At 41.8% G+C, this 144179-nt stretch overlaps 2 protein-coding genes across 2 annotated transcripts; one reads left to right on the top strand and one right to left on the bottom strand.

The window, feature by feature from the left end:
* Positions 1-23914: 23914 nt before the first annotated feature.
* LOC139445636 (uncharacterized) lies at positions 23915-95823 on the top strand. Its single transcript, XM_071226813.1, has 26 exons — positions 23915-24215; positions 27826-27974; positions 42935-43030; positions 44460-44532; positions 45572-45663; positions 46939-47076; positions 52017-52147; positions 52695-52910; positions 53480-53678; positions 53934-54006; positions 56193-56273; positions 57209-57694; positions 58719-58814; positions 59296-60202; positions 65313-65407; positions 69197-69641; positions 71728-73813; positions 75203-75333; positions 77462-77626; positions 79379-79556; positions 80813-82406; positions 82793-82897; positions 83437-86538; positions 86884-86989; positions 88705-88901; positions 89293-95823. Exons 1-26 carry the CDS (start codon positions 23951-23953, stop codon positions 89385-89387), a joined length of 11301 nt encoding a protein of 3766 aa, XP_071082914.1. The 5' UTR covers positions 23915-23950; the 3' UTR covers positions 89388-95823.
* Positions 95824-101603: 5780 nt separating this feature from the next.
* LOC139445770 (properdin-like) lies at positions 101604-143202 on the bottom strand. Its single transcript, XM_071226983.1, has 13 exons — positions 142977-143202; positions 131416-131537; positions 130409-130634; positions 128489-128659; positions 117135-117305; positions 116207-116377; positions 113664-113837; positions 111517-111693; positions 109765-109896; positions 104932-104985; positions 103942-104030; positions 103464-103538; positions 101604-102157 (listed from the first exon to the last, which is right to left on the bottom strand). Exons 1-12 carry the CDS (start codon positions 143041-143043, stop codon positions 103491-103493), a joined length of 1602 nt encoding a protein of 533 aa, XP_071083084.1. The 5' UTR covers positions 143044-143202; the 3' UTR covers positions 101604-102157; positions 103464-103490.
* Positions 143203-144179: the final 977 nt, after the last annotated feature.

The following is a 144179-nucleotide window of genomic DNA, read 5'->3' as shown; positions in this document are numbered from 1 at the left end:
ATATGTTGTCATCAATGCCAATGTCCATTTGTTCACGCGGCCAACTACCATCAACAAGGGCTAAACGCTTGCCGTAATCATACTTCATGTGCTCGGGTAAAATCATATCTTGCAATGTCTAGGGAGAAGATGGAGTTGTTGCCTGCCATCTTCCGGTTTGGCGACTCGTACAATGGACAGATTTCATACGATTATTGAAATGGTTGTCTATTTTATTGCAATGTTTCGTTCCACGCGTTACTGTTGTGACGTCAAACCGCTCCACGTGACCGCAATATATGACATCACAGTCGGAGATAGAAAAGCGCCAAATCCGAAGCCCTCTGTTGTCCCTGAAACTAGAAACATACCATCTTTGTCGATTTCTATCGTGTTTTCTGCATGTATTGTGACCCATACTATGAATATTTTTGTAACCGCCCAGTGGTTGAAGCGTCATTCACTCGTCGTGTTGAAGGCGAGACCTCCTTCCACGCATGGGCACCATGTACGAAGCCGATGTGTGGTGTCCTCCACTGTGATATTGCTTAAATATTGCTAAAAGCGGCGTAAATTCATATTCACACACTCGTTACATCCAGACATTGATTTTACGACTCCGTATCAATTGTAGTAAAAATGAGAATTCACATATATGTATAGTAATTAATCACGGGGAATTAGTATCATCGGTGATCAAGGTTCGAATCTCAATGTGGACTGAACATTGATGCATCCCTCCGTCACTCACTCACTCACTCATTTTCGTCGATCCAAGGACTTTTAAACCTTTCCAAGCGACTTACAAGACACAGTTGCCGCGTCCACACACCAGCTTAGGTAATGTACCATGAACAAACAGTTAGGTCCTTCGTCGCAATAGGCGAGGAGAGGTGAAATAAGGTTTAATGTCCCGTGCGTGCGTGCGTGCGTGCGTGCGTGCGTGCGTGCGTGGTGGTACCAGTCCGGACTAAGATTTTATGCCGCTCTCATACATATCATACTGACTCACTTCTTGTTTTATCCCCTTAGTACCGAGCGCCAGGCAGGGTAACAACAAATATCATTAATTATTTTAACGTCTTTTAGTATGACGGCCAGAGGATAGAACCACCGTGAACCACCGACCTTCCGCTCACTGGTCAGACGCTCTCGCCACTAGACCACGGAGGCGTTTTGGTTGTGAGAAGCCATTGAGTCTGTCAAAACTCAAAGAAATATGTTTTATGAAAACATTCACTATCGATTGATTATTCATTTTCTACATGTTCTACAAGTTGTATCACGTTTATGTTTTCAACAAATGTAACGCGACAAATAAACGCAATTAGGTTTTCTGTCGCGTGTGTCACCTGGTGTTCCCCTGCCTGGCGCTCGGCATTAAGGGGCTTAAACAAGGTCGGCTCAGAGTCATGTTCAGAAAGTCAGAAGAACACTGATCAACTTGTCATATACTCAAGATGTTACGGAGCATTGGTATTTTCCGTTACAATCAAAAGTGTTTTCTCAATTAATGGCCACATCTACATATACAATCCCTGAAACACCCTTCCACTACTGCTACGAGTGTAGGGATAAAATAATGTTAGACGTTTACCAGTCTATCGGGGTATATGGTGTGATGAACCCATGTGGGCCTATGTACCCGAATCGGTAGGCGTTAATTAGCGGCGGGTACATGGGTTCCCACACCGGGTACATAGCCCGACAGACGGGTGGACAACGAATTTATTCACATGCATAATTTACGCATGCTTATCTTAAATGACGTCATCAGAAGAGCGAACCGTTTCACGGACATCTTGCATAGTGACAGCTAACGAACGACGTCAACACACCAAGCGTTATCGCCCTTGAATTACAATCGGATATTCTCGGGTAAGTTCGCAGATGTGCATTTGACAGGTCTTCACATTCGAGACAGTATGATCAAATTGTATTCGTATTGGTAAGATGTTGGGTATTTCCAAGCGGATATTTGAAATGGGTGCCTTATCTGACAGCGGTGTATAAATATTGTCCATACAGTGACCAATCCAGAGCGAGTATCTTAATGCAAGGTAAGATAATGGTTCTTGGCGCTCGCTGCTGTTGGCTGCATCGTGGACAAAACATTAGCTCGCCAATTCCATTACAAGGTATCGATTCAGTAGTTTCAGCACGTGCACGTGGTGTGGCGTTACACAAAAGTCACCCTTTATATATCTTGTGGTCTCCTAAAGATTCGAAGACCTAAAGCAACTCGGTATAACACGTCGCGGTGGTCGGGTAGCCTAGTGGTAAAAGCGTTCGCTCGTCACGCCGAAGACCCGGGCTCGTTTTCCCACATGGGGACAACGTGTGAAGCCAATATCTGGTTCCCCGGCCGTGATATTGATGGACGATTGCTAAAAGCAGCGTACTAAATCACTTACTCACGTCACAGTGAAATGAATGTTGGCATACGAAGCCAGTGGTAAAACTACCCCTACAATACCCTGCATGAGTGAACTCGTCATTTTATCATTTTACATTGATAAAATAAGAGCATCAAAATCTAGCCGCATCTATGCATAATTAAAATCACGATGTTGAAAAATGTTTCGTTTGTTTGTTTGTTGTTTAACGACGCAATCAGGAATATTCTAGTTATATGACGCGGGCCGTAAATAATCTTGAGTCTTGAGAAGAGAATCCAGTGATTGACATCATGAGCATCGATCCACGCAATTGGGATACGATGACATGCATCAACCAAGTCAGTCCGATTCTGTTAGTCGCCTCTTACGACAAGCATGTTCAACTTTTACAGCAAGCATGGGTTGCTGAAGACCTCATCTACCCCGGACCTTCACGGAGCATAACAACAACAATCGAAACAGTCCCTGCATTTTGAACTACACTGCACTCTCCAATAGGTCAGTGGAAAGTGACGGTGAAGTGAATTGGTTACAATTACCTGAACGGCTTTTTAGGCACCCAACTTATATAATTAAGCAATAAAGAACATTTTGAAAGCTATGCTCTTCAAACAAAGCTACTGAAAGATTGTTGATTTTAGCACTGGTCACAAACAGTACGTTAAGTTGAAAATTTCAAAGGGCATCATTTCATACAAAGTTTCATGGAAAATACTGAACCGTTTCTGATTTATGTTCTGGGGGTGAACCCTCACCACATTTGAACGAAGCTAATTTTTTTTCTTTGTTAACGAAAAACCTTAAATCTAAAAATGTCATGAATAGCAACAGCATCAGTTCAGCACTAGTCTGATTTCTACGCAAAGTTTCACATTATTTAATTTTGAACAGCTTATGAGTTAAGTTCCGGAAATGAATTCCACACTCAATTTGAAAATATATCCATTGTGTTGCCTGGGAAACACAAAAGGCGTCAATTTTCTGATGTGTATACAAGGTTTCATAATTAATATTACAATTTTCTCTGTGCAGAGTTGCGTCCCTTGGGCGCTCCAGGAACCTATGATAGTGGGTTCGAATCCCGGTTCGCACCTATTATATCTCTGGGTTTATCAGCACCATGCCCGTGCTCGTGGGTCTCAACAAAGTGGTAAACATTGAGACCGGCATAACTTCGGACTTTCCTCCCACATTAAACTGACCCGCCGTGATATTACTGGAATACTGTTCAGAGCGGCGTTAAACTCACTTACTCTCTCATAATTAATATTGAACAGCTTATTACTAACCACAACCACCATTTCCACGTGAGACCGTTTAACTAACGTCTACATGGACGACAACGCGAGACTACCGTTCTCTACAGGTAACAAAGATCCTCCAGCAGAACCACATCACGACATTCCGAGACCTCAACATGTAACACATCCAGGACAACTTTCAGAAATGGCACATGTTTTTTCACAGTACCAAAAACATATCAGTTTCCCTTGCGTTCAGCCCTTACTGTTATGCTATAGCCCTAAATGAAGCAAGTCTAGATGTTCTCGGGCTCTGAGTTTCCCATCTCGCTGGGTCTCCCGGCTCCTTTCCAGTTTAAAGGAGTTACTTGTGTCCATCAAAAAATATTTTTCAGAAATTAAGCTTCAGTCTAGTTTGGGGCAAGCGCAGAGGTTTTCAAAGTTTAGGGCCAAAACAGCAGGGGGCACTGAACCCTTTTCCATGTGTGTGGGTGTGTATAAATAAATAGAGAAAAACTACGAGTAAATTAATCCTTTTACAGGCGATCGCTGACAGTTCCAACAAGCCTCTTCAGACCATACATTATCGATAGAGGACTGAAGAGGTTTGTTAGAGCTGAAAGCGCCCGCTTTTAAATGGAAGTATTTACGCCAAGTATCTATTTTTATCTGGATACTGTCTGTGGGTTGCATTCCATTAACCTTAGATGTATTAAATATACATCATTCCAGGAAATTAACTTCTTGTTAATGCTTCCGTGGACAATAAAGCTTACGAAATGTCAAAATGTCAAGAAAGGGCTTTCTTTAAATTCACAAAAAAGTGTCTACAAGTGGAATTATCATTATCATGTGAATTCTCAAAAACTCAAAGTGTTTGATTGAATTTTTGCAATCTCAGAAATGAACCAAGTTGAATCTGGTCAAAACATTTGCTTTTTAAGTTTTTTTGTACACAACTATCCCCCACACGAAGAACTTAAAGTCTTATGGCTATTTACAACTTTGAAGATTTGGAAAGATCGTAACATAGTTAAGGCAAATATCATATTCTAACATCGAACCCGGCGCGTAAATAAGGTTTATTGGATTATCAATTTATATGCAGGAGCTCCATATATGGTCTCGTTTAGGGAAATTACCTCCAAACTTGATGCACAAGTCTTCCAAAATTACACGCATGATCGGACTCGTGAAGATTCCGGGATAGAATAGGTCTTCAGCAACCCCTACTTACCGTAAGAGGCGACTATGCTTGTCGTAAAAGGCAACTAACGGGATCGGGTGGTCAGGCTTGCTGACTTGGTTGATACATACCATCGATCCCAATTGCGTGGATCGATGCTCATGATGTCAATCACTGGATTGTCTGGTCCAGACTCGATTATTTTACAGACCGCCATCGTATAGCTGGAATACTGCTGTGTGCGGCGTTAAACAACAAACAAACAAACAAAACGCGTAATCGCACAACTCGCCCGCCCCACCCGTTTGCACCCCAGCAGGCAAGCCTCCGTCCACGGTCATGGTTGGCTGCATGGTCATCTTCTTGGCAAAGCTATCCTTTTCTTCGTCCTTTTTAACCCTTAGACATTCCCCTTTTCACAATAAGCAATGACCAGTGACACACAACTTTCCTTCGTATGAGTGGGATTAAAAGGATTAACATATACTCATCTTTCTTTCAACAACAGACATTTGTATCACCATCTGAGGTCAATACTCGGCGAGAAATGTGTAAAATTATCTGAGAGAGGATTTTAATATTTTGGTCCCCTCCCTTTTAAAAATACCGATTCCGCCCTTGGCAACGGAACGTTTTGTAAACATGTTGACGGGAATTAGAGGAAATATGGAGCCCTGAACAAGCATCTAAATTGTATGTTTCTCCTGAGTTTTAGTTTATCGTATCAAAGGGTAATCTAATTACTCTGACTAATACAGCATTATACATATTATAATGATTATACAAATATTTAAAATTGTTTAATAGTTAATATTACACCATTCCTTAGCCGAGGTCGCCTATTACCCTAAAATCATACAAAGCCGTTCAAGGACGCTGGGGACACGCTTCTTAAAACAATAGTTCTTTCAAATCCAATCGTACATTAATTGAAATGTGGATTGAAGTCAACTTAGCCATGAATAATTGACAACCAACTGTTTATTCATGAAAAATAATCCTTTCAGCAACACAGTGACTTGAGAGATGTGTTTTAATCGAATCTATCAATCAATGTCTCTTTCGCTATGAAACTATCAAACATCAAACAAAATAAACATGTTTCGCAAATATAGAGAGCCTGGTTACCAATTATAAACATACATGTATATACAATTGTACAATAATATTCATGTAATTGCAAATAATAATTTCTCGCTTCTTTAGTGCCAGAAATAAAACGTTCGCTAGGTTGATTAAACTGTTAAGGGTTTGTTTCTATTAAAAGTCTCATTCCAATTACGACTACCGGTATTTTCCAAAGGACGTTCTATCTTTTTCTCAAAAATGATCAATTAGTAGTTGCAAATAGGAAGAACCTCAGACAGCCCGTTGTTAATAGGGCCAACATGTAGCAGTACAGTCCTATCCAAACTAACAGGAGTTTGAGTAACGTGCTGTCACGATACAAAGGTTACGCTGAGGTCATCAATGTGTGTTGCGTGTCTCATATACTATTTACTTACAAAGAACTTGGGTTTCAATAGAGCTGAAAAAATATAAATAATTATAAAAACCTGCCAGGGCAACCATGCAGCTTACCACGTGACCTGTAGGATGATGGTTTTACGTGAGGTGTAATAGAACGTTACCGAGTCATTCAGTAGTTAATGAAGCTTGTTTATAGGGCTACAGTCTGTGTTGTGAGTCATATGTGTAGGATACTGTAAGGGACATTCCCGCGATTTCGACCTTATGAAACGAGCTAAATATGCCAGAAGTGCGAGAATGCGAGAACGCGAGAATGTCCCTTACAGTATTCCATAGGTACGAGGTCGTAACGTGAACGTATGGACGTCAACCGCCGAAGATTATATGTATACTCAAGGACAGTAATTACGGAACACGTAACACTATTGCCGCAGAATGTCCACTTCCGGTTTTTTTTATATACATATTCTTCTCAACCACAAATATACTGTAGAAAACTAATAATGAAACAGAAAAAAACGTATGGACGTCAACCGCCGAAGATTATATGTATACTCAAGGAAAGTAATTACGGAACACGTAACACTATTGCCGCAGAATGTCCACTTCCGGTTTTTTTTATATACATATTCTTCTCAACCACAAATATACTGTAGAAAACTAATAATGAAACAGAAATATAGGAGACATAAAATAACTTCTGTGTTTAATATAGATCCTTCTTCTCAACCATAAATATTCTGTAGAAATCTAATAATACAACAAATATAGCAGACATAAAATAACTTCTGTGTTTGATATAGATCCTTCTTCTCAACCACAAATATTCTGTAGAAAACTAATAATGAAACAGAAATATTGCAAACATAAAATAACTTCTGTGTTTAATATAGATCCTTCTTCTCAACCATAAATATTCTGTAGAAAACTAATAATGAAACAGAAATATAGCAGACATAAAATAACTTCTGTGTTTAATATAGATCCTTCTTCTCAATTATAAATATACTGAGGAAAACTAGTAACGAAACAGATATAACAGACATAAAAATACTTCTGTGTTTAATATAAATCCTTCTTCTCAGATAAACATATAGTGAAGGTCTATCATGGATTTCATCATTTAATATATTTTCCATGTCACTTATACTATGACTTCTACGTGCCACCTTCTGTACCATCATAGTAGAGAAGAAGTTCCTCTATTAGACGCAGAGTATATAAATATTTGTACAACGTAATGCTACGTGATTTCTTATTTCATTTCCTCAGTAACTTCGACAGTCTCCGTGGTCTAGTGGTAGAGCGTCCGCCCGCAGAGCGGAAGGTCCGGGGTTCGATCCCCGGCCGCAGCATACCAAAAGACGTTAAAAGATGGTACTTGTTGTTACCCTGTCTGGCGCTCGGCATAAAGGGGCTAAAACAAGGACTGGTCGGCTCGGAATCAGTATACTGTGTATGAGTGGGGTATTCATGTTAAAGTGCGGCATGGTATCTCAGGGGGCTAGCACTATAAATCGGCTTCATTCCAGACTAGTACAAGCAGCCACACGCACGTCGCTATATAAGTGCAATAATCTTGGAGGCGACGTTAAACCCTGTTTCACCTCACCTCACCTCCTCAGTATCTTCATAGTTGAGAAGATTCTACATCGCTATGTCGCTGTTTAACATGTATACCCCACTCAGACACAGTATACTGACTCCGAGCCGACCAGTCCTTGTTTTAGCCCCTTAATGCCGTGCGCCCGACAGGGTAACATCTTTTGACGTCTTTTGGTATTACGCGCCCGGGAATCGAGCCTCAGACCTTCCACTCTCCGGGCAAACGCTCTTCCACTGGACCACGGAGGAGGTCCGGGCCTAAGAGGCAAAATAGCAATGGCAGCGAAGGGGGCCAGAGTATTTATCATAATGAATCCTGCTCGACTTGTTCAGGGTTCTCTTCAACAAAACAACGTGAATGTCATCCACTGGCCGGCTCGCTCCCCTGATCTCTCACCAATCGAACACATGTGGGGTGAGATGGATCGGCGCCTTCGACGTCAACCCCGTGTTCCACAGACACTTCAGGAACTTCGAAACATGCTCCAGCAGATATAGACAGATATCCAACAGGACATTATGCGACGCCTGGTCCATTCCATGAGACGAAGATGTGTTGCTTGCATCGCAACCAGAGGAGGACACACACGCTATTGATTTGTAAATTGACATTTTGGCATGTTCATCTTTTTTTATGAAATCACGCATTTTCTGAAGTCAGTATAGCAAATTAAATCATTTCAACATTTACAGGAGTCTTTTATCTGTTGCAAACCGAAATTGTTTCAGATTTGGTAAAAAACATAACTTTGAATTAAATCTTATTCAATGTCACAGGAACTTTTGTTGTTCAGTATATATCATATAGAGGATTACAATAACAGTGTAAACGAAAAAATAAGATCACCATTGTTGTGTTTCATTACACCTGATTGCCGGAAAAATGTAATTAAAATGTTATTATTGTTGTTATTATTATTATTGTTGTTGTTGTTGTTTACAGATTAAAAATAAAATGCAGCAAAGATGGTTTGGGTGATCCTGGCACAGTCAGGCTGGTTAGGCTCATCATCAGCTCAGGGCCCTTGCCCCCTCTACACGCAGCCCAGACAGCGAATGGATAGCACCGCCTCGTCAAACCCACCCAGAACGTTTCGGTGAATGTGAAGACTCTCCAACACTGCAGCCTTCTGCATTACCTAGATTGTCAGAAGGGCTGTATTCCTGGTTGCAAACCCGGGTACTCTACCAATGTCAGTCCACAAATTGGGAGGTTCCAAACCTAAGGCACCGAGAACAATGGGGAGTCGGACAACTTGGTACTTGGGATACAAGCGTGTCATTTCGAAAGCGAGATCCGCATATTTGCCATGTTTTTCCTGTATCTTGTCAATCACATTGGGACAGAAAATTCAATGATATAAATGATTTCATTGGATTTATCTAAAGAGGACAAGATTAGATTTGTTGGCCTGGATACGCCTGAGGCTGTAAACGGGCATATTCCAAAAGATTTTGTATATATTATTTTCCATGACGCCCTCTACATATTCTGGGTCGTACCATGGATGGACATCTGCGTCAAAACCACAAGCATGGCGAAGACGGTAATAATATAATCGAGCTACTCCATCATGTCGCTTAAGATACTAAGTATGTGTTTTTGCCAAAGCTGGGCATCCACTGACAATGTGTTGGTTGGACAGTCTCATTAAATTCATTGCGTATTCTACATTTCATCATTTGAAAATCACATATTGACGGTATCGAGTGGGAAGTGACTGGTCCTGAGCAGCAAACAGAAAGCCTTCTTGACTTTTCAGGCCAGCCGAGTAGTAGTAGTAGTAGTAGTAGTAGTAGTAGTAGTAGTAGTAGTAGTATATACCGCACTTTTTCAGGTACTAGATTTAGTATCTGCTCAAACACGGTATATTTGATACCCGACCTGTGGATCTGTATGCATTCCAGTTATCATTCTCAACTCCCTGGGGAGTATACAAACCAAGCTGCCTACGGGTGCTAGAGAGGTTTTACACCCACCTCACATATCCATGCTAGGAGAACAGAGGCACATTTGAACTAAGTCACTTGCTCCGTGTCACACCGCACGCTGTGTTTGTTTGTTTTTTTTAACGCCACACTCAGCAATATGACGGTGGTCTGTAAATAATCGAGTCTGGACCAGACAATCCAGTGATTAAAATCATGAGCGTCGATCTACGCAATTGGGATGCGATGATATGCATAAACCAAGTCAGCGAGCTTGAACACCCGATCCCGTTAGTCGCCTTTTACGACAAGCACAGTCGCCTTTTACGGCAAGTATGGGATGCTGAAGACCTATTCCAACCCGGATCTTCACGGGACCCCACGTTGTGACACTTGTGTTTCGGGCGTATGAACGTATTCCTTGTGATACCAGAGTTCCACGCTCTTGTAGAAGTATTAAATAGTTGAGAGAAGTGAAATCAGTATGTGTTTGCCATGTGAACCAACTGCCCTGAATGCAACTTTCCCGCGACGTTGCAAAGACGTCAATATGTAAGTCATCGCAACGTTGTGATAACGTAATTTGTTAGCGGCAATTGATCAATTTATGTGGATAACATCCTTTATCCTTCGGGGTATCGTTACGCTGTAATGAAAGTGATTGTTAGAAGCGCTTACGAATATTCAGCACTGCTGCTGACGTCTCCCTAAGCCTCTCCTTGGGCTATGATTACTCTCCGCCATAAATACCATACTTTGGTCGACATCATCAGACGTGACAGAAATCCCCAAACCGTCAATACCGTTAAGGCATTAATCGCATGCATGTGTGATAGGCGCGGTGCTGACGTCAGTGACGTCACAGTTGTAGACTGCAACGTTAAATGAGCGACAACGCCAGAAAGAAAGCATGAAGGGAGTTTTGATGAATTTCATCTCATCCGGTTTGAAGTACCCAAATCCGAGTTCTTAGGAGCAGAGGTTCTGCACAAGTACGTGCTCTTATACATATTGGTTCAGAATCGCCTGAAGAGTTCGTAGGATAACCGCTGACGTCGTGCTGGATCGCCCATCCAAGGATCACTAACGCGTGCTGAACTAGATAAACTCTGATCTTCATAAGTCGCGGTTTCAATACGTAATCATCAAGATATAGTTCCTGTTCAAAGCTCCACCAAGGGATTTACTGATGACTTATACAGACATAACATGACATAAACAATTATCTTTGCTGTTCTTGCTGTTATTAGCTATAAATAACATTCCTTGTCCTCTGTCATATGTGTTGACGACAAAAGAAACATTCACAGCATCAGCTATATCAGGGAAATATCTCAGAATATCAAGTTATTTCAATATTTGGAATCTGCCATGTATTGATGTTCAAACGTGTGATCATTATCCATGTTTATTTCAAGTATCCATGTTTATTTCAAGTATCCATGTTTATTTCAAGTATCCATGTTTATTTCAAGTATCCATGTTTATTTCAAGTATTCATGTTCATTTCAAGTATTCTTAGTCCAGCAATCTGGGCCATTTCTTCACTCAACTTGGAACAAATAGCAACAGAATCTATTTCACCATAATGCATTTCTACAAGGTCCCGAAAACAACATACTAAAAGTCCCAAGCAATCCTAGTTTGTGAAATATGTCTCATTTGCCTAATCCAATATGGCCACCAATTATCAATTTACCTTCCATATTTCTGATGAGGTCTAATGCTGTGATGAAAAAAGCATGTGTTGTTTTTCGAAATAGCCATATTATGTTTCTTAAAAGGTAGTCACAACTACTGAACGTTTTCGACTATTGACAAATCAGCAAAAATTCAAGATGGCCGACAATTTCAAGATGGCCGACAAGTTTCCTAAATGTGTGTTTACACTGTTGAATCTTTTAATTCTAAAACCGTGTGCTATATAACTTGGCACACTAACTCATTGAAGTATAGTTAAAACTTTAAGATTCCAAAATTCCAAGATGGCCGCCAAGGGTTTGATGGCTCGACATAGGATATCAATACACTGTTGATCTCTGATGACATATTAGAGTGATTTGATCTTCTACATTGGGGTAAACAGACCCAAGGATGCATGTAGAATACACAATCATTTGCATAAATCCAATAAAACCACCACATGTCAATATGTATCTGTAAATGTAAAATGTAAATGACATGTTTTGGCGACTTTAGATATCAATGTTGATTGTTATTGTTTGAATCTACTTATCAACATGGCAATAAACGCTGTAAAAGTTTCGTTTTCATTCATGTAAATACTTGGTGGAAACAAGTATGACCTATATGAGGTCCTCTCAGAATAAACCCAAGCCAGTTGTTTCACAAGAAGTCGATGAGTTATATCCCTTGTTGTTCATTTGCGGAAGTTCAATATAACCACCAAATAACTATATTTGGATGTAAATCTGAAACTTGTTATCCACTGCTTATTCTGTTACATGATTGTGTGATTCATGAACATTATTACGTGGTGAACACTGAATGCTGTAGCTTCATGTGGCAGAGTTATACATATACCTCGAAAGTCTCAACAGGTTTGTCATCCCCCAAGAAGTCTGGTAACTATTGGTACAGCTTGTACCATGATATTCCCCGCACACAGCACTGCAAGTAAGACCAAATTTCCGGAAAGTGCATCTTCGTCTTTTTTTGTAATTACAGCAGATGATATCAAGGAGTGCTGAAGGTGCTTCAGGCTGATCTGACTGCATTGGTAAGCAACGTCCATCCAAAAACAAGGCTTAAAGTATAAAACCTGATTAATGTACATGAAGAGGAATACAAAAAGCATGATGTGTAAAAAATACAGTGATTGCTAAGCACAAGTTAATATGCAAGTGAGGTTACTTAACAGAACTACTTCTAATATACGCCATACATCGATGCGATGTCCACTTCCTCAATACATTATTGTCAAAATTTCTCAGTAAGTTAAGAGAGGTATTTCCGATCTGACATAGTTCGGTAACCATCAAATAGCTAATTCCCTTCCACTGATTTACCCACCTGAACTAGAAATAAAGGAGACCAGCGAGATCGCCTCGTCTGTTTCATATTTAGATCTGTGCATAAATATTCAGAGTGACAAAAAACACTCTCTAAAAGACTGGATGGCAAGAGGGATGTCTTCAACTTTCCAAAAGACAGCTTCCCCTTCATGTCGAGCAAACTTCCTGCAGCTCCAGCCCTTGGTGTCTACATTTCACAACTTTTGAGGTACAATCTAACATGCTCTTTCTACCAAGACTTCAAAGAGCGCCATACAACTCAGAAGTTGTTTGATCAATGTTACAACGTTCAAGGTCTCAGTTAAGCTTTCAAAAAGTTTTGTTGAAGACATGTGAAGGATAGTTCCAAATTTGACGCGTCGGGGACAAAAATTATGTCCGATTCCATCACCTATTTTGACTTGTACCTTATGTTCCTGTGTGGGTTTTTTTCAGGTGAACAATTTGACTTGCCTTTGCAAGTGTTTGTGACTGGTGCTACCTGTGGGTTAGGATACGCTCACCTTTTCATGAACACCTGGTGTCATCACTGTGTGATTCATAAACACATGCTCACGATGTAGTCGGAATAGTACAATCGGCAGAGATGTCTTATGAATATGAAAAGGGTTTTGTCGCTTTATTTAGAATGACTTTGCAACTACATGACCCTGCCATGTTTGAAATGTTGTAAATTTGTGCCGAAAAAAGCAAATTTATTCTTTTCAAAGATAAGATGACTAATATACCCATCAACATTTGTGTATTATGTGAAAAATGTAGTTAATTTTAAATCATGTTATATTTAAAAAATACAACCATGAATAGTATTCTTTAAGATAACTTTTTGATATATCACTGACTTAAGATAGTTATTCTTGAAAATCAAACCTATCATAAAATCCACTGAGAGGTATAGTTCCTTGTGTGCCTCTGTTTAATTGGGTATGTATACTCTATCATTGTACTGTAAGTGATAACTTTGATTGTTCTAAAAATGATACAAATTGAAAAAGAGACTATAACCATCGTGTATTTTCGTATCGTAAATATCCCATATAAAGAAAAAATGATACCGATTATGTTCGCTTAAAGATCACAGTTATATTTTATCTCACTGGTGTACGACACGGAAACACCCGGCTTAAATCCTCTGTCATTTGTATCCATTAAAATCAAATCCAAAACGCGAAATGATGGATACTAGTATCGGAAATCAAAACGTTCTGTAGCTTGAAGGTATTTGAGGTATGGCTTTCTTCAAGTGGTTTGTTCTTAAAGACATTTGATAGGGTAAACTTACCGATGCTTGTTTACATAATGGTGTTTTGTTAGACATACCTCTGCCTCATTGCACAGGCTGTGAGAGTGTCATGTTACAAACCCGTTAACTCTGACGTGCATGCAGCCACGCAGAAGACGTTGTGATATAGGGAAGGATTCTTTTGTCATGATTAAACGAAGTCTTCAGAGGTGAACAGAACTTTATTGCACGTAGTGGTGTAAGTCGATATATACTCCTCACACAAACATATGCAACAACGATCATTTGGAGGTCTAGGTATTCATCAAGTTGTAACTCAAATGATCCCACAACAAACCGTTTGCACACAAAACGGCAGAAATGTTACAATTGTACCCTTGAAAACATCACACAGACCTTGAGATGACAGATTTGTTCTCCAAAAAGAATGTTCCATATCTGTCTGACGATTTTGTTTAACAAAGTCCACAAAATAGTAGTTGAAAGATGTGTTGTGTTCAATAGGTACATTTACAAAACACGGATATGTTGAATGTATGTGTATTAATATTATTTTGGACGGGTTTTAAGGAAAGCCTTTGCATTCTTCCATGTCATTTCTACATCCAAGGTCAACAAGGTCTTTCATCAAGCTCGACACACCGTCATGTAACTGAAATACCGTTCAAACCAGGGTTAAACCCAGTTACCTCACTCACTCACCAGTACATTAGTAACACATATAACACTCCTGGACCATTGTAATTGTGTCAAAACAGTGTTTGGGACTTAAAGGGACCCTACAGCAGTTACTTGTTATTATGATCATAGTGGTGGTGGCTTGTACTTGCCTGGACTTATGTCAGTCTGATAGTGCTAGCCCACTGAAATACCAGACATGGTATACTAACTACCAACATCCGCTCTCCGATTTGACACTACCCACTAAACCACGTCGTGATGAAGATGGTGAAGACGTTTATGTAGACAATGACGACAATGATGATGGTGGTAATGACAGAGGGCTTAAATCGTAAGACAAAATACCCTCTGCGTGTTTTCAAATTTGCTCTCAGCTCAAACTAAAAGGCCTTATACACTCCGCCTGTAATTGTATTGGAAAGTGTCCATCGAGATCCGCTAAACCTTTAACACTTTCGACTTTTTCTTACTGAAGCTGGAAATATTATTTTTGATGATTGAATCAGTTTTCCTGTTTACAATTATTTCAATCACTCACACTCGAGCTCATGTTGCCTTGTGTGTAACCAATATCGAAAAATACATTTGACTACCAGTCTGCATTTTATGCAAATAATTTTGTCACATGTGGCGTGTGCCAAAACGTGTAGATGCAGTAGTTCCTAAAGCACGTATCATCCGTTTACTCCGTATTTTGAGTAGTACCGACTCTCAAAGTTTCATTTGTAAACGCTAAATTAATATGGATTTATATTTCCAACTCTTGCAAAAGTGTTATCTATTTTTATCAATTAAAAGTTTTTAAGTAAATGAGAATTCAATCAAACTTTGTATTACTGGTATAAGTTTCCTCACAGAATGACTTCAAGATAATTATATTTTTCTAAATATCATCCAACTTTAGGTCATTCCCGACATTACCAGTATATACCCTGCTACGTCATTACACTTGAGATTGGCTTACCGATCTAATTATCCAAATGGTTCGATCACAGGCATCCAAAATTAGTTTTGTCTTTACAGAAACAATCCAACAACCAAGACCTATCTATCATTGCCAATACTCTTTATATTACAGACCTGTCGCATCATGTAGCCATCATTTGAGTAATATACATTTCGAAATGTGAACGTCAAGAAATATCGATCAAAATATCTTATTTGGCTTTTCTATTTTTTAACCAACTGTATTTTTACCTATTTATTTCTATGTTGTGTCTTTCAAAGCGACTGTCCGATGCAATGTTGAAGCATTCGTTTCGTGGAACTATCAATTCAAAGAGCTGCACATGTCCTGATGTATGTTTCATTAACAATGTAATCTCAGTGAACTTTTTCGACACATTCGTTTTCAAAGCGAGGCTTGGGGTGCTTTAGGTCAAAGTCAGCAAGCCACGCTTGCAAGCAGGACAAGCGGCGTCTATTTGACGTTCCTATCTATGATGGCTTGCGTTGAAAGAGCTGGTTCTAATTATCTTTCAACATAATCTCCTGCGAGATTCACATCTTCCAACTATGCTGAAGTGCCTGGATCCTACTAGTGGAGAATGCTTCTTCTGGTGGTGAAAATAGTCGTCCAAGGTATGTTTGGGAAGAGTTTGAAATCTGACATGACGAATCTTGTGAATGAAGAGGATGTTCAATGAGTTCAAAGCCACAGTCAACATTACAGCCTGGTGGAGCAACACATCTTTAGTGTTTTTTGTCCATGACGTTTAGCCTTGATATTATCATGCAATTGCCTCACCTTTCTGGAGTGGAACACCAGTGTGATTCCTTTGAAACTCCAGAAAACCTTTCCAGCTGTTGGAACCAACTTTGCCTTCTTCACCAGGAGACGTTAGATGTTTCCATTGGGTGTTGTTTAATCTCTGGCTGATGATGGCGAACGCAGGGCTTATCCATGGTTACAAATGCTCAACAAAACCAGCTGGGTCTACCTCTCACGAAACATGATGAACCTGGGGTGTTTCTGATCAGGAATCAGGAGCCAGAGAACCCGGCGTGTTGAAACCTTTGTCAGTTCACAGTTCATTCATCAGAATGTTCTCACCACTCTCATGCCTACAGAACTGCATCTGTGTCGTGTTATGCGTCTTCGATCATTCATAATTATATCACGTTATAAATGAATAGGGGGGCACGGGTGGCCCAGTCGTCAGAGGCGCCGCGATTCGCTGTGCAGAGTTGCGTCCCTTGAGCACACCAGACACTTATGATTGTGGGTTCGATTCCCAGTTCGCCCCGATTATGTTTCTAGGTTTGTCAGCACCATACCCGTGCTCGTGGGTTTCACCGAAGTGGTAAACGTCTTAGACCTGCATCACTTCGGGCTTTCCTCCCACATTAAGCTGACACGCCGTGATATAACTGGAATACTGTTAAAAGCGGCGTTAAACTCAACCCACTCACTCACTCACTCACTATATATGAATATTTTCTCTGGTGGTTGCAGTTGAAGGTCTTCCTGATCTTGGATCATCTTCGAGGCTCCACCCTTGACCTCCCTGCCCAGCCCCTAGCAGGAGCAAAGGCACGGGCATAATCCCCTAAAGTTGACACCATGTCCGCAAGAATGGCTGTTGGAGTTAGCTCTTTCAGTTGGAGACAGCACGGTAGTTAATTTTGTCCATTTCATCAACAAAGAATACCTACTCACATTGATGACTGCAGAACTATGCTGTCTGGTTGTGTATTTGGTTCGCATGAAGTCTGTAACCATTGGACGTACTGAACTTAATAAATGCAAACTGTCGAGGACAAACCATAAATCATTTGTAGTTAGAGTGCACGGGGGACACAGTCGTCTAAGGCGCCGTGATTCGCTGTGCAGAGTTGCGTCCCTCGTGCACGCCAGAAACCTATGTGGGTTCGAATCCCGGTTCGCCCCGATTATGTTTCTGGGTTTGTCAGCACCATACCCGTGCTCGTGGGTTTCACCAAAGTCACAGGCCTGCATCACTTCGGGCTTTCCTTCCACATTAAAATGCCGTGATATAACTGGAATACTGTTAAAAGTGACGTTAGATCCAACTCACTCACTCACTCATTCGTGGTTAGGCACAGAACTTTTCAGCCACACCTCGTATGCTTCTCATACGCGGCTCAATTGGATCAGGGGTCACGGGGGCCCAGTCATCTAAGGCGCCGCGATTCGCTGTGCATAATTGCGTCCCTTGGGCACGCCAGAAACCTATGTGGATTCGAATCCCGGTTCGCCCCGATTATGTTTCTAGGTTTGTCAGCACCATACCCGTGCTCGTCGGTTTCACCAATGTGGTAAACGTCCGAGACCTGAATCACTTCGGGCTTTCCTCCCACGTTAAGCTGACACGTCGTGATATAACTGGAAAACTGTTAAAAGCCGCGTTAGCCCCAACTCACTCAATTGGATCGTGTGCCGTCGGACTCCCTAAGGCGTAGATCGTTGCTCGTGCTTTTAGTCGGTGGCTTACCTGGTCTAGACTCAATTATGAACAAGAAGCCGTAATATAGCTGGACCATTATAGAGGCGTTAAACAACAATTCAATCTGGAACTATGAGGAAGGCTGGAAATTCAGATCTCTGCAGATAATTGCTGGATTATGTGAGTGAACTAGGAGATAAACTTGTGATTTCAATTTCAAATGCAGGTAGATTTTTAGTAAATTTATTGTACCTAATAAAGTCGATGTATTCAATTTAAAATCATGGATACAAATATGAAATTTGGAGCTCGATAGTCACATGTTATCGCTGTACAAAGTCATTGAAAACAGTTCATTGTCATGTCACATAAGTGCCACAAGGTTGCGCTGAACTCAGTATCTCATGTGACCGCCTCGGGCAGCAATCACGGCTCTGCATCTGGATAAGTGTACGAATTCAGAATTCTGTCCTGCTGAATTCTGCGCCATTGTGCTTGTAACGCGTTGGCCAGTTGTGGGAGTGTCTGCGGCGTGTTCCGACGTTGACGTACACGTCGATTGAGTACACGTTGTTTTCCATCTCGCCGGTGAAGAAGAAATAGTGATTCATCGCTAAACCACACTCGTCTCCAGTTTCTCAAATTCCAAGGCTGTAAGGTATGGTAGCAACGCAGGCGTCGCTGTCGATGGATCTGTTGCAAAACAGGGACGATAACTGGTCTTTTGGGTCGGATTCCTCGCGAAGATGGTTCCTGACAGTCTGGTCCGATATCCTCCTCAAACCAGGGATGCGTCCTGCAGTCCGTAGCTGTGGCATTGCGATGACATAGGTGGAACAGTCGAATGTAGCGATCATGGAAGGTGATTTGATCTCTCGTTTCTTTTTATCAACCAGTCAATCATACAAATAATTATTCTTCAATATGAGTATTAATATTTGTTACGTGTTTCACTACCTGTGGCTCCCGTTCGGGATGTTCTAAGATAGCTGTCCTATTTACTGATATGTAGTTACGCTTTAAAAAAGAGTACCGTTTTCAAAGCTTTATCGTCATGGTAAATCAATTGGTTTCAAATTCATAATAAGACGCATCAAATTTCAAGACACAGTGGGTTTATCACCTATTCGATACTGCTTTGCCGAGCAATTAAATGCAGGATTTTAAAATGTGAAGGTAGAATTGGGCTTAACGCCTGGACGTATCGTGACTGGGAGCATTAAAATGGGCTTGGTGTCTTGAGGAGTCGATCTAGCAAGATAACACTTGAGCCACTGGCCCTGTTCCTCGCTAGGTCAGACTAACAGGGATGTATTTGGGTAATGTACCGATATCTTCAAACAGGACAACCTTCATACACAGCCATTTCTAAGACTGCAGCAAGCTAAACGTTTTTCAATAAGTCAGCACAATACCTCGTTCCACTGAAACCGTCACCATCTACCTTTTCTGACCAGCAACATGATCATAGAAATGAGAACAAAAAATATTTTTAAGAATAATTCTATTTTTTTTTGTTTTACCTTTTGCTCGGGACATATGACATTCCGAATTTACTTGGTCACGTGACTAACACCATTCTGTAAACATGGATTTAACTTTTGATAGTTTCGACACCAGTGGCACTAAAGCGAGAGAGAGTTGACAGATTTTACTGCCTCTTTAACCAGTAAAGCTTGAAATTCAGCTGCGCGGCAGCAACATTTAGAATACTTGTTCCTCGGAATATCATCTCCCTTATGTGTACTGATTCCCGAATGATGTCTGTTGGCTGTTTAACGCCGCACTCAGCAATATTCCAGGTATTGGACGGCGGTCTGTAAATAATCGAATATGGACCAGACAACCCAGTGATTGACATAATTAGCATCGACAGTCCAAATGGAGATTCTGGAGGTGAAGATGGTACGAGGGTCGTAGCTCTCATACATTCTCACGGCAGTCCTAGTGCTACTTTCACTTTGTGAAACAAAGCCCAGTACACTAGCTCTAGATCTGCATGTTGTGAGAACCGCCTGACGAGGGGGTAATAATGTGGGACCTGCCAAACCGTTCCCCCAACGTGTAGGAACCTCAAACGTGCTATCAAGCACTGGTTCACCGAACCAAGACTCGGCCGACTCGTCGCCGCTGTGTTTGTAGGCTATTGCCGCCTGTGTATGTAGGCTATTGCCGCCTGTGTATGTAGGCTGTTGCCGCCTGTGTATGTAAGCTGTAACCGCCTGTGTATGTAGGCTGTTGCCGCCTGTGTATGTAAGCTGTAACCGCCTGTGTATGTAGGCTATTGCCGCCTGCGTATGTAAGCTGTTGCCGCCTGTGTATGTTGGCTATTGCCGCCTGTGTATGTAGGCTATTGCCGCCTGTGTATGTAGGCTATTGCCGCCTGTGTATGTAGGCTGTTGCCGCCTGTGTATGTAGGCTATTGCCGCCTGTGTATGTAGGCTATTGCCGCCTGGGGCGTTAAACAACATTCACTTATGTTCATCATGGTTGTTTGTTTCTGAAGGTCAAGAAAGAATTCACAAGAAACTATTTATGTAATGTGTACATAATAAAACCAACAAAGTACTAATAACCTACACAGTTACACATATAAAACTATCAAAAACAACACTACCTCACACCACACCACACCACACCACACCACACCACACCACACCCCATTCCTTTCACGGCACCACCTCCCGTCTCCCAGTCGCCCCCCTCTCACCAACACGACCCCCACCCTTCCTTTCACGACACCACCTCCCGTCTCCCAGTCGCCCCCCTCTCAACAACACGACCCCCACCCTTCCTTTCACGGCACCACCTCCCGACTCCTAGTCACAACCCACACACTAACACGACCCCCACCCTTCCTTTCACGGCACCACCTCCCGTGTCCCAGTCACTACCCTCACACCAACACGACCCCCACATCTTCCTTTCACGACACCACCTCCTGTCTCCCGGTCACTACCCTCACACCAACACGACCCCCACCCTTCTTTTCACGACACCACCTCCTGTCTCCTAGTCACTACCCTCACACCAACACGACCCCCACATCTTCCTTTCACGACACCACCTCCCGTCTCCCAGTCACTACCCTCACACCAACACGACCCCTACCCTTCTTTTCACGACACCACCTCCCGTCTCCCAGTCACTACCCTCACACCAACACGACCCCCACGCTTCCTTTCACGACACCACCTCCCGTCTCCTAGTCACTACCCACACACCAACACGACCCCCACCCCCTTCCTTTCACGTCTCCACCTCCCGTCTCCCAGTCACTACCCACACACCAACACGACCCCCACCCTTCCTTTCACGGCACCACCTCCCGTCTCCCAGTCACTACCCTCTCACCAACACGACCCCCACCCTTCCTTTCACGACACCACCTCCCGTCTCCTAGTCACTACTCTCACACCAACACGACCCCCACATCTTCCTTTCACGACACCACCTCCCGTCTCCCAGTCACTACCCACACACCAACACGACCCCCACCCTTCCTTTCACGGCACCACCTCCCGTCTCCCAGTCACTACCCTCTCACCAACACGAACCCCACCCTTCCTTTCACGACACCACCTCCCGTCTCCTAGTCACTACCCTCACACCAACACGACCCCCACCCCCTTTCTTTCATGACACCACCTCCCGTCTCCTAGTCACTACCCTCACACCAACACGACCCCCACCCCCTTCCTTTCACGACACCACCTCCTGTCTCCCAGTCACTACCCACACACCAACACGACCCCCACCCCCTTCCTTTCACGACACCACCTCCTGTCTCCCAGTCACTACCCTCACACCAACACGACCCCCACCCCCTTTCCTTTCACGACACCACCTCCCGTTTCCCAGTCACTACCCTCACACCAACACGACCCCCACATCTTCCTTTCACGACACCACCTCCCGTCTCTCAGTCACTACCCTCGCACCAACACTGTCCCAACCCTTCCTTTCACGACACTACCTCCCGTCTTGTGTCACAACCCTCATACAAACACAACCGGCACACCCTCCCTTTTACGTACGCTTCAACACCAACACGCGGAAACCCTGTACAGAGTTGTGTCCCTCGGACGAGCCAAGAATCTATGGTCAGAAATTCACAGTCTCCCTCTTGTTTATCCTTGTTTGTCAGCACCATACCTGTGCTGGTGGATTTCGCCAAAGTAGCAAACGTCTAGGACCTGTACAACTTCCTCCTACTTTAACCTGAAGGGCCATTATATACATTTTGACATTTTACGCGCTGTCATTGAGACTGACTTACTGAGGTAGTTCTTAACGTACGTTTCTCATCTGATGAGAATATTTTTTTAAATACATTTGTTGTAAAGAAACTCCAAAAGTTCTACCTGTAAAGCATGTTGAGCATACATACGCTCATGTTACCTCTCGTTTTGAGGAACTATTTTATTCTACGATACAGCCGTATGCACAGCTGTCAATGCAAACATGAAGTCCAACTAGAAACTAAATAAAACTGTGTCTAGATCTAGATCTACATCCTTCGAGTTAAAAAATAGTCATATAAAAATCATAAGAATTTACTTTCATTTTGTGTGAGTTCATTGGAGTATGAACCATAATAGAGTGGGGGCCAAATATTGTATGAGTGAGTGAGTGAGTGAGTGAGTGAGTGACTTAGGTTTAACGCCGCTTTTAACAATATTCCAGATATGTCAGCCCAGTGTGGGAGGAAAGCCCGAAGTGATGCAGGCCTGAGACGTTTACCACTTCAGAGAAACCCACGACCACGGGTGTGGTGCTGACAAACCTAGAAACATAATAGGCATGAACCGGGATTCGAACCCACAATCATAGGAACGAAGGAACGCAACTCTGCACAGAAACTAGCGTCGCCTTAGACGACTGGGCAACCCGTGCCCCCAAACATTGTATGAACGTCGTCGTTGAATATATATATTTATCAGGTTCCTGCGAACTCTAGGATACCATGGTGAACGCCGTATAAACAGCAAATAAAATGCAAATTATCTGTACAAGATATGCTATATTTTTCGAAATTCTGACATGGACTTCCCGAACAATGATTTTTTTTTTGTATTTCTTTTGGACAGAAATATCTTATGTACGCATAAGGTTATTTAGTTCCACTTCTAAAACATCCAAACTCATTTTCATTCAACAGGGACGCCTGTTTAGCCTAATTGCCTAATTTCTTCGCACAAGACATTAATAAAATGTCATATTTGGGCATGTGTTTCCAAAATATCTATATATCGATATCAAAATGTGTTCTAAAAATTGGCATTCATATATATCCTTTTTACTCATAAAACGCTGCTTTAATAGATGGTTATACAAAATATGTTTACAGACTAAACTATGTATGCAGCCTATTAATTGAAACAAACGTCAATATATTGTGTACTGCAGCGCAATAAAGGTATTGACTATGCACAATTTTCGTCCTTCAAAGGAAATTGCCTACCGACCCCCGTTGTTTATGAGGGTTATTGCTATTCATATACATCAATGTCTGTCATATTAAATAAACGGAAGCGGTGTCCAAATATTTCGAATATTTTGTAATTAGGACAATTTCTTCTCTGATGACACACATTCCCAAACCGAAAAATGGTAGCTGACCGTGAAGACGAATCCTGCTACCACGGCGTACACGAGTTAATTCCCCTAGTCGTCTCTTGCTCGTGCATGCGCAAACAAGTTTTACCTCACGTGGTGTATTCGCGTCCCAGTCAACAAACGACAGACGGCAAAAGGATGGCCTGTCTCTAGAAAATGGCGAATGTGTTTGATATTTTCAATGTCAAGCGCCCAAGCGAAGTTGACAGCGGCATCAAATCCCAAGGGGATTCAGTGTCATTCAAAACTTCTGAATTGAACTGTCAGAAAAGGGTTCAAGACAGCACGGAAGCAGACATTTTTGAAAACAAACATGGCGCGAAGGTACCCGGAAATGATACATTGGATGATGAACAAAAATCAATCAGAATGGACAACACACCTTCTTTTGTCATTCCTAAGCTGAAGAGGAAGGAAGAAGGTACATTTATGTATATGCAAACTTAGTTGACAGAAACAGAATGTTTACATTATCTGGATAATCTAGGTAATCTTTGAAACGGGTAGTCTTACGCATTCAGACCCGTGACGTCATAACATTCTTGCTGTACTAAATGTCATGCTTTCGTGACATTAATAAGTTATCATAATCAAATGTATATTTGATCCATCTATATTTTTGCATTCACACAATAGATTATGTTTATGATTTCACTTGTAATGTAAATATCTTCAAACTCGTCAGTTAGGTACGGCTAGTCAAATGCATTGAAATATTATGCATACAATATTGGCCATGTTGTTGCACCAGTCAACCTCCCAATATGATTATGCATGAAGCAGATTCGTGCTGATAGATGTTTACTCTGTTCTATCTGCTGAATGACAATTGATATCTTATTTACCAAAATTATTGGTAAGTATTATATACATGATATTATAATATAGTCTATGCATCATGGGCAGGGGAAGATTAGCAAGTTAGGGCCTAGTACAATATCAGCCTTGGCTGGATCACATGTAATACTACTGATGTAGCGTTGGAACATCAACAGCATCATAAGGTGACCCCAATTTTCAATAGATGTCAACAGATACAAGTTTTATCGTCTTAGAACTTTTGAAAATATTTAACAAATATTGCCGAACTAAATTTACAAACAAATTCAACTACCGGTACATCATGTACATGGGTAACCCAGAGGCTAACTTGAATGGCTGGTAATAATTTCATGTCACATTTCGCAAATGTTGTATCTCAAGGATGTTGACAGGTCTACAATGCTGCTTCACATGTTTATATACATGGCAATATATTCCCCGAATGTGGAATTGAGACTACCTGAGAATTCAGCACCACCATTTTACAAGCATGTCATAATATCCTACCAAATATTTTGTGAAATTTTGTTGCATAACACACATGCAAAAAAATGCCCTGGTATGTCAGTCTAGCAACAAAGTTGCCGGGGTAATGGGGTATGCATAGGCTCCTCTTAGTGATCTATCACCTTTACACACATTGTCATTGAATAAGTCCAGCAATGTTGAGAGTTTTGATATTATTTTAATAATTTTATTCAAAATTTCATTCAATATTGTTTACATTAATTTTGATGAAATAGTGTGTGATAGATAGATCGGTGTGCTGACAGCAACCACAGTCAGATAACCGTTGTTGGTGCCTTGAAGCGAACTTTAATTGATAGAGAATGGATACATCATAAATGTTATACTCTGACTCATTAGAAGTCATATTTGCTGTTGTTTGACTGTTATATGTCAACATAGATTTCTTGAGCACGGGAGCCTCAACGGTGACCATGGTGACTGGTTATTTTGTTCCATACGTAAAACATATCCCGCAATAGCGATCAGCAATACTAAAGTTATTGCTACGCTTATCATGCTTATAGTTATTGTTTTTTTAAATATATATAGTAAAGGTGCAACTATAATATATCGATATTGGAATATATTATTCCTGATAAAATGATAGTTTCAGGTGCATTTGTTATGTTCATTTCATCAAAGTTCTTTAAAGTTGTATTATTGGGTAATTTTAACCAAATCACCAGTGGATTATGAAAAAACATGTGTACAGCTGATTCTGCTTCCGGCTTAGTTTACGAGAAAACATACACAGTAATCTTAATCTCTGCATATAAAACCATGCCTTGTAGGAATGGAAATACAATACTAACAGTAGATCATCTTGTCTAGTGATGTTTTATCTCAAATTTGTATTGACCAAGTATGTTATCGCCTGTTTGTTTACTATGTTTACCCGACTGTGTTGAAGGGATACAATATAGAACTTTTCTGCTCATAATCATGATAATACTCTAATTTCCCCCCTAAAAATACTGAATACCATGGTGGAGTGGGGTGGGGTGCATTATACAATGGACATACATGTACAACGAAAAAAGTATTATTTATTGTTTATTTACCTGTTTACACGAGAGTAGCAATGCTGTGGTGCATATCTGAAGTGAAATACAGGATTAATCCATTCAATTCCAGTCAGTACTCCAAGTGTACTCTTTAGTTTTGCCTGTACTCCTATATTGAAATAATAAGGAGTACGTACTCCTGATGCTGGAAATAGCTAGTTTATGAAAGCACTTTTAGTTTCAGTATATTGTGTATTTCGGTTTAAACTTAATTCGTGGGGGTAAATGGATTATAAATGGGAACCAGTATACATATACATGATTTTTTTTTTATCCATTATTATTCAATCTGCTGAGGGACATCTTTTCAATAAATAAATTAGGTTTGTAGGCTCCAGTTCTGGCTTCACTGATCGTCACTGATTGTTAGGGTAGGTTACATTAACTATATCCTTATCCTGGATCCCTTTTACAATCAATCACCCATTTAGGATCATAAGGGTTAGGAACCAGTTTTGTGGCTATATTAGAATCTATAGTGGCTCTTAATAGTCTTCACACAAAAAAAAACATCAAGAAAGCAGGATGAAGTGGTTTAGTGTCGAATATTTTGCCTACTGGAAACTGTCCCAGAACATCCAAGAAATCAGTTTCTCCAGTTTTATTTGTTCGGTACTAGCTGACTCACTCTTGTGTCGTCATCAGCAATACTTATGCCTTCCTCATTCACTACTATATCCACATCCTTATTGTATAACCTCCTGCACTTTTCTGTCACAAAATCACCTGTCGAAATATGAAATTATTAAAAAATACCATGTCTTTCATATGTACCCACGAATTTGACGTCGGATGCCTGGTGCCGTTGTCAGTTTGCGCCATATCAGTTCTTTCCTCACCACTCAGTAACTTGTAGATTACTGAATAGGTCAAGCATGTCAAATGGCATCGGCATCACTTTTAGGTGTTAGTAGAGTAAAACCATGAGACGCCATGCCTATCTGTAACCTTCGTAAGTGTCCGTCACCTATTGTGATAAATATGATCAAGATACACAGCAATGTGTTGAGCATGTGTGAATGATTGGGTAGCTTTTTCAATGTTTACTCTGTTCCAGATAAGCTGATAAAGTATGCACAATAAATCACCAAAACACAGCTTATTTTCATTTGCTTGCAAACAAATGTGCAGGAAAACTTTCACCACCTCAATAGTTTAACAAAACTGCATGAATTACCCCCAAATCCTTTGTAACTTGCATACCTGTACTGGGTATTTCATCATAGACATCTTTTTACTTTGTTACTGATCAAATGCAGGCGGGGCTGAGGCATTAATTATGTATATGATCTCTACTGTGTTAAATATTACATGAACAAACACTGCGTCTTGTTTATTGACTATTAGTCATGTTTGTCGCAGTTGTGAGTTTGTTACACACTTGGGACACACAGGACAAGGACAGATACATAGTAGAGGTCTCCCAAAACAGAATTTTCAAAAGCTGCTTGCTCCCAATTAAGGCATGCCAGCAAGTGAAGCACATTGAAGAATGTTTTTCATGCTTGTATCATATGCATGTCACATCCTAGAATACAAAGTACATTTGATGACAATAATCTTATATCCAAAAGATTATAATATAGTATGCATATTTATATCATGCTCTTTCATGTTCTTTCGAATATTTTTCAGATTTGTTGACTGAAATTAGCAACGATTCCCATGAATTCCAACAGGAGATACTACCATCCATCAGCAAGAGTTTCCGTTGTTCCTCATCACCAAGCAGATTCTCTTATTACAGGATACGAACTGTCCACAATGGTGACCTCACACAAGCTGTAAGTAGGCATCGGTACTGGTAATATTTAGGCCCAAATCCATTGTTCAATCAACCCAGAAAGTGGCCTGGACAGAAATGTTCTACATGAATAATGCATCTGTCGGGTCTTTGTACATGGGGTGGTTGGACAGTGCCATGTGCAGCATTAGAAATTGGCACTCGTCCTGTAGTCCTTGCCATACTGCCCACTAGTTAAAGTATCACAAGGACTTGTAGAAGTTTGCCATTTTTAATGGTTTTGCCATATGTTATCATCATAAGGACAAGTGGGCTAAAAATGTTAGTGTCTACCGCTGTATGTGACACAATTTTAGGTGTGTCAAGACATAAAGTACCATTAAAGTTATGATTTATTGGAATATTTTTCTTGATAATAGTCAATATACAATACTGAAATGAAATATAAATGCATATAAGAAAATAGTACTGTTTCTGTTTTCCCCTGTTTTGACATGGGTCATTACATCCTACCAGACCGTCTCCACGTTTTAAGCAGGTTTGTTATGGATAGTTACATCCTTCCGTAGCGCCTCTGTTTTCCCCTGTTTTGAGATGGATAGTTACGGTAAAATTAGGCTTGGACCGGTAAATCATGTGATTGCCAGTCCCTGTGGATCTGCAAAATATAGTACCTTATCAAAATCTTTGTTGTTGAACAAATCATAAGCAATATTCAAATATTTCCGAACAAGGTCAGCTTGTCTGTTACCATCAAGGTTTCCCCTTGTCTACTTTTAGTGGAAGGAAATAACATTTTGCCTTGCTTCAAAGTAAAATATTTGTAGCAACTTCGTCTCGAAAAACTAAAAAATATGAAAAAAATAGTGACTGAACTTTGTGTGAATTATGTGTAGATATAACTGTGACTGCAGAGATGATGTCATTACATTGAACATGATGTTGAAGGAATTAAAACCAGGTAATTTTCATACATTTTGTATTTATTGAAAGTTGGGACTAACAAAAATTAGGGGGGACTGGTAATTTCTGGAGTTGACAGTCCACCAGGACTGGCAGTTTCTAAAGCCAGCTGGAACACTAGTTATGGATAGTTACATCCTACTGGACCATCTCTGTTTTCCCCTGTTTTGACGTGGATTGTTACATCCAACCAGACCACCTCTCTGTTTTACCCTGTTTTGACATGGATAGTTACATCCTACCTGATCACCTCTCTGTTTTACCCTGTTTTGACATGGATAGTTACATCCTACCTGATCACCTCTCTGTTTTCCCCTGTTTTGACATGGATAGTTACATCCTACCTGATCACCTCTCTGTTTTCCGCTGTTTTGACATGGATAGTTACATCCTACCAGACTGCCCTGTGTTTCCCATTTTGACATTGATTGTTACATCCTACCAGAGCTCCTCTCTGTTTTCCCTTTTTGACATGGATCATTACAACCTACCAGACCTCCTTTCTGTTTTCCCCTGTTTTGACATTGATTGTTACAACCTACCAGACTACTCTGTGTTTCCCATTTTGACATGGAAAGTTACATCCTACCTGACTACCTCTCTGTTTTCCCCTGTTTTGACTTTGATCGTTACATTCTACCGGGCCTCCTTTCTGTTTTCCCCTGTTTTGACATGGATTGTTACGTCCTACCAGACTGCCCTGTGTTTCCCCTGTTTTGACTTTGATCGTTGCAACCTACCAGACCGCCCTGTGTTTACCCCTGTTTTGACTTTGATCGTTGCAACCTACCAGACCTCCTTTCTGTTTTCCCCTGTTTTGACATTGATTGTTACATCCTACCAGACTGCCCTGTGTTTCCCATTTTGACATGGAAAGTTACATCCTACCTGACTACCTCTCTGTTTTCCCCTGTTTTGACTTTGATCGTTGCAACCTACCAGTCCGCCCTGTGTTTACCCCCTGTTTTGACTTTGATCGTTACATTCTACCGGGCCTCCTTTCTGTTTTCCCGTTTTGACATGGATTGTTACGTCCTACCAGACTGCCCTGTGTTTCCCCTGTTTTGACTTTGATCGTTGCAACCTACCAGACCGCCCTGTGTTTACCCCTGTTTTGACATTGATCGTTGCAACCTACCAGACCTCCTTTCTGTTTTCCCGTTTTGACATTGATTATTACGTCCTACCAGACTGCCCTGTGTTTCCCCTGTTTTGACTTTGATCGTTGCAACCTACCAGACCGCCCTGTGTTTACCCCTGTTTTGACATTGATCGTTGCAACCTACCAGACCTCCTTTATGTTTTCCCCTGTTTTGACATTGATTGTTACATCCTACCGGACCTCCTTCATGTTTTTCCCTCTTTTGACATTGATCGTTACAACCTACCAGACTGCCCTGTGTTTCCCATTTTGACATGGAAAGTTACATCCTACCTGACTACCTCTCTGTTTTCCCCTGTTTTGACATTGATAGTTACAACCTACCAGAGCTCCTTTCTGTTTTCCCTTTTTGACATGGAGAGTTACATCCTACCAAACTCTGTTTTCCCTTTTTGACATGGAAAGTTACATCCTACCGGACCTCCTCTCTGTTTTCCCTTTTTGAAATGGAAAGTTACATCCTACCAAACTACCTGCCTGGAGAGCAGAAAGATCAGTGCTTCAATCCCAGGCCAAGTCATACCAAAAACGGTTTACAATGATGCTTGTTTTCTCCCTGTGTTCAGTATTAAGGGGATAAAACAAGGACTCAGAGCCTGGTAGCTGTATCTGAGTGGGCTATGTGTCTATGTTCAAACTGCGGCATGGTATCTCGTTGGTCAAGCATGTCCAGACATGACATGAAGGCACACACATGCATGCACGTAGCTATTGAAGTGAAATCATCTTCAACGTGATGTTAAACCCCATTTGAATTCACCTCACATGCTGCCACTCCCTAACAAGACCATCAGCTGTTCCATTGTTCTGCATCGTACCCTGGTTTATCCATATACTCTTTATTGTGGCTCACCACATGGAGCATGCTTCACAGATGTTACACCATGTGTACAGAGATACACAGGGATTTATTTTAGTAGGACAATAATTCTGTTTTGTTCAAAATATGGATTTCTTTTGTTTATGTTCTAGTTTTCCAGGGCTTTACCTAGATCTACAAGACGTGGGTTTCATGGGACCCCAAAGAATTAAGTCCAGGGGTCCTGTTCACTAGTGTTCAGAAAAATAATGGTGTATAGTGTACTGTATTGTAAGATTTGATAACTGCTTTAGTTACATGACCTTTGTATTTTTTGTCTAGAGTTTGGTACAATGAATATTATTTTGCATTTTGTATATACATTTGTGCTAACGGGATGAACATTTCTGCACCATGTAAATCCTGTTTTCTTAACGTTTGTATAATCTATTATTACTTTGTATTAAACATTGAATTCAATGCAATAATGTAAAATTAAACATTTAAAGTGTTTCTCAATATTAGTCATGTTAATGGTAGAATACAAGCAACCTCAACCAAGCCATCTCATTAGTTATAACTTCATTAAAATGAATAGGAAATATTTTTTTCCATTTGGGGTTTAAGCTGACATTTGCTGCAGACTTGGTACCAAATATCAGCCTATGAGCAGATCTAGTGGACTAACATCTAGTTTCTAAAATAAATAAAATGTCTTAAAAAAATAGTATAAAACTGCAGTAATCTAGACTTGCCAAACATTATTAACTTGCATAGGCTGTATTGGATATGTTTGTTTCAGAGTATGACAGACTACAGGTCTAATATAAAATCCCTAATGCGTGTATCTCACGCATCCGATAGAATTTTTTATATATTGATATTATTTTTTTTAAATGGCTTCTTTATTATTTTCTTTTTGCGATTGAAGATGAAACCAATATCACCTTTATGCAGTAATATATGCTTATATCTGACCATAAAATTTAAATGTAAGCAACAAAATATTCTAAAGAATATAAAAGAGTTCTAATTAATTTTTCAAGGGGAATTGGCTGTATTTTTACCCCAGAATTTTGTAATTTTAGCCAAAGAATTCCTAAAATTTTACCGCAGAATTTGTCTAGGGCTGGTTCTGTGCCATGGCACAATCTGAGGAAGTGTTACGAGTGTTTGAAATAAAGCATAACCCAAATGTTAAAAGTTGATGTAGGTCTCTCTAGATTCAAATACTATAGGAGCAAACAAATACATATTTGCAATTTGATTAGTTTATGTGGTCATAACACCACAAGAACGTTTAGAAAGGAGAAGCTTGAATATTGCTGATATCAGTGTTAAACAGCAAGCAGCAAAGGACATTATTTCTATCAAATTTTGCCTTAAGGTAGGATTGATATTATGTATGTTTGAATTGCAAACAATGAAATTTCAAAAGAAAAGCTTGAAAATAATGAAAATTACTGTATTGATTGATCAAAAAAAGCAAATTCTGTGTTTTTTCTGCAAATCTGCAGTAGGTTTCATTTTCTGCAAATCTTTTCGTGTTTGGGGAATCTTTTTGCGTTTGCAATTATGATGGTCTTTAGGCCCAGTATTTCAGAAACCTAATGCTACAAATTGGCAAATTATTCAGTTGTAATATCATAATATTTATAGGACTGTATGCTCGCAAAATCATTGTTTGACAATGATTGACACTGATGCTTGATCCTTTTGTCTACATACTAATGTAAATATTATTCATGGTCAGACATCGCCAATTTAATGCATGGATTAATGTAAGATACGTGAGAGAAAAATCTCTTCCACTTTTTCACCTTTTTGTCTATTGATTTAGAAGGGTTATCATTTGTGAATGAATTTCTGTGTATAATTTTGGTTAGATATTAACAAAAGTTGTTTTATATATTTTACTCCTAATACAAGAACAGTATGTGATTTCCCATTGACAAGACTGCACTGATGCAAGTTAAAATCGGCTTGTGCAGGTTTATAGTCAAGTCAGTCATGTTAAGAGCTTGATTTGGCTATATCAAACATGCACAAGTGCAACCTTTTATTGAAAAATGTAACCTTATATTTATGTCTGCCTGTAAAATAATTCAAACTTTGTGTCTGAGTGTCTGACTTACCCTTAAATGTCCACACAAAATCCATCTTTGAACAAACTCAAAACCCCTAAAGTTTATTTACGACTCTACATCACCTATCTGGTATAATTTGTCATACTTTCATGGTGACGTCATCAGTGGGTACTTAGGATTATTTGCACATGGTCCTATTAATAGTATTATATTTTACAGCATTGCATCTTTATTTAAGTGACAGTGGCAGCAGGCCGGCCTATGTATCAACTTGGTTTTCATGTCAGCATGCACCAGATGCAAGTTAAATCAAGTTCCTTAAATCGATCCCTGATATTAATACAGTTGTGACTAATATTATGGCTTAGTAGAGGTGCCTTGTTATTTCACTGATAACAGGAGAGAACATAAAGGATAAGGCATTATCGTATTGGGTACACAGGTGTAATACACAATATAACGATTTTTTCCCCAAAATTGTCTGGCAGGCAAATTACATAATTCCCTGTGTATATTATGTCATTTTATGACAGTTAATTAACATTGTAAAATTTTGAACCAAAGAGTATTTTGAATAGTTATATACGACATGCCAATCAACATGCTTAGGTTTGATCTGTTGATTGGGCTCTGTGAGGCCAGATGTGCCTGATGCTGGCTGTACTTTACTGTACGTACTAAGAAAACCCTGTTCTACGGAAGTATTGTAACAAATTACGATATAATGACGTCGTAGTGATATCATATTTTCTTGAGAATAGTGCGCACCAAAGTATAATGTACACCCCCCCTCTTGGGAATTCAATATTTTTGAGAATATTTTTGTGTGTGTTTTGCGCAGTAAAATCTCCATCATATCTCTTCAGCAAATTCAGGTAACGAACAGGTGATAACAAACTTGTTAAACTTGGGATAAAACATCACTAGACATGATGATTTACAATTTAAATTGTATTTCTTGTTCTGCTTGGCATTGTTTTTTTATGTGCAGAGGTTAAGATTACTGTGTATTTTATCATAAACTATGCTAGAAATTGCAATCAGCTGGTTACACAAATTCTACCAGTCATACAGTTAAGTATTATACCCAATATTATAACTTAACAGAATTATGATGCAATGATCAGAAGAATTGTATCTGAAACTATTATTTAATGAGGAATACGAACACCTGTGTGGTCGAGTACTAGAGTGTTCCCCCTGCAGTGCTGAAGGCCTGGTGTTTGATCCCCAGCCGCGTCATACAAAAACACTTTAAAGGTTTGTACCTGTTGTTACCCTGCCTGGTGCTTATTTTATTTTATTGAGGGGCTAAAACAAGGACTGGTCAGCTGGGAGTCAGTATACTGTGCCAGAGTGGGGTATTTAAGTTAAACTGCAGCATGATATCTCATAAAATTGGCATTTGTCCAGACTAGTACAAGCAGGCACACATGCATGTACGTTGCTATAGAAGTGCAATAATCTTGAACTTGAAGTTGAACCCCATTTCACCTCACCTCTCCTCTTCAGGAACTATATTCCTATATTGTGTTCTTTTAGTTGCAGCTTTTACTAGGTGTATCTAAAACAATAATAACCACAATTGTAGCACTTTGGTACAGTTTGTTGCTATTGGCAATTACATTTATGTAAGCAATATTGTTTGGATTTTTTAAAATTGTTTCCAACTGAGTTAAGGTTTATGGTATACACTTTTCCAATCAATGGCGACCATGCTAAATGTGATTTGGGTAGTTTTCAAAACAACTATCTCTGGGCTTGGTACTATGGGTTAAGGGTTTAGCTTACAGAATCGTGTTCATGTGCTAGTCACAGACGCCTGAACAATCTCATGATATTAAATATGCTTGTCAGTAAGGCCAACTCAAATACCCTTGCTGTTGCAATGTCAAATGAAAACTAGAAAACTCTGAATAAACCGTGTACAATGTTTGTTTTTCATTTTTAATACAAAGTCTGAGATCTAATATGAGTGACCATTGAACTGTTACATTTTAGCCAGGACAAGTATTTTCATTTGCTACCCCACCCCAACACTACAAGTGTTGATCCCATTTTTCATGCCTCAATGGACCCTCCAAAACGTTTTCCTGAAAATCCCAAGGCCTGATATGTTGGAACTTTTACATGTATACAGTTACAGCCACATGAATACATATCTGATAATTAACTGAATATATAATGAATATAATGAACTTGGTATGCATAATGTAACCTCAGCTGGCAGCTGAATAGTCAATTGATTATGACAGCTGTGCAAGGAATATTCATGTGTGAGGAAGCTTACGTGTTTGTTATCTGGCAGTCAGTTTTGTTTCCTTTGTGTGTCAGGGCACTAGTTAATCATATAAAAGATGCACTAGTGCAACCTTGTTTTGAAAAATGGAACCTATTTTTTCTCTCTTCACTAACATGGTGCATGTCAAAATTTTATAAATTTGTGACTGGCATACTAAGAAAGTTTGGTACACAACATCAATATTTGAACTCAGTACACATTGTTTACCATACGGTTACCACATCATTATTCCCTGAGTGCTATTGGATATTTTCCTTTGAGTAAGAATAGGTCTTCAGCAACCCATGCTTGCCGTAAAAGGCAACTATGCTTGTTGTAAGAGGCGACTAATGGGATCAGGTGGTCAGGTTTGCTGACTTCGTTAATGCATGTCATCGATCCCAATTGCATGGATTGATGTCATGTTGACCGCCATCATATAGCTAGAATACTGCACAGAGTGTGGCGTTTAACAACAAACAAACAAACAAACAAAACATTTTCCTTGGACTTGGTGTCATCAAATGAACCTATTCAGGTCAATCTTATGATAATAACAAGGAAGCAAAAGAACGCATGGGATGTATAAAGCCATCTTGTCAGTGAATAAAAAGATTCAGAATATTCACGAGACTGATTATAAACATCTATTGTTCAATAATGAGCACATGGTTTAGTCTGGGGCAGCAAAGTTGTGATGTGAACAGTGTATGAATTAGTTTCCAAAGTTCAATGGCCATGATAATGTATCAGTCACAATCAGTGTACAGCTAAAACCCAGTTTTCGATAAACTGCTAAGTGAAAACCAAACGAAAACAGACTTTGACAGTAAATCATGCCTTAACTGACGACATGGTTCATAGAAAATGCTAGAAATAAACAAGTATTGACAACAATTTTCAACTAGACAGTCAAGAGCAAGCTTTAGGGAAATGTTACTAGCCCAATTTATAAGTCCATGGCATTTGGCTAACCTGACCACTGGATTTCAACTTGCACCAGGAGCAAGCTTATCTAGTTCCTTCAAGCCTTGTGTTTTATTTAAATGTTACCAAAATATTATGTTACTAAAATAGATGACTGGGCTAGTGTGGAAAATGAATGAAAATGAACCCGTGACTGTCAAAATTGTTATCGGTCTACTAAGCTAGACAGCTTGTATTTGATTTTTTAATTTACAGACCAGGTAGACCTAAGAAGTTTGGCAGGAAATACATTGTAGCGATAAATTTCAGACATCATTCAGACATCATTCAGACTTTGTTCATCTTGTTGATTTGACAAGATCTATTCATTTTTCCAGCGAAACATACAAGAAATATGTTTGAAAAATATCTTTAATTCTTACTCTAAATTGCTCCAGATTGCACGATTTTCAGTCTACCTCCAAGATTCTGGTCTATTACTATTAGTGATATTGCTTGGTGTCATACACTGCTGAACTGAAGGATTTCCAACTGCAGATACATTTGTTTGTTTGTTTGTTTTTGTTGTTTAACAACATAATGAGCAATTTTCCAGCTATAATGACGGAGGTCTGTAATTAATCAAGTCTGGACCAGACAATCAGGTAATTGACTTCAATGATAAACAATCAACCAAGTCATTCCATCCGATATCCACCTGATCGAGTAGGGCATGTTTCGTGTGATTGGTTTTTACATGTAGAATGTGCCTTTTAACATAGATTAACAGACATGCGTGAAATAGATGGCTTTTTGTTGAACTATTTTAGATCCTATTCTGATCTATGACAGTTGTTGCTATGTAACTGTGGGTACTGTTAATGTGACAATCATGTTTTGTAATCTAATCTGGTATAAAATACAGTTTTATGACTGACAGGATGACATATTGCAGAGTTTATTTTTTGTATAAGTCACAATTGTATAGTATTTCAGGTGTTAAATTATTCTACTATTGATCAGGTTTTGATGTTTACGTCAGCCTAATGAATAGAGGACAGTATTAATGTTCCAATAAGGAGAGTGCCTTGTAAGTGGATCACTTTTGTGCAATCCGATTTCTTCTTGTCAATAAAATGTGTTTAAGCTAATAGAAATAAGATTGCCAGTTTAGCGCATGACAAGGAAAGCCTACAACATTATGTTGGTTTAGATTACCTGACTGACCCTTATTTTCAAGGGAAGCAAAGCTTCAAGGTCTGGTGCCAACCTTCTGCCATGGTGGAGATATTGTAATTAACACCATGTGGGATATATCTCTGTGTAATTAGCAGAGGTGCATGGTATAGACATAATTAACAGTATACCTGGCATGATTTGAAATACTGATGACTTCGTATCACAATACCAATACATCGTGTTTTTCAAAAGCATGCACATTGTCATGTTGGCAAAGTTTACATAAGTGACAATTCGAATGAAATATTGAAATTAGCAGCTGATCTTTATAATTCCTAGGCCCACTTTCATTAGACCCCGACCTTAAAAGACAGGGGTGTATAATTATTCCAAGGAATTCTGTCCATCTCTCCGTCCTTCCAAGGACATGCTTTGTTTGCGACAAACTTGAAAACTACTGCAGAGTTCTTTTCAAACTTGTTGAACACTTTTTATACTAATAGGAGAGGTGCAGTTCAAAGTTTGATTTTCATATGTAGTTTTCTGGGAAAATGTGAATTTTTACATGTTTTGAACTAAGAATGTTTGTTTTACTTCAACATTTTTTCAACCTATAATCTTAGAACTACTTTATGGATTCTTTTCAAATTTAAGGAACACTTTCTATACTAAAACTAAAAGGAGAGGGGCAGTTTGATTTTGATATCTATATTTTCTGAAAAAATTAAGGTTTTGGTTTTTTCATGTTTTGAACTTGGAATTTTTTATCTTCCAACATTTATGTGACCTATAAATTGAAAACTGCCTGATGAATTCTTTTCCAGGGTGTACAATTTCTATACTAATAGGAGAAGTGCAGTGCAAGTTTGATTTCGATAAGTTGATTTTCTGAGAAAATATTGCTTTTTTTCATTTTGGACGTGTAAGGAATTTACATAAACTGATGACAAATTGCCATAAAATGTAATATGAGCATGTGCACATAATCTTGACGGACCCACAGTTTGACATCAAGCCCTAGAATGCATGACAAATTACACAACACAGGGATTAGTGATGTTGTATGGTATATAATGCTTTATATTATTGAGTGTTCGAAGATCGTTATGTGTAAAAGTTAAGAGTTAGACACACTTTTAACAGTTTTTGACACGATACATCTACATTTCAAATTTGATAAATTTGTGGGACCCGGATGCCACCAGAATTTTGTCTAATGCACCATGTTTTTCATGTCCACATGCACCTGGTGCAAATTACATCAAGTTCCATAAATTGTATATGTTTCATGTCAATACTAGTAACCATGGTGATAAGAAATTTTTTTTAACTTGTAATAGCAGAGGGGTAAGGGGATCACATGTTGTGAAAAACATAACAAATAGTTTGGTTTACTACTTCAGACAGACGGCCTCCGTGGTCTAGTGGTAGAGCGTCCGCCCGGAGAGCGAAGGTCCGGGGTTCGATCCCCGACCGCAGCATACCAAAAGACGTTAAAAGATGGTACTTGTTGTTACCCTGTCTGGCGCTCGGCATTAGTGGCTGAAACAAGGACTGGTCGGCTCGGAGTCAGTATACTGTGTCTGAGTGGGGTATTCATGTTAAACTGCGGCATGGTATCTCAGTGAGCTAGCACTATAAATCGGCATCAGTCCAGACTCTTACAAGCAGCCACACAAACACACACACGTACATGCACGTCGCTATATAAGTGCAATAATCTTGGACGTGACGTTAAACCCCATTTCACCTCACTACTGCAGACTTTGCCCTGATTGGACTCAACGAAGTTATTTTATGCAAGTCAACACGACATCTCCCATTGTAGGAGAGAGAGACTGGTTGTAGTGACACAGTTATGCTTAACTAATTACTTTCTTATCAAACTTTATTAAAAAACAGAATTTCAGTTGATTTGAAGTTGTACTTTTTGTACAAGTTGATTTGAAATGACTTCTCAACATGCCAGCAGTAATACACAATCAGAATGTCTATCTCTTGACCACGAACATTCACCTGGCTGAACTTAACTTACTACCCTTAATCTTTGCTGTCCATGACTGCCAGAATAGTTGATGGCAATGACAGTGCTATTTACAAGTTGCAAGAGGATAATTTCGATGTGTAGTTGTGTTCAACATTAACGTCATGATTTACTGGTGGAAATATGCCGACTGGCACAACTATTGCAAACAGAACCACCCTGAAGGATGGTTCTATAACCGTTTTTTAGCTGAAGGGCATTAAACAACAAACAGACTTAAAAAAGCAAATCTCAGCTGAAGACAAGCCAAGCCTGCTCGTGTTTGTGACTTGGTGGCAAGTGTTGTACTTACTTATGATGTGGTCCAGATTTCATCATGTTTGATAAGCAGTTTCAGGCCTCACAGTTACGACTAAAACGGTTGACAATGCGACCTATATTTCAATTTGTCCACTGTCTGAAATTCAGAGGTAGCCAAATGACTACCTTGAAAAATATCTTGTGGCGACTGAATTCTATTGCTACACATCTGTAGACACAAAAATAAATAACAGCTGATCTTGGAAAACACATCTGCTAACAGTTGTACTCGCAAATAATTCCTCTTAAAGTCTACAATGAACCGGAATACATAAATATTAATTTAATTAGTATTTCAGTTTAGTTGACAATGCTCAGTGGATAAGCAAGGATATACCTTTTATTATCTAGTAACATAAATTGCATCATTGTTCGAGTCACAAATAAAAAAATCAAGTAGATCTACAGTTTCCACTAATATACAATTCCAAGACTAGTGCTATGACTTGTACATATTATAATAGTTATTTGATAAACGATAATTTCAAATGTTTTAGGCTACGTACAATATTGGCTTGACGTCTTGATTTTACATGCAGTTGACTTTTAGTTGACTTTTATAGTCAGTTAACACCCTTACCTCAGGTAGATGCAGCTCATTTGAACAGCTGTTTTCTATCCATTTTCGAATTGTTTTAATGCTTTTACTGTAACAGATTGGAACATGTGGTATAAAATCGAATGGGGGATGCATAAAACCCCATACTCACAATTGATAATGCTACAACATGTAATTATTTTTTTGTTACCCCCTGGTATGTATTAAGCTTTTGAGTACCGGTATGAGATACGATAACAGCTGTGTACACCACAACAAAGACAACATTTCTGGTGTATGTGAACGGTGAGATGAAATTGGGTTTAACATCCCATCCTAAGATGTGAGTGCATGCGTGCGTGCATACGTAAAAGATCCACAAGATCACAATTTGTGCTGAGAACTTTTAAAAGACTAACAATACCCATCCAGTTGCTGAGAATTATTATGTTGATTATACAACAAATAAATATTCTATAATCACTAAATAAAGGTGAGATTCTGTACCGTGGTACTCTAGCTTTTTCTACTGGTAAAATATATGTGCCTAAAAATGCAGTTCAAGTACCACAGGAGAAGACCTCCAGACTCCTCCCTTCCTCCCTCTTGGTTAAGCTGAGCACGTCCTGTATCATATAGATGATATCAGGCTGAATTTTTTATCTTTGCTGGCAGATGAAGCATTTGTTATGGATATTTCCTAAATGATGAACATGATCGCATGTTGAACAAGAGCTCTCTTACTTCCTGAATGCTTACACACCTAACATGTTGGTATATGAGCGATTGTGATCATAATTATCTAGGACCACTGAGACTGGGCGTGTTTGGTTACAGGAACGACAAGCACATGAAATTGACACATGTGGTTGGTTCCTTGTTTTTCCTAGATCAGCTGAACAAGGGCGAGTCAGATCAAACAGGTGCTATTTGCTTCACATGGTTTCATGAGGCCTCAAAACTTGAAGGCCAAAAAGACAAATGTGCGAGTGTCCTGTTTCCTGGCCAACCCTGATATGGAGCCCTCAATCCTAAGCTATTTTTATTGCTTTTCTTTAGTTGCATGATAGGTTTTCGCACCATCCTGGTCACTAGCACACATGTGTTGTGCTTCACTACAGAAAAACAACTCAATATGTTAATTTGAAAGTAGGCTTCTCAGCAATAGAAACATAACAGTTTTAATCCACTAGTCCTTATGATGATAACATATAGCAAAACCCTTGAAAAAGGTAAATTTCTACTAGTCCTCAGGATAACTATTGGAAAGTTTGGCAAGGAGTAGTGCCAAATTCTAACGCTGCTTCTACTGACATTCTGCAAGTACTGTTTAGAAACAAGAACAGCCCGCCAGCTGACTGATCCTATTTTGGGATGAGCTGAATTAGGGACATTGTTTCATTGATGTTTGAACGTAGTTCACTACCACTTGAACTCTTCTTGTATTGTTTTAATAACTTTATCAAAAGCCAGTTCATTTGTCTGGTTTCTAAGCTGCACATACGTTAGCCTGTCCTTGCCAAGCTTGACATAAGACGAGACTATGTGCGATGGTCAGGCCCAATTCCATGTTTGATTGCATGTAATCGGAAGGAGAAGACATGTGACATTGCTCTCAATAAAATCATATCACCTAGACTATATAATTGACACGCACCCATAATATAGCTGGAACATTGCTGTCATAGGTGGTGAGGTGAAATGGGGTTTAACGTCGCGCCCAAGATTATTGCACTTATATAGCGACGTGCATGCATGTGTATATGTGTGTGTGTGGCTGCTTGTACTAGTCCGGACTGATGCCGATTTATAGTGCTAGCACACTGAGATACCATGCCGCAGTTTAACATGAATACCCCACTCAGACACAGTATACTGACTCCCGAGACGACCAGTCCTTGTTTTAGCCCCTTAATGCCGAGCGCCAGACAGGGTAACAACAAGAACCATCTTTTAACGTGTTTGGTATGACGCGGCTGGGGATCCCCGGACCTTCTGCTCTCCGGGCGGACACTCTACCATGAGACCACGGAGGCGGTCATTGCTGTCATAAACATGATAATACAACATTCACATACTGTAGACTTAAGAGGTTTAGACATGAGGTACCGTTAGTCACCAGATGATCAATCATGCTTATCATGCCTAGAAATTTGTCAGATTGGCATCCATTTGGTAGAGGGCTGGTCAGTGTTTTTCGCAGTGGAACAAAAATGAATGCTAAAGTTTTCTATTCACCTTTTAATATCTCACAATTACATTTTTACATATATTTACATACAAAACCAAAACAAAGCATAACACTGGACAAAAATAGTAGTATTTCCTTTCCGAAATCAGTCCAAATATGATTGAAGGTTAAACTATAAACACCGATGTCATGGCCACCATGATTAACACTGTCAGTCTAACGATACGTTCTAATGTCTGGTCACCACAATGGTTAAAGCTAGACTCCTTTGTTTAACACAAGCATTCAGGCAAAGCACAAGCATTTTAATGTTCTTTCCTGAAAGCTGAATGCGTTTCCGAAACAGTTCATTTCCTGGAAAACAAATATATAAACAAGCAGTCACTGAACAGTTATTCTAAACATTCCATCGATACACACTGAAATCACATGCTCCGTAAAGTTAAATCCGCGAAGTCGATTACAATGCTGTATTTGAACTACACATCAGACAATCCATGAACAGTTCTTCAATCCAATTGTTTTTAAGCACAATTTTTTTGTACTTCAGTATCTGGAGAGAAGACGTGAGTTGAAACAAGCCGGATACTCTGACAGAGATGTTGCTGACAGCTATGCATTCCTTCTTGTGGACAGTGAGGCTGAGGTATGTTTTTGTTCTGACAAATCAGTAACCGTAGCGATGGCGATTAATGTTTGCTGGTAGGCCAGGGGATAGTAGAAATTACCTCAGGCTAATAAAACTATAATTCTACCCACCTGTCAAATCACTGCACTAGACATTTGCCACAACCTTTCAAGTCTTTCTCATTATGGATAATGTTCGTTTACGAATTCACGCAGTACAGATCTTTTATATTATTGTCAAGCAAGTCTGTTGTCAGTCTTACTTGACAACGGTATAAGGATCTATACCAAATATATATAATAAAGAACTTGATATCTATGTATCTACTTTGTCTTCTGTCAACATCAAAGATGGCCTATCAAACAACTAAGTCGACAAGAATGTGCTTGTTAATTCATCAACCTTTGCTGACATTTCACGCTTTGCGACACTTTGTATTTTTCCAATTTTAACATGTGTAATTACTAATATTTACTATTAGAAATATGTGTACTTTTATTTTTCTTAAAGCTAGATGTTCTGTATAGCTATTATATATAAGATAAATATCCAATTTGAAAGCTGAAATCATTTTTGTACATGCCTGTATATGTTCAACTGTTATAAATACCCTGACTACCAGATTGATAAATATGGATCCTTCTTGATTGTTATTGTGATGGTATTTTTGTTGTACTATTTTGGAATGTTTTTTAATAGTGGGACAATACACCGATGCATCGAGGGATCGCAGGTGTTAACTTCTCAATACAAGAAGCGATCACAATCCCATAATAAGTAAAAAGTATTGATTCTTAGCTTAAATGTATTATTTAATAAATGTTACACCAATCACCAATTACTAGCGAAAACAAGTAGTGAAAACGTAAATATTTTCATCCATTACGCCATACTTGACACTACCAACCTTAAATCGTTAATGTGCCAGGTATTTGGCCATCTCGTCTGTGAAAAACATGGCTGATGCCCCTCAAATAAGACCACTTGCAAGTATCGTGATACGTATCGGATTGTGAGCAAGGTATCCTGATACGTTTTGGATTGTGAGTAAGTTATCGTGATATATATTGGTGTATTGTCCCGTCCCTACTGTTTATACAAGTGAGTATGCTGGTAACAGCTGATACCACGTGTAGACCCGTGAAGATTCCGGGGTAGAATAGGTCTTCAGCAACCCATACTTGCCGTAAAAGGCGACTATGCTTGTCGTAAAAGGCAATTAACGGGATTGGGTGGTCAGGCTCGCTGACTTGGTTGATACATGCCATCGATCCCATTTGTGTGGGTCGATGCTCATGATGTCAATCACTGGATTGTCTGGCCCAGACTCGATTATTTACAGACCGCTGTCATATAGCTGGAATATTGCTGAGTGCAGCGTAAAACAACAAACAAACAAACAAACAAAATGATACCACATGTATCAGAGTGCCTGTCCTTCTTGCAGGTGGAAACAATATGCAAGGAAGGGGTGAAGATTGGGAATCTCACGACGTCCTGTTTGGGACACCCTCACATGGGTATGGTGCTGCCATTTTGCATTACTGAACAGTTCTTACATGTTATTATTTTTTCTGAAATGTTATATTTAGATTTTTATGGTCTGAAACCTTTTGCATTTTTAAGCTTGCTTGTCGTAAGAGACAACTAATGGGATCTGGTGGTCAGGCTTGCTGACTTGGTTGATGCATGTCATCATATCCCAATTGCGTGGATCAATATGATGCCAATCACTAGATAGTCTGGTCCAGACTCGATTATTTTCAGACTGCTGTCATATAGCTGGAATATTGCTGAGTGCAGCATTAAAACAAGAAGAAAACAAAACCTGTATAGGCACTGGTCCTAAGCCTATGTCTAGTATAATAGCTTTTGTATAGAAGCATGGCTTATGACAGCATATATATATAATGAATACAAACAGTAATTCAGCTTTATTTACCTTTGTCAACACTCAGTTCAGACCCTGTTGGAGGATGGTATATTCATATCCCAATTGTTTGTTACATGTTGTACAGATATAAGCATGGTCAAGACTGACAATTGTCTGAAGTATTGATGGGAACAGTAGGTCTCCAGTACTCCATGCCTGTATAGAGCTGACTAGAACCTGTGTCATGCAGTTAGCTGGTTGCATGCCATCATGTCCTGTGGCTCAATTATCTACAAGATCCCATTAGTCAGGATATGGCTTAGGCATTACTAACTACAGCTATAAATAACACTCGCTTTGTCATGATTGGTTGCAAGAGCTCAAGATGCCATACCTATTTGCATAAAATACGCAAAATATATCACCATCATACCATTAATTTTGGGTGGCTTGCATAGAAATATGCATGATCCTCAAGTTACATTGTGATAAGTTCAAGGAAAGATGTGGATGCTTGTTTTATTATAGTTAATTGTGTGTTTCTTTGGTCTAGGAGACCCCAAAGTTTTTTGACACAGACTATCATCTTAACCTTACTACAAGAAATAGTGCTTATCAGAGAGCAGAGACTTGCATGTTCTTGTATTTCTGTACGTCCGGTGATCCATGCCACTGTTTCTATGTAGGTGTGCAGCTGAGTAAGCATGCAGATGTACTACGTCCAACATCCATCCCTGTCCGCAGCAAGGGACTTGTAATCATGTTTAAAGTCATGAAGGTGAGTGCTATATGTAATAATAACTGATCTGTGTTTCTCTTGGTTTTGTGACCCGTGAAGATCTGGGGTAGAAAAGGTCTTCAGCAACCCAGTCTAGCTGTAACAGGTGACTTTGCTTGTCTTTAGAGGCGAGTAACGGGATCGGGTGGTCAGGCTCGCTGACTTGGCTGATGCATGTCATTGTATACCAATTGCGTGGATCGATGTCCATGATGTCAATCACTGGATTTTCTGGTCCAGAGTTGATTATTTACAGACCGTTGTCATATATAGCTAGAATATTGCCGAGTGCGGCGTTAAACAACAAACAAACAAAACATTGTGGTTTTGTAATTCGACATTTTTCCCTAATGACTGATTTGAATAGGCTCAGTTCGAAGTTATTTGAAAGTATAATAAGGGGTATATCTCTCAGGAGCTTTTATGTTACACTATTTATGTGTCTAATAGTGATTGACATGAAGTGACAACTGTCATTTAAGACTAAAATTTATATGACTGGGGACAACACATATGAAAGTAGCCTGGTAACCTGACATACAGTAGGTCCTCAGCACACTATTGCTTGTCCTAAGAGCCGACTTGGTGTGGTCAGGTGATTAGTCTTGATGATTTGTTTGATTGCGTGGCATTGTACCTCGACGATGTGGAGTGTTACACATATGTCAACCACTGGTTTGTCTCTCCCCATGCAGTGGGGCGTACCTTGGCCATGCCAGAAACTTATTCTGGGCTCCATTTGGATATTGTTTTTATTTATTTTTTGTAGACATACATTTTTAACTAAGATAACTTATTCCTGGGACTAAATGTCAGTCTACAAAGTGATGAACATCACTTCGGCCATTCTCCCAATTTCCAAGTTCATGTTATGTAGTAATGATTTTATGGCTTTGTGGAAGGGACTTGTATTGCACAGACAAATTTGAGCACAGTAATGATTCTTTTCCAAATTGCCTGCCAAGGGCAATTTATTTGGAATCCCAACTGTAGAAATTGGCACTAGTTCTGTAGTCCTTGCCAAACTGGCCAATAGTTATGGTATCATTAGGACTAGTAGAAATTTGCCATTTTTAAGGGTTTTGCCATGTGTTATCATTATAAGGACTAGTGGACTAAAAATATTAGTTTCTACCGCTGAATCCTGGATAAATCACCGTGTTGTGATATAACTGCAATACAAACCACACTCTCACTCTCACTTACTCATGATAGTTCTACTACTTCTGTTGGAACATCGTGTGATGAAGTCGACAACTTTGATTTCTGTGACAGGGTCGTGTGAAGCCTGTGTTTGAGAACCGAGGTATGCCCTACCTAGAACCAACTCCAAACCATGAGTGTCATGTTTCCAAGGCAAATCCACAGGATGGGAATACTGTCACACTCACACAGCTGTTTGAAACGTCACAGGTGAGTTGACACTCCTACATTTTTGGGCAGTGAGGTTGCACAGAGGTTTAACCACTGCATGTCATACCCAATGTACCGGCTATGCAGGGTCAAGTACTCTCTCTGGCATTATTGCTGCAATAAGGATAATAGCTAAATAAAACCATGACCAAATTTTGCTTTTATGATTTCACTTGTAAGAGAAGCTCATGGGATGACAATGATTTTAATGAACAAGAAACTAAACCTGATAACCTATTAATAAACTATGGAAGATCTACAAGGAACTAAACATGATTCTCTAATTATGAGACAAAAAGGTGACTAAACTTGAATGAGAGAAACTAAATATATAATACTATTAAAATATATTACCGTATTTGACATAATATTAATAAGCGCTCAACTCCAATAAGCGCCCACTGCGATATTTGCTAATATATTGGCTAGTCAACAATCCCAATTAGCACTCCTTCCGATTGATCAATGTACTCAAGACTTACTTATTTGCGTATAATGCGTGTGTTATATGAACCCTTAATTATGGGCAAATTCTGGAAATATGTATCGGTCGCATATAAACATTTCAGTGTGTAAGCATAAACCACGAAATTTATCTTTCAACTCTCTTTTTTCCACCAAAATAATATTCTAATAAGAGCCCCCTATTTCTAATTTTGAGAGCGCCCTGGGTGCTTATAACTTCGAATACAGTAATGCTAATTCTGTCAAAGTATGTGTACCATCAGTCCTACGGGAGTCTAACATTAACTCACACTAAATCCAGTAGTCTGATGCTAACTGAAACCAACTGTCTGAGAGTATGTGTACGTTACCCCTACGGGAGTCTAACACTAACTAACACTCTAACTCATGGTAGCCTAATGCAAACGCTCTCGCAGGAACTATCTAACTAACCGATTGATGCTCACTACCATCTTATATTTGTTAAAACCTTTGCATGTCACGTGCAGTCATAGCCATACGTTGGTGTGTTCATGTGATGCAATGTTTATGCATCGGGTGTGTTTTGGAGAACATTCTTGAGAACAGTTTATGATTGCATGTGAAGTGTGATCTAAAGTCTCAGGTTGCGTTTTGGAGAACATTTCTTGTTAACCAACATGTGTTCAGAACACGGGTCTATCAAGTTGGTACACCAGGATGCCCTCAGAAATAACTTGAGGGGTCTAAGGTGAATGATGGTCTAGTCACTGTAACCTGTTTGCTTGTGATGCTGAGAGGCTGGCAACATGTGGCACACTACACTTGACTTCATAAAAGGTGAACTGAATGAGGCCTAACAGATGGAGATTTCTTTGTTTGAAACAAAAGTTTATTGATTGAGTGAAGAAAATCTGACATGGACAATCTGAACAGATGTATTTCTGATCAATACAGAAATATACGATGATTCATTGGGATTCACAAAGCATGTTAAATGCATCCTGTGTCAGTGAGTGAATATGCTTTTTTTTAGCAATATTCCAGCAATATCACAGAGGGGGACACCAGAAATGGGCTTCACGCATTGTACCCATGTCAAGAATCCTGCATCCTGTGTCAACATTTGTGTATATGGGAGTCCCAGCGTTAGAAATTGGCACTAGTCCTATAGTCCTTGCCAAACTGCCCAAAGGTAAAGGTATCATAAAGACAAGTAGAAATTTGCCCTTTTAAAGGGTTTTGTTATCACTATAAGGACTTGAGGACAAAAACCGTTAGTTTCTAACCCTGAGTCCTGGTTGGTATATTGCATCTTGTCATACCCTGTGTTTGTTGTCATGTGGGGATGAAGGTGTTGCATTTTGTGAACTGTCTCATGATAATGTCCCAATAACATGGTGCTTAGGAACCACTGTTTTTGCTTGTCCAGATTGGACAGGCATGTATTGTTCATAAAACATTGGGAGCAATAGGGTAGCCTAGTTGTTAAATGCATTCACTTGTCACAGAAAACCCAGGGCATGTTTCCCCACATGGGTACAATGTGTAAAGCCCATTTCTGGTGTCCCCTGCCCTGATAGTGATATTGTTTTGGGGGGGGTTTCTATTCTAAAAAGTGTAAAACTCACTCACCCACTCACTCACAAAACATTGATTGAAAACAGTGGATTATGAATTATATCAAATATTTGAAATGCTATTTATACCCCCGATTATAAAGTAAATCGGGGGTATATAGCGTTCCTTTCCGTCCGAGCTTTTGTACAGCCCATAACTTTTTAACCATGCACCCTAGCTTCACCAAACTTGCTACACACATTTACCACAATGAGTACTTGTGCCTTTTGCTAGTTTGAAGATTCTGAACTTTTTAATTTTTGCCGTTTCCATGAAAACATGAGAAACTTAAACTTTTAGGGTGGGTGTTTTGTACGGCCTATATCGTTTTAGCTATGCACCCTAGCTTCATCAAGCTTGCTACACAGATTTACCACAATGAGTACTTGTGCCTTTTGCTAGTTTGAAGATTCTTAAAAAAATTATTTTTGCCGTTTCCATGGAATCAGGGTGAAACATAAATTTTGGGTAGAGTTTGTGTACGATCCATGTTTACAATATTATGTATCCTAGCTTCAGCAAACTTGCTACATTAACCACTATGATTGTTTTTTATCTTTTAAAAGATTCTGAAAGTTTTCTCTTTTGCTGTTTTCATGGAAACATGATGGAATTTAGAAATTTTGATAACTGGTTTTGTATAGCTAATATATTTTCCAGATCATCATAAGTATCTGTGCTTTGTGTTAGTTTGAATTTATGAATTCTTTACCATAGCTGTTAAGGCTAGATGGAAATTATTAATTTATTGATTTTCTTGTATGATATTGTTCCATTTTTTAAGTCACAAATCACTAATTATGTGTTTTTATATCAACAATTTTTGGTCCTTTTGATAATTCTTCTTATGTAACTCCTCAATCAAATTTTTATTCAAAGGTGTTCATGGTGATCCACTTCCTCGTAGTGAACACTGGTAACATGGGAGACTTTGCGGGGGTCAATTTTCACTAGAACTCAATCTTAGTTTTTAAAACATTGAAGTTAAAACTATTTACTGTTTGTTGTTGACCAGCGGGGATAACAGGGGTAAGTGAGCTTTGCTCACTTTTTTCTTGTTGTTTCAATTTATTTCATTGTATATAGGTATATATTATGCCCAGTGTAAGGGCTGCAGACAACAGTTTTTGTTCTCTGTTTATTATCCCCCGCCGCGCGAAAGCGCGAAGCGGGGGATATAGTATTCACGACCGTCCGTCCGTCCGTACGTCCGTCCGTACGTCCCACCTGTTTGTTGCCGCGATATCTCAAGAACTAAACACTGGATTGTCTTCATATTTGGAACTATGGTGTATATACAGACTCCGCAGACACCAGTCGGTTTTGGTGACCTTGACCCCATTTTCAAGGTCACAGCAGGCATATCTGCTTTTGGAGTTGGAAAACGGTGTTGCCGCAATATCTCAAGAACTAATCTCTGGAATGTCTTCATATTTGGAACTATGGTGTATATACAGACTCCGCAGACACCAGTCGGTTTTGGTGACCTTGACCCCATTTTCAAGGTCACAGCAGGCATATCTGCTTTTGGAGTTGGAAAACGGTGTTGCCGCAATATCTCAAGAACTAATCTCTGGATTGTCTTCATATTTGGAACTATGGTGTATATACAGACTCCGCAGACACCAGTTGGTTTTAGTGACCTTGACCCCATTTTCAAGGTCACAGCAGGCATATCTGCTTTTGGAGTTGGAAAACGGTGTTGCCGCAATATCTCAAGAACTAATCTCTGGAATGTCTTCATATTTGGAACTATGGTGTATATACAGACTCCGCAGACACCAGTCGGTTTTGGTGACCTTGACCCCATTTTCAAGGTCACAGCAGGCATATCTGCTTTTGGAGTTGGAAAACGGTGTTGCCGCAATATCTCAAGAACTAATCTCTGGATTGTCTTCATATTTGTAACTATGGTGTATATACAGACTCCGCAGACACCAGTCGGTTTTGGTCACCTTGATCCCATTTTCAAGGTCACAGCAGGCAAATCTGCTTTTGGAGTTAGAAAACAGTGTTGCCGCGATATCTCAAGAACTAATCGCTGGATTGTCTTCATATTTGGAACTATAGTGTATATACAGACACCGCATACACCTGTCAGATTTGGTGACCTTGACCCCATTTGCAAGGTCACAGCAGGCAAATCTGTTTTTGGAGTTGGAAAACGGTGTTGCCACAATATCTCAAGAACTAATCGCTGGATTGTCTTCATATTTGGTACTATGGTGTACAGGCGGGGGATATTTCGTCACTCTGTGACAAATACTTGTTCAATGTATTTTAACTCCATTGTTCCACTCTTTTGGGTATTTTTACACCTATGAGTATTGAGTAATCAGTTTTCTTAATAATTCTGCTTCAGTGCTGTTTCAGGTGACTTCTAATTTGTATCTGCTTTTGTGCTCCCCCAAGTGTGCAACATGTCAGATAAACTCATAACAGCAACACATACTTAACAATGAGCAGTACAGTATTCATCTCATTTGAGTTTGTTTATGTGTGGGGGTGGTGGGGTAGCCTGGTAGTTAAGGCATTCGCTTGTCTTGTCTAGTCAAAGCCCTGGGTTCGATTGCCAACATTGGTACAACGTGTGAAGCCCACTTCTGGCGTCCCCGCCGTGATATTGCTGCAATATTGCTTAAAGCGGCGTAAAACCATACTCACTCGTTTATGTGTGATGCCTGCATTTGATCAGTTAATACAAATGTAAAAAAATACGGGTTCGGAGGTTGCCAAGGGTACATGGAGTAATTACTACTATTGGGTTTTTGAGTTATCACATGTGTATTTGTTGCAGGCTATGCATAATTAATTTGGTGATCATAAAGGGTGACATTTTACGCAAATACATGGCTTAACTGGTGAATATGTAAAGTGACCTGATGTTGTGTTTCCAGCTGTACCTGTATGAGTATGGGGACCTGACTGTAGAGCAGCGTCCACGCCACATCTGCCCCTTTGCAGTCATGTCCTTTAACTACAAGGACGATGTCAAGAAGACGAAACCTGCGGACGCCCCAGTTGTCAGGTGTGTTCATACACGTTTCGTTCATTACCTTGTCTTGTTTGCCCCCTGTACATGGAACAGCTTACTGTGCCATTAAACAACACTATGTCCATTTATAAAGCGCCAAATTTCATTCACCAGGTGATTGCTCATAACGCTACATGATACAGGTAAAATAAAAGTAAAACTCAAGAAATATACATATATAGACATGTGGTGTAATTTACAGTCGACTCATTGTAAAAAATGTTTACAGAAGTGTGTCATTAGTCCAGATTTGCAAACAAACAGGTGAACCCACTCATTAGAGCTTCTCTGCACGGTTATGCAGGTATTTTTATAGTCAAATAATAACTAATTGACAATAATTGTCAGAATTCTGGAAGCCATACTTGTGGCAACAAATGATAACTATCCTGACATCTTGAAGTCTGAAATTCTCAATATACCTTTAGATAATGCAATAGCTTCTACCTTGAGTGCTAATTTCTGTTCCCGAATTCTGGTCATTAACCTTTACATAATAACATATGAAACTAAAAGTACCGGTAATCTCTTGTCATTGAAGCCCCAAGCTATCAAGCCCCAAGGTTTTCAGCCCCAAGTTGACAAGCCCCCCTGTCTACATCAGTCCTGCTTCGCGGCCTCCATCTGCCTCATCTCCGTACCGGGAGTCGGCAGATGAAGAGTACACCACTTGGAGCGGGCAGCTCAGTGTCAAGGGGCTGTTTACCTGCAAAGTGGAGATGGTCTCTACAGCGGCATGCATCAAACCTGTCAAACTGTGAGTTTCTGTCTCCAGGACACAATGTTTTGTTGGATCATATGTGAGTGAACTACACACAACCAGGTATATTTAAGTGGCATTTTAGAAGCTGTAGCATCAATGAAGACACAGTTGACTTGTGGATTTCAGCTTCCTTTTTTCCAATGCAACATTTCGGTACAGATGATGGTATCTTTATCAAGCTCCAGTAACTGATTGAGTGTCATAATTCATTCCCTGATTGCACAGATAATTGCTCATGTTATTAACAACCGGTTTACCTGGCCCATACTTCTAATTCATACCCTGATTGCACAGATCATTGCTCATGCTATTGACAACAGGTTTGCCTGACTCCATTATTTACAAGCCACCATTAGGTAATGTGAAATAACAGTGCAGCATGAAGTTAAAATTGTTGGTAAGGGTGTTTGTGTTATTTTTGTTGATCAAGATGAGATGTTCATGTTATGATGGCATCCAATTGTTACTCTTTACAAGTGACAACATTCGTTAAGTTTGTTGTTTTTTTCCAAAATAATATCTCTTTGTGACAAACATTTATGTGTACTGCAATCATTTTCCAGAGGAACCACCCTAAATGTGACTAAGAAGTGCAGCTTGCCACTCGCCCAAACCAAGTACTTCGGCCAGCTGAGCAGCCTGAGGAAGAACGGGGAAGTGTACTGGCGTGGGAACTACATCAATGTCTGTCAACTTCGACCTAAGGTGGACAGCAGGTCACAGTTCCAGAAAGTGATGAACTATCTGGGAAAGAACAACAGTGTAAGTTGACTGGACATTGAAGCATGTGATTGTCTTTATGGTGATATGACAACGTCAGCTGATTTGGAATTAATGCTTAGCGCCATATGTCTTCTTGTAAGGCTGAAATCATATCTTGAGTGCTTTGTTATTGCTGTAGTATGGCAATGAAGACAGGTTTGACTTATTGATTTCAGTGAATTTTGTGTCGACACGATGGTGTAATAATTGTCACCAAAAAGCAGCCCTGCAGGTATGTCTAATGTCTACTTTCAGATGGCAGTGTTAAAACCCGACTCGGACACAGTGTTGTTGATGATGCCTGATTGCTCTCTCACATATCAGCTAGGTGAGGACCAGTTTTCATATTCCCATGTGGGTCAAGGATGTATCTAGGACTTTAAACTGAATGCTTGAAGGCAGGCAGCTTCGGGATAAGAATAATATTTTGTTCAAAGTTGGGACAAATATGGTCTTAAGTTTCTTCAGCATTGCAAGTAAGTATTGTCAGTTGAAGATTATTTTTCTGTATTGTTCCTGTTGTCAGTGAAAGGTAATTCATCTTGGCAAGACTTGGACATTACTGGGTGTTATCTATTATGATAACTTTAAATGGGGACAATATAATTAATCTTTGGGACTTTGTACCAACTGGAGACATGGGTCGGAATATTAACCTCTGCAAATGCCAAGACAAACTTGTATATATACTAGGGCTGGAATGAATACACAGTGTATTCATATCACCAATATGAGGTAATGAATGAGAATAATTATTCAAGAGTACCATAGTTTTTTGCATATATTTTAATTCACATTATCTTTTTCACGTCCCCAAACATATACCTGTGAAGAGCAGCATGCTGATAATACACACAGACAATGGGTTTTGATTTTCTCCCTTCTTTCCCTCCTCTCAGCTGATTGCATCAACTCACCCCATTTACAGCAACCATGCAGTGATTACCACTAGTGACACCTTGAAACAAGCTTCAGTTGTCAGATAATATATACACACAGTTCGAAATGAAACCTGAGTCATGTCATGTCATAAATCTATTGTACTATGGGAGAGCCACTTTTAGACTGACACACTGTGATATGACTGAAGTGCTCAAGTCAGGAATAGACCTCATGTACCAGCTCATTTAAGCACCAAAACAGTACCAGGAAGTGTATTCATGTTATTAACCAGGACTCGATTTAGCTATATAAAACATGCACTAGTACACTCTGCTATTGAAAAATACATCCTAATATTAATGTCTACATGCACCAAGTGTGTGTTGTAAAAACATCAAAATTTGTTGTCGGATTCACCTTTACATGTCCATACAACAACGATCTTTGAACACTTCTCCAAACCCGTGAAGATCCGGGGTGGAATAGGTCTTCAGCAACCCATACTTGCCGTAAAAGGCAACTATGCTTGTCGTAAAAGGCGGCTAACGGGATCGGGTGGTCAGGCTCGCTGACTTGGTTGATGCCTGTCATCGAACCCAATTGCGTGGATCGATGTTCATGATGTAAATCACTGGATTGTCTGGTCCAGACTCGATTATTTACAGACAGCCGTCATATAGCTGGAATATTGCTGAGTGCGGCGTAAAACAACAAACCAAACAAATGAACACTACTCCATACCTCGAAGCTTTTTTGATCATACTACATCACTAACCCTTTTGTTATGTGTAATTCATGACATGACACAGTCATCAGACTTCTTTCTGATTTAGACTCATTTATGCATCTATGTTTCAACTTCGATAAAAACAAGTTACTTAAATCAAGCCCTGTGAATATCTCAAAAATGTAATATTATAGCTAAAATGGATAGAATTACCATTAAACCGCCCGCATGTTATGAGAAATGGGCGGGCCACTGTAACTTGATAATGCCCTCATATTGCTTGATGACGGGCCATTATCACGCCCATTGTTAGGTGACGTCACAGAATAGGTGACATCATGTTCAATAGTGACTTTCCATATTTGTAAAAGTGGGTCAGTGGCATTCGTGTGGATTGCAGTAAATGTGTCAAAACCGATATTGTTTCTTTTTATTTGATAACAAATTCCATCCATTTTAGCTATAATAACGGTAATGCTCTTTTTCAGGGCATTATCATTTGCAAAGGCCTCCTTCGTCGGGCAGTTAATGGAAGACCTCAGGCTTCTGCAAATGATAATGCCCTAAAAAATAGCGTTACCCTTATATTAGCAAGACATGTGGAGTGAGGATATTTACTGCATTATTGGTCTTTAGCAACCCATGCTTGCTGTAAAAGGCGACTATGCTTGTCGTAAAAGGCGACTAACGGGATCGGGTGGTCAGGCTTGCAGACTTTGTTGATGCATGTCATTGATCCCAATTGCGTGGATCTTTGCTCATGATATTAATCACTGGATTGTCTGGTCCAGACTTGATTATTTACGGACCGCCATCATATAGCTGGAACATTGCTGAGTGTGGCATTAAACAACAAACCAAACCAAAACCAAACCAAATACTGCATTGTAACTTGTTACTTTCAGGTTTGACCAAGCCTCATCAGTATCCTATTGTTCTGCACTGTATATTTCTGTCCAAGCAGTCCTGCAAGTTCAAATCTCCCCGTAAGTTTCTTGTTGTCAAGGGTAATCATGTATAGCAAATACTTTTATTTGCAATTGTCTGCTATAAAAACAACCTTGACTTTGTGTCCCATATGCAGGGATGAGAATCTTCCTTAGACATCCGAATTTTAGTGACCGCAAATTTGTTAAAATCTGATTGCTGCCCCCATAAACACCCCCAAATTATGGACCAGGCTCCATTGCAAGGATGTTTCAGCTGTAAAGGGAAATATCCATTATCATCCCTGCATATGCATATACAATGTTCACTCATCATATAATGTGCTGTGTGTGACTGGAAGGCTGTAGGTATTCATTATTCAGATTAACAACCGTTTGTCTTTGTCAGATCTGTGATCATTGGTGAGATTGCCAGCAATTGAAGGGAGATAACTCACAGTTAACTAGCAGGTGCATTATTGACCTGAACCTAAAATAAGCAAAGTTTCTATTACCGTTGTACCAATAGCGTATGTCTTGTATCGCACCTTCAGAATTCCAATAATAGCCTGGATATGTCAGTAGTTAGTTCTCAAAGGGCTAGTCATGTGTAAAAGGTCACCATCATGCTGGCAAGCTCAACCTCAGCAAACTATTTTTTCTCGTCTGTTGTCAAATTGAGTCAGTGTAATTGTGTACAGTGTAAAGTAACAACAATTTTAAATAAGTTCAGCCCTTGTAGCTGTACATTTGGCCTATTTGAGTTTCATTTTGTTGCACTGTATTTCAAGGACATTTTAAACACCACCGGGAATATAGTCCTTTTACAATTATGATTAAGTGGTATTGGCAGAGATGGTTATTGTGATTTGATACCTCTGACTGACCAAGTAGAATTGGGAAGTTTACAAATTCATTGTCAAAGGATACAACAATTGGTATTGGCAGTGTACATGATACAGTCTGGTGCATTTCTTTCTTCCATCTACCTTCAGGCTACACAATGAACCAGTCTCGAATCCAGTCTCCACCTCTACCCACCTGCAATAACAACACATGTGTTGCCAGATCAGCAATGTTACCACCAAACTTTGCGACACCTCTGCAGATCAATATCAACAATAACAACAACCAGCTCCATCCTTCTAGCCCCTCGCTCTTCACCCCTCCCCCCTCAGCCCCGCCACTACCCCCAGAGCCCTGGTCAAGCACACCACCATCTCAGCTGCCGTCTCCTCAGGCATGCTCCCCCAACTTCTTTCCACCTTCACTTCCATTCAACCTATGCATACCTCCACCACCACCGCCACCACCCCTTCCACCTCCCCCTCCACCACCCCCACCACCCCATCACAGCCCCCAGTCCTACCCCAGCAGCCCTGTGAAATGGCCAGCCCTGTCTCCGGGCCAGAGACACAAGTCGACCAGCCAGCCACTGCTGACATGTGACATGATTCCTCCCTCTCCAGCCAGCCCTAGTGGTAAGCTAGTCAACATTTAATGGAGGAGCAGTTAGCCTTTGTACAGCAATACCTGTACGCAGCAATCAGTAATCAGTTAGGTGCAAGAAGTTCTTAGGAACAGTAATATGGTATTCCACCTCTTGTCTAGTTACATTTTGCATTCCATTTGCATGTTTTGCTGTTTTATGTCATCATGCTATTGATGTAAGGGAGATAACTCTCATTCCGCAAGTTCTGGTGTTGTTGTGATGGCGTGTGAATTGTATTGGTAAAGTTGACAGTTGCAAGTATAGAATGTTACCTTGATTGTGTTGTCATAGTGTTTGTTGGAATGACTGTGTATAGAATGTTACCTTGATTGTGTTGTCATAGTGTTTGTTGGAATGACTGTGTATAGAATGTTACCTTGATTGTGTTGTCATAGTGTTTGTTGGAATGACTGTGTATAGAATGTTACCTTGATTGTGTTGTCATAGTGTTTGTTGGAATGACTGTGTATAGAATGTTACCTTGATTGTGTTGTCATAGTGTTTGTGTGTGTTTGGAGATGATCATTGGTCAGTTTTATAATGAAAATCTAAAGAATAACCACGTTTACCTGAAGCAGAGGGTTCTGTTGTCTATTACCATGCTGCACTTTCAAGTGACATGAATTTAAGTCTACATAACTTAAGTTGGTACTTTGTGACTGATGCTATGCTTGTGTTTGTGCTCCTTTCATGTGAACCCTTAGTTTCTTATTTTAAGAAGGCACAAGTGTCCGTGATCCTGAGGTGCCACAATTGTCATGAAGAGTTGCTTAATCATGTTAAGATCAGCTAGTTGGGAATATTAGACATTATAATCCATATGAAGAAGTACCTGTTTCAACAAAGTGGTAAATGTCCACAACAAATTTCACTTAGAACTGACATACTGTTTATACCAGTTGTGTAATATTACTCATTACCTGTAGTAGAAAACATGTCTTTGTGTCATCAAATACTGCATACCTGAATGGCTTTGCTTCTTGCTTGTGATGTTGTGTGTGTGTTTGTTGTAGTGCTGGTGTCTGCCAAGTCGAGTCTGTCGCCGTTGTCGCGCAGCATCGTAGCTGCCCGGGAGTGTGGACCTGCTACAAGACTAGGGCCCGTGGCTGGTAATGTCTTGATATGCAATCTGTACTTGTCGTAACGCCAGCATGCTGAGAAGCTACTCGTGATGCATTTTGTAGCAAGATTGCCATGTAATCTGCATGAAGCAGATAGTGACCTCATATGTTACCAGTGGGATTCCAGGTTAGAATTGGTTCGTAGCAACCTGTGCTGGTCATAAGAGGCGACATGGATCCTGTGGTCAGACTCAGTGACTTGGTTGATAGTGTCAACAACATGTATTGTTGTATACATCAGTCACTGGGTTGTTTGGTCCAGACTAGATTGTTAATAAAACAAAACATGCATTAATGGTAGAGGTAGATGACATAGATGTTACATCAAAATAATACCCCTTCACTTCAGATTAGTTCTGTACGTCACAATAGAATCAAGTAGAATGTGTATAAAAAGATGTGTATACTTTATCTGTTATTGCCTTCTTGGTGCATGATAGTAGATGTTGTTATTGGTGTTTGTTTTCAGAAGCCAAACTGTTGTACCCTCAGTTGAGTGGCCAGCCCCCTAGCTCCACACCTTACCTACAGCGAAGCAGTTCCACCCCTGACATGCATGACCCGCCACGCCCACTTAGGATGACCAGCCTTCCTTTGGGCTTTGACGAGGGCTTTGTCCAGAAGGTGCCAAACCACTGCATGCTGAATCTCTCACAGATGCAGAAAATCTTTGACTCACAGAATAAAGTGCAACATGACATGAAGAACAAACCAAGACAAAAACGTAGCGACTGTGAGCAGGATTCCACCATAACATCAACCTGTGCTGAAGAAGAGGCACATCTGGCTTTTGAGGCAAGATTAGAGTCACAATTGGCGGAATCCTCTAAAAGTGACTCTATGTTCGAGATGAGACGCCAGAGGACAGCAAACATGCATTCCCACTCAGATGTTGAACTTTCTGAAAGTGAAGTCGAGTCTATTGTGAAGAATTTCTCAGTATCGGACGCTTCAGGAAAACATGGAAAGAAGCCCAAGTCTGATGACGAGAGGCTTGATGACAGTCCATCATTGAGGCCTCCAGTTGTAGATGTTGTAGCTAGTGCTCAAGACATGAGAACTTTCCTTGAAAACAATCTACAACGCTCCAGAAATATACCCAAAGGAGATAAAGATCGCACTGATAAAGTTGTCATTGACACCGTACAGCCAGGCAAGGCTGTGTCAAAGTCTAGCAAAGCTGAGGAAGAACCAACTGTATCATCAACGGATGGGGCAAGAGATTTGAAAATGGCCAACCAACTCTCAACTGCAAATGACATGAAGGAGTTCCTAAATTCCACACTACTGAAACCCCTCAAACGCCCTTCTCCACGGAAAGATCTCAAGAAAGGCACCAACACCAAAGATAAAGTGACCAAGATATCCGATCAAAGGTACGGTTTAAGGAATTTGAATGCCAGTTTTGTGAGATATAACTTCCATTGTGTGAAAGTGGTGTCAGTCTTAGTGTTTCCTTAACAATATTAGTTAACTTATCCCATCCCCCAATCATTTGACCAAGACCCCACGAAATAATCCTACAGCTTTCAGTATTGTAATTATTGATAGTATTGTTGTAGATCACAGAACAGGGTCCAGGTTCCTAATGGGAAGCTTGAAACATGACTGTCTAAAGAATGACTAATTAACACTTTATCAGTTTTAGAATATTTTCTCTTCCCCTATTCTTGCAAACGAACTGCAGAAAACTGTGGTCTTTAATACATAATTTCATTGTCATTGGTATAGTATTGCAGACTTATCCCAGCCTGGGTGCAACAGTGATGTCTATGTGCTAAGATATCCCTTCATGGGTGCAACAGTGATGTCTGTGTGCTAAGATAGATATCCCTTCATGGGTGCAACAGTGATGTCTATGTGCTAAGATATCCCTTCATGGGTGCAACAGTGATGTCTGTGTGCTAAGATATCCCAGCCTGGATGCAACATTGATGTCTGTGTGCTAAGATATCCCTTCCTGGGTGCAACAGTGATGTATGTGTGCTAAGATATCACAGCGTGGATGCAACAGTGATGTCTGTGTGCTAAGATATCTCTTCCTGGGTGTAACAGTGATGTCTGTGTGCTAAGATATCCCTTCATGGGTGCAACAGTGATGTCTATGTGCTAAGATATCCCTTCCTGGGTGCAACAGTGATGTCTATGTGCTAAGATATCCCTTCATGGGTGCAACAGTGATGTCTGTGTGCTAAGATATCCCAGCCTGGATGCAACAGTGATGTCTGTGTGCTAAGATATCCCTTCCTGGGTGCAACAGTGATGTCTGTGTGCTAAGATATCCCTTCCTGGGTGCAACAGTGATGTCTGTGTGCTAAGAAATCCCTTCATGGGTGCAACAGTGATGTCTGTGTGCTAAGATATCCCTTCCTGGGTGCAACAGTGATGTCTGTGTGCTAAGATATCCCTTCCTGGGTGCAACATTGATGTCTGTGTGCTAAGATATCCCAGCCTGGATACAACAGTGATGTCTGTGTACTAAGATTGCATAGTGGACTGAGCCCTGTTCTTTCCTTCCCCTCCCATTATTGTTTTTTGTTGAATTTAGAATTTGTTTTCTTTATTGACATACTGTTAAGTATATTCTGGATGACGCTAATCTAACCATTTTAAAATATAGAAGTTTTCCTGTTTGGAAGATAGATTGAGATCTTTTAGCACCCTCACCTGTTTAGTATAGCTTAGACATGTTGCTCATCATGGCTGTTGGTACCATTTCTAATGAAGTACAGATTCATCCAGTCATCCATAAAATACCTGAAGATGTAGTTGTCATTTTGTGTTTGTTTGCATTTATTAATAACATAAGGATAATTATACATAAATAATGAATTCTGACTATTCACCATAGATAAAGTGAGTGAGTGAGTTGGGTTTAACACCGCTTTAACAGTATTCCAGTTATATCGTGGCGTGTCAGCTTAATGTTGGAGGAAAGCCCAAAGTGATGCAGGTTTCAGACATTTACCACTTCGGTGAAACCCACGAGCATGGGTATGGTGCTGACAAACCTAGAAACATAATTGGGGCAAACCGGGATTCGAACCCACAATCATAGGCTTCTGGCGTGCCCAAGGGACGCAACTCTACACAGCGAATCGCGGCACCTTAAACAACTGGGCCACCCGTGTTCAGCTACTGCTTTTTTTTTCAACTATAATCCGTGTTCGGAACATGAAATCAGAAGATACAGTAATATATTTATATAGCAACACAAAACTAAGATTTGGGACAAAGTGAGCAGCATACACACCATGGTTCCACAAACTGATACAGCCTGCTGGCACAGAGGAGATCCCTGCAGCACCAGCATGCAAGGTTATGTCGTAGCTGTGTATTGTTTGTTGTAGGCTCCATCGTTGCAGAGATGCAAACATGACGATTTTGTTGAAAACATTACCATATTTTACACTTGAGGTGGAACAAAACCTCGGTACATCGTGAGTTTTTATGTGACGATAGGTACACGATATGTTTTTTTCTGTACTGATACATTACGATACACTTGCTAAAACATTACGATGAACTTGCTAGAAATAAATTCCTTTCTACTCATTTCATGACCACCACCACACATTATAGCTAAATAGAAGAAGAGAAACATTTATGGTAGGAACGTTCAGTTTCAAAGCAGTCAGTTATCTTACATTTGGCTACACATGCCATTGTAGGGATGAACGTGGGTTTAGGAAAGAGAAAGACAATAGATAACTGAATCATGATCACTTGTGAAGATCCAGGTTAGACTAGGTCATCAGCAACCCATGCTTGCCGTAAAAGGCCTCTATGCTTGTAGTAAGAGGCGACTAACGGGATCAGGTGATCAGGCTCGCTGATCTGGTTGATGCATGTCATCATATCCCATTTACGTAGATCGATGCTCATGATGTCAAATACTGGATTGTCTGGTCTAGGCTTTATCATTTACAGACCACCATCCAGATGACTAGAACATTGCTGAGTGCAGCGTTAAGCAACGCCAATATAATTTTTTAATATTACTAATTTTAGACCCTTTCTCAAATCCTCAATTTAGAGTTGGAACCTGTTTTTGTCCCTGACAATTTATGAAGGTGGGATTTTAAGGAGGGCAGCCAATGCAGTAATAAGTATATAGTTATCAATGTCTTCAATACATTTAAATTGGTAGTCTTATTCAATTTTGAAACAAACTTAAGTGAAACTTTTTGTTTCAGTGACAAAGGTATATTCTTCAATTGCTGAAACACGAGTGATGGAAACAAGACATTGTTGCTCCATCGGCATTGTATTTTAACTATTTAAATTTACAAAGCCGACTCTGCTAAAACTTCTTTCTAGCTTTGTCTGATCTTAACCCTTATGGGTTGTTATTTTGGCTGCTACCTTCTAGATCACTGGAGTGTTGGCCTCAAGATGGTCTTCTGTTTTCAAATGTCCTTGTTGCTATGCCCAGGAGGAACACAGCTAATCCTGTTCTTTCTCTGACACAGGTCTACAATGGTCAATATTATTAGACTAAAATTTAAGAAGGGAGTTCAGTGGAGGTCATTTTAAAAAAAATACAACCACTTTTTTTAAATAACCTGCCCAATTTACCAAGTCAAAGTGGAGTAGAATTGAGGCTACTTTTAATATGTAGTTTATGATGGTGAGAGTTTTATGGTTAATTTATTTCTCAGAAGGGACACCTTGTTTCTTATGTAAATGAGTACCGGAAGATTAATATAAGCTGTCAAAGGTCCACTAGCGTCTTTCAGTTTGGACAATGATAGTGTACCAACAGAAAATATAACATGTTATTTGAACCTAGGCATTAAATTAATGGATACAAAAACTGCGATTTGTAGGATTAACCTGCCATGTGATGCACTACTCTATACCGATGGCAGAACATGGAGGGCCTCACCAGACAGGACATGACACTTGCAATGAAGATTTGTTCAAGCACAATTTTCAACTGTCTCAACTATACACTCTTTGTTTTCCACATGAAAGAATTTCCGTGAAGATCCGGGGTAGAATAGGTCTTCAGCAACTCATGCTTGCCTTTAAAGGAGGCTATGCTTGTCGTAAGAGGCGACTAACGGGATCGGTTGGTCAGGCTCGCTGACTTGGTTGATGCATGTCATCATATCCCAAATGCGTGGATCGATGCATATGATATCAATCGCTGAATTGTCTGGTCCAGACTCGATTATTTACAGACCGCCTCATATAGCTGGAATATTGCTGACTGCAGCGTCAAACAACAAACAAACTACATGACAGAACCTCCAAAATTATATCTGCAAAAAACAAATGGGGAAAACTGCAGCCATTCTTCAAACACAATTCAAAGCATAATCTAAAAACGCCAAAATTCATAGAAGAGTTATGAACAAACTGAAAAACAATGTATTTACCATCAATAATTCAGTAAATGTTAACTGCTCCTCCTGTTCAGATATTTCTGTTACTTTACGTATCAGTTTAAAAAATGTTGAAGTATTTTGTCCTTTTGTTACGATGTACTTCCCTCCATGAATGCTTGACACATGCCATTGTGAGAATCTGACCGTCTTGACGATGCTACTGATGCATGATACTGTGTACTCTGCTCAAGTGTCAAATGTGAAATCTTATTCAATTATTTGGTAAACAAGGTTCACAAATATGCTGGCAATATCACTGCCTACTTTCACTTTTTCAACTTCCTCAGGCAGGTAGGCATTCCGATTTTCCCACATAGTCAAATTCTAAGAAAAGACTGGCAATAGGGTCTACAAAATATAAAATGCAAAGCTTATTCATTTCACAAAGCTTTGTCTTTCTAGTATTTTGTGAACCTTGATAAACAAAGCACAAAAAATGAAAGAAATTAAATATCTATATTTATTAATAGGGATATGATTATTCGATAAACCAAGTTTACCGGTACTCAAGATATGTGATCTTTTTTGGTCTTTGCCAAAAGAGGGCTGTTTCTTTATAAATTGTGTATTGGCTTTTGTTTCAAACATGCACGTCCTATTTGGAGCATTCCTGAATATTAACAGACCAACTTAACTTTTGGATGGGCTTACACCTGCCTTCCAAACTTCCATAGTCTGTGATCTTCCTTCAAGTCTTACAGCCGTCTGTGACATTAGCCACTAGTCAGGGTCTAGTCTGTTTTGTTTTATTTAGTAAGATCAGCTAGGACTTGTACATATGATTATTAATAACACAAAAATCTGCAAAATATGCTTGTCGTAAGAGGCGACTAAATGGATCAGGTTCCGTGACATCGTGACATCGTACTGCAACGAAATTGATCTTTGCTCACAATAACAATCTGTGGATTATCTGGTCCAATATTTATAGGCCACTGTGATATAGCTGGTATATTGCCGAGCCTAACATTAAATGACAAACTATACGAACAAGGAAAACATGAAAAATGATTGTGAGGTCTGTATGGACTGAAGTTCCGTTGTGCCCGGTTCTAACTACTCTTGTGTGCACTAATTAGTGTTTTTCTAACAGCTTTTTAAGTCCAATTCTCAAGAAAATCAAACGAAGTAAGATAAAGTCATGGATAAAGGCCATCAACACTAAATCACCGACAACCATCATCACAGGTGCCCTTTTACAAAACCTGTTTCCTTTTTAACATGTTTGCTGTTGCATTTGTTTAAGGAACACTAATGGCATTGCATGGAGTTGTTCAACTTCTGGACATTGTTCCCAATAGCCTATTTTATATGAATATCAACATTTATGACTCATTTCTAGGCAAGAGACACGCAAACCAGCAATTTTAGCAGGGCCCCATTCCACAAGGCGAGCTTAGCGTTAAGATGATCGTAACTTTCCATACTTTACATAGGCTTACGATAGTCGTACCGCTAAGATCGCTTTGAGCAACAGGCCCTGATCATGCTTTTTTCACAATCATCACATCATTGCTATAACTGAAATCTGCTGACATGATTAAGATATTATGTTTCTGAATATGGTAATGATAAATCTAGTGTTTTCATTTTCCTAAAGATGTTGCATTCCTGTCCTTATAGTGTATTAATGTTCATAACAGCCCTGTATGTTGATATTAACCATGTTAACTGCTTGACAATAACGGTTTGCCTCTTGTTGCATGAAGCATAATGTGCATGCTGCATTTAGAAATATTATCTAGATAGTTTGAACTGATATACTTTTTCTTACAATTTGACATGCACCATGTTGCTTGATTTGTATCCGAGTTTGTGTTTCCCATCTTTTCATCCTTGATATGTGAAATAAAGATCCAACACAAATACCTATAGTGCTGGAGTTGAAAAATGATAGTTGACAGCATTTGGATCAAATCCAAGAGCCAGATCAACAATACTGGCTAAGAAGCCATTCTATGTCCGTATACAATTACCAATTTTCCCAGATAATTTCTTCTTCTTTCTATTCCTAAGAAAACTGGTGATAAAATGTGTGGAGTCTTGTTAAGGATGACAGCTTGGGAATTTTATGCATTATGGGTGCAGATAGTAGTTGTCTGCCCTGCTCACGTTGGTATGACAAATCCTGGTGTTTACAGTCCGACCCGATATATAGCTGAAATATTGCTTACTACGGCATTAAACAACTTTCACTAACTCACATCTATTGAAAAAAGTAACAAATCTAATCTTTTTTTAAACTACATTAAATTCAAGTTTAAGAATTCCGCTGATAAATTCAGCTGTTCAATGGTGTCTGCCGAGTTTGCCCAAAACCAACTTGTCCAGACCATTGAAAGCATAACACAGGTTGAGATAGATTAACTCCATGAGGTGCTTCAACTTCTTCTGTTTGATAGTAACTTGGTATTCAAGGAACATGGTGTATGTTAGTCAGTTAGTAGTAATATTGAAGTTACTGCCATTTGAATAATTCAATGCATTATGTAACCCTCACTGAGCCACGTTTCTATTGTTTTGTTTTCACCTTCTGGTCCTGGTAAGTTTGGGGCAATTCCCAGTGTTTTTTTGTGTTTTAATTCTTTTCATGTTCGTACTTACGTGTTGTTGTCAATGTGCTTTTGATGTTCTTTTTTGTTTTTGTGTCTTTCTTTATCAGTAAAAATGTATAATTTATTTTCAGTTATGTAAAATTTACTTTTCTTTTGTCCAAGGTGAAATATATTTATTTGCTTGTCATGCCTATGTTGTAGAATCTAGATAATAATATTGACCCACAAACGGTCAGGAATTAATCTGAAATTTATTGAGGATATGAATGAAAATACCAACTTTTCAGGGTTGAGTTTTATGAAACCCATATCTTGTGAGGAAATGTGTCCTATAAGTGCAGGTCAAAGGTTTATTAGTCAAGTGACATTTGGAGATAATTTTTACCCAAATGTTAATGACAATCCATCTCATCTGAGGATAGAACAAATTTATGCTGACGTTGCTTTTTCAGTTATTGTGAATAATTTTTTTTCTCCTAATTCAAACACATGCTGCCATAAGTTACTTTGTCTTAAATAATTTTTAAAATGATATTGTCAGGACATATACACCTTGGTGTTCTTGCTTTCGACTCTGTATTCTATCATTCCCAGCATGCATTTTAGAACAAGCTCCTTGCAGGCAGGAAGCGTAATGCAAAGTGAGGGAGTATGGTTTTACGCCGCTTTTAGCAATGTTCCAGCAATATCACGGCGGGGGACACCAGAAATGGCCCTCAGACATTGTACCCATGTCGGGAATCGAACCCTGGTCTTTGGCATGAAGAGCAAATGCTTTAACCACTAGGCTACCCCACCATAATGCGCAATGATCGCCCTTAGACTTAACATGTAATGGGAATTCATTCAGTATACTAAGCTACATGTCTGTATTTCCGTGGGGATATGAAAACAGCTTCCCTGTGTTCTGTATGTTGTGTCATGTGATATTTGAACTGATAAAAGAATATGTTTGCTTCATCTAGCCTCTTCTCATCTGAAGAGAAGTAGCAGGACAGAGAAATAATCTAGATAGGTATATGGTAGTACTGTCAACTCATCTTTAACTATGAAAGTTATGAAAGTTGTAAAAGCCTTTGACAATGTTGTTGTCACACAATAGATCACATGCTATTTGGGTCACATCTTCTTATCTTTATGGGTGTTTAGGAAGCAGGGAATATATACAAGGCACTTGCGCAAGTCAACCTGCTCCATGCTAAGGAAGGTGTTCTTTGGGCTTGGACAAAATTTGTTTAGCAATAACTCTTTATGCATTATTCATTATTCAGGCAAGTTTTGACTAAAAGTTGTATTCGTTTAGAACCTGATACTTATGCAGCGTGCAACTTTGCCACTTGTCTGTAAACTTGTAAATGCTAGTAAACTTACTTTTGGTCAAAGTATCTCACCTAATTAGTGTCTATTTGGAAAATCATATTCCTGCTGAAAACAATCTGACTAGAAGATCAAGTTTCAGGCACAGTTAGCTACTGCAGGTGAAAGTAGGCTATTCCTTGTCAGCATCAGATATCACATGTTTGTGGAAGTGTCTTCATCTGACATCAGGCAGATGCAGTAGACAGCAAGCATCAACTGCACATACCTGGACCACATGCATCTTATTTGTTCTGGGCAATAATGGTATCTCTCCCTCTACATTTGTGTTGGTCTTGGCCTTTTAATGTTGGGACATTCTTTTTTAGTTTTGTCACCCTAAATTCGTCTCGGTAAGATATGTATTGAAACTTCATATATAGGTATTCTGCAGCTGGTGTAGCAACCTAATACACTCCAGCAGGCAGATGCTGCATATGTACTTCCCTATCAACATAGCATCAACTTCCTCAGGATTACTGCCAGTGTTGAATAAATGCATATTTGATTACAGGGTCTTGAAGAAATATTTTGTTATAACTAGTTTCATGGGTTTTGAACAAACATTCATAGATTGGTTCCAGAAAATTGGTGTAAGCTCTAAAATTGAGCTATTTTATTGTGTCTGTACCGTAAATATGAGAACTATTGCACTATTTCAACTTTCTGACATCTTTAAAGCACTATCATAATATGTATATGTATGTATATATATATATATATATATATATATATATATATATATATATATATATATATATATATATATATATATATATATATATTGGTTCTTAGTTACATGTTGTTTTTACTTATTTTAATAGTGCCGTCATAACAAATATGAACAATGCTCTGTGCTTAAAAGGACATATATAATGTTAATATCATGAATAGGTACAGTTCTCAATATAATGTGGAGTAGAAGAATTGTATACAAGCCTAATTTTAACATCCTGCTTTTCAGTGCTTACTGTCTCTCAGCTATAACATTTCCGTCAGACTTATACACTTTTTGTAGTCAGGCCACAAACATAGTTGGTTTTCATATCTTGAACTTTTATTTCAGTCCTGCCAACCTTCATCAGAGAGATTGACAGCAAGCACCTGCCTAACATCCTGAGTAAGCCCAGCAGTTCTGGGTCCGAGTCTGGAGGGTCTCCAGACACACCTTCATCATCCACATCTTCACCTTCACCCCCCAATTCTTTGCCTAGTTTTACCTCTCCAGTCACTGACACACAGACACTAGCAAGCCCAGAATCACAACAAACACCATCATCCAAAACTTGTGAGACTCCTGTCGTGCCGCCCTCCCCTGGATTCTTGACTCTGTCAAGAAGGAACAGTGATCTTGCTATTCAGAATCTTTCCGCAGCAACCCTTTTCTCTCCCCCTCGACATGTGCGAGTGACAGCTGATGTGACGGAAGTGAAGATTGTCAACACGTACCAGCATTCTGCTCCTGTCCCTAAGCCTGGCAAGTTGGAGGCAATACAGTACATGCTGCATGGGTAAGTGGAGGAGACACAGTACATGGTGGGTGGGTAAGTGGAGGAGACACAGTACATGGTGGAGGAGAGACACAGTACATTGTGGATGGGTAAGTGGAGGAGAGACACAGTACATGGTGGGTAAGTGGATGAGAGAAACAGTACATAGTGGGTAAGTGGAGGAGAGACACAGTACATGGTGGTTGGGTAAGTGGAAGAGAGACACAGTACATAATGGGTGGGTAAGTGGAGGAGAGACACAGTACATCGTGGGTGGGTAAGTGGAGGAGAGACACAGTACATGGTGGTTGGGTAAGTGGAAGAGAGACACAGTACATAATGGGTGGGTAAGTGGAGGAGAGACACAGTACATCGTGGGTGGGTAAGTGGAGGAGACACAGTACATGGTGGGTGGGTAAGTGGAAGAGAGACACAGTACATAATGGGTGGGTAAGTGGAGGAGAGACACAGTACATCGTGGGTGGGTAAGTGGAGGAGAGACACAGTACATGGTGGGTGGGTAAGTGGAGGAGACACAGTACATCGTGGGTGGGTAAGTGGAGGAGAGACACAGTACATGGTGGATGGGTAAGTGGAGGGAGACACAGTACATGGTGGGTGGGTAAGTGGAGGAGAGACACAGTACATGGTGGGTGGGTAAGTGGAGGAGAGACACAGTACATGGTGGGTGGGTAAGTGGAGGAGAGACACAGTACATGGTGGGTGGGTAAGTGGAGGAGACACAGTACATGGTGGATGGGTAAGTGGAGGAGACACAGTACATGGTGGGTGGGTAAGTGGAAGAGAGACACAGTACATAATGGGTGGGTAAGTGGAGGAGAGACACAGTACATGGTGGGTGGGTAAGTGGAGGAGAGACACAGTACATGGTGGGTGGGTAAGTGGAGGAGAGACACAGTACATGGTGGGTGGGTAAGTGGAGGAGAGACACAGTACATGGTGGGTGGGTAAGTGGAGGAGACACAGTACATGGTGGATGGGTAAGTGGAGGAGACACAGTACATGGTGGGTGGGTAAGTGGAAGAGAGACACAGTACATAATGGGTGGGTAAGTGGAGGAGAGACACAGTACATGGTGGGTGGGTAAGTGGAGGAGAGACACAGTACATGGTGGGTGGGTAAGTGGAGGAGAGACACAGTACATGGTGGGTGGGTAAGTGGAGGAGAGACACAGTACATGGTGGATGGGTAAGTGGAGGGAGACACAGTACATGGTGGGTGGGTAAGTGGAGGAGACACAGTACATGGTGGGTGGGTAAGTGGAGGAGACACAGTACATGGTGGGTGGGTAAGTGGAGGGAGACACAATACATGGTGGGTGGGTAAGTGGAGGAGAGACACAGTACATGGTGGATGGGTAAGTGGAGGGAGACACAGTACATGGTGGGTGGGTAAGTGGAGGAGACACAGTACATGGTGGGTGGGTAAGTGGAGGAGACACAGTACATGGTGGATGGGTAAGTGGAGGAGAGACACAATACATGGTGGGTGGGTAAGTGGAGGAGAGACACAGTACATGAGGCAATACATTGTATGTTGCAAGTATACATGGAAGAGTTACCTCACAATAAGATACTCAAGTCACAATGCACTTCAGTGACTTCACAGCTTCTGCAGTTTTTGCATAGTGGGGTCTTCAGAGTGTTTGTTCTACTACCTTTTCAAGAATATGTTTCAGTGTCCAAGTTGGTATTTTTATGTATTTGTCACATGATTTGAATTCTTGAAAATTGAAATTGCTACAGATTGCCGATGTCATTGACCTCTGAGAAAAAGTAGCCATCCATTTCTGAGGGACCTTTATCCATTGATTTTGATACCATATTCATTGTCGCAAGTGTTGGGTCAGTTGTTCCGTAAGATTGTTTGTGGTTTGCTCTACAATCAGCAATATTCAAGCTATACTACTAAAACAAATGTTAAGGACCACTCAGTTCTTTCATATTGATATGACAGATTAACTATTATAATATGAAAGAATCGAATGGTCCTTAAATTTCTTGTAGTATATATGATCCCAATAAGCATTCCCTTCCAGCTTAATCAGTGTCAGAATCCTGAGATTCATGTATGGTATGTGTTGCAGGCTGAGTCAAGAGGTGCCCAGCTCACGTCTTTCAGAAAGCATCATGGCTGTCTTGCACCAAGAAGAAGAGGAAGAGGACATCCGTTATGTGAGGTCCGCCGACTCCAGTGACAAGCTAGGGGAAGACAGCAGTAGTCAGGACATGCTGGACAGTCCTCAACTCAATCCAGATCCAGATGCTAACATCAAAGATAGTCGTAACATTGTTGTCGGTGATGAACTGAATATATCTGATGAAGTTACTGAAAAACAAGAGGAAGGGGGGCTTGTAACAGATGCTGTTGAGGTGTCTCCTGCAACTGATAAAACACAGCAGTTCATATCTAGGTCAAGGTCAACGAGTAGATCTAGGTCACCGTCACATTCTAGAACTTCAAGTGGTAGCTTAGATGCAAAACCAACCAAAGACAATCATGAAAGTCACACAAAAGATGAAGAAAAACATGAATCTCCATCTCTGACTACATCCAAAGGAAACTCACCAGAGAAAAGCAGGCAACATAGATCTAGGTCTAAGAGTGGTGAGTTCAGTAAAGGAGGAAATACAGAGAGCAAGAAATCAAAGGATCATTCAAAAGATTTGGATAAAGATTCAAGGGTGACCAACGTTAAACAGGGAAAATCAAAAAGAAGAACCACTGCGACAGTTGAAGACAAGGGAAAAGAAACATCACACAAGCACAGTAACACAAGTGAACTATGTAGGAAATCGGGGAAAGAGAGAGTTCATAACCATAGTAACACTACTGAAAAATGTAGGGAATCGGGGAAAGAGACAGTTCGAAACCATAGTAACACTAGTGAAAGGTGTAAGGAATCTGGAAAAGAGACAGATCATATCCATAGTAACACCAGAGAAAGGAGTAAGGAATTGGCAAAAGAGACAGTTCGTAATCATAGTAACAGTAATGAAAGATGTAAGGAATCAGGAAAAGAAACAGATCGTAACCATAGAAACACTAGTGAAAGGAGTAAGGATTCAGGAAAAGACACAGCTCGCAACCACAGTAATGCTATTGGAAGAAGTAATGAGTCTGGGCGATCAAGACATTCCAGCAGATCATCGGGCAGTTCAAGATCCAGTTCCAAATTTGATTCCCAGTCCAGGGAAAGTAGCTTAGAGAAACAACTGAAACGGGTGTCTAAGATGGCTGACAACGTTTCAAAGAAGAGTGAAAGGGACAGACAAAAAACAAATAGTGATCCAAAAGAGAAGTCTTCTGACAAGACTAGATCAAGATCAGGAGAAAAGACTAGAAAAAGCCGCTGGATGCAGGAAAACGACAGTGATAAACCCAAATCCAGTAGAAATGTGCATGATAAGCTCACTGATAAGAGTCTATGCCGCATGTCAGACATTGCTGATAAGGTATCTAAAGTCCCTAAACCAAGAGCTGGTTATTCCACCAAATTTGGTGATGGCAAGCCAAAATCAAAAGCACAACTGTTGTTTGAGAAAAAGTATGCTGAGAAACTGAAACAGTCCTGCCTTCCCCAAATACCTGGTTTGTACAGTAGTGAAATGGTGGAGCTCTCCAAACTGCAGCCACTGAAACTGGACACAAGTGTTGGAATATCCCCAGCCTTCAAGCTGTTGGATACAGGTTCTTGTCGCAGCAATTCAGCATTGCCCAACACAGCCGTAAGGAATCTACAGAAATCTTTGGACAATAAAACACATTCGCCTCTGGTTCTGCTAGACAAACAGAATGAAATAGCTGGCAAGTCTGTATGTGAGGTTAAGCCAAGACAAGCACAAAAATCTGATGCTGGTTGTCGAACAGAACAAGAATTGGAGAGACACAGTAGGCATGGTTCTGTTGAAGGTTCTAAAACAAATTCTGTAAACCTCCGTTCAGTTGTCACAACCGTGTCCAACACTGACAGGGCCAACAGCAGCAGGGCCAGAACTGATGGACATGAGGCAGCACAAAGCACCTGTGAAAGACGACCCAGTGGGGATCCAAGATTGGAAAACCGAGCCAAAGTTAATCATTCCAGAAGCAATAGCAGCAACAGTGACAAGAGGATGACTGATGACAGGCCTGTCAGTGGAGACAAGAACAGTCAGAATACCATGGATGGAGTAAGTACTGTGATGGCAATATGTCGCAGATACAGTGTAATCTTGCTCCTCCAGAAACTAATCCTGATATGGTTGCTACCAGTTGATCTGGGCATTGTTTCATAAAATGATCGTCCTCCTGTCAAGACTGTTAAAGTGTAGGAGTTACGATTCTCTTCGCTCTATGACTGTTATAACTCCATGAATAGGAATTACAATAGTCGTAGCTTTAACATTGGCTTGTGAAAATGAAATGGGGCACAGTGATTCACTGAACCAGAAACATGTTCTGCTGGTGGCATGTCATTGAGACAGGTAGTCCCAAAAACCTATTCATCCAATGCGTTTGTTCACAGTAGCTTTTTTATGTTTCTTTATCTCCATTGATACAGATGGTTCTGGCTTGCAGAGTATTATGTGGAAAGAATGGTTGTTCTAGCAAGTCTGTTTGTGTAGTTTGAGTGCATACACACTGATGTTGATTCACAGAGTTGGACATCAATGTTGAAGAGTTAAGACAGTTATTGTGCTACAATCTACTGCTCCATTCTCTCTTTGTACATGCAGGTCCACGATAACCAAACACTCTCCCAGTATGGAAGCTGAGTTAGAATAGGTCGCCAGCAACTTCTGTTTGTCTTAAGAGGCGATTAAATGGAATGTGTGGACAGGCGCTCTGTCTTGGTTGCTTACCCTGACAACGTGTATCATTGCTCACAATATTGATCACTGGGTTGTCTGATCCAGATGCAATTATTTACAGGCTACGGTCGTACAGCTGGAATATTCCCTAATTTGGTCACATGCAATGACAGTTTATCAACCTGCTTGTTGCGTATGTTACAGCTTCTGACTGCTGGGATTGATGCTCATTCTATTAACTGCTGTCTGGTGCTAATTTATTTGCTGCCATGTTAAACCATCTTATTTCTGTTGGTGAAACATCATTTGCTAGTTCGACAAGTTGAGGATTCTAGTTGGAGTCGTCGCCAGCAGCTGTTGCTTGTCATAAGAGCCGACAACGTGGACATGGGAATATTGCTGGATGTAGCATTACACAACAAACTAACTAATGACAAGTTGGACAGCCTCTGGTAGCCAGTCCTGCCATGTTTTGGTTTGGTTTGGTTTGTTTTTTTACGCCGCAGCAATATTCCAACTTTATGACAGCGGTCTGTAAATAATCAAGTCTGATCCAGACAATCATGTAATTGACATCATGAGCACAATCCATGCAATTGGGATCAATGACCTACTTCAAGCAAGTCAGGAAGTCTGACCACCAGATCCCGCTAGTCACCTCTTACGACAAGTATAGTCGCCTTTTACGACAAGAATGGGTTGCTGAAGAACTATTCTAACCAAATCTTCTAGGTTTCCTGCCATGTCACTTTGTCCCTGCCATTCCAGCCCCCTGGACGACACCCAGTGAGGAACCTCAACATGGCTCAGATCACAGAGGACAGGCACAGTCGACAGTTCCACCCCTACAAGATGACAGGAAAGAGGAAACCAATGGCTTCCTTCAACATTGGAGTAAAGTAAGTTTATAGCCCCAGTGATGTGTCTGAGAGTCCAGGAGTTGTCTGCAGCAAATGACTGTTGCAGTCACCAAACCTGGCTATGACCTATAAAATGTTATTCACATGTTTTCAGGGGTTTTTTTTGAATGAACGTGTATCAATTTGAGTATTCTTCAGAAGGTGCAAATGTTTGACAACCAGTAATATGAATCAGTATTCCAACTGAATGACCCGAGTCCAAGCAAAAACATCCTTTAGAGTTATAAGGTCAATCAAATAGATTAAGCCCTCCACAATAACTGGTTCAAGAAATAGTATTTCACTGCATATAAATACTCTGCACACAAAAAGAAACTCAAAAGTGATTTTTGATATATATTTTAAATATCATACAAGTAATCAACAGATGGTAATCAATTGTTCAAAATTGGCACACATCATTGTCATTGACCCAGGTTCCAAATAGCACACATGGAACAGTAGATTTTCAAGGTAAAGGTCATCTGCTCTCAATATCTTGTATGGCCATCATTAGAGTTCAAAACTGACTGGCACCGTCGTCCCGTGGAAGCAATCAGATTCCGAATTGTGGGGAATGTTCACCCACTCTGCCTGCCAGTGGTTGTTGCTGATGTGCTTGCAGTCATTGATCCAGTGCATCTAATAATTGTTTGATTGGGTTTAAATCTGGATTGCTATATGAAGTTTCGTGCAAAATGTTCTCCCTACAATGCCTGTAAACACGACGTCTACCATCCGCACACCGAAGCATTAAACATGACTCGTTACTATACCAAACTTGTTTCCATCGCAGTTGTGGCCATACTCTGTAACCATGACACTATTGACGGCGCAGATAATGTAGGTCCATCAAATTAACACCTAGAACTGGTCATCTAGTGTGAATACCTTGAGTTCCTAAATGGTTCCTCACTGTCTGGGCTAATGTCCTATGCAATCATGGTATTGTCATAGTAGAGGTGGCCGTGGTGGTTCTTTCACATAAGTGACATAGCAGTTTGATTCTGTGGGAAGGTCACGTATTGTCCAGTGTGTATGATAATGGTTCCACAGTTCTGTGCTGGTGCTTGGTGCTTAGTGCTTGGTGCTGCTACGTGCAAAAACCTAGCTACAGCTAAAGATGATTCTCCTGTTTGCAGTTGGCTGATATACATGTATAGTTGTTGCGTTGGGCTTCCGTCAGTCGTGGCATGTTTTGCTGTAAGATTGTGATGGCATGCAAATGAAAAGCCAACGTTTGTATACCCCAACAAGTTGCATGTTGCAGTGGTTTTGTCTTTACAATGTTTCACCAAATTCCTGCAATACCACATTCTTTCTGCACAAATCGCTCCCAATCCATGCCATAGTGACCAATTCATTTTTATCCCCCCGGCATATAATGCGGGGGGATTTAGCGATCAGCCAGTCTCTCTGTCCGTCCGTCTGTCTGTCCGTAATCATTTCCTTTTCCGGGGCAGAATGCGAAAACCATTCAGTGTATTTGATCGAAACTTGGCAAATCTATCAGGCACATACTGAAGTGGTGCCTTTTGATATTTTGGGATTTTTCTAATGTTTATTTTTTTCAATTTTTATGGAATGAAGTTGGACATTGACTCAATTGGGGATGGGGTTCGTTTCCGGGGCAGAATTCGAAAACCATTCAGTGTATTTGATGAAAACTTGGCAAAGTTATCAGGCACATACTGAAGTGATGCCTTTTGATATATAAATTTTTTACGAATCTTTATTTTTTTACAATTTTTATGGAAGGAAGTTGGACCTAGACTCCATTGGGGAACGAGTTCGTTTCCGGGCCAGAATTTGAAAACCATTCAATGGGTAAACAATGTATGCCTTTAAAAGAACATTCAACTGTTGACTCATTACATACAGAATTGCACATTTACTAGTATTTACTTTACAGACAGCTGCCGGGGGGATATGTCATCTTTCTGATGACCCTTGTTGGTATTAATTTTGTATGTATGTCGGCAAAACTCTGTCAGATATATAAAATTTTACTACTTTTGCATTTCTTTTGGGCATTATGACAAGATAGATTATGAAATGCAAATTTCTCAAAACATGTTGCTCCCGAAAATAGTGTACAGGCCTGTTAATGATGTGATGGTGTTTTCAGCGACATTGAGCTGCTTAGTGACCTAACTTCAACTGGCCTGAAATGGAAGCGCCTGAAGGAATCCTGGAGCTTTGGCCTGCATCACAACTTCAGGCAGCAACCTCGCTTCTCTGGCTACATGTTCTTCAGGAATCCTGTGCCACCTTCGCCCATGAAACAGGATAGGTGGGAAACTGAAGCAACATTATGATGAATAAAGAACAAATTGCATTGAACCCTGATTCTGTAGGGACTGGAAATGGTTCCCAGCTGCCTATTCTTGTTATTCTCATATAGCTGGATTCCTGTGAAAATCCGAGCTAGAATGTCTTCAGCAACTCATGCTTGCCGTAAAAGGCGACTAACGGGATCAGGTGGTCAGGCTCGCTGACTTCATTGATGCATGCCATTATATCCCAGTTACATGGATTGATGCTCATGATATCAATCACTGGATTGTCTGATATAAACTCGATTATTTTAAGACCACGGCCATTTAGCTTGAATATTGCTTAGTGCGGCGTTACACAACAAACAAACAAGTCATTTTGCTGGAATATTGCTGAGTGCGGCGTTAAACAACAGAAGGTGAACCTAGTATTCGAGACATATTAACATTTGTGATAACTAGATTTATGTGTTAATGTTAAAGTATTAACTTAACGTTTAACATTTATCTTCAAGGTATTAAGGGAAAGGGTATATCAGCATATAGGAAAGCAGTTATTTTATGTCACATATTGTTTGTCATGATTATCATTTGGAGGTTTAATTTTGTGACTCTAGATTCGAGGGGTCACAATACCCTGGGAGTAAACAGTCCTCTGCTAGGTTTCTGTGTCACTTGTGTTGTTCCATCAGCATAAATATCAATATCCCTTAGGGCTGGGACGGGTAACTCAGGTGCCCACAGGACTACCCGGACCTGTCATTATCCACATGATATGTTGTTAGTGACAATAGAACTCCATGGTTAGACTACAACTTGCTAATGTTCGCATTTCTTTCTGACTGCATGCATTCCTTCTGACTTTTAAATATTTGAGTAAAGACAAAACATTCAGCTAACTCCAGTGTATTTATGATCAGATCATTATTATTCTTGATTCTAAGAAGTGTTTGCCTGGGCTTCAGTCAAACAATTCCTAATCGGACATTTTGTACCCAAGTCATGAGACCTACAGCGGGCACCAGGGAAGTGTATTTGGACTGGTCCTAGCTCTATTGTCCATCTTTGTCATATAAGACTGATAGGCATTTCGAAGTTGGAAGGTCTAAGACCTGCATCACTTCGGGCTTTCCTCCCACATTAAGCTGACACCCCGTGATATAACTGGAATACTGTTAAAAGCGGTGTCAAACCCATCTCACTCACTAGAAGTTGGAAGGTCTTATACCTGCATCACTTGGGGCTTTCCTCCCACATTAAGCTGACACCCCATGATATAACAGGAATACTGTTAAAAGCTGTGTTAAACCCTTCTCACTCACTAGAAGTTGGAAGAACATGAAGACATGAAATGTTTATGGAAGCAACTTGTTTGTGTTAGTAACAAAGTTTCAGGGCTATCTCTTGCCCCTTCATCAGGTGATTACTATATGAGCTATTGTGTCCTGTTAATATACACATGCTGATATGTTTAAACAATGTAGTATTAATGTACAAAGATAACAACATGATGATGAAGCCAGTAGGGTTAATAGGAGAGAAGCCTGAACAGAGAGGAGTGATGGGAATGAGTGACAACGAAGGGCTGACTAGGGTAACAACATATTTAGGTGTCCGTTTCCGTGACCGTGTCCGTGTCCGTGTCCGTTTGTAAGTAATGATTGGTTGTAGCACAGGTGACTACACGCTGGGTACATACAAGTGTATATTATGAGTGGTCATACCCTATAGTTTTAGTACATGTGGGCTCTTTCTCCTACACATTTTAGACCAAACAGACCAGCTGAAAAGGAAAGTGACTTCACATCTGATAATATCCCTGAGTTTGAGAGAAGGGCACAGCAGGCCGACATGTTGGACGAGTTCTTCATGGAAGGAGGAGGCGATTCTCAGCCGGAAATATCAGCAACCTTTGACATGGAGAAGCAGTCTTATGATTCACAGGAGGTAGGCAGACTTAATCCCTCTTGATTCCAAGTTACTTTTCTCACACACCTGTCTGCCCCACTCCACATACAAAGGGAGAGAAGGCCTACTGTTTTTGGCTCAGTTCCTGTCGGCGTTCCCGTCCTATTCCGATCCATACCTTGAAAACTATTCAATATTTTTCAATGAAACTTCACATATCGATTCCTCATCAGTTTGACTGTTGCCTTTTGCTATTTAAAGTGTTTTATTTTGTAATGTTTGCATCCAAACAATTTAGACTTAATCACATGAGGGCAGTGTTCGTTTCCGGGCCATAAGTTGAAAAGCATTTGACTCATTTCAACATAACTTGGCATATGCATTGCTCATCGTTTCAACTTGTGCCTTTTGCTATTTTGAAATTTTTCAAAATTAAATTATTATTATTTTGGTTTCCATGGAAACATTTTGGACATTTTTCTCAAACAACTCTAGGCTTTATTTCCAAGCCTTAACTCTCAAACTTATGAACATTTTGATAAAACTATATAAACTCAATATATCCATGAAACTATTCATGTGCAATGACTACATGCTCAACCATTGTCTTTTCATATTTGTCAATATATATTTTTCTTTATTTCTTGTGTTTCCACTGAAATAGCCCAAACATCTTCCTGAACATTCTCTAACGCTCCACATCAGTCCACCCTGTTCTGGAAGTTACAAATCACACTAGCATCGAAATATAATAACTTCCTCACCACTGCTTACATTAAATATTAGTACATACTAATAGTACAACTAATCATTGTCCAAATACAATTCAGTGAACTTCTACTGAATCTCAACAGAAACAATGTAATACAGTTACAATCTTTGTTTAACAATAAATTTCACTGCCATTTAACAACTGAACACACAATGCCATTTCGAAAGTAGTCAAATGTAACAAATGTTATATTTGGGATAACGGTTTCTTAGTAAAGTACAGATTCTCATACTTTTTGGGGTTGAGTCCTGCCCGGGATTCGAACCCACACTGCCAGAGTGAGACCAAATAGCCAGCACACAAATTCAGCGATCTAACCCACTCAGCCATCGAGGCTTCCATGTACTAGAATCTATACTTTACTAAGAAAGTGTTATCCCAAATATAACCTTTGTTACATTTAACAATTATCTACAGGTTGTCATCATAAAGCAGAAATATTGCTTAGTGTGGCATTAAACAAAACAAAACAAAAAACAGACACATTGGCCATGTATAACACTCAGTCTCTATCATGTTCCAGTCTGGGATCAGCCGTGATGTGTGTCAAAGCACAGAAGGATCTCCCCAGCTGCCAGCTGGACAAGCAATTCACAGCGCTGCTGCTGACATATCTGGGGAGGTACCACTGCCTGCCAGCGAAATCTTGGACAATATTGCTGCCTCTGAGAAGAGACCTGATCATGCCGGTCCATACAGTCCCGAGGAACTGCAAGAGGTACCGCCTCCCACTGAAGGAGGAAATCAGGAAGATACTGATGACCTTAGAATAAAGATTGTAGGCTGTCACTCTCTGGCAGCTGCACCTGAGACAGTTGAGTCTGCGGTTGATGGATTCTTTGATCAGTTAGAATGGTCATTTGAGACCGATTCCATCAAGTCCAAACGAGATTTAGGCGTACAGCAAATCAACTTTACTGATGACCATATCATGTCAAAGGGAAACAACACAAGAAGTCTGGATAGGGATTCACATGTGGAGGCTGCACATTCAGTGATGAGACCACGCGATCCACGACTGGCCAGAAGAAATGTGGTGCCTTTAAAACCAGTGCTACATGTCACACAGACAGATGAATGCCTGCCCAATGTCTCAGCACCAGTAACTTCAAAGGCACTTTTGAGCAGCACACTGCCTGAAGATCCTCACCAGCTTGATACAGTGAAAACCCCTGATAGTGCCACATGTACAGAATTGAATCAAGCTGTGATACCAGACTCGGAAGTAATTGCCAGAAGTATTGAGATGAAGATGTCCTCACATTGTCATGATGACCTGCAGGAGGCCCCAATGGACATGAGTGACAGTGAGCATGAAGCACAAGATCAGGTTGATAGACAATCTCAGATTAGCAGTACAATGGACAGTCCTCTGAAAGGAAACAATTCTTGTAGTGAGAAATATTCTGGTGTGTTTGGAAGAAGCTTGTCTCTACCTGATACTCATTCTGCAAGAAAAAGGTCATTTGCAGTGTTCCAGGATATGTGGACATCCCAAACTGGACTTGATCTTGCTGTTCCTGCAGTCTTGAAAACCTTGCCGATTAGTGAAAGTGCTGCTTGTGGTTTGACAGCTCACACAGGTTGCGAATCAGACTCTTTTAAAGATGAAGGAAAGACTGCTGGTGCTGCTGTTAAGAAAGACCGCAGAGAAGATGTGGCGAGGAGGAAGAACGAGGCTGCTGAGATGCTGGAAGAATTAAACAGCTATCTAGAAACTCAAAAACCAAAAGCCAAACATGACACTGAGCATAATTCAAAAGCTGATCATGAATTTGAACAGCCTATAACCCAATCACACAATATTGTCATTGACCAGAAGCTGACATCCTTTCTTGGACAGGTTGATCCAGTTGATATTGCAGTTCAAGACTCAACAAGTGAGTCCTTGTCTCAACCTTGCTCCCCTGATTTTGATATGCCAGCCCCCTTCCCGAGACATACAACAGCTGAAGAAGGCCTGTCACCGAAGCTGAAGACTTTCACCAAACAGTTGAGTGGAGAAAATGAAATGCTGTCTTGTCCTACTTTGATCAACTCAGGGAATGAAGACTTGCACGGTAATGGAAACAGAAAAAAGAAAGCATCATCAAACAAGACCAAACGTAGGGAACAAGGTGAATCTTCACAATCATTTTAGCCACATTGCATAATGTCATTTAGAATACTGAACAAAATGGTACACTTAAGCTAGTCCAAGACTTGTCAGGATGTGACATTTCTTTGTGGTGTACCACTTGTACCATTGAGGAAATATGAACTCTAAAGTGATCGTTAAGTGACAAGTTAATTTTTCGAACCCTGCTGAGGGTTGTTATTGGTTACAACCCTAATTATAAGATAATGTCCCATGTAATATTCTAAGAAAAGCAAACTATGAAAATAGTTGCTTGTTAAATACGTTTACTCAACTTTATAAGTCCTATTGAAAATTGAGGTTAAAAGCTTGCTCAAATGTTGTCCTCATGCAGATATATAAATTTGAAAATGTTTTGATGTGCAGCAAAGAAGAAGAAAGTTCATCGTGCAACAGGTCCCCATCCGGACCGGTTCAACAGATGGGACCATGTGCTCTTCCCCTTCACCCTTGACCCCTGGAGGGATTTCAGTAAGTCAATCAAGTCCAATGTAAGCACAAAAAGAAAAAATGTACAGCAAATAATACCATTTAAGTAGGTGAATTACTGTTGACACTTTCTGCATATCAAAACTATCGTGATTCACAGCATCAATTTAAAAGTAACATTTATTTATAACACTTCTTTAATTCACGGGGGACATGGGGGAGCTCAGGTGTCTTAGGTGTCGAAATTAGCATCACTTGGGCATGCTAGAAAACCTATGACCTTGGCTTCAAGTCCTGGTTGGCCCCTTTTATGTGTCTAGGTTTGTCAGTACCATATCCGTGCTCCCACATTAAGCTGACATGCTGGGATATAACTGGAATACTGTTCAAAGCTTTGTTAAAACCCAACTCACTCAATCACCCAGTCAAATGTAGCTTGTCCGGGGGGGGGGAAACGTTTTCAAGAAGAATCTGACATTCTGATATTAATTTACTATGGTTTGTACATGATATAGTGAAAATGAATAAATGAATTGATTGTTTATGGTTACTATGACAACATGTGTCTCATTTGCTTTCAGAATATGAGCGTAACCCTCAGCTTGGCAACTACCATCTTCTTGAGCTTCATGACAGCCCTTCATCAGATCCCAGGAGAAACAAGGCCATCCTGCAGAAGAGGGACAAGGAACAAACTCAGCAACACATGAGGAGCCAACTACACAAAGTCAAGCCAGACAGGAAACCAGCAGTGAACTCCATGCTAGAGAGGGAACTGTTTGCTCCCACTCTTGCTGAACAGATAACATGTGCAGCTCAGGCGAGACGTATTCAGCTTGGTCTCACAAGCTCCTTGATGTCTGCAGAGAGACCTCCGAGCCCTGAACACACAGAGCCACACGATGAACAAAACACATCTCTATACAGACCCAAAATAGACCCTGAAACACATTTACAAACTGAACACAGTTCCTTTTTGCATAAATCTGGAAAGTCCAAGACGAGTAAGTCAGATATTGGGGACAGTGGCCATTATTTGCCTGAACTAGAAGTGGTGTCAAAAATGAAAGTAAGTGCCAACGACAGACCTGGAAGAGAAACTGAAGCGAATTTAGAGCAATATGAACAGAATATACCTATTTGTGTTAGTAAGTTGAAATACCCGAGGTGTAACAGTTTACATTCAGTTGCTAATGAAAATGATCATTCCATAGAAGTAGATTCTTTGGATCTCAGAAGATACAGCATCTCGGCTCCTGCCTGTGCAGTAAAGACTCTAAAAGAACTACCACAGAAGCAACATTCCACAATAATCCACAAAAATGTACCTGCATCAGGAAAAAGAAAGATGGAATCATTTAGTATTCCCCCTCCAACTAATTATCATTCCAGTGAAGGAACAGCGGTACCTCAGACTTTAGGATCAACCTCGGAACATTACTCACCTCAGGTAATGCAGCCCACATCCTCTCAGGATCTAGCATGTTCAGTGCCTCGTACAACATTCCAAGTAGACCGCAATACATCTGCTCAGGAGCTTCTCTGTGATAGTGAAACTGCTAATTCTCAACATGCTACAGAGGCAGTAGGCAGACTGATGAATGGTGCAATGAAAGTACTTCAGAGCTCTGGGGATGCCATCCTTCGCAATTTAACATTGGAATATTTTGATCATGAAACACAGTCATTGTTAGCAAGAGAATGTGAGCATCCTGTGAATAAGAAAAAGAGATTTGAAAGCAACAAAGTCCTGCACCGTTCTGAAGAAAACCCAGGCCAATCTTATCGAGGCCAAGGAGAAACTGATAGCAACACATGTGAGGCAGGTGAATCAGTTTCATTTGGTAGGATTATGGACCAGACTTACCCTTATCAAGCAATCAAACCATCTGTGAAAGCCAGCGCAGAGCAAAACATCAACAATACTGTGAACATTGCAGCATCCGTAAGAGGCAGGGACTCGGCTAAGCTCCAGAATTGTGAAAATTCAAGCCTCAAGACTGGGACAGAATCCAGTGTGAAAACCTCAGATACAGCAAAACAGTCTGTGACAAGTATTGCCCTCACTGCGGCAGCAAACAAGTCTCAGAACATCTCTACATCGTGTGTCATGGTTACTAAAATACACCCAGAAGAGGAGCAGAGGACACAGGAAGCAAAATACCCAGATATTCTGCCACATAAGTCATCCAGCAGTCACAATCTTTCACCTTCTAAATGTGATCTATTTGAATTGAATAAATACTACAAAGATGTTGAGCCTTTGGTAGAAAGTGTAATGTCGCAGATTATAGTGGTAGATTCTACAGATTCGGAAAATGAAGTTGAAGGATGTGTCAAGTCTCTTTTGGGTGATGGTGAATCCCAGGAAGCTCCTAAAGACTTAGATACAACTGATGTGTTAAAAATGGGAAAAAGGATTCCTACAATTGGTGGCATGTGTGCTAGAGACTCGAGGTTCAGTCCTATCCAGCAAATCGAATCCCTCACCCCAGCTGTTGGTTGCCAGATACCACAGTTCATACCGACTTTAAAACCCTCTGCACAGATTAGCACTCACCTGAGCAACTCGGATCAAACTCACACAATGAACAAGCTAGGTTTGGTTGGAGAAAGACCTGACATCCAGCCAACATTACAACCAGGGACAGCCTTTCAGCTCCCTGAACAAAGAAACCGTGTATACTTTAATCCTCGTATGATGCATTTGTGGCCTCAAGTTCAACAATATAACCAGCAGGCAACTCAACAGACCTGTGTTATGTATCCTCAGTCTGTTTCTCCACTCAGCTATGCACATAGTTCCTTGCCGTACCCAGTCTCCAACTTGTCCAGCGCCTCTGGACTGCCATGGAATGTCAATGCATCACTGGGTGTTAATTTATATTCGTATCAGGGCCAGCCACAACCATATCCTTCAGTGATAACCTCTCCCACAGAGTTCACGTCCACACAAAGAGATTTGTCGTCCAGGACTTACACCCCACCTCTGAGGGAGCCTCCTGTTGATGTGGAACATGTTGCTATGCTGCAACAGCAGAAGGTCCATCAGCTGCTCCAACAAACAGTTTCGCCAACTGTCACTGGTTATTGTGCAGATGACAGTGTGGTTGATTCTGGTATGCCAAGAGATGATGGTAGCTCTTCACATCAAACCGGTGGCCCTTGTGTTTCTCCTATCACAAACAGGGATCTCAAAAGCAAACCTTTACAGGTGTTAAGCCAAGTATCTGAAACAGAGGCAGTTACATCTTTGAAAGAACTTTCCAAATTTGATCAATATCTTGAAGATATCTCAGACAATGATGACCTGGGTCTCAGATCAGTAGAAATAGATGTCCATGTGCCAGAGTTTAGAGAAAGGCTTCAAAATCATCTCAAATCCTGCATTGACAACTTGAATGATTTCACACACGACTTGCATGAGAGAAGACCTGATGCTGACCTGGAGCCAGGGTTGGACCTGTCCAGCATGTACTACACATACTGTGATGAAGTGCCCATGCCAGAGAGTCTGCAGTGTACTCTGAGTCAGGGGGAGAGGACGGTGCTCCGGCAGTTTGCAGATGTTCAGAAGCAGGTATACGAGTCTTTGCCTGACAGTCCCAGGGGACCCCGCGGTGGTGTCACTGAGGGTGGCATTGTCAATGCTGATGATGACTTCCTTCTTCAGGGAAAACCAGGTAGGAATGTGATCAGACAAGGGCATTACATCAATTTGCCCAAACCAGAAGTAATTGGAAGATATCAATCAAGTAGTATATCGGTATATGTGCCGACATTTCTGTATTCCACATTCTAACAGCCAAAATTTTATAAGGATATTGTTCACTTAGGCAGACCACAGTCTCACTAATTACATATGGTAATAACGACCTTGAAAGGACCACTAATTGTAGTTTGTTATAACCGTAGTTCCTTATAAGCATTTCGACTGTCAGACATCAAGTTTACTGTATAATGACACATGTGCCAAAACAAGAAACAAGTTAAATGAGTTGATTGATAGTATGTACTGTGTGTCCCAGGTGATCTGGACGACATCCTGTCTGGCATGTATGCTCTGTGTCGGTCTGGGAAGAAGTGGCTGATGCTTGTCCACTCCAGTGTCATCATGCTGTTGGCTAAAACAAGGTAAACTTTCTGGACTGCTCTGGCAGTGCTTCTGCCCCAAAGTGTGATCAATCACCAGGTGACTTGTACAGTGTTACACTGGCAACATGAACACTAGATGACTTGTACAGTGTCACACTGGCAACATGACCACTAGATGACTTGTACTGTGTTACACTGTCAACATGAACACTAGGTGACTTGTACAGTGTCACACTGTCAACATGAACTCTATGTGACTTGTACAGTGTCACACTGGCAACATGACCACTAGATGACTTGTACTGTGTTACACTGTCAACATGAACACTAGGTGACTTGTACAGTGTCACACTGGCAACATGAACACTAGGTGACTTGTACAGTGTTACACTGGCAACATGAAAACTAGATGACTTGTACAGTGTTGCACTGGCAACATGAACACTAGGTGACTTGTACAGTGTTGCACTGGCAACATGACCACTAGATGACTTGTACAGTGTTGCACTGGCAACATGAACACTAGGTGACTTGTACTGTGTTACACTGGCAACATGAACACTAGGTGACTTGTACTGTGTTACACTGGCAACATGAACACTAGATGACTTGTACAGTGTTACACTGGCAACATGAACACTAGGTGACTTGTACTGTGTTACACTGGCAACATGACCACTAGATGACTTGTACAGTGTCACACTGGCAACATGACCACTAGATGACTTGTACAGTGTCACACTGGCAACATGAACACTAGGTGACTTGTACAGTGTTACACTGGCAACATGAACACTATGTGACTTGTACAGTGTTACACTGGCAACATGAACTCTATGTGACTTGTACAGTGTTACACTGGCAACATGAACTCTATGTGACTTGTACTGTGTTACACTGGCAACATGAACACTAGATGACTTGTACAGTTTGACACTGGCAACATGAACACAAGATGACTTGTACAGTGTTACACTGGCAACATGAACACTAGATGACTTGTACAGTGTTACACTGGCAACATAAACACTAGGTGACTTGTACTGTGTTACACTGGCAACATGAACACTAGGTGACTTGTACAGTGTTACACTGGCAACATGAACACGAGGTGACTTGTACAGTGTTGCACTGGCAACATGAACACTAGGTGACTTGTACTGTGTTACACTGGCAACATGAACACTAGATGACTTGTACTGTGTTACACTGGCAACATGAACACTAGATGACTTGTACAGTTTGACACTGGCAACATGACCACTAGGTGACTTGTACAGTGTTACACTGGCAACATGAACACGAGGTGACTTGTACAGTGTCACACTGGCAACATGACCACTATGTGACTTGTACAGTGTTACACTGTCAACATGAACACGAGGTGACTTGTACATTGTTACACTGGCAACATGAACACTAGGTGACTTGTACTGTGTCACACTGGCAACATGAATTCTAGGTGACTTGTACAGTGTCACGCTGGCAACATGAACACTAGATTACTTGTACATTGTTACACTGGCAACATGAACACTAGATGACTTGTACAGTGTTACACTGGCAACATGAACACTAGGTGACTTGTACTGTGTTACACTGGCAACATGACCACTAGGTGACTTGTACAGTGTCACACTGGCAACATGAACACTAGATGACTTGTACAGTGTTACACTGGCAACATATGAAAAATAGGTGACTTGCACTGTGTTACTCTGCCAGCATTAAGTATATGGCCTGTACTTTGACAGAGGAGCGGACTCTGAGCAGTGTGAGGTACACAAGACTTTGGCGTTGATCTCCACCTTCAGGAAGCGTGGCATAGTGAGGCTGGTCTCCCAGTGTGAGTGTGATCGCTACATGCGCAGCGCCTACAGCCTCGGCCTGTGTGTGGCCAAGTTCCGCCAGAAGGAGTTCCCTCTGCTCCGACTTAGCCTCGTCGTCTCAGGTAGGCACTGACAATGTTTTATTGTGAGCAAAGAATTGTTTTTGATATTGGAAGTTGCATTTTCTGGATGAGAACTGGCTGATTTGTACACTTGAGGCACAGCAGAATATATATTAATTTCTAATGAGAAATTATTATTGCTCTCTATTGATGATTTTGGTTGCAATCATACACTCAGTAATATTGGAAGTAAATTGCCAGTTGTGAAAGTTATGTCTCCTCATTATTACATCATAATAGTCATATTAACATGCAAGCCAAGTATATATTCATTTAGGCATACAAAAAAATAATGCTGTTACCTTTAATTTCCTCTGACACACAATAAAGCTCTTTCCAACTCTCTAATCATGTTATTTCTTGCATAGTGTATTAATTATGTTGTTTTCAGAAAAACCTGACAAAACACTAGAAGTAACTGATGGAACGCGCCATGTTGTCTACATCCAGCCTAAAGCCTTCATTCAGCAATATCTCACATCTTGACCAGCCACCCTCCACCATCTCGTTTTCCAAGTCATCACCAGCATTTGACTGCAAGCTGTTAGGTCCATACCTTGATGTTACAGCCTGGAAAAGCTGTTGGTCACACACTAGTAACATACTGTACTGTGCAGTGAACATGTGACAAGGACTCTGCCACAAGCACCCGTTTCCAAAAAATATCCCCCAGGTTTCAGATTTGACTGTAATCTATGTTCAGTTTATTTTCTTCAAGTTCCATGTGCCAGACAACTTTCCGAAACTATAAGAGTCCGGTTTCCACCCTTGCCTGAATTATGGAGTTATATTTTGGCTGGACTAACAAGTCTATGCATAGTCCAATCAAAAAGTTACGAAATAGACATTCGGCTTATAAACAGCATGGCAACTTCTCTGCAGATTTTGGTCGACTGCAGGATATACAGAGCATGTTTATTGTCAAATGTGCATCGACAGATAATTTCCAAATCTTTCTCTCTTTTTTGAGCAGCATGCTCATGTGCACTTCGTGAGGTAAGATCCATTTGATCACAATAAAGATCCTGTTTATCGATCAGAACTTTTTGACTAGGAGCCGCCAAATTGTTTTAAGCCAATGCAAGTGATATGATAGGTGGAATCTGATTGGCCAATAGGAGGGACATAACTTGAAAAAGCCACTAGTATCAGAACAATCAAGCCATAAAATTCCAGCCTAGTTCGGCTATGATGGAAACTGGACTTTTGTAGTGAGTAATCTCCCTTGCCTAGGGAAGACGTGTGCCAGATTGTAAATACGTATAAAATTCAGCTTTTTGTGATGTCCACAATACCAATGGAATGTACCTGACAAATTGATCAGACCTTTCCATACACACAGGGCTATTCTCTCTCATAAACTGGGGCACAACTCTCACAGTGCTCCCTCCTTGCACTTTGACAAAGATTCATCAACAATATGTGTACATTGTGTAGACATCCTTGCACTGTGACAAAGCTTCGTCAACAATATGTGTACATTGTGTAGACATCCTTGCACTGTGACAAAGATTCATCAACAATATGTGTACATTGTGTAGACATCCTTGCACTGTGTCAAAGCTTCGTCAACAGTATGTGTACATTGTGTAGACATCCTTGCACTGTGACAAAGCTTCGTCAACAGTATGTGTCCATAGTGTAAACTCGCCTTGCACTGTGACAAAGCTTCGTCAACAATATGTGTACATTGTGTAGACATCCTTGCACTGTGACCAAGCTTCGTCAACAGTATGTGTACATTGTGTAGACTCGCCTTGCACTCTGACAAAGATTCATCAACAATATGTGTACATTGTGTAGACATCCTTGCACTGTGACGAAGCTTCGTCAACGGTATGTGTACATTGTGTAGACATCCTTGCACTGTGACAAAGATTCATCAACAATATGTGTACATTATGTAGACATCCTTGCACTGAGAAGCTTCAACAATATGTGTACATTGTGTAGACTTGCCTTGCACTGTGACGAAGCTTCGTCAACGATATGTGTGAACAGTGTGGGCTGTCCATGGATTGGGTCAAAACTCCAAACAATGTTAAATGTACATTCTGTGAGCTGTCCTTGTTTTGTGCAAAAATACAATGGATGGGAATGCTATGTATTCCTTTCACAGCGGTTGAACCCGGACAATGATGTTTAAACATGATTTCATCAATTCCACATGTGCCCCAACCCTAGACATATTGCAATGACCTGTGACTGTGTAGGAAGACTTCTTTGTGTTTCAGTGCTTGTTTTCCTTTGGATGTAAACATTTGTCATATAAGAAATGACTTCATTATCATTAGCCCATTACCACTAGTCAGTGTTAGGCTAGGAGGTATTTCCATGAATCTGTGCCACACTCTTTGTTTAGTGCTTGCCTGCGAACAATATGATTCAAAGGTGCCCCCATGTGTTAATAGTGCTGTATTGCATTTAGCCATGCTTATCAGCATCAACTGTTTATGGCTATGCACCAGCTTATGAGCAAAGGTACTGAGAATTACACTGCAAGCAATGCTTCAAGCTTAATATTGAGCAAGTGTACAAACTAAAGTTCTTTGTCAGCTTATGTACAAACTTATGGCAGATTGTTAATGCAAGGTCACACAAATTGTCAGTATGTGAACAAAGTGACTTGTTTGTCAACATGAGAGCAAAGCTTAATGTTTCTTTTGAGTAAAGATTAGTGTGTCTTACTGCAGGGTTAGAAGGAAACGCAAAAGCATTTCTGTCCCAGCTAAAGACATTTGGAACATTTTAGCTAGCTCAATGCTAGCAGGCTAGCTAGTGTTAACTTCCAACCCTGTGCTGTGTATTGTGATAAATACTCTGATAAGTGTGAAGGAAACGTTGTGTCCTGTTTTATAGAAGGTTGTACAAATACCCCTTGTCTTCAGAAACAGCGATGGTCACCTATTGAAATGTTGTTATATTATTATTGTTATATTTTTGAACTGCATTGATTATTTTGTGTCACCAATGCTCACAATGTGTGTGTTGTCTTTCAACTTAACAAAGGGAGGTAACTTCTATTTTATATTGCAATTTGGTTACCGAGATGAGTTGATATTTTTAAAGGTGAAAGTTTGACAAGTATGTTAGACCTTCAGCACATGGAGAGAGTGTTGCAGCTGACTGGTCTCTCCGGTTGTGAAATGTGGGAGTTCCTTCTGACATTTGTTGCAGACTTTGGGCAGAATGTAGGCCTCACTGCAGGTCCAGATAAGTCTGAGCATCATTTACTTTTTCACTTGAATGTTTTGACATTCCTTATAAAGAGCAAGGTGTGGAGAGAGTAAATGGTAGTCGAAAAGAACACTTTTAATCCATTATTGTTTATTCTAGTGGAAAGATTGCTGAGAGTGGCAGTAAGAAGCCAACAAAATCGTGTTTCATTCTCTGTATGTCATAACTGAAGTTGGATTTCACAACCATCATGTTTATGCAATAATGTAAGTAATATGTAAGTAGTGTTCTTGACGTGGCCTTTGTCCCACCATAATGTGAATAATCTCACCTTGCCACTTTCTGAGAATATTGTTGGCATCATTACCTGGTGCTCTAGCTAAATATGACTCCCTAAAATCAAAATGAATGTTTGAACTGGTTATACATGTGATCATCATGGTAACCTTATGTTTTGTCAAATCCATATCAAAGATATTCCTAGCGCAGGGTGCATGGCACTTCTAGAGAGTACCAGTGTCAAGATATTACTAACTCTTGCAACATTACCTCCACAGCACCTTAAACCCAAAGAGATGCTTTCTCAGCTTCATATAGTATTTTCTGAACATTTCTCTTTTATTTTTTTATATAAATTGTAAGGTCGAAACAAGCTTTCTTAGTTTTGCAACAAAATTAGAAATCCTCTTTTACTGCGAAATAGGGCAGTCTGCAAATTGAGCCACAAGTCCAAAATCAAAGTATAGTAAGGTCACTTTATGGTAGTCTATAAACTCAGACTAAAATATGCTAAAAATAAGGCCACTAAACTTTTTCGGGCTAGCAGGCGCAAATGTTTCTGGCACAGACTGATCGAGAGTTCTGATAAATATCTTGTTTCATTTTAAGTATGTCGTTTCAGCCCTCATTATTTGGCCTTGTACAGAGCAGCCAATATCAAGCAAGCAGTCCAACAAGACCTGTTTTCTCTTTTTTAACAAATGATCAAGATCTTTATAGACAATATTATTGTTGTTTCATAATTAAAAACTATCAAATGGTTCACTTAGTGAATCTCATGATGTGTAGCCAGAGTCCATTATCAGTAACATGTATATGGTCCGATGTCAACTTGTTACCAGTGACTTTGTTGCATTCCGTGGTTGCACAACATTTCTCCGACCCGGGAAGATGCTGACCAATCACATCCTGCTGATAGTACATAGTATGCCATGTGATATTTGATCAAATGTTTGTAAACCATGTGATAATGTAGAGATATTTGATAATCATGACATAAATTGAAAAATCTTTGTTCCTTCCACAACTTGAGATGCCATCATGTAAAAACTTAGGATATGGCTTGCATTGTACATCATTCTGTTGTTAGTGTCTCAGGTAGTATGATAGAATCCTGGACACATCATTTGAAGAATGTTTGTATCGCCCATGTACGTGTGTATAGATTCGTATCCCCAACAATTGCTCTGATGTGGCTTGTGGCAGTATTTGGCATCCAATCATATTATTCTTTGTTCTTGATCTACATCACTGCAAGGTTTGAAGAGGCTAGCTCAGTATTCTTGTCTGAATTATTTCATCTTCACAATTCCTCAAATCAAAGTGTAAAAAGTTCCAGCTGGATTTCCCCTTGGGTTGTATATATAAATTATTGCTCTTGTGTACATTATGGGAAAACCTAATCAAGCAGACCATTGCAGAGCATAATTTTGCATAATATTCTTGAAATTGATAGTCCATTCTGTCAAAGAAACTTATGCAATATTTGTAGAACATCACCTATTTATGTTTTTGTGTTGATTGTCAAATGTTTCTAAGACCTCTGTTTCAAAACAATCTTTGTTACTGTAGCCAGAGACATATTGTTGGCGTTCTGCCTGGTTACATACAATCCACTCATATTTCTCTATTTGATACAAAGGGTCATATTTCTACAGAGGTCTTCATAACAGCTGAATGCATAAACACATCTATTTATTTCCATTACCGGTAGTATTTATTGTCTTCTAGGAATCCACATAGTTGACATCAGTATTATCATGATACCCCAACTGCATAGTTTTATATTCTTTGCAATGTTTCATCTCGTTTGTATCGTCATATCAACAAGTATTGTGTTGTGCAGTCTACTTCTTGGTGTTGGCAGTGGTGCTTTGTGTGTTTCAGTTTTTAGTTTTATATACATGTGTAACCTGGTGATGTTTTTCATTGTGTTCATCCCATGTCGTATGGCGACCAGGGCTCGATTTAGCTATGAAAACACACACACAAGTCGAACCTGTATTTGAAAAGTGCAACCAAATATTTATGTCTACCTATCACAAAGTGCATGTAAAAATAAAAATTCAATTTGTGTATGACTTACCCTTACTTGTCCACAAAAAATCGATCTTTGAACACATTCAATTCTTCTTCAGTTGTCTGCACAAAATCGATCTTCGAACACATTCAATACTTCTAAAGTTTATTTACTATGCTACGTCACTAATCCCTGTTACGTGTAATTTGTCATGTTTTCCTAAACTTCACACAGTAGGCACTTCAAGATTATGTGCACATGTTCCTATTATGTTTTACAGCAATGCGTCATTAATTTCAGTGACACTGGCAGCGGACCGGGCCATGTTTCAACTTTAATAAATAAATAGATCCAGGGTGCAACATGGTTTTGTTTGCTTCAACTAGGTTTTCATGTCAACACACAAGTTGCAAGTTGGATCAAGTTCCTTAAATCGAGCCCTGCTTACACTAGTCTGAGTGTCCCTCTTGATACAGTGCAACTGTTGACAACTCAAGTTCCAATGTGCTTCTTCTACAGTCTCTTGTTGACTGGGATCTTCTTAGTTTCTCGTTTCTCTCCTTGCTGGCGTTTCTTTTCAGGATATTATTATCTGTATCCTTAAGCTCAGTCATTTTTCAAGCAGGTTGTATATTCATGTTTGTGATCTTGTTTGTTACACTCTGCAACTGGAAATAAATCAGTTTAACTCAGTTATCACAAAAAGACAGGTATCTGCGAGTTCGCCACAGTCCAAATTACACCTTATTTGATCATATATGAAGCTATCCACCCTTTTATTTGAAAAAAAACATTGCATTCGCTGTAAGCCCTATCTTTCTTTGTACCGGTGTACTAACAAGGAAACCTGACTGACAGGTTACCACTTAGAATGGTTAAACGATGAAAGTAGTCATTATATGAGGTCCTCATTCTAACATATATCAAACTACAGTGCAATGACTTTGATATAGCTAAAATATTGCTGACTGGTGTTTATCCAATTCGCTCACTTTCCTCAACCATTAGTAATGGTATCTATATTGAACCTCTATTTAGTGCAATTACGTTCGCTGCGTATCTCATGCAGGAATGTGAAGGTTCGCTATTAGCTTCAGAAGGGATTATACAACTTAGTGTGTTATAAGTAATCAGGGTGCTGTGTGACAAAATAGAAATAACATCAATGAGTTGTGACGACAAAATGTGGAATGTTATTTTCAGGGTGTAGTGTTGCTTGTTTTCATGACATATCTTCTTATCACAGAGCATTCCAGAAGTAATCTACATGTAGTGAGATTATGGTACATCTTTGTCTTTTCCGATTTGGACATATCACTTGTATTTTTGAAGAGAGATTTCAGTTCCACTTTCAGAACAGTGTTTTACATATTTTAGTCAACATAGTGTACATGTAGCATAGCGTTAATATTATTTCACCTTTGAGCTTATGATCATTTCGTATCTGTTGAAAATAAAGAAAAGTACATTGTTGAGTATCTGTTTGTGTTCATCATTGTTTAGTTAAACTTGAGGACGATTTAGTTTCTGTAAGGTTGCAGTGTCGTCACTGACCATTCTATAGGGAAGTGTATTAGCATTTCGTGGTGTGAAGCCCATTTCTGGTGTCCGCCGACGTGATATTGCTGGAATATTGCTAAAAGTAGCGTAAAACCATACTCACTCACTCACTCACTCACTCACTCACTCACTCACTCACAGAACAGTACGGATTCAGGACATATCGCGGGAACGCACTCGTAAGAGTAATACGTAGCAGATGCACGTGAGCGGTGAACTCCTCGGACGTGTATGTCCACCGACTTGTGAAACGAAGGGCTATGATAGCAGTGGGGTGAGAATCCCACCCTACCATGTGTCTAGAATGCAGAAGTCAGAAGGAATATATCGTTTGTCGGATGTTTAAGTGAGTGTTCCTTTTTGTGCTCGTCACGTTGAACTATTATATAAAGAGAACATTTGACGCCTGCAAACCAATGTTGGTTTCGATGCGGTTTCACCAAAACCATCAAAAATGACCATTTGCTAGCAAAGCATGTTTATTCGTTCGTTTCTTGAAAACCGAAACTAGTTTTGGCCAGACCATACAACAGGGATGGCTTGAAGGTTTGGTTTGCGGGGACGAAGAAAAAAAATATGGCATCGCCGTCGTAATTGTTTCCACTCCTGTACAAGAAGCACAGGACATTTTAGCGAAAATTCACACCAATTCATCGTATGAAAGGCGGAAGGCATGGGTTTCGTTGAAAAAGTCCTAGGATAGAAGATACTTGGCCAACGTGTATCTGTTTATTTGAAAACGCTCACGAGGATAATCAGTGTAAATGGGAATAGCATGTTCACGACAGTAAATATCCTTTTTTGTTCTTTTTTTTCTGTCTCGTAGCAAATGCTAGGAGCAAATATGTGTTCATTCATCTTGGAACACCATAGTACGTATTCAGCCAAAAATGTCATCTTGATTCACGGATTCGACAAGTTAGTTTGTGTAACGTGGCAATGAGACATTTATGCTACGTCATGGCGGCCTGTAAGTAATCTAGATTGCACTAGACAAACCAGTGATTAACATCAACATCCAACGTCGTCGGGTTGTGATGAGACCGGTGGCCAAGCCTGACCACCGGTCCAATTAGGTAAAGGGGAATCTCTGAGTAACTCCATTCCTTAAAAATAATGTAGCCGGGGCCCAGTATTTTTAAAGAATAGGGGGTTACGAGGATATTATCCTACTTAAAAACATCCCTACACTTAAACGATAACAAAACATTCTAAAGAACCATAAAACAGCCGTTGTGAAGATCAGCTCGCGACGGAGCACGTGCAACAGCGGCAGAGAACAACTCGCCATTCCTGAAACACAATGGAGCTCCCCAACAAGAGAATGAACGCCACCGATGTGATTTAATTGGATCTTACGACCTAATGGATTGCTGCATGGGACCTATTCAAGCCCGAAATCCAAACGGAGTGGATGTGATAATATGTTCAAAGGCAAAAGATACTGCCAGGTGGATTTTTGCCACTTGCAACCTTTTTTATGTGAATATTTGGATTTGAACCAGGGAAATGTTTATGAAAAAGTTCGAGGAAACGCAACCAGCCAAATGACTCTTATTTTGCTAAGAAATATCGAATTTTGGTGAGAAGATGCTTTAACTTTAACTGCTGTAAACGCCACATATCCGACCCCATATCATTGTCACCTTACCAACTGTGTGGATTTGATGCTCATGTCATCAATAGAACAACCACGTCGTTGTGGCCGCCCACCCGTGACAACTCTTCGTCATGACGTGGATTTCACCCACGCATCTTTGACACAGACAACTCACTCAGTCCATACCATCCCTGGCAACGGAGGCGTATTTGCGACGACCGTCCAACGACATCTACGCATCTACGGCATCCGTGCGAGACGCCAATCATGATATCAACGTCGACGTCAATATTCTTATGACTCTTTTTGCTTTCTTTTTTATTTCTTTTCTTTTCTTTTTTGGAGTTTTATTTTGTTGTTGTTATGTTTTTTTTGTGTTTTTTGGTTGTTGTTTTTTGGGGGGTGCCTTGTTTGTTTGTTTGTTTGTTGTTTAACGCCGCACTCAGCAATATTCCAGCTATATGCCGACGTTCTGTAAATAATCAAATCTGGACCAGGCAATCCAGTAAGTGACATCATGAGCATCGATCCACGCAATTGGAGATCGATGACATGCATCAACCAAGTCAGCGAGTCTGACCACCCGATCCCGTTAGTCGCCTCTAACGACAAGCAGGGTAGCATGTAGATTGTTATTCGCAAACCATTCGTTGTGGAACTAACAGTGTTGCATAAGTTGAGGTTGTAGGACCATGTAGGATAATAGATTCAAATGCATCCGCGCGTTTGTTTCCGTTCAGGAAACTGTTCACTTGACTGCTTCATTGAGCTTAAACTCATTAAGTATTTATACTTGGATAAATACTTATAAAAGAACGTAATTGAAATCATCGACAGTTTCAATACAATATACAACCGACAAAGGATAAGGGAAGTAATTTAATTAACGTGGAGGTGTAATGGAGATAAATGTTTGTAAGATTATTTGTTGAGATCAATATCCGGTGTGTCCAAGTTGGGCGATACATGCACGACACTTGATGGCATACTGTTAAATAACTTGTGTATGGATGTCGTTAGTATTGCACGCCATAAGTGCAGGTCCTGGGTCTCTGGCGTACACTCTCCCCCCCAGAACATCCAACAGAGGCTCTATTGGGAACCCCCAGGGACTTTGCGGGTCAGGCCAATGTCCGCATGCCTTCTCGTCGGATATAATCAGTGACGACCTGGGCACGGAAGGGATGTTTCTGCAATCTGTGAATGGGAGGCAAAAATGTTGCGTTCGATCCGTGAAGATCCGGGGAAGAATAGGTCTTCAGCAACCCATTCTTGCCGTAAAAAGGCCGACTATGCTTGTCGTAAGGGGCGACTAACGGGATCGGGTGGTCAGGCTCGCTGACTTGGTCGATGCATATCATCGTATCCCAATTGCGTGGATCGATGCTCATGATATCAATCAGTGGACTCGATTATTTACAGACCGCCGTCATCTAACTGGAATATTGTGTGTGTATTGAGTGCGGCGTTAAACAACAAACAAACAAAAGATGTTGCTTTCAGATGTAACGCCATGGTATTGGTGTGAATGTACACCTCAACGATAGCTTCATATAAATTATAAGTTCCCTTATTTTTGTCGGGAGTATATAACAACTGTAGAGACATAAACCTGACAGTGTTCATTTTCAACAAAGAGCTGCATTAATTCGTGCAGTTTAATGAGTTATTGCGAATCTACAATTATATGCAGATCTCATTACGTAGCTGTGCAGGTAAGCATATAGATCCCAGGGGTAGTACGGGGCCGACCATTTGATATTCGGTGTGGGATGGGGGGAGGGGGTTGGTGCTGGGATTTTGTATAAGATAAGATATTGTTTCAGCTACAAAACCAGACAAACTTTTTTAAGCAATTGTATTTTTTGTGGCAGGCGCAATAATATGTCAACAGTCTGAAGTAAAATGGGTTTTTTTCAAGAATTTTCGAGGACAGTATATATTTTTGAGAAAATCCCAGACAAGACCGCCGCTAGGGAATCCGTGCTGTGTGTCAGGCGTGTTGGTGTTGTACACTGTCTGTTATTGGAGTAATCGTTGACCTGTTCGTCAGTAGGCGAGGTTAGTACTGCCATTGGTCCTTCACCCGTGGGGACTCCGGGTTAGCGTAGAGGCCCCCAACAACCCATGGTTGTCGTGAGAGGTAACGAAATGGACCGTCATTGTAGCCAATTGTTCGGGTCAATCTCTGGATTGTGTGGTCCAGACTCGGTTACATACAGACGGTCATGGTGTAGCTGGAATATTGCTGTGTGATCCCACCTCGATTCCAACCTGCATTGACTGCCAACAGGGTGAAGCCTCGTTGAACCCCGCCCGAACCAGCAGGTCTCTGTTCATGAGTGGACCGTAAAGCGTCGCATCTCCGTTAAACCAGGGTGATGCACTGTAAGTTGAACTATTGACTGCGGCGCCCCCAACGGTTAGCATACAATGTTCGTGTGAGCTTCTTGTGAATGAAGTCCAATACTTTACATCTAAAATAATAATAATAATAATAATAATTTGTTATTATTATTATAGATGTAAAGTATTGGACTTCATTCACAAGAAACTCACCACTCAGTGGCATGCTCAAAGCGTGCTTCGGTCACTGGTGTACACTCAAGAATCATTCTCAGCTCCCTGGGGAGTATACAACTCAAGCTGCCTGTTAGGCGCTAGAAGGTTAACCGGGGGGCACGGGTGGCCCAGTCGTCTAAGACGCCGCGATTCGCTGTGCAGAGTTGCGTCCCTTGGGCACGCCAGACACCTATGATTGTGGGTTCGAATCCCGGTTCTCCCCGATTATGTTTCTGGGTTTGTCAGCACCATACCCGTGCTCGTGGGTTTCACCGAACTGGTAAACGTCTCAGACCTGCATCACTTAGGGCTTTCCTCCCACATTAAGCTGATACGCCGCGATATAACTGGAATACTGTTAAAAGTGGCGTTAAACCCAACTCACTCACTCACTCACTCACTCACTAGAAGGTTAACTACATTGCCATCTCAGGCTACCGGATACCAAAGTACAAAAGTCACTTGCCCAAGGAGACATCTGGGTCTGCTTGGTACTGACATGGGTCACGTGTCTGGGCTCTTGACTTGATCGATTGCGTGTTCCATTGATCATTCTATCAACCACTGGTGCACCTGCCCTGACTTGATGATGTCCAGGCCAGTGATACAGTTGATTGCGCATTCAGCAACATTCACTTGTTTGGCAGCAATGCTCGAACAATATTCACATCAGAAATCATTAATTATATGAGCATACCGAATACTTTATGAATAGTGCATATCATTTGCGTAATACCCAGACCGCTGACGAGTGAAGACGACCAAATCCCGCTTGATGAATGTTGGTGCTCCACGATTATATGGGGACACGGGTGGCCCAGTCGATAAAGGCGCCGCAGTTTGGTCTGCAGAGTTGCGCCCCTTGGACACTCCAGACACCTATGATTGTGGGTTCGAATCCGGTTTGCCCCGATTTTGTTTCTTGGTTTGTCAGCACCACACCCGTGCTCGTGGGTTTCACCGAAGTGGTATACATCGGAGACCTGAATCACTTCGAGCTTTCCTCCCACATTAAGCTGACACGCCGTGATATAACGGGAATACTGTTAAAAGCGGCGTTAAACCCGACTCACTCATATATATGAGCATACTGATTTATATATGTTTCTTTGTTGTTTAACGCCGCACTCAGCAATATTCCAGCTATATGACGGCGGTAAGTAAATAATCGAGTCTGGACCATACAATCCAGAGATTGACAACATGCGCATCGATCCTTACAATAGGGATAAGATGACATGCATTAACCAAGTCAGCGAACCTGACCATCTGATCCCGTTAAGTCGCCTCTTACAACAAGCATAGTCGCCTTTAACGACAAGCATGGGCTGCTGAAGACCTTCTCAACCCCGGATCTTCACGGGTCTATTTATGTATGAATAGTGCTCATAATTTTCATAAAGCCCTGACCGCTGACGAGCCAAGACGGCCAGCTCCCGCTCGATGAATGCTGGAGATCCACGGTTATATCATGTGTTAGGATTAACAGAAGAAGACACGTTAAGACCGATGTGACAAATTTTATATGAAAACCTCAACGATGAGCAGGATGACAACGTGGAAGTGGAGTGTCTTTAGAATGTTCCGTTTATTAAATCATTACCATTTACTGATGGGATGAAACCGCTTCATATGAGTAGGTTTATTTTTGTAAAAGCGGAAGTGCAAAGTTCTCTGAACTCGTTGTGGAATGATATGCTGAAGATAGTGATACATTATAAATAAGACAATTCTTGATTCAGCGTAAACATTGTAGCTACACAAGCACTCCATGACCACACGTCTAGATATGTAAATTACAAAAACTACAATCTTATTACACTGGAAAGGCACAATATTAATTTTGTACTAAGCATGAAACCATCGTCCTACACACGGACTATTATACATGCGCCTTGCAAAATGAACAAAATATCTCACTGTAGTCCAGCGCCAAATAAACGGCCAACAATTTGGAGAGACTAGTATCCGACTGGAGATTGACAAAGTAAGCGAAAGAAATGGATGGACTTGTTTTAGTCATCAACTGCTGGGGCCAATCACCGACCTCATCTGAAACTATAAACAAAACATGTTAAGTACTGTTTCTTCAAACGTGCGACTGCTATCACTGCTCTCAAAATCGATACTAAAGTTTATTTGCAAATGTTCAACGCCGCACTCGGCGATATTCCAGCTGTATGAAGGCCTGTATATCATCCAGTCATTGATATTATGAGGAACGATTTAAGAGATTTTATTGGCCCGTGCTTCAAAACCACCGGCTTGAATGCAGTTATTACAGATCTGACAGAACGATGCCTCAGTGTATAGACATTGCAAGAACGCTAATAACTGGCATCCTTATCTGAAAGCAAGAAATACCTACACAAATATTCTCCGTGATAAAAGAGATGTTGAATATATTTGTAGAAAGATTTCATCCTGCCTTCCAAGTAGTAAGAGCGTATGGTGATTAGACATTAACCAAACATGTGTTTGAATCAATGGGTGACTCTTTTTAAAAATATGATACTGACGATAACTGGTATGAAACATCCAATAATATTTGAGACTCCAATATCACGGGACCAAGTTATCGGTGATATCAATACCTTGAAATGTGGTAAATCACAAGGCAATGATTAATTAATTGCTGAATTCTTTAAATATACCAGTGATATTCTTGTCCCATACAGTTAGTTATATGTAATTTGTTGTGTGAGAGTGAGAGTCTTGGTCAACTGGAAATAATCGTTCTGTTACACACTAACCATCCAGCCACAAGAAACGGTTCTTAAAAAATTCTGATGGCACAGCGTATAGATCCTCCATTTTAGGCAAGGTGATGTGAAATGGGGTTTAAAGTCGCGTCCAAGATTATTGCACTTATATAGCGACGTGCATGTACGTGTGTGTGTTTGTGTGGCTGCTTGAACCAATCCGGACTGATGCCGATTTATAGTGCTAGCTCACTGAGATACCATGCCTCAGTTAAACATGAACACCCCACTCAGACACAGTATACTGATTCCGAGCCGACCTGTCCTTGTTTTACCCCCTTAATGCCGAGCTCCAGACAGGGTAACAACAAGTACCATCTTTTAACGTCTTTTGGTATGACGCGGCAGGGGACCGAACCCCGGACCTTCCGCTCTCCGGGCGGACACTCTACCACAAGACCACGGAGGCGGTACTCCTCCATTTTATGAATACATTGCAGGTAATGTATTCAAATGTAAAAACGGACCGTTGGCCTACATTTACCGAAATAAAAAAAAGAAACGATCCACACCGTCGGGGTACAATGACACCAAATCACCGAGCCTGACCGCCCAACCCGTTCTAACGGGTCTGCGTTAATATAGAAGGACAAAGAACATACCCTTGCTGCCCCCTACTCGCTCGCCTGTTAATTGGCCTCCATCACCGTGTGATCCGGGTAGTCTTCACTATCCTCCTGCAATGCATGTGCGTTTGTTGGGTTTAGAAATATTCCAGCAACATCACGTATATAAGCATATATAGGTATACAAGATGACATATATTTAAGACAACATCCTTCACAGGTAGTTGAGTTTATGACAATGCGTTACCCCACAGGTTCCAGAAAACACGTTTAAACAATACCACTTTGTTTGGACCTTGGCCTTTGGTGGCGATTAATAGGAATGATCTCCACAAATACCATCAACGAGCAAGGGAATACTGCCCAACCACGAATGACATCTATTCGCGGCAATAATAAGACATGGAAGCGGTAGATGGCATTATTGTTTAAGCCGCAGTCAGTATATTCCAGCTTTATAGCACTGGCCTCTGTCCTCGGGGTTCACTGCAACATAAGGGACATCTCCACCCACCTGTTCCTCTTCATCTGCCTCCTCCCCGTCACCCGAGCTTCCCCCTTCGAGATCCCCGCCAGCTTCAGTGTCTGACCTCTTGGAGGGAACTACAACGGACAGGGAAGAAATAGACACATTTCTAGTAGACCACGTTCAACTTGTATATTTATTATTTCAGATTCTGTTCCTCTACCCGTTGGCGGTCTATTGGTCTGTGAAACCTCAATTCTGTCCCGGGGCACATCGAGTAGTCCATAGTTCGAGAAATGCGGAGTACTTATATCAGATCATAGTGCCGCTATCGGTACTACAAAGTTACATCGTCTTGAACAAATTAGTGTTTCAGTTAAATCGGATTTGTCCTATTACTACATCAAATACTTCAAATACGCATAAAAAACATTGATATATTAGTGAAGCTGTCATGACTTGCGTAGTTTCAACATATGTGTTTGTTGTGTAACGCCGCTCTCAGCCATATTACAGCTATATGATGGGGGCAGGGACAATCCAGTGACTGATATTGTGAGCAACGATCCACGCCTTCCGGGTACAATGACACGCAATCAACCAAGTCTGACCACCCGGTCCATTAGGTCGCCTCGTACGACTAGCATAGATTGCGACCCTTGAAGATCCGGGCTAGAATAGGTCTTCAGCAACCAATGCTTGTCCCCTGGGAAATTCCGGGGTAGAATTGGTTTTCAGCAACCAAAGCTTGCCGTAAAAGGCGTCTATGCTTGTCGGAAGAGGTGACTCACGGGATCGGGTGGTCAGGCTCGCTGACTTGGTCGATGCATGTCATCGTATCCCAGTTGCGTAGATCGATGCTCATGATGTAAATCATTGGATTGTCTGGTCCAGACTCGATCATTTACAGACCACCGTCATACAGCTGGAATAATCCTGAGTGCGTCGTTAAACAACAAACAAACAAACAGCACAGATAGTTAGGGACCGGAGACTCGGAATCCCAACGGGGGAGAATATATAACCTGGTGGTCTTACGTGGTAGTTTGCAGGACGGCAGGTCGTCACACGTCTTGACGGTTATGCCTTCACCTGGAACACCGGAACATCATCAGTTAAACACTTGAACTAGGTTTGCGTCTTACTACACAAACGGAAAAAACTTCATATCAAGTTCATTAAAATAAATTTCAATACATACTTGCATTCATGAAGACATCGCCTCGATTGTGAGGTCGTGAAACATAATTTGCACGCGTGTGTTCATGCAGGGTTCTCAATTTGGACGTGTTCCTGTTTGTTGGGAGTATGATACACACACACACGTGTTTTTTTGTAATGTGAACAGCACACACTGAATGTTTAGGTATCAGGTACTCATAGAATGTTTTAGCTTGACCCTTAATAACGCATAGGCAGCAATGACACAGCTTGCTGTAAAACCATGTCTTCGCGCCGTGGGTATGCGTCAGGCATTTTAATATTTCTGAAAAACAATATCATCTCTTTGGAGACGTTATCTGCAGCAGGGCAACACTCATGACTTGCCACGGGCCGATCGTCCACGTGTGAAATCAACAAAAACAACCATATTCGGTTGTTGCAGAACCGCACGCAACTGGTTGAGGGAACACAGCATCCATCCCCGACGCTCAAATTTGCTTCGACACCACTTCAGGTTCAAATAGCATAACACTGATGTACTACCATGGCCGGCTGTTTCTTCAGACCTCTCCCCGTAGAACATATCTGGGGTAAAATGGAACGACGCCTACGACAAGACAAGAACCAGCCGGTGGCGCCAGCTCAGTTGGGCCGATATTTGGTTGACATTTGGAACAACATCCCCAATCATTGCGCCGCCGCTGCCTCGCCTGTATCAACGAAAATGGTGGTCACACCTGATATTGACATTGTTCATTGAGTTGTTACACCCCACCCCGACCCCCACCCCGACCCCCACCCCGACCCCGACCCCGACCCCCACCCCCACCCCCACCCCACTTTTAGGGCGTCTCGCTCTCTCCTGTCACCGCCCAGTCGACAAAGGCGCCGCGATTCGCTGTGCAGAGTTGCGTCCCTTGGGCACGCCAGAAACCTATGATTGTGGGTTCGAATCCCGGTTCGCCCCGATTATGTTTCTAGGTTTGTCAGCACCATACCCGTGCTCGTGGGTTTCACCGAACTGGTAAACGTCTCAGACCAGCATCACTTCGGGCTTTCATCCCACATTAAGCTGACACGCCGCGATATAACTGGAATACTGTTAAAAGCGGCGTTAAACCCAACTCACTCACTCACTCACTCTCTCCTGTCACTATGCATGGGTTGTGTCAATGGATTTGTCAATGACGAATGACCAAAAGTTATGTCTTTATCTTCCACAGCATAACATGCACACCTCTTTATGTAATGCACAGTTACTTTTTTCCGTTGGTATATATAATATCCACAATGCTACAGTCGTGTCATTTACCAGCAAGGATGAGTGAATGATACCATCCTCCAGGGGCCGTTCAACAAAGCGACTTTAAGTCTCCATTACAGAATAGGATTTACTACACCCATGAAACCTGCAGTACTAAGGTGGCTTTCTAAACCGGGCTACGTTTCAAAAAGCCATATTAGCACTAAGACGATCGTAACTCCCATACTTTAACATAGGCTTACGACAGTCGTAGTGCAAAGATGATCGTAACTCCCATACTTTAACATTGGCTTACCACAGTCGTAGCACCAAGATGATCGTAACTCCCATACTGTAAAATAGGCTTCATACTTTAATATAGGCTTACGATATTTGTAGCACTAAGACGATCGTAACTCCCATACTTTAACATAGGCTTACGACAGTCGTAGTGCAAAGATGATCGTAACTCCCATACTTTAACATTGGCTTACCACAGTCGTAGCACTAAGATGATCGTAACTCCCATACTGTAAAATAGGCTTCATACTTTAACATAGGCTTACGATATTTGTAGCACTAAGACGATCGTAACTCCCATACTTTAACATAGGCTTACGACAGTCGTAGTGCTAAGATGATCGTAACTCCCATACTTTAACATAGGCTTACGACAGTCGTAGTGCTAAGATGATCGTAACTCCCATTCTTTAACATATGCTTACGACATTCGTAGTGCAAAGATGATCGTAACTCCCATATTTTAACATGGGGTTACGACAGTTATAGCACCAAGACGATCGTAACTCCCATACTTTAACATAGGCTTACGACAGTCGTAGTGCAAAGATGATCGTAACTCCCATTCTTTAACATAGGCTTACGACATTCGTAGTGCAAAGATGATCGTAACTCCCATACTTTAACATAGGCTTACGACAGTTATAGCACTAAGGTGATCGTAACTCCCATACTTTAACATAGGCTTATGACAGTCGTAGCACTGAGACGATGCCTGCCAGTTTCTCCGAAGGACGCTCACGGCAGGTGTATAATTTAGTGTCATAAACAAGACAAGTATTGTTAAAATTAAGACACAGTACATTGACAGATTTCGGTTCGAATCCCAGATCTGCCCCGATTGACAGGCCATTCCGTGCTTGGGGATTTCGCCAAGGTGGTAGACGTCGAAGACCTGCATCACTTCGGGCTTTACTTCGAAACTAGAGTGACTGTAAATTTAAAATAACAACGGCAGTATTTCAGACATATCGTGACTAGTACCCCAAATCAAAACTAAACCGCCGTGATATAACTGAAGTACTGTTCAAACACATATCCGTTCCTGGGGGACACCTGCTTCGGGGTCCCTTCGAAGTGAATTAATTACAAAAATTGAAATAATTTGCCTTTTTCGTCGATTTTGTAATCTTTTGTACCGATTTTATATATCTCAATCAACGCTAAAGGAAAATAAACATCAAAGCAAATCTACAATTCTGAAGTCAAAGAGAAAGTTTGTGAATGTTTGAGCATCTGTCCAAGTCGTACTTCGTGTTTTTCCAGTCTGTCAAGGACTTGGATGCTGAGTGAGTGTCAAAGGGACCGCGAATGGGGCGAAATCTCCAGAGAACCGACTAGCCGACAACGTTAATTACCGTCCAGGACACAGCCGCACTCGCGCAGTGATTAATCCGACTCTCCACCGGGGACGCCAACTTTTTCAATTTGTCAAGCCTAAAACTTTTGTGCTGAATCCTTTCCTGAGACGAGGTGACCGTTAAAGTTAAATATGGCAAAAAGTCTTTTTCTAAACTCATTTATTCTGTGTTAGTTGCGTATAGGTTTTTTTTAAATCATACGAAATACATCTACGCAAGTAAAAAAATCTTAATGAGATCAGTTTTCAACAGCCAGTGTGGCGGCCGGTGTTTCAGGATAATTCTCGCTTGTCCTCAGGCAGTGTTGAGACATAAATTCTTGATCCCTTCTTACACACACATTGCGTCTCCGCGGTAGATGTAGTGAACGTGGTGGGATGTTTAGTTAAGGCTGACATTAACGGGGAGGTTTAGACCGCCTACTGTACGAGGCGAGGTGGCGAAATGGGGTTCAACGTCGCGTTTCAGATTACTTCAGTTATATAGTGACGTGCATGCACGTGTGTGTGTGTGTGTGTGTGTGTGTGTGTGTGTGTGTGTGTGTGTGTGTGGCTGCTTATACTAGTCCGGAATAATGCCGATTTTTATAGTGCTAGCTCACTGAGACACCATACAGCAGTTAAATATGAATACCCCACACAGACACGGAAAACTGACTCCGATCCGACAAGTCCTTGTTTTAGCCCCTTGATGCCGAGCGTCAGGCAGTGCAACGACAAGTACTACTTTTTAACGTCTTTTGGTATGACGTATGTTGGGAATCGAACCCTGCTTCTCTGCGCGGGTAGCGAACGCTTGTACCACTTGGTCTTCAGTCCAGGGAATTCACGGGTACCGATTTGAAAGTCAGTAGTATATTTGTATGGTGCAGTCAGGTATATTACAGACATATTACGGCGGCCTGAAAGTATTCAACCAGTGTTGGACTGTTCAGCAACTATTCCGGGGTACGATGCTACACAATAGACCGTCGACCGTCCACCTAGACTCACCCCGGTCTCCCCACACAGGTACCCGACACACGTGGAACTGTATCTCGAAACAGCATTTGTATAGATCTTATTTATTGATCAATCGCATCAATTCATCGCATTTATTCCAAGAGTTTGTTTCATTCTTTGGGGTTTAACGCCGCACTCAGCAATATTCCAGCTATATGACGGCGGTCTGTAAATAATCGAGTCTGGACCAGACAATCAGGTGATTGACATCAATTGCATCGATCCACGCAATTGGGATCGATGACATGCATCAACCAAGTCAGCGACCCTGACCACCCGATCCCGTTTGTCGCCTTTTACGACAAGCATGTTGCTGAAGACCGATGCTAACCCGGATCTTCACGGGTCTTGTGCACAAAGTAAAGGGTTAGGGTTATCATTTGCCCGATGCAACATGACGTCACTCCATTGGCAGAACATTAAGTACATTCAGCGAATGTGTTATTAAACACCGAAGTCATTATTCTTCCAGCTATGTGACGGCGGTCTGTAAATAACGGAGTCTGGACCAGATAGCATGAGCAACACTCCATAATGTAACTTAAAACCTTCACCACCCGTGAAGATCCGGGGTCGAATTAATCTTCAGCAACCCATGCTTCTCGGAAGAGGCGACTAACGCGACTGGGTGGTCACGCTCGCTGACTAGGTTGATGCATGTCATCGTATCCCAGTTGTGTTGATCGATGCTCATGATGTCAATCACTGGGTTGTCTGGTCCAGATTCGATTATGTACAGACGCCCATATATAGCTGAGTGCAGCGTAAACAACAAACAAACAAACAAACAAACAAAACTTACCATCACACTCGGCACCCCCACTCCTAGGGGCGGGGCACTTACACTCCCGCTGTCTCACCCGGAGGGCGGCCTCCAACCTACACGTTGCTGTACACTTGGACCACTGACTCCACTCGCACCACGTACCATTCCCTGGAACCATACATTACACATTTCAAGATTTTTCAGAAAAGATAGCTTTTCATCACAAAGACCATGTTGCCCTGGTTCCAGAAGCTTCCAAAACGTCCCTTGCCACTACCACTGCTAACAACATGCGTGCCACTTGAGAGACTGAACGTTGTTTTACAACACGATGTCAGCTACAAATGTATATGGGGGCGATCTGCAAATAATCGAGTTTAAACCAGACAAACTAGTGATTGATAGTATGAGCAACAACCCACGACGACGGGTTACGGTGACGCAATCAACTAAGGTGTGTGGGCTGCGATTTTATCGAAAAAATATAATGTCCCGTAAAACTCTTGAATAAAAATTACTATGTTACACTTTAACCCTGCATGCTAACGGGGATTTATGCCAAGACCAAAATGTTGCGTCAAAATCTATAAAATTTAGTTTACAACCATCGGATAGAATTCAAACACGTTTATATCATATCCACATTGATTCCAAGACAGAAATGTTAAATTGGAACATATACTACGCAAAAGAAGTTAGAGAACACCAGATTCTTTTATTTACTATAGTAATATGAAAGAGTCGAGTCTTCTTTAACTTCTTTTGTGTTGTATATGGAAAAATAGTTTTAAAATGGCTTAAAGACGTTAAAAGAAGCTCGTTATTTTCTCGCCGTATCAAATATTTATTCCTTTACCAGGGCCAGACACGGGAATTGGCTTTCAAATGACGTGATTCAGATCATCTGTTTTTCTAGGATAAGGAAATGAGCGAAATGAAATGGCTTGTGGTGCATTATATTTCAAAGTAAGACCAAAGCTGTACCTGTCTACGATCCACAACATCAGTAAAGGATGAGATTTTGATACGTCTCATTACCCCACTTGAAACGAATCCAGTGTCGCCAATTTCAGTAATAGGTTCATCTTCAAAGTTAAAATGGCTTTGGGTGCATTTTAAGATTGTTTTGGATCCAATATAATTCTTCCAACAAAACCCCATTATTTCTCAGCTACAGTCAATGTCAATTAAATATTCCTGAAAGTCTTCGACTGACTTCGAAGCCAGTGACCAGCACATGTTGGGAGTATACTTAATCCAACCCATCGACTGATCGATCACCATCTGAAACGATATATTGTTTCCGATCTTGTATGACCAGGTTAGTTCTTGTTATCCTAAAACCACTCGAGGTTGGGGTGAAACCTTGCATCGCCATTGTCTGCGTTCTGATACTGACTGACAAGCTAAAAAAATAATAGTTAACACGAATATTGCGCTTCCCTATCGACATTTTCGAAAGACCTAATAAAATGAACAAATATACTTAAGTGTTGCAATCCCGTTTTCCGAGGCAAGGGAGTAAAATGACTATAAAAGTCCAATTTGCACCCTTGCCGAACTAGGCTGGAATTTCTTAATTATATTTTGGCTGACTAAACGAGTAATGCATAGTCCAATCAAAATCGAGTAACGAAATCGACATCCGGTTGGTAAACAACATGGCGACTGTCACGCAGATTTCGGTCGATTGCATTTCTATTGTAAGACAGGCGATTCACAGACATGAACATCTGTGACAAACAGTGGACCTCGTGTGTAATGTATTGGACCTGATAGTATACTAACTGGGGCAGCCTTGGTCGTTGAAGCATTCGATACGTTCATACTGGTCTCCGTCACAAGGCCTCCCTCCATGCACTGGTTTTGGCTGATTGCAACCACGGGATCGAACCTGGAATCCCTTCTCACACCTTTCAGCTCGACAGAAGCCGAAGTTTGTCCACTCAGACCATCCACCATTAACTGTAAATAGACAACAGAATACGTCATGAGATTGTGTGATTACGTCAGCAGAACATGTGTACACGTACGCAGTTTGTGTGATTACTGCAGTCGATCATGTGAACACGTCAGCAGTTTGTGTGAATTCATCAATAGATCATGTGTATACGTCAGCAGTTCGTGTGAAAACAAACGTCAATAGATCATGTGTATCAGTTTCACCAGAGACCATATCTATTATATGGTCTCTGGTTTCACAAAGCAATCGTAACCCTACAAACATCGTATTCACATTTTAAAGCACAGGACAAGGGATAGGCCCTGATTAAACAGCAATCCGTATTAGAAAAACACTTTTACAACACTAACAGTTCGTCCTCAAGTCCTCACCCGGCAGCCTTTGTCCTGTGTCACTGGGGGACATGTTCTGCCAGGTGTAGTATATCAACCCTACCTACCGTCTGAGTGGTCATGATGTGTTGAACCAGAACAACACCGGTGAATATTTAACGCGATGACATGGCATCGTCTGGCGAACCAATCAAAACCCGGTGTTTTCAACCGATATGGGTTTTGTTTGTTGTTCAGCAATATTCAGACATAGTCGCCTTCTGTGGCAAGCACGAGTTGGTGAAGACCTATTCTACCCCCGGGTCCTCACGGGTCACATTCTGTATGCACCAGGTTTGGTCCTGTCCTCTGTTTAGTCTGACGTCACTGTGATTAGTGTTCCATGTACATGTCTACGACGGCGTGTCAGTTTAATGTGGAAGGCCCGAGGTCGCATGTGTTTACTACTTTGGTAAAACCGACCAGTACAGGTAGAGGATCCTGACTCGGCAAAGGGACGCAAATCTTCGAAGCGTAATGAATCCCAGACAGCATGGATATTCGTGTCCAAATGTCAATAGGAAAATATTGATGTTTGTAAACTAATCTAAACGCTCTCAAAACTTTACCTCACTGTCCCGATCTGCCCAGAAACCAATGAGTATCGCATGAGTTTCACAATCAAGAACAAAATTTGATTTATGAATAAAACCCCGAAAACAATTTCCAAATTCTCCACAGCACTGACTTTCGGCAAAGACTTTTTTCATGTTAAATACACTTTAGCTTTTTGCCATATGAGACCATACACAGTGTGATTCCATCAATCTTCTGTGGGGGTTTCACGACTGTTTCTAAGACAACTAAACGACTCACAAATTTAACTTCATGACAGAAAACTGTGTATTGATCTTAAACTTTGGCGAACTTGCGACGACCATGTACGGTATTTGTCTGAGTGCCGGGGGTATGTAATCTAAACAGATGGGATTCTTTGATAAAACTGCCTCTCCCTTCACTGTTAAAGTAGGTAAAATCGACCAGTACGTAAAGGGACAATTACACTATGTGTGTCCTCAGCAGGTTCGCGAAGAGGATGCAAAGACGGTGACGTCGCGGGGAGACAAATGGGCTGTCACGCACGATGACGTCCCAGGGACGCTTCTGACATAGCATTTATTACTGGCAAAGGGATGTTGTGATGTTGAAATGGATCGTTTAGTGTTGCTGTCTCTACTTCAGGATGTGCATTTATATTTTTATATTTTTATATTTTTTTTATTTTCTTTTGATTAAGGTGGGTCCAGGGCCATTTATCAAAATAGCTATCATATAACAACCTGGATAATCCATAATGAGCTAGTTCATGAAATCAAGATGTTTTTCAAGATTAATTTGGTGTAGATATCCCTGAAAAAGAGACATGGCTCCGATTGCCCGACGGACACTTAAGCAACGTACCAACCCACGGTATATTTTATGGTACTCGCAATCCATGATAAAACAAGTGCACAATTCCACACATATAGAAGTTCTCCAACATTGTAGCAGGGTTTTTAATACATCACGACAATTTTAAAAACAAACGCCATCCCTATTTTGAAATTAAATGCAATCGGGACCACAATATGGATTTATGAATGACCTGATTTCATGTTTACCTGGACACGGCCTGCCCCCATAGCACATGAGGGTCTCCCTCCCGCCCCCTTCACAATCCTTCCCCCCATACAGTGCACGTGGGCTGTCACATGATCTGGTTCGCTGTCGTGTCCCCTGTCCGCAGGTCACAGCGCACTTGGACCACGACCCCCATAAGGACCAGCCTCCGTCCTCTGAAACAGATATGAAACAGACGTGTAGCAGACATGAAATAGACGTGAAACATACACGAAATAGACGTGAAACAGACATGAAATAGACGTGAAAAAGGTGTTAAACAGACATTAAATAGACCTGAAATAGTGAGTGAGTGAGTATGGTTTTACGCCGCTTTTAGCAATATTCCAGCAATATCACGGCGGGGGACACCAGAAATGGGCTTCACACATTGAACCCATGTCGGGAATCGAACCCAGACCTGAAAGAGACGCGAAACAGACATGAAATAGACGTGAAACAGACATGAAATAGAAACCAACGCTACCACCCAAGTGTGTAATCGGCTCCACCGGAAGCGGTCGGAAAATCTCCCATTATTCTCAACAACAAACTATGTCAAGAGTGAATAAGTAGGATGTTACGCAGCGTTAGCAATATTTTTTTGTAGGATTCACACATTGCATCTATTTTATGCACGAACCCGGGTCTTCTAAATTCGGTGAGACGAACTAATGCTTCAACCAAGCACAGGTATGGTGCTGACAAACCTAGAAACACTTACAGGACGATTCGAACCCATGTCCAAAGCTTACGCAAGGTACGCAACTGTGCACAGCAAATGCCACTGCCTTAGAAGACTGGATCACCAGGACGCTTAGGGACCGGTGCAAAAGTTCGACGTCGAATAAAAAACTTAAATTCTTAAAGTTGTAAGACAAACCCTCCTACCATTTGGCGAATCCCGAAAGCTAGGGGTGGTGCTGCCAAACCAAGGCTCATCATAAGTACGAAACGGCGTACCCTTATACCACAGGGTCATTGTGCTCCGTCGTTTACAAATAGTGATATCATATCCAGGTTTTGTGCTCCGTCGTTTACAAATAGTGATATTATATCCAGGTTTTGTGCTCCGTCGTTTACAAATAGTGATATTATATCCAGGTTTTGTGCTCCGTCGTTTACAAATAGTGATATTATATCCAGGTTTTGTGCCCCGTCGTTTACAAATAGTGATATTATATCCAGGTTTTGTGCCCCGTCGTTTACAAATAGTGATATTATATCCAGGTTTTGTGCCCCGTCGTTTACAAATAGTGATATTATATCCAGGTTTTGTGCCCCGTCGTTTACAAATAGTGATATCATATCCAGGTTTTGTGCTCCGTCGTTTACAAATAGTGATATTATATCCAGGTTTTGTGCCCCGTCGTTTACAAATAGTGATATTATATCCAGGTTTATAAAGACACACTGAGTTTGTAATGTGATTCCACACATCTCAACTCACATGATGCGGTTCTCGACTTCACAGAACTACACACAAACAGAACTTTCAGGAGCTGAAATAATAGTATTATAGTATTACGCTAATTTTACATACGCTTGGGGGTACCGGGCAGATGCTCGGAAATCGAATAACCACGCTCAGGAACTTTCCAAAGTCTGTTTTGTCTGTCAAAAAAAATTGCTACATTCCTCTAGGGCCATTTGAGGACTGTAATCTAATTTGTATTGAAGGCAGGGTCATTAATATCACAGGCCATTGAAATCGTGTTTAACGTGAAACCCGGGTCTGCTGAGTGTATGTTGGTGAAAGCTGGGCGCTCTCGGTAGTAGTACTGCGTATTGCGCCGCAATCAGCAGTATTCCAGTATATGGCACCGGCCAGATAATCCGGTGGTTGATATTGTGAGCATATGTTGCTGCATGGGGACCAGTTCTAACCCGGAATCCTTGCGTGTTGTGTCAGTGATGTTAAGCGACCAAATTCTTTCCACATTCTTAAGAAATTTCTGTTAAAAGCACAATCGACTGTACGATTCCGGCTATACAATGAGTTGGTGTTTATGAATGATTTATCACTATCAAATAGTGATGATACCAGGCGTTCAGGAAAAGAGCGCATCCTGACCCACTGGTGGCTTCGGTCACAAACACATGCACAGGCAAGTCAATTGTAACACGAGAACATTTGGTACAAGTCAAAATATGGAAAAGTCAGTTTAAGGCAAGTCAAATTAAGGCAAAAGTAATGAAACTGTAGTTCATGTGTTTGCCGGGCTTATTTGAGTGACTGCATGTTGTTTTATATCGTAGTCTGCACAATGTCTGATATATAACAGCGAACCGGGCCAGGCAGATCGAGGGTAGGGGCATGAGCACGCTCTCGGTCTTCGATGAAGGCATTGAGCTATCGGAGTCTCAGAGAAGTCAGCTCTTCCCACAAGCATATGGTTCTGGAATTCATCCCTTGCAATCCCCAGTAGCTCTCAAAATTATATACTTATAGGTTGGGCAATTCGAGCTGTAAGGCTTCGCGTTGATTCTGCACCGAGGGCGGTGGTTTCGATATCATTGAAGATAAATCAAAATGGCTACTTACGTGGGCATCTGAGAGTTTGGCACTTCTTGTTGCTGTTAGCTGAGCCAACACAGTTCTTCCCCCCGTGAAGGGGGGCGGGGGAGTTGCAGGCGCGCGTCTTCCGCTTTACCCCCTGACCGCACGTGGTGCTGCACAGCGAGAACTCAGACCAGGCGCCCCAGTTTCCATCAACTGCAACGACAATGTCAACATTTCACACCAACACCATTAACGACATTTTATAGACAGCAACACATGGTCGTCAAAAACATCGTCTCATGTTAACGTTAAGAACGACGACACGGGTCAACTTTACCTGACGATCAATGTCACTAACGACGTCTCAGGTTAGGTAAACGTCACTGACGATGTCTCAGACCAACGTCACTAATGACGTATCGGGTTAACGTCACTAACGACGTTTCATGTTAGGTCAACGTCACTGACGATGTATCAGATCAACGTCACTAACGAGGTCTCAAGCCAACGTCACTAACGAAGTCACAGACAAGGTCAACGTCACTGACGGTGTCTCAGACCAACGCCACTAACGACGTTTTAGGTCAGGTTAACGCCACTGACGATGTCTCACGTCAACGGCACTAAATGCATCACCGGTCAACGTAACTAATGATATCTCATATCGATGTTCAACGACGTCTCTGGTCGAAGTTAAGAACGATGTTTCACACCAATGCCAATGACATCATCTCGCATTCTGGCATCACGTAACTCCATTTAACGCCGCTCGTTATCGCCTTGATATCACGGGTAGCCAACCACCCGATGAAAGTGGGCAGGTCTATACGAAACTAAGCAATATTCACAATTATAACGACGGTGGATGCCCAAAATCTTCTTATCATATCGTATCCACGTAGAGAATTTGAACGTCAGGGATAACCTCTTTCATGTATCGGGCACCCACCGGATGTAAGAGTGGACCTACCAGGGCATGGTTGCTCATTGCACGTCTGATTGTTCTCTGCTTGTCCAGGACAGACGAGTCCACCATACGCAGGAGGGGGATAGTTGCATTTCCTCTGACGGATCCTGAAACCCCGGTCACAGGAAAGTGAGCAAGGTTGCCATGGAAACCAGGGTCCCCAATTACCATCGACTGAAAACAAAACAACATAGTCACGCACATGCCGGTAATAATCTTCAAAGAAACGTCAACCTGTTTCAAATAAATCGCACAAACACTTTCCATAACACCGAGTAGAATACATCCACTTACAAGACGTCGCATGTACTGTGGGAGGGTGGAGGGTGTAGTGGGAGGGTGTAGTGGGAGGGTGGAGGGTGGAGGGTGTAGTGGGAGGGTGTAAGGTGGAGGGTGAAGTGGGAGGGTGTAGGGTGGAGGGTGTAGGGGGAGGGTGGAGGGTGGAGGGTGGAGGGTGGAGGGTGGAGGGTGGAGGGTGTAGTGGGAGGGTGTAGGGTGGAGGGTGTAGGGTAGAGGGTGGAGGGTGTAGTGGGAGGGTGTAGGGTAGAGGGTGGAGGGTAGAGGGTGGAGGGTGTAGTGGGAGGGTGTAGGGTAGAGGGTGGAGGGTGTAGTGGGAGGGTGTAGGGTGGAGGGTGTAGTGGGAGGGTGTAGGGTGGAGGGTGTAGTGGGAGGGTGTAGGGTAGAGGGTGGAGGATGTAGTGGGAGGGTGTAGGGTGGAGGGTGTAGTGGGAGGGTGTAGGGTGGAGGGTGTAGTGGGAGGGTGTAGGGTAGAGGGTGTAGTGGGAGGGTGTAGGGTAGAGGGTGTAGTGGGAGGGTGTAGGGGGGAGGGTATAGTGGGAGGGTGTAGGGGGGAGGGTGTAGGGTGGAGAGTGTAGTGGGAGGGTGTAGGGTAGAGGGTGGAGGGTGGAGGGTGTAGTGGGAGGGTGTAGGGTGGAGGGTGTAGGGTAGAGGGTGGAGGGTGTAGTGGGAGGGTGTAGGGTGGAGGGTGTAGTGGGATGGTGTAGGGTGGAGGGTGTAGTGGGAGGGTGTAGGGTAGAGGGTGTAGTGGGAGGGTGTAGGGTGGAGGGTGGAGGGTGTAGGGTGGATGGTGTAGTGGGATGGTGTAGGGTAGAGGGTGGAGGGTGTAGTGGGAGGGTGTAGGGTGGAGGGTGTAGTGGGAGGGTGTAGGGTGGAGGGTGTAGTGGGAGGGTGTAGGGTAGAGGGTGGAGGGTGTAGTGGGAGGGTGTAGGGTGGAGGGTGTAGTGGGAGGGTAGAGGGTGGAGGGTGGAGGGTGTAGTTGGAGGGTGTAGGATAGAGGGTGGAGGGTGTAGTGGGAGGGTGTAGGGTGGAGGGTGTAGTGGGAGGGTGTAGGGTGGATGGTGTAGTGGGAGGGTGTAGGGTGGAGGGTGTAGTGGGAGGGTGTAGGGTGGAGGGTGTAGTGGGAGGGTGTAGGGTGGAGGGTGTAGGGTAGAGGGTGGAGGGTGTAGTGGGAGGGTGTAGGGTGGAGGGTGTAGGGTAGAGGGTAGAGGGTGTAGTGGGAGGGTGTAGGGTGGAGGGTGTAGTGGGAGGGTGGAGGGTGTAGGGTAGAGGGTGGAGGGTGTAGTGGGAGGGTGTAGGGTAGAGGGTGGAGGGTGGAGGGTGGAGGGTGTAGTGGGAGGGTGGAGGGTGGAGGGTGGAGGGTGTAGTGGGAGGGTGGAGGGTGTAGGGTAGAGGGTGCAGGGTGTAGTGGGAGGGTGTAGGGTGGAGGGTGGAGGGTGGAGGGTGGAGGGTGTAGTGGGAGGGTGGAGGGTGGAGGGTGGAGGGTGTAGTGGGAGGGTGTAGTGGGAGGGTGTAGGGTGCAGGGTGTAGTGGGAGGGTGTAGGGTAGAGGGTGCAGGGTGTAGTGGGAGGGTGTAGGGTAGAGGGTGGAGGGTGTAGTGGGAGGGTGTAGGGTAGAGGGTGGAGGGTGGAGGGTGTAGTGGGAGGGTGTAGGGTGTAGGGTAGAGGGTGGAGGGTAGAGGGTGTAGGTCGGAGGGTGTAGGGTAGAGGGTGGAGGGTGGAAGGTTGTAGTGGGATGGTGGAGGGTGTAGGGTGTAGGGTAGAGGGTGGAGGGTAGAGGGTGTAGGTCGGAGGGTGTAGGGTAGAGGGTGGAGGGTAGAGGGTGGAGGGTGTAGGGTAGAGGGTGTAGGGTGTAGGGTAGAGGGTGTAGGGTAGAGGGTGTAGGTCGGAGGGTAGAGGGTAGAGGGTGTAGGGTAGAGGGTGGAGGGTGGAGGGTAGAGGGTGGAGGGTGGAGGGTGGAGGGTAGAGGGTAGAGGGTGGAGGGTAGAGGGTGGAGTGTGTAGGGTAGAGGGTGGAGGGTGGAGGGTAGAGGGCGTAGGGTGTAGGGTAGAGGGTGTAGGGTAGAGGGTGTAGGTCGGAGGGTAGAGGGTGGAGGGTGGAGGGTGTAGGGTAGAGGGTGGAGGGTGTAGGGTAGAGGGTGGAGGGTGGAGGGTGTAGTGGGAGGGTGGAGGGTGTAGGGTAGAGGGTGGAGGGTAGAGGGTGGAGGGTGTAGGGTAGAGGGTGGAGGGTAGAGGGTGTAGGGTAGAGGGTGGAGGGTAGAGGGTGTAGGTCGGAGGGTGTAGGGTAGAGGGTGTAGGTCGGAGGGTAGAGGGTGGAGGGTGGAGGGTGGAGGGTGTAGTGGGAGGGTGTAGGGTAGAGGGTAGAGGGTGGAGGGTGTAGTGGGAGGGTGTAGGGTAGAGGGTGGAGGGTGGAGGGTGTAGTGGGAGGGTGGAGGGTGTAGGGTAGAGGGTGGAGGGTAGAGGGTGGAGGATGTAGGGTAGAGGGTGGAGGGTAGAGGGTGTAGGGTAGAGGGTGGAGGGTAGAGGGTGTAGGTCGGAGGGTGTAGGGTAGAGGGTGTAGGGTAGAGGGTGGAGGGTGTAGGGTAGAGGGTGTAGGGTAGAGGGTGTAGGTCGGAGGGTAGAGGGTGTAGGGTAGAGGGTGTAGGTCGGAGGGTAGAGGGTGGAGGGTGGAGGGTGTAGGGTAGAGGGTGGAGGGTGTAGGGTAGAGGGTGGAGGGTGGAGGGTGGAGGGTAGAGGGTAGAGGGTGGAGGGTGGAGGGTGTAGGGTAGAGGGTGGAGGGTGTAGGGTAGAGGGTGGAGGGTGTAGGATAGAGGGTGTAGGGTAGAGGGTGGAGGGTGTAGGGTAGAGGGTGGAGGGTGGAGGGTAGAGGGTGTAGGGTAGAGGGTGTAGGGTGTAGGGTAGAGGGTGTAGGGTAGAGGGTGGAGGGTAGAGGGTGTAGGGTAGAGGGTGTAGGGTGTAGGGTAGAGGGTGTAGGGTGTAGGGTGTAGGGTAGAGGGTAGAGGGTGTAGGATGTAGGGTAGAGGGTAGAGGGTGTAGGGTAGAGGGTGTAGGGTGTAGGGTAGAGGGTGTAGGGTGGAGGGTGTAGGGTGTAGGGTAGAGGGTGTAGGGTGTAGGGTAGAGGGTGGAGGGTAGAGGGTGGAGGGTGTAGGGTAGAGGGTGGAGGGTAGAGGGTGTAGGTCGGAGGGTGTAGGGTAGAGCGCGTAGGGTAGAGGGTGGAGGGTGTAGGGTAGAGGGTGGAGGGTAGAGGGTGTAGGTCGGAGGGTGTAGGGTAGAGGGTGGAGGGTGGAGGGTGGAGGGTGTAGTGGGAGGGTGTAGTGGGAGGGTGTAGGGTGCAGGGTGTAGTGGGAGGGTGTAGGGTGGAGGGTGGAGGGTGGAGGGTGGAGGGTGTAGTGGGAGGGTGTAGGGTAGAGGGTAGAGGGTGGAGGGTGTAGTGGGAGGGTGTAGGGTAGAGGGTGGAGGGTGGAGGGTGTAGTGGGAGGGTGGAGGGTGTAGGGTGTAGGGTAGAGGGTGGAGGGTAGAGGGTGTAGGTTGGAGGGTGTAGGGTAGAGGGTGGAGGGTGGAGGGTGTAGTGGGAGGGTGGAGGGTGTAGGGTGTAGGGTAGAGGGTGGAGGGTAGAGGGTGTAGGTCGGAGGGTGTAGGGTAGAGGGTGGAGGGTAGAGGGTGGAGGGTGTAGGGTAGAGGGTGTAGGGTGTAGGGTAGAGGGTGTAGGGTAGAGGGTGTAGGTCGGAGGGTAGAGGGTAGAGGGTGGAGGGTGTAGGGTAGAGGGTGGAGGGTGTAGGGTAGAGGGTGGAGGGTGGAGGGTGGAGGGTAGAGGGTAGAGGGTGGAGGGTGTAGGGTAGAGGGTGGAGTGTGTAGGGTAGAGGGTGGAGGGTGGAGGGTAGAGGGCGTAGGGTGTAGGGTAGAGGGTGTAGGGTAGAGGGTGTAGGTCGGAGGGTAGAGGGTGGAGGGTGGAGGGTGTAGGGTAGAGGGTGGAGGGTGTAGGGTAGAGGGTGGAGGGTGGAGGGTGGAGGGTGGAGGGTAGAGGGTAGAGGGTGGAGGGTGTAGGGTAGAGGGTGGAGGGTGGAGGGTGTAGTGGGAGGGTGTAGTGGGAGGGTGTAGGGTGCAGGGTGTAGTGGGAGGGTGTAGGGTAGAGGGTAGAGGGTGGAGGGTGTAGTGGGAGGGTGTAGGGTAGAGGGTGGAGGGTGGAGGGTGTAGTGGGAGGGTGGAGGGTGTAGGGTGTAGGGTAGAGGGTGGAGGGTAGAGGGTGTAGGTCGGAGGGTGTAGGGTAGAGGGTGGAGGGTAGAGGGTGGAGGGTGTAGGGTAGAGGGTGTAGGGTGTAGGGTAGAGGGTGTAGGGTAGAGGGTGTAGGTCGGAGGGTAGAGGGTAGAGGGTGGAGGGTGTAGGGTAGAGGGTGTAGGGTGTAGGGTGGAGGGTGGAGGGTAGAGGGTGTAGGGTAGAGGGTAGAGGGTGTAGGGTAGAGGGTGTAGGGTGTAGGGTAGAGGGTGGAGGGTAGAGGGTGTGGGTTGGAGGGTAGAGGGTGGAGGGTAGAGGGTGTAGGTCGGAGGGTAGAGGGTGGAGGGTGTAGGGTAGAGGGTGGAGGGTAGAGGGTGTAGGTCGGGGGGTAGAGGGTAGAGGGTGTAGGGTAGAGGGTGTAGTGGGAGGGTGTAGGGTAGAGGGTGGAGGGTGGAGGGTGTAGGGTAGAGGGTGGAGGGTAGAGGATGTAGGGTAGAGGTTGGAGGGTGTAGTGGGAGGTGTAGGGTGTAGGGTGGAGGGTAGAGGGTGGAGGGTGTGGTGGGAGGGTGTAAGGGTGTAGGGTAGAGGGTGTATGTTAGAGGGTGTAGGGTAGAGGGTGTGTGGTAGAGGGTGGAGGTGTAGTGGGAGGGTGTAAGGGTGTAGGGTAGAGGGTGTATGTTAGAGGGTGTAGGGTAGAGGGTGTAGTGGGAGGGTGGAGGGTGGAGGGGGTAGGGTGTGAGGTGATGGCTTGGCCTGGGAGTACTTTTTACACACAGAAAATGTTCCTAAGACACATTATTAGACTCAAAGAGTTATGGTTCAATAGTACATGCTTTTACAACAAGCTAAAAACAATCGCCAGTCATCTTCAGATACATAGAAATTATTATCTTGGCACAGTCAGGCTTGTTAGGTTCTTTGTCATTCCAGGGCCATTGTTCCCTGTACACGCAGCCCAGACAGGCGCAGTCAAACCCACCCAGAACTCTTCGGAGAATGTGAAGCCTCCCCAACACTGCAGCCTTCTGCATTACCCAGATTGTCAGAAGGGATGTATTTATGGTAGCAAACCCGGGTACTCACCCAGTGGCAGTCAACAGATTGGGAGAAGCCAGACCTAAGGCACCGAGAACGATGGGGAGTCGGACAACAAGCGTGACATTTCGAAAGCGAAGTCTGCATATTTGCCATGTCTTTCCTGATTCTTATTATTATCATTATTATTATTATTATTATTATTATTATTATTATAACCCACTCAAGGATTGAGTGAGGAAGTATGGTACACCCAGAAATGGGCTTCACATACACCGAAGCCGGGTCTTCGGCGTGACGAGCGAACGCATTACCCACCAGGCTACCCCACGGCTCCTGTGCTGATGAAGGGAGCGCGTGACATTTATCAGGCGGCTGAGCCAAGAGGATGCGATCCCTGGTAAACATCTCTGCAAACATACAAGATCAGAAGCAATTTCCCCTCAGTTCCTAATATAATTCCTATTTTGAACTCCAAACATAGCCAACACGTATGAAGAATTATCGCACGTACGCCTAACAGTGCCCTCTCAAATTGGACAGAAACTCATTAAAGAAGCTTTTATGTCATCAGAAGTTCTGGTGCAAGATTTAGAGCTGGCGTTACGCAAATCATCGAAATTATCGATCCCAGAGCCAAAAAGCTTTCATCGACCCAGTTCGTTCCAATATCGATCTTATCGCGTCAACTGTTTCAGAATGGCGCCTAAAATAAGCTGCATCAGACGACATCCGGTTGAAATGTTTGCGTCTCCGTTGAGCCTGATGACAACAATTTATTTTGACAGTTCAACTTCCCGCCGTTATTTATGTAAGATGTTGACCCTCTATGTTAAAGGAGGTCGGGATTTCAAGTCTTTCTTCAGTGAATAAAGAATGACGGAGCTCCTTTACGTCAGGAATAGATTTCCTGATCAAAGTGTTCATGAATACCCATATCTGCTCTCGCGTCGAGGCTTTTAAAACCAACCACATAATATATAGTTGTTTACATAACAGTATTTACGAGTTGTTCTGGAATTTATATTCTTTTTATTGAGATTGGTTTTCAGGAAAACGCCAGTGATGTTTTTTTACAAATAAGGCAACATAAAATTCATAATGCACTTTTGCTTCTTATAGATTTCTCCTCTTACAAAGCATATTTGAATTTTACTAATTTTATCTCAATATAAAATGTCCAATTTTCCAAACGGTGAAACTGCAATTCAGATCTAGACGCGCATCCACATTTATTGATGCTAATCTGTAGTACGTCGTGGGCGGTCGTTTCGCAGCACATTTTACAAATGTCCCGGCCGAACATATTTCAGTAAAATATTCAAAGACTGAAAAAATGTTTGCCTGAAGACTAGAAACATTTACTCGGTGTAGTCGTGTGTATGAAGCAATAGCTGGTTGGGCCATGCAATGCATACCAATATGTGCAGCAGTACAGGATGTAAGACCGTTCATCGATCTCCGTCTGGACCCGAGCTAAAGACCATCGAGACTCGCTTCTTCTGACTGTTTCTAAATACACCCACTATACCAACACTCCCCAACTGAGCAAACAGTCTAGTACCTTCAAATTTCCATCCTAGGCCCCAACAGCGCCGGATCTGGTCGGATATCAAATTTACGTAGTTTCAGTTCAATCCGGTTCTCCCCGACTTCAAAGAGTTTCAAGTGTCGAAGCATGAGTTTCAATTTCTTGACGGGACATTGATTAGTTCATGGCATTACCAAAGTGCCTCCTTGATTTACAAACTCAAATCAGGACCCCTTGAATATATCTTCAGTGTTGTTCAAATCCAAATCTAGGATCAATTATTAAGTTAAGAAATGCGAAATAAGTGACAACAAATTAGCAAGTATCTGGAAAGTGTCCCACATCTAAATGTTAGAAGTATGGGTGGACCAGTCATCTAATGCGCCACAATTTGCTGTGCAGAGTTGTTTCCCTTAGTCGTTCCAGAATCTGCAGATCGCGGGTTCGGATTCCAGATTCGCCCTGTTGTATAAGGTCACTACTACCATGCTTGTAGTGGCCCTTTGGTATAGGGATCCGCAACTCAGGACAGTTGGTTGTGGGTTTGAATCCCAAATTTTGTACTGATTATGACCCTTGGTGTGTCAGCACCAAACAATTGCAGGTAAGTTTTACCAAAGTGGTAAACACATATAACCTGTACCACATGGGGTTTTCCTCCACATCACTCTGTCACGCCCTGGTTTAACCCAAACATTGCTCTAAACCCGTACACTCCAAAAGTTGAGTAACGTCCAGACAAGTACGAGATAGTCAAGCCGAAGACCTGGCGTGTGATGACGCGGAAGCCATGTTGGTCTCCCGAGTATCTAACTTCAAGAACAATTACAGTTTGTCTCGGGGCCAGCGGTGAGTAATCAAGACAGAATTCACATCTATCCCTCCCTAGACCGAGTTGGTCCTCGGCCGCGACCCCAATAAAACCCACAATCAGAGACAGAATACTTCATCCTGCTTCAGACTGACTGCTCCGTGTCTTCTGGTCCGACGTGCAATGTGGCAGTGTCTTCTGGTCCGACGTGCAATGTGGCAGTGTCTTTGGTCACTTTATCTTGCTGACTTTCCGACAGTATTCTTTGAATAACCGTAGTTAATCAGATTCCATCGATCTACCATCACCCCTCCTTCGTATCATTGAGGATTCGTCAGGAATCGCAGAGGATTGATTTTTGATGAATTGATAAATATAGATCCAACTTTTCAGTGTGGCTAAGCTTCTATTCCTGTTTCTTTTTATATTCACAGGGGAGCAAGCCTCCGAGATGATTCTATGAGTAATGAATACTGGATCTACCACATTATTCCAGCAGTGATAAAGTTGAAGCGTGAATTTCAATTTCCTTAAAATATAAAGATCAACCAGTAGCGGTAGGGGCTTTGGTTCGTGTGAAACAAGATGGAGTCCTTTGTGTTGGGAAAGGGCGGGATATTAATCCAATCATGGTGGGATTGATTCATCTCTTAAAGGAATTAATTACAAGAACACTGGGTACCTGCATTCTCCAAGATGTTTACACATTCTAACATAACCATCTAGGTTCCTAAAAAAAACTGACAGCTATTGAATGAAGCTGGCGTACACCACCTCGACAAATAAGTGTACATCCTCGTTTATCCAGAGTATTTTATCAAACTATTCGATTAAGAGGGGAGGTGAAATGGGGTTTAACGTTGCGTTCAAGATTACTGCACTTGTACAGCGACGTCCATGCACGTGTGTGTGAGAGAGAGTGAGAGAGACAGGCAGAGAGAAAGAGAGAGAGAGAGACAGACAGACAGACAGACGGACAGACAGACAGACAGACAAACAGACACAGTATATTGACTGTTGACCAGTGTTCACAGCTGCGTTATGAACCCTATTTGAATGCGACGACGCTCAAAAAGCCACCCAAACAAATTACAATCATAAGCGAGAGAAACCCCGGACAAACTTTAAATGATGAGAGATGGCAATGGTGACGTATCTCCCGACATGATTTGTTTGTCTGTTGTTTAAAGCCGCACTCAGCAACATTCCAGCTATATGACGGCGGCCTGTAAATAATTTAGTCTGGACCAGACAATCCAGTGATTGACATCATGAGCATCGATCCACGCAATTGGGATACGATGACATGCATCAACCAAGTCAGCGATCCTGACCACCCGATCCCGTTAGTCGCCTCTTATGACAAGCATGGGTTGCTGAAGATCCATTCTAACCCGGAATCTTCACGGGACCATCCGACATGAAGCTATGGCGGTGAAGTATCATATTGGAATATAGACATCATTCTCAATTATCCAGGGTATTATAAGAGCTTAACTTTTCATCCCTGGTGAATTGAAAAGGTAGACACCAGAACGACGATCTGTTGTAAGCAATCATATACAATATAAGACGTCAACGCTAGAGGTCTCGATTATCTGCGGAAACAGATTCCTTCGGTCGTCAAATGCAAAAGAGTGGTTAACATTATATGAATGCTCACTGAAATTCCGTGAGACCAGGTGTCGAGAAAAGATAAACATGTCCTGCGCCACGCCTAAGAATGCGGGTCGATCAGAAATCTTCTTTGAGAACGACTCACAGACGTGGTGCAAACGACTGCCACTTCAAGATACAGACAAACCCAGTCAGTCCGAGAACCATCACACTTTCCGGTCGATTACTGAAATGGTCAATGGCCATTGCTCCTTACCAGTATCGTGACACACGTTAATCCGGACTACTTCCTACAGAACGATACGGATTAACGAGGCAGCACTTTGTTTATACATACTCGCTGGAAACTCTCAACTCCATGAAATCAACTACTGACGAAAGCAGACGTTGTTAACATCAAGACTGGCGGGGAAATATCGAGTTATTGTCAAAAATCTTTTTCCTGGTCTGGTCTGGAGACGGATGCGCGATCATGTTGATATAGCAGTCTCCCATTAGGCGGAATACGTAGAAAATATGGATTATATACCTGATTTATTCACAAGTGCTTTCTTTAGTAATGATCTGTTTGATAAAGTAAAACCCCCATGGAAACATAACTGGACCTATCGTAAGTCTGTGTTAAAGTATGGGAGTTACGGTCACCTTAGCGCTACGACTGTCGTAAGTCTATGTTAAGGTATATGAGTTACAATCACCTTAGCGCTACGACTATCGTAAGTCTGTGTTAAAGTATGGGAGTTACGGTCACCTTACCGCTACGACTGTCGTAAGTCTGTATTAAAGTATGGGAGTTACGGTCACCTTAGCGCTACGACTGTCGTAAGTCTGTGTTAAAGTATGGGAGTTACGGTCACCTTAGTGCTACGACTGTCGTAAGTCTGTGTTAAAGTATGGGAGTTACGGTCACCTTATTGCTACGACTGTCGTAAGTCTGTGTTAAAGTATGGGAGTTACGGTCACCTTAGTGCTACGACTGTCGTAAGTCTGTGTTAAAGTATGGGAGTTACGGTCACCTTAGTGCTAAGACTGTCGTAAGTCTGTGTTAAAGTATTGGAGTTACGATCACCTTAGCACTACGACTGTCGTAAGTCTGTGTTAAAGTATGGGAGTTACAGTCACCTTAGCGATACGACTGTCATAAGTCTATGTTAAAGTATTGGAGTTACGGTCACCTTAGCGCTACGACTGCCGTAAGTCTATATTAAAGTATATGAGTTACTATCACCTTAGCGCTACGATTGCCGTAAGTCTATGTTAAAGTATATGAGTTACGATCACCTGAGTGTGTGTGTGTGTGTGTGTGTGTGCGTGTGTGTGTGCGTGTGTGTTATTGTGCTAACCCACTGAGATACCATGCCTTCGTCTAGCATGAATACCCGACTCAGACACAGTCACGGGGGGGGGGGGGGGGGGGATACCAATACGGTTCTGCTTGACAACAGCTGTTTCAGCTACTAATCTGACTTCTTTCTACAACGCGATCATTGTGCTGGCAGTGCCACGTGTCTGTTAAAGGAGTCACGGCAGCCATAGTGCTATGATACTTTAGTGGCCCTGGCCGCAGACTCACCTGACCCGTGAAGATCCGGGGTAGAATAGGAATTCAGCAACCCATGCTTGCCGTAAAAGGCGTCTATGCTTGTCGTAAGAAGACTAACGGGATCGGGTGGTCAGGCTATCTGACTTGGTTGATGCATGTCATCCTATCCCAATTGCGTTGATCGATGCTCATGATGTCAATCACTGGATTGTCTGGTCCAGGCTCGATTATTTACAGACGTCATCACATGGTTGGAATGTTGCTGAGTGCGGCGTTAAACAGCAAACAAACAAACAAACAAACGTGGACTCACCTGGACAGTAGAAGTTGACCATGCATGGCTGAGACTGCACATTCTCGTAGTCGTTCCTGTCGCAGTCATCACAGACCTTGAACCTTGACCTCCACCCTGCTCCGCACGTGACGCTGCACGGACTCCACGGGCCCCAGCGAATCTTCTCTCTCTCCGGGTCCAAGTAGGAGTCTAGAGGAAGAGCGGACATAACTGTATGAACGAGGGGAGAGGGAACATTATTGCATGAACGGGTATGTAGGGGGGTGAATGGGGATTGGGGGTGGGGCGGGATTATTTGGTTAATGCAACACGATCATGCACTGTGACCACCCGATCCCCATTTAGGTCGGCTCTGACTGCACTCATGGGGAACAGTAGACGTAGTCTAGGGGGGTCGAGAGGATACTGGATGGTAAGGGAAGCAACTCGCGCATATATATCTATTGAGTGAGCTTTTATTGTTTTACGCCGAATATATATGGAGGAGGGATTCCGGAGTATAATAGGTCCCCAGTAACCTCCGTTTGCGCAAGAATCGTTGAATTGGTTGATCTGTGATGTGGTTGATCTGTGACTCGGTGAACTTGGTTGATCTGTGACTTGGATGAAGCGGTTGATCTGTTCGCGAATTGTGTATCATCACTCGACTGCTGGGATCGGTGCTCATGCTTTCCGTCACCTGTTTGCCTGTCGAGACTGGTCACTTACAGGCCGCCGGTGTACATGGTCGAATACTGCAGACTTGTGGTATTAAACAACATTCACTCACTCACACGACCAACGGAACATACTGGAGTTTTGTCAAAGCTGAGATGACCTTACAATATTCCTCTTTGGTTCAGACAGTATTCAGACAGTTTAACGAATTCATCACGCATGGAATGCATGCAGTTTTATTCCTATTTATACATGCAGTTCTCGTGCCATCCATAATATGCAATTAAGCTGCCTAATGTGTGTATAATTTCAAACTGTTATTCCGTGGACATCTCGCTCTTTTGGAGAGCAGTGGGAAATCATAAACTCTAAACGTATAAACCTATTATATCTCTCTAGCTGCTCCAATTGCCTGCGGGGCAAGGGAACAGTCCGACCCCGGGCTAATAGATACTCTGTCCGCTGAAGGCATTGATAAATCCTAACCAGTTGTCATGCTGATTTAAAGTCCATGAAATGACTTGGGTCTCGGGGGCTGCTTACAACAGGCGATGGAAGGATGTGATCTACCGCTGCCTCAGACTGCAGCCGTTTGGACGGTGATGAAGAGCTAACTGGACAGAATAAGCACCCCAGTGCATTATTCGGAGGAGGAAACACGACCCTACTCTAGAGGTGTCTATATTAAAGTGTGAATGAGTGAGTGAGACGCAGGAGTGGGTCGAGCCCAGGCCGACCACGTGAAAAGCGAACACTTGAACCACAGGGCTACGTCCCATTGATGTGAGTGAGTGAGTGAGTGAGTGTTTCCGTTGAATCACGGCAGTCAGCTTTTGGAGGAAAGCCGAGTCGTGGACGTGTCATAATCATGGCAAATCTGGGATTCCAACCGACGATCAGCGGAGCCTATCACGCCAAAGGGATGTAATTCTGCACATGGCATTGCGGGGCCTCAGACAATTGTCCAACCCAAAAAGCTTTAAAGTGTTATCTCGAACGAATGTTTAACAAGGATGGAATTGTGTTGACCTGATTGGTTACTATCCGTGTAAAATTGTCCACCCTTCTATTAAAAAACTCTGTCTTTTTAATTATACCCATTAAACTGTTTTTCTTTCGTATATTCTAATTGACCATGGCGTGGAGTGGCCCAATCGATAGTGTGTTCGCTCGTCACACAGTCCTGGGTTTGAATCTCCGAATGAAAACCATAATTTTGATCTTGACAAGACTGCGACATATTAGAGTGGTGTAAAACAATATTAAATTATGTCAACTTACACGATATATCTGTTCTCTTAGACGGCTTATACCACGACTCTTTAGGTTTGACCACGACAACCGGCTCTACCGTCTGTGTTTCCTCGGTAGGCTTCACCTTCTTCTCCTTCTTGGGGTGTTTGTCTTTTCGTAATTTCTGCAACTTCTTCGTCTTTGGGCGCTTGGTTGGCCTGAGAGTCTTTCCTACACACGGATCACATTTAAACCGGTTCTTGCCAACTTTTTGCTGAAAATAATATTGCGTTTTTTAAATTGCATGATATTATTCTGTATGCAATTTACACTGAAAAAAGCACACGTATTGGAAACGATCGATTAGCGTTGCCATGTATTGTTCCGCCACAGTAGCGACACATTGACATCCATCACGAAGTAAATGAGGGAACATTTCTCTGTGGTAGAGAACTATACATGGACGTCATTAAACCCTCGTTTGCAAGGAATAGGCAACATTTCAATCGAGATAATTGAGTATTTTCCGTGCTTGCAATACTAAATTGGGTTGTACCTCATAACAAACAAATTACCATCGAGACGATTATCTACTATACTCTGGCATTCTACTGAGTTGGGTAGAACGGCTTTGAACAGTATTTCAGTTATGTCAGTGTGCAAGCTACCCTTGGGATTTAAGCCGTTAGTGGCATAATTCACAGGCTTTTCATAACCACTGTGTTGAGACCAACGTGTATCGATAAGGTTCTGACAAACTGAGGATCATACTCAAAGCGGATTCGAACACCGGATGCGGATCCTAACAAAGCCAAGGCAGGCAACTCAGGGCAGCTAATTTCGGCGTCAGAGGACGAATGGGTGCAGTATAAGATGATTATCTGTATGAGGTGAGGTGAGATGAAATTGGGTTTAACGTTGCGTCCAAGATTATTGCACTTATATAGCGACGTGCATGCACGTGTATGTGTGTGTGGCATGAGACAGGTATGTGTACACCGTAGTTACCCGGGATCTATATATGTTGTTGTAGTCAACAGAGCAATTTCCCGTACCTTTCTGAGGGAATATCCATACCCCTTCTGACAGCAGGAGGCTGGCGTCTCGAACGCGCCTTTCCGGATCAGTCCTGCGCACTTCCCGTTTCGCTTGACTTTCCGGAAACACGTGATCTTTCCTGCAACATAGATCACAAAGAGAATGACCTTGATGTGACATCCGGGTGACAGCACGGTGCGAAGATGCGGCGGTGTTGAAGCTACAATCCCTATCTTTATCACGCAGCTTGACACTAATCAGATCACTTCAGGCCACGATGGACGACTTATACTGTTAGTGGCTATACGTGTTCATCACTTAACGGATTAAGAATAATGTTAAACGAATACTAGAGGCTCAGATCTATCAATCATGATTATCTAATATCCAGAACTCCTTAAACGATCATACCTCCAGTCGTATCAAACTTCAGTCGTATTTTACTGACAAAAAATACGTTAAGAAGGATGGTCCAGGTGGACAGTGTCCACCATGACGCACATCGTAGACTGGGGATACTGACAAGCAAAGGATTATAATCGGATCGAATCCGTGATCAATGGACACTGGGACGGCTTAGAGACAAAATTTGCAAAGCAGGATGAAGCTGTTTAGACGATGGGCTATCTGGAGGGTGATCACGTTTCTAAATGAGAGGGTGAGAAGCGTATGGTCGCCATCCACGTTTCTAAATGCAAGGGTGGGAGAGTATGTTGGCCATCCACGTTTCTAAATGAGAGAGTGAGAGGGTATGTTGGCCATCCACGTTTCTTAATGAGAGGCTGAGAGAGTATGTTGGCCATCCACGTTTCTAAATGAGAGAGTGAGAGAGTATGTTGGCCATCCACGTATCTAAATGAGGAGGTGAGAGAGTATGTTCGCAATCCACGTTTCTAATTCAGAGGTGAGAGAGTTCGTTAGCCAACTCGTTTCTTAATGAGAGGGTGAGAGAGTATGTTGACCATCCACGTTTCGAAATGAGAGGCTGAGAGAGTATGTTGGCCATCCACGTTTCTTAACGAGAGGGTGAGAGAGTATGTTAGCCATCCACGTTTCTAAATGAGAGGCTGAGAGAGTATGTTGGCCATCCACGTTTCTAAATGAGAGGGTGAGAGAGTATGTTGGCCATCCACGTTTCTAAATGAGAGGGTGAGAGAGTATGTTGGCCATCCACGTTCTAAATGAGAGGGTGAGAGAGTATGTTGGCCATCCACGTTTCTTAACGAGAGGGTGAGAGAGTATGTTGGCCATCCACGTTTCTAAATGAGAGGGTGAGAGAGTATGTTGGCCATCCACGTTCTAAATGAGAGGGTGAGAGAGTATGTTGGCCATCCACGTTTCTAAATGAGAGGGTGAGAGAGTATGTTGGCCATCCACGTTTCTAAATGAGAGGGTGAGAGAGTATGTTGACCATCCACGTTTCGAAATGAGAGGCTGAGAGAGTATGTTGGCCATCCACGTTTCTTAACGAGAGGGTGAGAGAGTATGTTAGCCATCCACGTTTCTAAATGAGAGGCTGAGAGAGTATGTTGGCCATCCACGTTTCTAAATGAGAGGGTGAGAGAGTATGTTGGCCATCCAGGTTGCTAAATGAGAGGGTGAGAGAGTATGTTAGCCATCCACGTTCTAAATGAGAGGGTGAGACCACGTGATAATGAGCGAACGCTGTAACCACTACTTTACTCACATCGCCCCTGTTTCTCAAGCTAATATCAATATTTCCCAACAAATGAGAACCCAATGCTAAAACCATTGTACTACCAACATAGTATTGGCAGCAAAGGGAAGCAACTCTCAATGTCGATTTGACCAAGTGGCAACCGTTTATTCTTCCACACAAGAAGGACTTCATCGCTTCCATCACTATCGCAGAAACGTCGGGATGTTTCAAATTGTTTCTCAACTTATTCCAGAACAAGGCTTACGTTGTCATGTGATTTTTAGCGTCACTGTTTTTTTTAAAATAAAACGCATCGTAATTTGTAATTACAACACATGTTGGAAAGGGAACTCTCCTGTGACGTAATAAGGTCACGTGTTATATTAGGTCTTCGAACATTTGGGAGCCGCTCGATGTCTGCCTTTAATAATAAGCAATCACACTAGCTATCTGCATTCTACAAACTTCAGACAATGAGTCATTGATGAGTTTTGATCATATTGCAAGCATATCGACCACAAGACACGTCCTTCTTACAGTCAAACACAAGTTAATCAAGCAAGAATCGTATCTAAATGCATCAACGCCGACGGCAGGACGACCGCAACGTTGTTGTTGATGCTACACCAGATGACACATGCTTCAACAACATGCTCAGTAAGAAGAAAGAACATTATCTACGGTATATTATTTCGCCATAGCGAAATTTGTAATCCTTCATCTTAACGAAAGCGCTAATATCATATTGCAAAGGCATGATTAACAGTTTAAAACATGTTTTGGATTTTTTGCCATCAATTCTCAAATAATCAAACTTGAAAACAATCTCTTCAAGCATTCACTTGAATTACATTTACAGGACAATTGGACTGAATGTTCCTTTTTTCTATACTTAATAAACCAATTGGAATTTATCAGCGAGATAGTATGGAGAGTATATTCCAGCAATATCACAGCGGGGGACACCAGAAATGGGCTTTACTCATTGTACCCATGTAGGCAATCGAACCCAGGCCTTCAGCGTGAAGAGTGAATGCTTAAATAACCACAAGGCTATCAAAACGCCTGTTTGGATTTATCAGAATACATCTAGGCTTATTGAATCCCTAATTACACGGAAAAGAGATATTTTGACTGACAGTTTTTCCTATTACACGTTTACAAAGCAGCCGTAAGATACGATTGTCTTTATGTAGTGAAGTATTGACTTACGACAGTCATGTTTCATGGACCTGTTCGTCAAGTGCTTAACCTGCTTCGCGATGCTGTGAACGAAGTCATGACGTCGTATTAGAAATCCGTCTTTGACTTCCCGACCACATTTAGTGTCCACATATCAGTCTGTATACATTGGGACCACCTGTAGATTCCGGGATTGAACTGGTCCCCGGTAACCTATGCTTGGCATACGAGTCGATTGCTATGATCGGGTGGTCGGGATCGGTGATGTTACCCATGATATCAACCACTGGTTCGTTTGCTTTAAAACCTATTATGGTGCGATCGGGTAGCCTAGTGGTTAAGGCGTTCGCTCATCATGCCGAAGACCCGGGTTCGAGTCCCGACATGGGTACAATGTGTGGAGCCCATCTCTGGTGTCCCCCGTAGTGATATTGCTGGAATATTGCGAAAAGCGGCGTACCAGTATAGTCACAGACTCACTAAAACCCATTAAACAGGCCGTCGCGGTATAGTTGGAATATTGCTGAATGAGACGCAAACAAACAAACATACAAATCATACATTCAGTCAATGTGTCAATACGAGTATATGTATCTGTTATTCAGCTAAACCAAAAATACCACACACAGATATTTATTTATTTTTGCGGAGAGACAAAGTCAATCGACACATTGTGAGATAGCTATATCTCTTAGTCAGCGAGGCGTTATGGGTACACTATACGTGCGAGTGTCAGCATGCTTTGGTAGCGATGTATCACAGAGTAGTTGCATCCAGCCAGTTGATCGTCTATGAATACAGCGCCGCTCGTCTTATTTTATTAATCGAAAGGCTAGAGCGTTTTGTAAGGAAATTAATCAACCCGTAGATTGAGACTCGGAATTTCTCATCTCTTTGATCACATAGCTAAACCCACGTCTTCTGTCAGTATTGTCTGCGAACAAAAAACACTAGTGGAAGTTGTTGTTTTTGACGTATAACATTAGTGTTGGAATCTTGCTTCTCAAAGATCAATTCATATATCCATCACTGTACCAGAACGAAGTAAACAGGTCTGCACATACACACGACAAGCAAAGAACAATCGATGTTTAGATAAAACAAACTACCCCAGCACAATACATCTGCTTAATATATATCGTTCATGGATTGTCAGAACCGAACACATCTTGCTTACTCTCATGGTGAGCGGTTAATCTCCGTACGAAGGGTACAAATCCAAAGGCATTTAGAAGTGATACCCATAAGGAAGAGAACTTATGGATGTCATTTTCTATATTATGAGGAACACATTTTTCGGAGTATACGCTTACTCCTTCATCAGGTTCACCCATGACTCTGTTCATCATAATAAAGAAGTTGACATTCAAACAAGTCTCTTCCTTATGTACAAATCCGGGTCTCGCATTTACAACAATCCTACTAACTTAAATGAGTGTAAACTGTATCCACGTTGTTGAACACTGCACCCACTAGGCTACCCCACCGCCCTTGGATGAATGCAGCCTCCATGACTTAACGCCTTACTCAGCAGCATTCCACATTAATGACATCGGACTGTAAAAGCGACAAAATCCTTAAGTTTCCATATTCATAAGAAATCTCTGCCGAAAGCAGAGTCAATTGTACGATTCCTCCTATATCGTGAGCATGTGTTTATGAATCACTATCAAATAGTGATAATACCAAGTGTTCGCGAAAAGGAGAGCGTATCCTGCCCCACCAGTGGCACCCGTCACAAACACATGCAAAAGCAAGTCAATTGTTCACCTGACACATGGTACATGTCAAAATAGGGTATTTCATCGGACATCATTTTTGTCACTAGTGCATAAAATTTGTAAATTAATAATCAAATCTGGACCAGGCAACAAATGATTGATATTATGAGCAACGAGTGAGTGAGTGAGTGAGTGAGTGAGTGAGTGAGTGAGTGAGTGAGTGAGTGAGTGAGTGAGTGAGTGAGTGTGTGAGTGAGTGAGTGAGTGAGTGAGTGAGTGAGTGAGTGAGTGAGTGTGTGTAGATTACACAATATCTCAATAACCTAATTGGAACACCAAGAATACACTTTGTACATTGTGTACCCAAGCTGGGAATCGAACCTGACTCATCGGCACGACCAGCCAAGGTGTTAACCAATAGGCTACACTAAATTTTGTAACAGAAGTTCAGTATGGCTTTCGTCCAAGTTCAAGTTGGATTCCGCACCTTTGCATATGGAACCAAGAGGGAAGCAACGTGGAGAACCATCTTCATTGGCAACCGCACCTTTGCTTTGGTGCTTCTTGCGTGATTGTCTTAAACGACTTTTTAAAGCTATAAATTATTCTCAACTCGTTTTCACTCCCGCCAAATAATCCTCTCCAGACGTTAAGTGTTTCATCCCTAATCCATTCATCACTGGTTTAAGTGGGGGGAACGTGTCTCCCTCGGTGACAATGCAATCAACAAGATTCAAGTTTATTGTTTTCCTAGACCCAACTTTCACTAATACTGCAGTACAGCACGATACTATCGATTGACGACACAGCTTAATTAGCACTAGAGGGTTAATGCATTCAAGTGTGGTTAATAATTGAGTTTGGTCTGATTGATGTGGCTACAGGTTAACCCCTGTGAGGCTGGGTTTCGTGACATATTACTCATGATCATTGATTTGGGGTTAGGCAATGCCTTGCATGTCACGGAGAAAATGACGTGTGCCGTTTTCACTCTTGGGAAAACAAACAGACCCAGTCTAGTAACAGGGTGGAAATAGTTTTAGAAATGACTCGTATCGATTTTGTATAGTCTATATTTGCAATGTATATATAAATAAGATATTATTATCGCCCAGGCCACGACGAGTCAAAAGTAAAAATTAATCAATGCTCATTTATTTTATATTTTTGAATTTGACAAGATTTGATGAAAAATATGAAACAAATAGAAGTATAATTATATACAGTACATAAATATCATAATGAGTAAGTGAGTTGAGTTTTAACTCTTTGAACTGGTATTCAGTTTTATCACGGCGTGTCTGCTCAAAGTGGGAGGAAAGCCCGAAGTGATGTAGGACGTTTACCGCTTTGATGAAATCCACGAGCACGGGTATAGTGCTGGAAGCCTTGTAACATAATCGGGGCGAACTGGGATTCGAACCCACGAGTCCTTGAATCTTTCTTATACTGTGATTGTGCACGAAACAGTGAGTGAGTGAGTGAGTATGGTTTAACGCGTCTTTTAGCAATATTCCAGCAATATCGCGGCCGGGGACACCAGATGTTGGCTTCACACATTGTACCCATGTCGGGAATCAAACCCGGGTCTTCGGCGTGACGAGCGAACGCTTTAACCACTAGGCTACCCGACCTCCTCTGTGCGCGAATCAGGTGTAGATACATAATAGGTATAGCTACATAATACTTGAACTTTAAATATTCTGTCAGAAAAGGATGAGTGAGTGAGTGTGGTTTTACGCCGCTTTTAGCAATATTCCAGCAAAATCACGGCGGGGGACACAGAAATGGTCTTAACACATAGTACCATGAGGGGAATGGAACCCGGGTCTTCGGCGTGACAAGCGGACGCTTGACCACTAGGCTACCCCCACTACCCAGAATATGATGACGGGGAGTGTGTTACTTGATGTAAGTACTTGTCTGGTGAGCATGAAGCCAACTGTACACACGTCTTCATCGTGGCCTCTCCACACGCTGTCAACTCGACATGGCTCCGGGAAAGGTGATATTAAATATTCCTACGACAGATATTTCCAAGGTGAAAAAGATTGTTCCAAAGGTTATTCGAAGAAAGCTATCATTCCGATCAGTCATTATTAGTGTTCGCGGAGGAAGTACTTAGACGAAGTCAACGAATGCAGGGACGCCTCTCTATTCTTGTTTCCTATTTCAGTAAATCTGTCGAAGCTTTGTGTATAAGATGATGTGCGTCTGGAACACATTTGGCTGTCTGAAGACTTTATGAACATGGCGCCGATTTCATCTTAATCTTGATATAAGATATTCGGTCGGTCTCTTTGAATGCAGACATTGTAATATCGAGGGAATGACTATTAAGATGGTGAAATTGCTTCTGCGAGGTCAGAGCGACCTTAACCAGGTCGACGTTACTCGAAAAATTAGCCCCTACACCATATTAATATGGGCATTTGATAAACAGCCATGTTCCAACATACTTGGTACCGGAATATTTACATTAGTGAAGAACACCCACCCTCATTCATTGGCGCGCGCAATCATTCGTGACGTCACACAGTATGTGCCCTGATAGTATAACAGGTCGATATATTATTCCCCATCAGGGCCTACATGTTTCACGCCCTGCAAACATATCCTGGATCTGTGTTGTCTTTGCGCTGCGTCTTTCTCTTTTCTTTTCTCTATCGTGAATCTATTCTTAACAGTTACCCGTGATATAATGCTACTTTTCAACGCCCCTTATCTTTGCACTGCGGTCATTAATGCTATTGTCAATTTTGTAATATGAAATACAACATACGTGAAAGTTAATGCTACAAAATTCAACTGACCTTACGTCTTTGGTAACACTCGGAACGGGAACTTATCTCACGGAGCTAAAATATTTGCACTGTTGGCTGTTCAAGAGCGTGTTGGTGTGGTGGGGTAGCCTAGTGGTTAAGGCGGTGGCTCCTCACGCCGAAGGCCCGGGTTCGATTCCCTACATGGGTTAAATGAGTAAAGCCCATCTCTGATGTCCCCACTCGTGATATTGCTGGAATATTGCTAAAAGCGGCGTAAAACAATACTCACTCACTCACTCACTCAAGAGCGTGTTGAATTTTAGATGAGCAAATGAGAAAACGACACCGATAATGCCTCCGTGATCTGACAAAAGTGCCACATACCCACAAGATTTCTGAGACCCTCAGTTCTTGGCTGGTCATTCCTAGATGATAATATCATATGGAGCGGGATGTTTTAAGTCCGACAGTTTTATCTGCCCTCTAACTCATATATGTTTCAAATCAGGACTGAAGAGTGAGTGAGTGTTGTTTTACGCCGCTATTAGCAATATTCCAGCAATTTTACGACGGGGGACGCTTGAAATGGTCTTCACACATAATACCCATGCGGGGAGTCGAAACCGGGTCTTCGGCGTGACGATCGAAAGCTTTACCACTAGGCTACCCGACCGCCCCCAGGACAGAAGACGTCACTGCTGCAGACGCTCCGAGAAAACTCAGTGTCAAGTCCAGTGAATTATAATGTATTATGTATAGTGATGATTATGATAATGATATCATCATCATCATCATCATCATCATCATCATCATCGTCGTCGTCGTCGTCATCATCATCGTCTATCATCATAAAAGCCTATGTATGGTCAGTCTAGCCGATATCAAAATTCATTTTAAATATTCATTATCTAAAACGCGTGGAAATATATTATATTTCAAATGTTTCTGGAAAATGATAATTTTTTAATTATCCCAATCCCATATAGTCTCCATTTCAAACAACCTTTCTCAGTCTATATACCAGTCCTCCAACTGAGTCTGATCTGATCAGGAAACAGGAAGCCTCACCCACGTATAATTTCACTCATATTCTCTCGTTTGCATATTTTATATATCTGTAGAGACCATATTGTCTGACATTTGGAACTGACTCAGCTATGCATTAATATTGTACATGTTTGGTACACGTGCACTTGACATTAGCAAGCTAGACGTGTTTGCATAAACGTTACTTGGTTCAAGGTGGAGCCATTGGGATAACCTACGCTTTACTCTCCATTTATATGCCAAAAGTACATTGAAGTGACCGCATCTTATTCATGTCATATTCTCCAACCAAAGGGTATCTCGATATGTAATTTATATTATTGCAAAATTTGTCTTAACATAATTGTCATGGTTGCGTTTATCACGGTAACAAGTTCAATATTGCTTTAAATCCAAATACATACATCACTTAGGATACCAAGTAAACATCGGGATTTTCCTTCATAAACGTATTCAGTATTCTCCACTGACAAAATGTCGTATATTTCCAATCACATCATTAATTTCACATGGACTGACAAAATTAATATCTTTTCACTTTATTAAAAACTAACAAGCCTCGTTATGCCTCGTTCGATATGAAGACCTGGAAACCAGATAACGGGGGATTAATCATCCCACATTGTGATTCTTGTCCCTGTCACGATGCAGGATGCTTTTTGCGTCCAAAATATCCCTCACTTACCACCCTCCGTGGTGAGATAGTGTTTCCTTGCGTCATCCCCTGTACGCTACAACTCTGCCTATATACAATATCGGTGCAAAGCGTCATTACGAAATAAGAGTGAATATTATAAGATAGTTTGGTTGAACAACGCCTTGAGCAGTATTCCAGTTATATCACGGCATGTCAGTTTAAGTGGGAGGAAAGTGATACAGGTGTGAGACGGTTATAACTTTGGTGAAATCCACGAGAATGTTGGTGACTAGCCTAGAAACAACGGGGAGAACGACCACGGTCGTAGGTTTCTGGTGTGTCCAAGGGACGCAAGTCTGCACAGCGAATTGAGGCGCCGCAGACAACAGGGCAATCCCCCATCCCCCCCCCCCCCCCCCCCCCCCCCCCCAACGAAATATGAGGGACGCCGCTTTGAACAGTAGTTGGGTTAAATCACAGCGTGTCAGCGTCACGTGACGATAAAATGATGCAAGTCAAAGACATTTTAACACTTTGTCGAAACCCACAAGCACTGTACACCGAAATTCTAACCCACTACTGGCAAATCCTGCACGTCCCAAAACATTTATTAATCCTCAATATCTTCTTGTTCTACCGGCTCGTAAATCCCAGTGAAATAGGTATGGTCTACTGGATAAAGCTTCCCTTGTTCAAACAAATTTGGGGGGCACGGGTGGCCCAGTCGTCTTAGGCGCCGCGATTCGCTGTGCAGAGTTGCGTCCCTTGGGCAAGCCAGAAACCTATGATTATGGGTTCGAATCCCGGTTCGCCCCGATTATGTTTCTAGGTTTGTCAGCACCATACCCGTGCACGTGGGTTTCACCGAAGTGGTAAACGTCTGAGTCCTGCATCACTTCGGGCTTTCCTCCCACATCAAGCTGACACGCCGTGATATAATTGGAATACTGTTAAAAGCGGCGTTAAACCCAACTCACTCACTGATACAAGTTTGACACACGTCTCTCCTGGGCAGTTGTCATTCCCCATGAAAACTTATGCCTCGGCTAAAGCATCAGCCGCACCAATCTCACTAATGTTCAAACGTAGACAAAATGTGTCTCCCCATAGTGATATGTAGATGTTCCTGCAGTGTATGTTGTGAATGTATATCTTCTACTTACATCTAAAAACTTTGTTTCTTTCAACGTGTGTGTTTTATATCTTGTATCTATATTTTAGCACTTTGTGATCCTAACGGGTACTTGACTTGAGAACTAGTGGCCGAACTTTGGCCGAACTTTGGCCGAACTTTGGCCGAACAGTCGACTTGTCATTCATTTATACAGAACTTATGCAAGATTACAGGATAGAGGATGGTGGCTTGGTAGCACTCGTGTGCAGAGGACATGCAAGGATCGGTTTGCTACATAGATTTGTTTGTTTGTTGTTTAACGCCGCACTCAGCAATATTCCAGCTATATGAAGGCGGTCTGTAAATAATCGAATCCTAACCATCAATCCAGTGATTGACATCATGAGCATCGAACTACGCAATTGGGATACGATTACATGCATCAACCATGTCAGCGAGCCTGACCATCCGATCCCGTTAGTCGCCTCTTACGACAAGCATAGTCGTCTTTTACAGCAAGCATGGGTTGCTGAAGGCCGAGCAGTACCTGATCCCCATTTAAATAGAAAATACATGCAGTATCCATTTACCGTGTGACACTTTAATGAATATTCTTCTTCCTATCACACTGGCGCAAAGAACATTTAATAATGTTAGACATGTCATAAAGATAATGTTCTGTAGGCTTACACATATTGATATAGCCATACAAACATCAAACTACACCATTCTGCAATCAGATAAATGCGCGTATTCTCGGGATAGATGATCTAATCAATGGTATTTTGTCCACAACGCCCTACGCGAACCTCTCTCGTATATACCACCACGAGTCTATACCACAACGCCACGCCGAGGGACTTGTCTACCAATATACATTAATACTTCAAACACTATTTCGTTGTCACATTTAACCAGTGTATTAACCAACGGGTCCGCACCACAAGCTAACCTTTCAAACCTGAAGACGCATTCATCTGTTTTCAATAGGTTTTAAAACCGAATACGTTACCTGTGAAAGAGCGGCCTAAATGAAACAGCGCGGTTGTTCAGGTATAACTGAGTGCACACCTGCGTCTAAATACCACCGTCTGAAAGACTTACTTTAATTACACCCGGTTTCACTAGCAGTAGAGCGGTAAGAAAACACTGTTTGATTTCGCCGTCGACATAATGCGTTGACCTCTTGCCATGTATTTATACAAGAAATGTTGATACGTTAAGACGGGTGTATTGTCATGTGCTATTAGAACATACTTATACCCATTTATAGACTTGCATCTTCGGCAGGACGGTTGATTTTTTACATATATATTTCTATATATAACATGCATCGAGAAAATATCAGTAAATTACTTATACTACGCTAGTTCTGGTATATTCGGACGTTTGAGACAAATCGATTCTACTGCATGATCAAGTGTCACCTGCAAATTAAGCCATTAAACCCACCTTTGCTTTCTGCTGCGACTATCCATGCAAGGACAAGGCCGAAGACACAATATCCATTCAGATTCATCCTAAGAAGTATCCGAGTCCACTAAGTCCACTAAACACGGCGTCGGATCGTATCAGAGAAGTCCACACTCGACGCCAGCGGAACGTTTACTGGGAGCGTGTATGCGACGATGTGTGCATGTACGGAACACCAGCCATAACATAATTCCTAATTACTCGCGCAGACAAACCTTTAACAAAAGACTGAGCTGGTTAATTTAAACAATACGCCGTGTTGACACAATTCAAATGTAATAAAAACTAGCGTCTACTGTTATACAAAAGAAACACGCAGACCCAATTAGGCCCTGAGTGGACGGTTTACATAGTGGCGCCGACAGGTTTCCGTAGATTGATGTATCGAATGAATCAATAGTGTAGAGCAATGGAATCGTTGGGTTAGCTGTGTGTGGGAAAGAGGGAAGTGCATGCATCTTGTTCCCTGACTCATAAGCCTCAGCCATACCACCATGCAATAACCATGCCGTGCTGTAATTATTCAAGCAATTATTCATGAATGCGGTACGAAACACAAATGGGAATCGTGCGTCATTACGGTGTTGATAGCAGATAACTGCACAGAAAACAATGGATTTATTTGGTTAAAAGATCATAGCAGGTGCGCCTCTAGACAATCAATAGGAGACGGTGAGGATAAATACAGGTAGACAGTGGAGGTAGACCCGTGCTTTTGTTGTGGTCTTTCCTTGTGCTGCAATTGAGTGATTGGATACACGGTTGGGCAAACAGTGTTAGGAGTAGGTGTTTCTCGTTCCCACAAGCCTGTTGAATAGCTGTTGAATCATCGGGAAGGAATCATATGCAAAGTGAAGAGAGCGAGAATAAGAGTCGAATTAATCAGTGCGTAAAGTGAATTATAGCAACAAGCGTTTCGACAAGACGTCACAATGTTGCTGAGGCATCAATCAATCAATCAATCAATCAATCACGAGGTATTGTATTTTATTATGAATTTGGTGATCAAATATTGAATTTATCCGAAAATACAAAAGTGATACCTTACCCATATAATATCCTCTACGAATCACGGACAGCTATGATTCTGCCTATGGTGTGACCTGGCACTATATTGAATCACGGACAGTTATGATTCTGTCTAGGGTGTGACCTGGTACCGTATTGAATCACGGACAACTA

Source organism: Haliotis cracherodii, unplaced genomic scaffold (genome assembly GCF_022045235.1).
Source record: "Haliotis cracherodii isolate W230 unplaced genomic scaffold, xgHalCrac1.p SCAF_6, whole genome shotgun sequence".
In the NCBI taxonomy this organism is placed as follows: domain Eukaryota; kingdom Metazoa; phylum Mollusca; class Gastropoda; order Lepetellida; family Haliotidae; genus Haliotis; species Haliotis cracherodii.
The sequence above is the reverse complement of the archived record's forward strand: the minus strand, read 5'-3'. Positions and strand labels throughout refer to the sequence as shown.

Excerpts from the sequence above, each read along its gene's own strand:
- LOC139445636 (XM_071226813.1), top strand. The coding sequence starts at position 23,951 with ATGGCGAATGTGTTTGATATTTTCAATGTCAAGCGCCCAAGCGAAGTT. Across the intron at positions 60,203-65,312 it reads ACCAAGATATCCGATCAAAG|CTTTTTAAGTCCAATTCTCA; the intron begins GTACGGTTTAAG and ends TTTTTCTAACAG. Across the intron at positions 69,642-71,727 it reads ATACAGTACATGCTGCATGG|GCTGAGTCAAGAGGTGCCCA; the intron begins GTAAGTGGAGGA and ends TATGTGTTGCAG.
- LOC139445770 (XM_071226983.1), bottom strand. The coding sequence starts at position 143,043 with ATGAATCTGAATGGATATTGTGTCTTCGGCCTTGTCCTTGCATGGATA. Across the intron at positions 117,306-128,488 it reads GGTCAACTTCTACTGTCCAG|TCGATGGTAATTGGGGACCC; the intron begins GTGAGTCCACGT and ends TTTTGTTTTCAG. Across the intron at positions 116,378-117,134 it reads CAATGAGCAACCATGCCCTG|TTGATGGAAACTGGGGCGCC; the intron begins GTAGGTCCACTC and ends TTGTCGTTGCAG.